Source organism: Colletotrichum fioriniae, assembly GCF_027942845.1.
Source record: "Colletotrichum fioriniae strain IMI 355084 chromosome Unknown scaffold_5, whole genome shotgun sequence".
Lineage (NCBI taxonomy): Eukaryota > Fungi > Ascomycota > Sordariomycetes > Glomerellales > Glomerellaceae > Colletotrichum > Colletotrichum fioriniae.
This window is the reverse complement of record NW_027076841.1, coordinates 2,807,119-2,910,753: the sequence shown is the minus strand read 5'-3', so window position 1 is coordinate 2,910,753 and position 103,635 is coordinate 2,807,119. Positions and strand designations below refer to the sequence as shown.

Genomic DNA, 103,635 nt, shown 5'->3' with positions numbered 1-103,635 from the left:
TGCCTTCGAACCCACGCACTGTGTCGCGAAGCCCTGGTCTAGGCACTTCAGTCTCTCCGACATCCTGGTTCTCTACTGCATTTCTTCGTACTACTTCACTTGGCCAGGAGTGATCCTTGCTGGTCAGTTCGGAATGGCCTGTTTGCCCATGACTATCCGCATGGTGCGTCTTTTCCTTGAGTCCGAGAGTGAGAAGGGCTTTGCTCGTATGCAGGAGCCGGTTCATCCGTTGGATGCCCGTATCATTCTGTTCATCTTGGGCGATGCTGACTTACGAGCCGCCATAATTACGAAGTGACTTGTGACGCCACTGGTCTGTTGCAAGACTGCTATGGATATGCCACCCTTTGATGGGGGTCACATCATGCCTAACTGCCTTCCTTCTTTTCCTTCCCTTTGATGATAAAAGGCTTCCTTCCCACTTCTCCCGTTTCCCTCGGCTTCTTGTAGGACCTGTAGGATCTCCATAAACCAAGATCGACACAGCATATACTATATTCGGTTCAAACATCACCATCTTGCTCTATTATCCCGGTTTTGATTTCCATCCACTGCCACGCTTCGTGTATCCTACGTCGTGCTTCCTGTCGTCTTACCTGGAAGAAGAACTTCAGCTACAATCTCTCCCAACAGTCATGGCCCCTCACCAGGATGTCCCTTCGCCGGCGGGTAGTTTCACAGCCGGCTACAACAGAATACCTTTCAACCCTACTACTTCTTCTTCAAGTCTACACATTGGAAGTCTGACTGCGGCTGAATCAAATTCTCCTCTTAGTAGCTCATACGACAGCGCATCACTTGGCGCTGATCTGCAAGAGACCCGACCGCTTGTTCCTGGTGTCTACGTACCTACCATGTGTTTTTTCGAGCCGGGTACGGAAAACGTGGACATCGACACTGTTGCTCGCCATGCAGTACGACTTGCTCATGCGGGTGTGACCGGCCTGGCCACCCAGGGCTCCAACGGAGAAGCAGTCCATCTCTCACACGCCGAGCGCCAACTCGTTACGGCAACGACACGACAGGCCCTCAACGACGCCGGGTTTTCTCATATGCCCATAATCGTCGGCTGCGGAAGCCAGAGCACACGTGAGACGATACAATACTGCACCGAGGCCTGGGCTGCTGGTGGAGACTATGCCCTGGTGCTTCCTCCGTCATACTACGCTGGCCTCTTTGCTCCGTCATCGGAAACCATCTTCGAGTACTTCCATGCGGTGGCTGATGCGTCGCCGATTCCTCTCATCATCTACAACTTTCCTGGCGCAGTAGGAGGCATGGATTTATCCTCCGACGTCATTGTGCAGCTGTCTCAACATCCCAACATTGTGGGTGTTAAGCTTACATGCGGAAACACGGGCAAGTTGAATCGCGTTGCCGCCGCTACGAGAAAGTTGGCAAAAAACCCCGACTCAAAGGCTCCGGAATTCCTCGTCTTGGCGGGTTCAGCCGACTTCTCTATCCAGGCCTTGGTGGCTGGAGGGCATGGCATCCTCGCAGGCCTGGCCAACATCGCACCCAAGGCTTGTATCAGAACCATTGAACTCTTCCAAGAGGGAAGACATGGAGAAGCTCAGGATATGCAAGAGATCGTCTCACAAGGTGACTGGACAGCGATCCAAGGGGGTGTTGTGGGCGTGAAAGCTGGCCTCCAGGCGTGGCTAGGCTATGGTGGTGTGGCCCGGAGCCCATTGCCGAAGCCCACGGCCGAGCAGATGAAGAAGTGGAAAGAAGGATTCCGTGAACTAGTCGTTCTTGAGAAGTCACTATGAGACCAACCGCCTACTCTGGCACCGGATTTCTACTCAAAACTAAACAAACACTCGCTCACGAGCCATTACTTGGTTCTGAGTCGAGCAGGAGGTGGATGAGATTGTTGGCTTACGGATTTGCATAAAGGGCTCTTTTGGTGCAGAAATTTGGCTTATTTGAGATGGTCATTGGAGTTCCACTAGGCAAGCCTGTTACGGACAGGTCTGCCTCGTTTTTTTTTTTTCCATCTCGGTTGAGCGAAAAGTTGTCTTGCTGAAGGCAAATATTTGTTCTCTTAGGATCTACATTCTACAATGTTTGATATCTTGAGCATACCGCTGTGAAATATGAGATTTGGCCAACTAAGCAACCCTTTGATATAATGAAAATTTGCCACTTGCTCTCACGTCATGTGTTGTGATCGCAACAGCCGCGATGGTTGTGTCTTCCCCCCCAAAGTTGCCACAACACATGATCCATGGCATATGAAGGGACATGTGAAGGCATGCATCACAGGCGACAATTCTTCCTTAGCCGCTGAATAACCTGATATCTGCCACGTCAGAGCGCTTCGTACACCTCGTGCAGCATAGAAATCGCCTTCTTGGGGGAATAAGACATCGTATTCCCCAGCCAATGCATTTCCATCTTCATAAAGCGGCGCTTCTGAAGAGCTCCTCCGAGAGCGGTGAAGGAAAAGAGAAAAAAGGGAGAAAGTTGAGTAACGGCGTGGCTTCGCATTGTGACACCAGCCGGCTGGCTGCATCTCTGAAGGACGGCATCATGGCGCAAACAGAAACTGGTGGTTCTGGTCGTGACACAGACGGAGGTTGTGGCCATCATTCGTTCGTTCAGGCTACAAATCAGCGCCAAGAGGGAGACGCTCAACGACGCTCGTATTAGAGACCATAGCAAAGCCGCAGCGACGGCAGTACTGACCGCTCCATCTATGCTGTTTTCCCAATTTAATTGTATGCCAGCAGTCACCCTTAGTGATTCTGGATTCAAAAACGCGGAGCGACCGAGGTTTCCCGCTTCAGGATGATGTCTATCACCAATGTTGCCTAGATGAGCAAAGACTCATCAAAAAGGAGAAGGCCCCTACAGCGCGGCCCTTGACGGTGTTGTGATACAAACACGCGCCGTTTCTATTTTGGTATACTATCGAAAAGTTAGTCCTACAGTTGTTCCTGGATGCGAAAGCTCTCCCAGGGCCGTCACCAGCTGATCATGCGTCCACCTCCTCCATACAAGATAGATGGAGGTAGAGTAACATCGTCGAACATCGTCACCATGTCGCGCAACGCTACGCGGTGGCAGGTGCACGAGCATGATGAATTTCCCACATTCTGGGTTATGATACAAGGTTGGTGACAGCACGGGATCATGGATCGGATCCGACGGCTTTTTCGTTTGCTTCAAAGTCTCGGAAGGGGGCAACTTAACTGCTCTGTGTAAAAGAAGGATAAAATCGCGGTAAGATCCCGATGTTTTGATGAAGACGTATTTGCTTCCTTCATCTGTCTCGAATTGCCTTGACGGAAACTGTATTAACACACAATGATTTCGACGTTATCACTTCTTCTTGGCATTCAGCTAGCTGCGCCATATACTATCATCGCGCAAGAGTATCCTATTGTTGGAATAAGATCCGGTATCAACGTTCGAACTGGGGAATTGCCGATAAGAAGAAACATCAATAGCATATACGGAGAAGCAGGACTGCAATGGTAGGACCAGAACTTGATGATGGAAGCCATGTTTCTCACAAACACTTAGGGACTTATACGTTGGAGCCCTCACAGCTATGCAGGACGCGAATGAAACCGATTCCATATCTTATTTTCAGGTCGCTGGTTTGTCACTATAAAGACCCTCTATCATCAAAATGTTTCGCTGACAATCGCAGGCATTCATGGACAGCCGTACATGGCGTGGTCGGGAGGGGGCCCAAAGACTGGGGCGCAAGCTGGATATTGCCCACACAACGTACGTCTTCAGAGTCTGATAGCGGAAGTGTTGATTTTCTTGCTAACATCCAACAAGCAAGGACTGTTTGGCACTTGGCATCGCGGATATCTCTCGCTTTACGAGGTTCGTGCGACCTATTTTCCAAACATGAAGACTCATTTACCGTGTGAAAACTGACTACTTGTTCCAGCAAGTGCTGGTCCGCTACGCCAAGCGTATCGCGAACACTTACCCGGAGCCTCATAAACGAGCATACGTTGAAGCTGCAGAGAGTTTACGCGTGGCATACTGGGACTGGGCAGCGGACTCCCAGGTCCCGCCCGTGACGGCGTTGCCGACAGTTGTCATCAACAAGCTCGTGGGCGGCGCCATGCAGCCAGTCGCGGCGCGCAATCCATTTTACCGTTTCACTTATCCGAAGTCGGCTCTCGATGGTAGCTTCGGCAGCTTTGATGGAAAGAATTACACGAAGAGGTGTGTTGGAGAAGGTGAAAGCTATCCCGATACGGCGAACGCGAGGCTCACGGGGTACAGCTTGAAGGAAAAGGTAGTAAGTTGATGATCTCGATTCCGAAGAGACTTATGAATCTTCAAGTTGATTGTCTGTACTGATCAATTACAGTACAATGTCTTTTTGAAAGCCACCTCGTTTGATGAGATGGTCACTACCCAGAACGAAGGCGCCAACTTTGAAGGACCTCATGGAGAAGTTCATGTCGGGGCCGCATGCGGCCAAGATCTCCTCCATCTATCAACCTCGGCATTTGAGCCACTATTGTGAGTCCTTCCTCAGTATTGTGACGCCAACTCTGATTCGTGTCCAAAGCTGGCTTCATCACGCCAATGTAGATCGCCTCATCGCCTTCTGGCAAGCCCTCCATTTCGAAAATGCCACAATGCATTTCTCCTATGCCTCATCCGAAATGTTCGCCACGCCATCCGGGACCACCGTCACCCCGCAGTACCCCTTGTGGCCCTTTACTGGGACGGGCGGTGGCCCGCTTACCAGCGAATCGGTTACTCACGTCCGTGACTGGGGGTACACGTATGCGCCGATGAGGTTCTGGGACCAAACACCAGGAGACATCAAGATGGCGATCAGCAGGACGGTGAACAGCCTTTACGGTCCTCAGGAGAATCAATCCTCTTTCATGAGGATCAGGTGGCGCAAAATGGCTCCGAGAAGGCAGTACGTCGCCAAGGTTGAAGTCGAGAGAAGTGAGCTGGAGCTACCTTGTCAAGTGCAGCTTTTCTTGAAAGGCGCGATGGCGGGCACTTTCACGTTACTGGATATGCCTAGACAGGGAAAGAGTTATGATGAGATTCCTCTAAACCGAGGTGTCGATGCTGCTGGCCTGCGTGATCGTTCGGTAAGCGAGGTTCTTGGAGGCATTGAAGACGAGCTAGAAGTGGTCATTAGCAAGGTGAGTATAACCGTCGCAATTATCTCCTTCTCATATGATGCGCAGTCTCAAGAAGACCATGTGAGACTGACAAACTTCTGAACAGCTGGATGGCACAACAACGCCGCTAGACCACGTCCCAAGCTTGAAGATTGAAGTTGAAGACCAAGAGATCGTTCCATCGGACTCTGCGGACCAACTTCCGACGCTGGGTACCAGGCGGAGTAGACCCGCAATGCTACGACCTCTGTCACTTGACTGGTATTAGATGGCTAACGTTATTCCCAAGAGAGGGATGTGTCTTCAACATACAGAATTGTTCGCGATTGTCAGATTCTTGTTTCTCTGTGAGTGAATGAGATGCCGGTACTTCTCTGCTTGTCGCTTTCGGTCCGGCGTTTGGTAATAATGTGAAGCGCATTTTGTACTTAGTAAGGTAGTGATAGGATAATAGACACCAATAAGCCCTGCCAATGGTTCGAGCTTAAGACATACTCTGCCATTCTTGCATTCCTGTGCCTGTCTGGTCTGTCAGATGACTGAAATTTCCGCCCGCCTTGGGGTTTATGGTACACACATTTGCTCATTTTGAGAAGCACGATGTGCACATATACACTGCGGAACGTTGGACGTGAGAACATGTCAAATACGAACACCAGGACACAAGAACACCAAGCCCTGGCACAACGAGACCCAAGACCAGGGCGAACGAGCGAGGTTGTGCTTAACGGCCCGAAAGGTCCGTCTGATGTGTCTTCCGGGCGCTTAAGTAGACGTCAGTCGGTGAGGATGGGGCTATCTTTGCACGGAGGACTGGCAACTAGGACTATGGCGTAAAGGTTCTTGTTCTTGTAAAGGCCAAGACCAATCAATTTCTAAATAAAGACGAGAAGATCGTCGCATGAAGGCGACAACGCAACTGATAGCTACCTACACATCCTGTCCGCCCATAAGCCACAGCGCACCGCAACTCGCCTGGAGGAGCATGCCACAGACGAGAAACACCTTGCCCGCCTGCCCATCGCTGCTAAACATCAAGCTCACAACTACAAAGACATTGAGCGGTATTCTCAGGACGCCGTACACTTGTGCCCTGACACCGTCGTCGACAACTTTCCCCTTGAGATACCCCATCGAGGGGAAATACAACCCTACGCAGGCTTCGAACAGGCAGAAGAGCCAAAAAGTCACTTGTTCCGCGCGAGGGGCGCCCGTTCCGAGAGCGAAAAATACGGCGTTGGCGGCGAACAGGACCGATAGCAGCAGCCGGGATGGCGTGGAGACGAGGGCGAGGAGGCGGGGGTACAGCAGAGAGGCGAGGAGGGTTGAAGCCATGAAGGAGGCGAAGATGATGCCGTATGGCAGTGCCTCGGGTGAAGATGAGGCCGAGACGAGAACCGGGGACCACAGTACGACAAAGAGGTACATTGAACCTTCGAACATGGTTGAGGCGAGACCGATTGTGAGAACGCGCTTGTCCGTCATTGTGGCCCAAAGACTAGGCTTATTGGCGTTGGACTTTTCCGATGAAGAAGCTTGGCCTGCCGAGCCATAGTTTTCATCCTTCACATTCCGTCAGTCAGAAAGTAGCAATAGCATAGGATGAGATGTAGCAACATACCCACTGGCTAGCAATAACACCAGCAGCAACGACCAGGAGCCCGACACTGGCCAAGAAAGGCGACTTGCATGTCCCAGTCGCGGAGACGAGCCACTCGCTCACCACACCGCTCACAATCGCGACAATGCTGTTGACGGTACTCATCAGACCGAAAGTCCGGGAAAGGTCCATGCCCTTCTCACCCAAACGGCGGGCGTGGAAATCTGTAACCATCCAGCTCTCAAAGACGCTGAATAGGAGACTCGTTCCCAGGCCGCCGAGTACGCGGCCGACGAATAGCAACGGGACGCTGGGTATCGTGGTGAGAATACAGGAGAGCGCGTATGCGGCGCAGAAGAAGAGGCAGCTGGCCTTGCGGCCGTGGCGGTCGGCTAGTGAGCCGATGAAGTAGCCGGCCACAGCGCCGGAGACGAAGCCGGTTGTGAAGAGCGTTGGCACGAAGTCTGCGGATATTTGGTGCTCGTTCTTGTAAAGAGAGTACAGAAACGGTCCCTAGTGTTGCCATGTCAGGAGGTTCCATCGTTAGATCCGGAGCATGCATGTGAGAGGCGAGCTACCTGTAGCCAGTCTGAACCCATTACGAGGGCGTAGACGACGTAGAAGGCCCATTGAGAGCCTGTCTGCTTTGGCTTCTGCTGAGAACTTTTCTTCTCATCTTTCTTCGAGGCGTCGGATTTGTGTTGGCTTCCCAAAGCAAAGAGAACGCCGCAGGCGAGGAGGAGGCCGGCGAGATTGACTTGGTAGATGTCCAGCATCGTGGCGGATACGTGGCTGGCGGCTGGGTCCTAGATTCCCAATCTTTGCACACTGGCAGACACGTAGAGTGAAGGATACTGGGTAGGGTATGAAATGAAGCCGGCTTCGATGTGAGATTGTGGTAAAAGGCGAGATTAAGAGCGAAAGCCCCGTGAGGTGGAGTTGAAGTCGTTAAACTTCGAAGTTCCAGGTGTCCTTCTCCATCTTGCACGGGGTGATTTTCCGGGGGCTGAGCTGGAGCATGGAGTGTTTCGGGCGCACAACCTCCCAAGGGGCTCTTCCAAACGTCTCGTTTTAGTTCATTGCGTTCGTCTGATGTTGAGGAGCCTAGTGTTCGGATGATTGCTTCTCTCTCTCGCGTGGACGCGTAACTTATGTAAAGCCATTGTCATATTGGCAGTCTGACTCAACGTGGACTGAGTAAGATTGAGCCACTTACAAAATGTAGAGGGACGAGAGAGAGCTGCCAAAAGCTGCGAACGAGACATGAACGGGCCCTAGACAGTGGAGATGTCTGGGGCCGTGCTATCCCTGTAACTGACACGAGCTAGGGGCCTCACAGTGTGCGGGCTCCCAGGAAGATCACTCCATAGCTTCAAACAAGATGGTTTCCGGAATATAAACACTTCGCGTATTTTTACCATCTTTCAGACCTAGGAACATGAAGGTGTACCAAAAGCACCCAGCTTCACATCAGCCTAGTGACATATTAGTCTTCGCTTTCCTGGGTTGTCTTGCGAGTCTAGTCTTCCCCTATCACTTGTCATTCTCCCATGTTTATATGGGTATGTGAGACTTCGGTCCTTACCGTTCGTTAGCGCTCGACTGAACCAACTCATCGAACAAGTGCCGTCCAGTATCCCGGACGGATCCAATGATGAAGATTATACGAAATCATCCAACGCCATATACGGCGCTGCATTTGGCATTCAACACGGGAAGCGAGCGAGCAAGTATACGTAGCAGGGAGAATAACAGGAAGGGCAGTGTCGGTTTTGCCATTTCTAAGCTATTTAGTCACCGCGAAGCCCTGCCCATATTCTGGCTTGAACCAAAGGATGCAACTGAGCTAACTACTCTATGTAACGTTCATTTTATTCCCGTGATCTTCCACACGGGATCGTCGAATCTAGTACCACCTACCGCATAGAGCCTTTGTGCGGGGTCAAGAACTAAACTTTGCTAATCAAGTCGGACGATGTTGCGGCCGGGATTGCCGTCCGGTCATCATGCATGAGGCAAGGTGATGGAAGGAAATGAAATTGAGCTCTTCGACGACTTAGTCGGACATCTAGAACTCAACTTCGACACAGACTGCGCAGCTTCGGATTTTGGTGTTGGCTCTGCTTAGACGGACAATACTCAACAATACAGACTCTCTTTCTCGAGAGTACTACTTGAGCGTTGAATGCCGTTCTAGAAGTAGTTCATTCATTTCCTTCCAGCGCGCTCTCGTCGCATGTAAACCATGCGCTTCCTCGCGCCACTCATTGCCTTTGCAGTGGCGGGATGTTGCCAATTGTTCGATCCTCTGGCCTTCGTGGACCCCTTGATCGGCTCTCAACGCGGCGGAAACGTCTTCGCCGGCGCGACACTGCCGTACGGCCTCGCCAAGGCCGTAGCCGACGTCGACGGGGAGAAGACGGGTGGTTATTCGACCGACGGGAGCAACATCACCGGCTTCAGTATCGTCCACGACAGCGGTACCGGCGGAAACCCCAGCCTGGGCAACTTTCCGCTCTTCCCGCAGATCTGCCCCGGCGACGAGCTCAATAACTGTAGATTCCGCATCGGTGACCGGGCAACGCAGCATGACGTGAACAAGACCATCGCCGAGCCGGGCTACTTCTCCGTCGAGCTTGTTTCTGGCGTGAAGGCGGACATGACGGTGTCTGAGCACGCGGCGCTCATGCGGTTCAAGTTCCCGAGCGGCGGAAGCGACCATCCGCTCATGCTGTTAGACTTGACGGATCTTTGGGCGAGTAGGCAGAATGCGTCGATCAAGATCGATACGCCCACAGGGAGAATGTTTGGAAACGGCACATTCCTGCCTAGCTTCGGTGCTGGCTCTTACACGCTTCACTACTGCGTCGACTTCTTTGGAGCCAAGGTCTTTGATACTGGAGTATGGGTCAATAACAGAGCTGGTAACGAGCCCAAGGAGTTGTTCGTCACTAGAGGGTTCAACCTGTTCTATCTCGAGGGTGGCGGCTTCGTACGTTTCAAGGAGCTGACCAATGACACTGTCACTGCCAGGGTGGGAGTCTCGTTCAAAAGCAGTGATCAGGCATGCCGTAATGCAGAGAAGGAGATTCCAGATCCGCTGAACACCTTTGATACGCTGGTGAAGACAGCAAAGGACGCTTGGAGAGAGAAACTGAGCCCCGTTTCAGTCAAGGCGGCTGGCGCAACGGAAGACTTGCAAAAGAGTTTCTGGAGCGGCTTATACCGCAACATGATTTCTCCTCAGAACTACACTGGCGAGAATCCGCATTGGGACAGCGGAATCCCTTACTTTGATTCATTTTACTGGCAAGCTTCCATTCATTTCATGTCTCCAGATCCCCTTCTCTAACGATGTGCAGCATGTGGGACAGCTTTCGTGCTCAGCACCCCTTGCTTACCGTCATCGATCCAGCAGCTCAGGCGCAAATGGTGAACTCCATGCTGGACATCTACAAGCACGAAGGCTGGTTGCCAGACTGTCGCATGTCTCTCTGCAAAGGTTGGACTCAAGGAGGCTCCAATGCCGACGTCGTCATCGTTGACTCTTACGTCAAAAACTTGACCTCGATTGACTGGAAGGTGGCTCTCGCGGCCATAACAAAAGACGCAGAGGACGAACCCCTGGAGTGGTCTTACGAGGGACGCGGCGGCCTCACCAGCTGGAAGACCCTCAACTATATCCCGTATCTAGACTTTGACCCGATCGGGTTCGGCACAAACTCACGGAGCGTGACGAGGACTCTGGAATACTCTTACAACGACTACTGCCTTGCGACCCTAGCTCAGGGACTAGGAGAGGGTCAATTACACGACAAGTACATCGCGAGAAGCATGAACTGGCAGAACTTGTGGAAAGAAGACCAAAAGTCTTTGATCAATGGCACCGACACCGGATTCTCTGGCTTCTTCCAGCCTAAGTACATGAATGGAACATGGGGCTTCCAAGATCCCATAGCTTGCTCGAATCTCGCTGGGTTCTGCTCCCTGACGACAAATCCAAGCGAGACGTTCGAGGCGAGCATCTGGCAATATCAATTGTCAGTGCCCACTCCGACTGCTTGCGATTGCAATCTAGCTAATATGTCTTCAGCATTGTTCCTCACTCCACGTCAACTCTCATCGATCTCATGGGCGGCGACGACGCCTTCGTCTCTCGCCTCAGTTACTTCCACGCATCGCCCCTGGCCGACATCTCCAATGAGCCCGTATTCTTGACCGTCTATCTCTACCACTACGCCGGTCGCCCAGGCCTCTCAGCGGAACGCATCCACAAGTACATCCCCTCGGCCTTCAACTCCTCGCGTGGCGGGTTGCCGGGTAACGACGACTCGGGCGCCATGGGGGCCTTCCTTGCATTCTCCGTCATGGGTCTATTCCCGGTTGCGGGACAAAACGTGTATCTTATCACACCGCCGTTTTTTGAGGAAGTCAGTGTCAAAATTCCGGTTACGGGGAAGAATGCCACCATCAAATGTGTCGGGTTTGACGCAGCGTACAAGAACATCTACGTGCAGAGTGCCAAGCTGGACGGGGAGGCCTATACCAAGAGTTGGATCGGACATGAGTTCTTCAGTCAGGGTAAGACATTGGAGCTGACGCTGGCAGATAAAGAATCTGATTGGGGGAAGAGTAAAGAGGCAAGGCCGCCGAGTTACGTGGCTGTGTCGAAGACGTGAGAGTGGGGATCCGCGCGTGGTATTCACAGACGTATACTCTGGTATTTATATTCCGCAGTATTCCATCATAGAATACAACACAATCACCATCGAGGCTTTATGTTCAGTTGAAGTGTAATGATAAAGCAAGGAAGCACCGCCTGATGTGTAAATGACCTAGTGGTGGAAGAGAATGCCTGGTTTCGGCAAGAGCGCGAGTTCGAGTTTGGTGGTCCTACATAAGGCCACAGGCAGCTTCTTTTTTTTATTCTTGTTCTCTTTATTTCCCTTTTTATTATTCTCTGCTTCCGATCGTTCTTCTCACTGTCAATCTAGCTACCGCACGCCCGTGGCGTCACACTTCCAAAACCTCTTGACACCAAGTCTCGTTCTCGTAGCTCACGCTGCTCTTTAGCGTACTTGCGGTCAGTAAAGTCGGCACTATCGTATAAATCGGCGACCTTTGGATCGACGGCGCTGCCAATCGAATATTCCTTCTCACTGGCGAACAAGAAGAAGGTGCCGCGGTGGGCATCATCGCAGCTCGTGTGGTGAACCACGATGTTTTCTGCGTCGGCGCAGAAGACTTTTCCGGCAGCTTTCACGCTTCGAGCGGCGAGAAGAGCGAATACCGCGGCTCGTAGGCCGGGCAGGGTAACGTGCTGTTTTTTTTATTTTGTTGTGTGGTGTTTGTTGTTCTGCAATTCTCTCACCAAGACGAGTGAAAGGGTCGTTGATTTTTGGAATATGAAGAAGACAGATTGATAGTCTTTGGTGAAGAGATTGAGTAAGGATTGGCGACTTATGGCTACGAAGACAATTTACAAGAAGCTGAATGGTGAATGAGAGGCATTCCATGGAAATCACATACACCTCCCGACGTAATTCTTAGACATCTCTCTGATGGGGATCATATGCTTAAGTGTAGCTAAATAGCGACGGATACGCTTCCTCGGTCGTATCATTGATGTAACACAGAGAGAGGCAGTCTACTGTACCTTAGCCAGATGTGATCACACAAGGTACTAAATAAACAACCAGGCTACGATCAAAATAGTGTCTATTTTGACGTGATATCCTGTCTTGAAACCCTTTTCTGTAACCTTGATTTGGTAACCGTAATCGCTTCAAGCGGACTCCATCCAGGAGTTACGGGGAAAGCCCCATTTATATCCTCAAGCCCATACCTTCCCGTCCCGTCCGTCCGACCAGTGTCGCCTTCGCATGAACCCGTTCCCAAAAATGCTGCTTTCACACAATAATCAAATCGTCGTCATCGTCATCTTCAAAAGACACCGCCTGCGGCAGGTCCATACCCAGACTCTCCCTCCCAGCCTCGCGAATCCCCTTCTCCGTCACGAATCTCGTCTTCTTCCTCACCGGCGGCTTATCGCTATTCAGCTTTTCACCTTCCTTCATCTTGGCGAGTTTGTCCTTGAGGTTGCCGCCCCATCCGAAACCAGTCTTTAGCCCTGTCGCGGCCGTCGCCGACGGGGCGCCCCGACCGAGGAGCTGGATTGCGCACTCTGTGGTCTCTTGCGTTTGATTGGGCTGAGGTGAAGGGCCAGTTCCCTATTCCTCGGCATGATGCCTAAACTCTTCATGTCAGGCTTCTGTCGCGCCCCGAGTACGTTGGAAGCTGACGAGGATGATGGCAAGTTTGACGAGGAGGTATGATTACGGTTGCGATCTGTTTGTTGCATGTACTCCTTGCCAGTGCCGGCGCCGATCTTACTCAGACGCGACATGATGCCCCTCTCCCGTTCTTGGGCGATCATCCTTCTTTTCAGATTCTCTTCTTTTTCTCTTCTGTCCATTAGTGCCTGGCCTCCGTCAATGAGTGACGCAGAACTCATTGATTTCGTAGCGAACCAATGGCTATGTGTTTCTCGGTCGTACTTCCCCGACTTCTTCTCGGCCTCAGGGTTAACAAGCTGTCTCGATTTCCACTTGAACTTCTCTCCAACACCACCAAAGTCCATTGTGTTGACCTCCATGCGACTTGCTCGCTGCTTGGAGACAGCTTCGTTGGTATGAAATTCGCAGAACTCGGTTCGTTTCTTGTTGACCCAGGAGTTGCAGAAGTCGCCATCTTTCTTGATGGATTTGCAAAATCCCAAATCTCGGGCCTTTCCAATCTCCATAATTGTGTCGGCATCAGAGTTGATCACCAGACTGAACTTTCCAGTGGCTTCTCTGCCAACTGGAGGTGGCATAATGGTCGGGTTCAGAATCGCCAGCACTGTGCCTTCTGTGAGCTTCCAAAATCGGGTGAATCCTGAGTTGAAGAGAAAAAGCTCAAGCTCCCACTTCAGATCGCATAATGTGACGACCATGTACTTCCCTCGGTCTGACTGCTTGCCATTTTGGTCAGCCCGAGGCTTGTGAGAGCGGGGTTCTGACTTTTTTGCGACGACGGCGAATACGACAATGTCCTGCTCAATGTCTGGGAGCTGAAACTCTGGAGCTTTAACCTTCCGCAGCAAGTCGGGCAATTTGAATATCTTTTTTCCAGACAGAGTCCTTGTCAAGACTTGGTGGGGAAGAATGCGCTGTGAGAGATGAAAGCTGGAGTACGGTTCAAATGCCGATGCTTCGGCCTCTGGCACGTCTGCTGGCGCGACCTTCTTCGGTCTCTGTGATTTCTGTCCAGCCATCATCCAGTCCGGTGGAGGCTCGTAGAGACCTTGGGGGTCATCGTCATCTTTGGAGGATGATGGTGCTGGAAGAGCAGGTATTGTGTCTAGCTTGCGCTGGTTGGGTTCTGCTCTGCTCATTCCACCAAGGATCTCATCTCTGGAGAAACTCGGCGCAGCTTCCTCTTGCTCGGGAATGTCAATCGCCTTTTCTTTGAACTGCTCAATCTCTTTCTGCCCAATATCAAAAGTCTCCGATCTGACCTTTTGGATTCTTTCCCTCAATCCCTGTCGGTCGACCTCTTGCGTTCTTGCTGCGGCCAGCCTCTCATTGAAGCTCAGCGGTCGTGATACCTCTTGTTGAGCAGGAGTCCGTGACCTTTGAAGATAACCGCCGAACTGCTGCTGCCCATCCTGGGAATTTGTATTCCTCCGCAGTACACTTGGTGCTCTTTTAATCCCTTTGTCGATTCCAAGCGGAACCCGGGTCGGCGATGCTTTTGGTGGTGCGGGCTGAGTCTTTCGGATTGGAGATACAGGCACCTCGATGGTGGCCTGGATTTCAGGTCGGGATAGTGCCCGGCCAACTCCAAAACCTTTCGAGGTTGGTCGCGTCTGAGTCGGTGGAGCTGCTTCCGTCCTCTCCCTTGCGCTCTGCAACTTCTTCAACTTTAATCTTGCCTGAATCTCCTGCAACTTCAACTGAAGTGTCTCCTCATCCTCGTCCTCCTGGTCGTCCATTTCGTCGATCAAATTCGCCGATCGGGCAGATAAGGTAGAGTTCGCTCGTCCCCTCTTCAACGGCGAAGGAGAGGGTGATCCTCGATTTTGAAGACGTCTGAGGCGCTCGCGACCGCTCGGGGTGCTAATGAGGGCTTCGTGAGGAGATCGGGGAGGCCATTGAGGCTCGTCGGGCGGGGGGGCTACGTTGATGTTATGATGTTGATCGTTTAGAATGTCAATTCATTACGAACCAGGAGGCATCTTGCCGGGGTATCACAATGGTGTAGACGAGAGCGTAGCTGTCGTATATCCAGTCCGCCTTCCGGAAAAGACCACTTGATGGAGCTTTAACGCCACAAGCCCATGACCCGCCAGCCGGCCTTGTCAGCTTCGTCTGGCGCAAGACTCGAATGAAAGTCGAGACGAGGGGTCTGTGCTGGCAAACAAACAGGAAGCGGACAAAGAAAAGGAGACGATAGCGACCGATGAGAAGGGCGTGAAATGCGGCTAAAGGAGTGACGTCGAAGTTGGTGAGCCAAATGACCGCCTAAAACAAAATAAACCAAAGAGTGCGAATAGTGCGGTAAGGATGCCTCGAAATCGTTATCGAATTGTCGCATCTGAACTTCGTCGTCACGATAAGCCTGGTCAGACTAGCCTGAGAAGAGGAGTTTGACGTGGAGTCGTCGATGGCTTTGCCATGTTGCCATTGGCTGTAGTCGCGTCAAACCCCAGGAGACGCGATCCACTTTTTAATTGAACCCGGCGCGTCGTCGCGTAAGAGCACAGCACAGACAGAAAGGGTCCTATTAACTTCTAAGTCCAAAGAAGACCGATCTCAGAGGAAAGTACCAGGTATCTCCGTCCCACTCACTTTTGACCATCATCAGCTTGGCTGCTCCCATTCAACCTTCAACGCACCACCAGATCTTTCTTGCGACCTCTTACACAATTCACAGCCGTTCTTTCTAGGTCAATTGGTCTGTTTTTGGTGCAAATCACTCCTTGAACATCATCAACCTAACTCCTATACACACATTATCTTCACCATGGCGAGAACAAGAGCGACCAAAGCCGCACCGGCGGCAAAGACAGAGTCGAGCAATGCCTCCTCGACGGCCAAATACACTCTACCCGAAGAGTCGTCAAGTGCTCCCCAGCTGTTCATCATCCCCCAAAAAGCTACGCGTGAGGCTCGCATAGTCTCTCTTCCCAACCCTCGCTACTCCAAGCCCACCCGCTATTTGCTTTGCCCGGAGACAGGCATCTACGAGTTCACAAAGGTTGCTGCCCCGAAGACGACACCAAGGAGCTGGATGATTGAGGGGCCCGCTGGCACACTGGAGGAGTCGGAAGCAAAGGACGGATCTCGATTTGAAGCCGAAGTCACCAATGGCGCCGACCTGTTTGTCGCAACGGCCGTGGACCCTCTGTTCCTACTAGTTCCAGGCCTATTTGGTACCGCCAAGTCAACGGACACGAAGCGACTGTTCCTTTCAAGCGACGACCACTTCGATGCAGTTTCAACATCGTCTTCTCACATGTCCGAAGCTCTGCGATGCCCCAAGACGAGAGCACTCCTCGAGTCACGCATGGAAGCCGTGTGTGATACCGTCGACGCTGGCGATGAGAAGATGTACCGGCTGAGCGAGAAGAAGCTTGTTCTTCAGATTCTCGCAAAGGCACGGTCTATGAGCTCCAAGGGACTCCCCGCCAGTATGGACGAGAAGTTTGTCAAGAAAGTCTTGGAAGCTCCTATTCAAGTTCAGAAGTCACAAGCTGTCAAGGTGGAAGTGGCTGCGAACGAAGCGAATACGTCAACACCGTCGAACGAATCTGGTGAGTCCCAGTCGTCCGTATCGACTGTCGACAGCAAAGCCTCAGCAATATCCAATGCTTCCACAGCAGCCACATCTGTCGATGGAGAACCATCAGAAGAAACCGTCGTTAGTGCTATCCAAGCCTCCACCGAGGTGAACAGCTTGCAACGGCTCAAAGTTGCTTTCAGCTTCATCTGCTCGGGCTACGTTGCGCCAGGCATTGCGTTAATCCTGAAGAAGCTTCTTGCCGACAAGGAAACTTCAGGTGTCGACTTCTCGCCATTGGACGAATACTTGGTTCAACTCGCCAAGCTTCGCACAGAAGCTGCCTCATCCCGCTCCATGGCCGACTACTCGAGGAAGCGCATGCTCGACGAGGAAGAGGAGGAGGCCCGCGCTGAGAAGAAGCGCAAGATGGAAGAGGAAAAGAAGAAGAAGGCCAGCCAAACGCGAGGTGTGAAGGCCTTGAGCAAGGTCAACACCACGGGCATGAAAAAGATGAGCGACTTCTTTAAGAAGAAATAGGCTAGCCGGCGGCCGACCATTTGAATGCATTCATTTTTGGGTATCGGTACTCGTTCACAAACAAAATGTATCGTCCCCTTACTCCGTACCTCTAGCTCGGCCCCGATATCCACCGCGAACGCTCGCTGCGCCTCTGCCGATCCTCGATGTGCTACTCGAGTAGCTGTGACCGCGGGTTGCCGATGAGGTGCCTCGCAGACGCCCACGAGAAACTCCCCGACCACGTGGTGCATTGCCGACTGCCGCCTGTCTCTGTCGCTCTTCGTCTTCCTCCTCTCTCTTCCGACGAGCCGCCTCGCGCCGCTTCTCCTCTTCAGCCGCCCGTCTCTCGGCAAGCTGCTGCTTCTGTAGAGTCTCTGCCTCCAGTTGTACCAAGTCATTACTTGCGCCTTGCCAGTTGGGATTCAGAATGAGTCGCTGATTGTGTTCGGTTTGGGAGAGGATTCGGGTCCAGGTGTTGAGGAGGGTGGATGCGTTTGACACAGTGCTGCCAACAGTCTAGAAGGCGAGGTCAGCTGGTTTCATTTCAAAGAAGCTTCTCGCAGGGTGGCGCACATTCATGTTGCCCTTGGCCTTGTCAAGGGTGCTGATTATGCCTTCAATGGCAGCATTGATGTTCCGCACTCCCTCCAATTCTTTCCGCAAAGAAGCCTCTCTGTCATAAGGGACGTTCTGGGTCTGATTTGCGGGCGTCTTTGGTGTCTTTGGGGTCTTTGGTGTTCTAGGAGTTTCAGGCCGCTCGGAGGGAGGTGCGCCTCTGCCCTCAGGGCCAGGGGATGCCCATATGTCCTCCGTGATAGAATCGTCGGTGTAGTCCGCCATAGTATTAGTGTTGGCGTTCAGCTGCAGCTACAGATTGGTCGTGGCTCTACCCTATCCGACGATTGTCGGTACAGACTTGGGTGAGGGGACGTTCCGTTTGAAGCGCGGTCTAACTTGTCTGTATCGTCAGGAAGTGCGGCGCAAGATGGAGTGTGACGTTATTTGTTGATGGATCAAGACTTTTGGTTTAGAGGTGTCCGGCGGCTTGGGGGAAAATGTGGGATGCAACGAGTGAGGGGCACTAGGAGTGGAGACACTGCGGTGCCAAAGGTACGAATAGCCCGGTGTAAAGTGGCCTGTGCTTTGCTACAGCAGCTGTAAAGTGTACCTACGGACACCTACAGATAGTGACAGTGCTCGCTCGTTCGAGCGCTGTTGATTTTACGCGAAAATTCGCGTCTCCTGAGTAGTCAACGCGTCCCCGCTGCTATGGTGGGGTTCGCTTAATTTAAAGAGAGAAATGAGGCTTGAGTGGTGAGGTGCAGGTGCAAAACGGGGGGCTGGGGCTGGTGCGCTGCAAAACGCTCGGCTCACCCTCACCTCACTCCCGTCCCCAGCCTCTACATTTCCCAGCCTCCAGCCTTCTCCCACGTTTTTTGAGACCATTTCCTTTTGCATCCCAACTGCCGCCCCATGATCGCGAACATCATCCATCCCATTCCACACATCCACTTCTCACTTACATCACCTGTAGCCAGAGCAACCAGAGACATCACAAACTGAACCGTTTCAACATCTCTGCAGCTGCCTAGTATTATTGAAACTCATTAGGTCGCTTCATCTCTTGATACTCTGATTGCCGGAGTTCATCTAGAGTCTTCTACCAATATCACCTTATCTCCCTTCTATTATCATCACCACCTCACTTTGGCGGCAACCACAACCCGGCGCTAAGAGAAAAGAAGAAAAAGAAACAAAAATCGATCCGCGCGCCTTCTCACCTTGACCAACAGTTGCATTCGCAATTGAAATCCAAAGAAATCTGAACAGGAAGGAACGGTACACCACCACTAGACGACCCGGGCTGCCTGCCTGCCCTTTTCGACACAATGGCCACCGCCTTCGCAGCATCAACACCTTCACCTCCCCCTACCATTCGCACACCACCGACACCCAGACATGGCTGGAGCGACAACTGGGAACCTTATTCTCCTCGCAAGTCGGCACGTATTTCATCTCGTCGAGCTGCAAACCGAACTCCTTCTCCGCAACCACCGACTCATCGCACTCCTCCTCGATCAACTCGCAAACCCATCGCACCTTCCGCCGCCGCAGCCATTATGTCACCTGCCGCTACACCTCAAAAGAAGCGCCAACCTGCGCAAGATTCCGTTCATCGCGCTTCTGGTTCCTTGACCGCCGACAACTCATCGCACGCTGCGTCGTCGCTCGGTATTGACAGGATGGATCGCCAATCGAACCACACCGCCTCGACTCGTCGCAGCGGCATGCTGCCCACGCCAGCCAAGACGCCCAAGAAGGCACCTACTGAGAAGCAAACTGCGCACATCAAGTCGGTCGCGCGCAATCTCTTCGCAAACGACGACGAGGCGTTGGTCACACCCAAGAAAAAGCGAACCCCGAAGAAGTATTCCGGCAATTCGTTGGAGAGCTTCACGGCCACCGAAGTAGAAGAAAAGATCGAGATCTTCACCGATTCGCAAGACCGCGTTCCTGTGCCCGACTCCAGCGTGGACAACCCGTTTTATGGCGATAGCGTCACCGTCGACAGAGAGCCCCCGCGCCGCCGCAGCAAGCGCAAGGTCGCGATTCCAGGAGAAGCAGCGCAAGGCGTTGACGATGCACTTCAGCGTGAGGACGGCATGGTCTATGTTTTGTAAGTTAACTCGCATACCTACAAGAGAAAAGAAAGAACCTCGCTAACCGCCATCACAGCCGAGGAAAGAAGATCTTCCGCAAATTCGCTGAGCCCGAAGATGAAGACGACGAAGAGGGGAGCTCAAGCGAATCACGTCTTCGTAGACCGCTTACGCGTTCTGCCATCAAGCCGCGCCTACTCTTCCCTGTCGTACCCAAGGCCCCTGCGACAGGTACTACTCTCGAGGAAGAGGAAGCTGTGACCGACATCGAAGATCACCATCTCGAGGACGATGAGGAGGTTGAGGAGGCGCCAGAGACCCCGGCCGAGATCGAGGAAGAGGCTCCCGCAACTCCCAAGGCACCCAAGTTTGGCCAGACGGTCGCAACCCCACCGTCGACCAGACGCACCACCCGCTCGGGATTGAAGGCGGAAGAACCGTCACCGATCAAACGCAAGACTCGTGCGAGTCCCTTTGACGACTGGCCGCGTGTCAAGAGCCGCCATGGAAGCAGTGCTACAAAGCGCGCGGGCGACGAGCTCGAAGCTTCTGCTCCCAAGCGAACTCGTACTTGATTTCATACTTGTACGATTAATTCCATCTCTGAGTATCGATCGTTGCGCAACTCGACGACTTGGAGTCTGGGTCATTACTTGGCTTCGATCAAGATTAGGAGTGGAGGAAAGCACAATTCTCGATAGGCTTTTGTGTAATGGTTACTTAACTTCACTTTCTGGACAAGGGAAAAAGTGGCTACGGGATATTAGCGGTATCCTCAGTCAGATGCCCTTTTTCTACTAGGGTAGACTTTTTGTTTCACTGGGTATTGGGACAATACTTGTAAAGCCTGCGAGAAGGATTGGGATTACGGCGTTTGTTAAGCCTTCCACCAAGGGCTAATACTGCGTGTAGGGAGAGGGCTGCGATTAGCTCTCAAAAAGTCTGCAGAACAGGACAACACGAACAATACGAACGATTTTACATAGCATCATTACGTTTCTGAACTGCCTGCGAATTTTGAAGCGAATTTCGATTACAAACATGTCCGTAACATCACGTACAGCTAGAGAATGTTCTTGCGATGAATCGTTCATCCCGGATGCTCATGTAAGCCAAGAAAGAGCCTGACCACGTCGGTGCTGTGGGAAGGCCCGACGTTGGCTGGAGGTGCCGTTCCCCTCTGAGAGCGGGCACCGGGTATCCTTCCGTGTCCAACAAACGTCAACTTGCCCCACTATTGCAACCCCTCCATCCCACTTTGCACTCTCTGAGAGTCTGTCTCGAGTTCCCTCATCCAGAAATTCACTTACTAGGTGGTAACTCATTTTCCTCACCTTGGAAGTCATAGCATTTACTGTTGTTCACGACATCAAGTGACTTCTGTTCTAACTTTCCAACTCGTGCCCAAATAGTCTCGTGGTCATCTAGCACCTTAGTGTTAAGCCAAGACCCGCCATCCACGTCTTGCCGCGGGGCAATTTCGTCGACTCCGAAATCTTTTTGACTTTCAACTTCCTTTTCAGACCTTACCTTACCAACCAACCTTCAACTCACCTCAACTTGACTCACTTCAACAGCGCAAAGCACCAACCAGCTGTCACCATGCACATCCTCCTCACCAATGACGACGGCCCGCCATCACCTCACTCCTCCCCGTACGTCCACTCCCTCGTCCACCAGCTCCAGCAAGCCGGCCATGTCGTCTCCGTCTGCCTCCCGCACACCCAGCGCTCCTGGATCGGCAAGGCGCACATGATCGGCCAAACCGTCAAGCCGCTCTACTACCGCCCCTCCACCGAAGGCCTCTTCGGCACCGAGGGCACGACCACGACCAGGCCCTCGGCCAACGGCGCCGACGACGAGTGGATCCTCGTCGACGGCACTCCGGCGTCGTGCGTACAGATCGGCCTGCACCACTTCTTCCAGGAGCGCGGGCCGGTCGACCTGGTCGTCAGCGGACCCAACTACGGCCGCAACACGACGGCCGTGTTTGCGCTGAGCTCTGGCACGCTGGGCGGCGCCCTCGAAGCCGCGGTGTGTAAGAGCAAGGCGATTGCGCTGAGCTACGCCTTCTTCTCGCGGAACCACGACCCCGTCATCATCGAGGGCGCCGCGAGGCACTCGGTCAAGGTCATTGAGAAGTTGTACCAGCAGTGGCCTGCGGGTGACGAGGTGGACCTGTACAGCGTCAACGTGCCGCTTGTCGAGGGTGTTGAGACGCACAAGACGTACTTTACAAACATGCTGCAGAACTATTGGCGCGACGGCAGCTGTTTCCAGGAGATTGAGGGTGATGCTGGTGACGAGGATGAGGAGGAGGAGAAGATTCGCGAGGGCGCGTTTGGGGAGACGTCAGCTGAGAAGCCGAAGCAGGGCGAGGAGGCAAAGGCTGGGGGTGAAGTTGCCAAGGGCCATCGACACAAGCACTTCAAGTGGGCGCCGAGATTCACAGATGTGTATCAGAGCGTTGAGGAGGCTGCTCCTGGCAATGATGGATGGGCCGTCAAGGAGGGCTACACGAGGTATGTGATGCCACGGCCTGATGTTGATGAAATTGACACTTCCTTGGATGTGCGTATACTAACTACTCATAGTGTGACGCCCCTGAAGGCCAACTTCTGGCATGCTGCCCAGGAACTCCATCAGAAGGAGCTGATTCTGTAAGTGAGCCCTTGATATTTAAAGAGATGTAGGTGCGCATGAGCACTGTATCAGCGAGAAAGAGATACAGAGACAGAGAAAGAGCGTGACATGGCGATGTAGCCGGGGTAGGATGTCAGGACACGTTATTACACGGATGCATGAAGCGTAAACAGCTAGAGATGAAAGAGACGATCAAGACATATAGAGGGACTCCCTCTTGGGGGCAAGCTCGGCATGTACTCTTACCGCTCTCGATCGCTTTTTTGGGAGAAAGACAATAAATCACACGAGAATCATATTCTTACGTCTTTTTCTCATCTGTAGTGACAGCCCACAAGCTGAGGCGCCCGCCGCAAAGGCAGAGACAGAGGTCACTCGCTCGTCGACCAGACTTCCCATGCGAAGTTCGACCTTTGGTGCCCAGCAGCAGTCGACCGCTGACACCACCACGGCGACGACAGTCGCGAAGCCAGAGTTCCACGCCATCATCAACTACGAGGACCCGTACGTCCAACCGCTCATTCTCGAGGCCATGGAACGCCTCTTCCCCGGCGCATACTCTCTCCTCCCCGCGCCGCAGGAAACCGCCGACGAAGACACCGACGCCACGAAACTCGCCGCCAGTCTCCCCTCGCCCGACACAAAGATCCTGCACATCGCGCCCTACGAGTCCCTCGACTTTGACCACGTCGCCGCGCACCCGACCACGTCCCTCGTCAACAGCTACGTCATCCGCAAAGCCCTCATTAGAAAACATTACCTGTCGTCGACGGTGGACCACTGGATTGCCAAGCACCCTTCCTCGTCGCTCAAGACGCACGTCAAGCGCGGGGAGCACTTTGAGGTGGACTACGCCGAGTTCCTCGACGACGCGCTCGTCGAGGCGTTTGATCTGCGGGAGAGCATGGACAGGAACGAGGGCATCGAGGAGGAGAGTGAAAAGGAGTGGTGGATTCTGAAGCCGGGAATGAGTGATCGCGGGCAGGGGATTCGGCTGTTTAGTTCGATGGAGGAGTTGCAGGGTATCTTTGATGAGTGGGAGGAGGAGAGGCCGGACAGCGACGATGAGGATGAAGATGAAGACGAAGGGAATACTACTACTACTGCGGGAGGTGGTGAACGTGAGGGAGGATCAGGAGGGGACTACATCACGACCTCGCACCTTCGCCACTTTGTCGCCCAGCCGTACATCCACCCGCCACTCCTCCTCCCCTCCGACACCCGCAAGTTCCACATCCGCACGTACGTCCTCTGCATCGGGAGCCTCGACGTCTACGTCTACAAGCCTATGCTGGCGCTCTTCGCGGGCAAGACTTACCGCGCGCCGTGGGAAGACGCGGACCTGGACGGTCACCTGACGAATACCTGCCTACAAGGAGGAGGCGAATCTGCCTTGCCGCCCGTGAAGCAATTCTGGGACCTCGTTTCGTCTTCCTCTTCCGGTCTCCCCGCCGCCACGGCAGGCCGCATCTTTGAGCGAATATGCGACGTCACGGGCGACATCTTTGAAGCTGCGGCGCGGGAGATGACGATCCATTTCCAGCCCCTTGGCAACGCCTTTGAGGTGTTCGGGCTGGATTTCCTCGTGGATGAGGAGGCTAGGCCCTGGCTGCTCGAGGTGAATTCGTTCCCGGATTTCAAGCAGACGGGCGGAGACCTCATGGGCGTGGTGGCCGGGTTCTGGGAGGAGACGTTGAGGAAGGCTGTTGGTGGGTTCTTTGGTGTTGAGCCCGCTGGTGGTGCTACTGCAGATGGAGACATGGTTCATGTTAGACGAGTTGATTTGGGCAGACGGTAAGGCGTTTTCTTCTTCTTCTCCCTCTCTTAGATCCATCGGCTTCCCTTCTTGGAGTTGGATATGATACCGGGGCGCCAGTAGTTACGGATGTGAGATTGGAAACAAACGGCAAGGCAGACACGCAAAAAGTAGACATGTTTTTTTTTTTTTCGTTTGATGATCCTGCGTCTATTCAAATCTAGAAACACCAAGAAATATCAAAGCAAAAATACCATCACAATGCTATATCACCGGAAACATTACTAGACCATCACGCAATTTCTTGGCAGGCAGATAAGGCATTTTCCCCATTCTTCCAAAAAGCTAAACAAGAAAAAAAAAAAGAAAAAAAACCTTTGGGACAGACTTTTCCATAAATTTACTTACTTACCTTGGCCGTCGTTGAGATAGTCACCATGCCCCAAATCCCCTTGATGTCGTAAATTGCCAAGACGTAACGATCTCCCTCTAACGCCTTGCCAATGCTGTATGGCCTGCCAAGTCTTGCGGGAACTAAGGAAAGCACAACGACTTGGCTTTTATTCTTAAAAAAAAATCTCCTCGGCGATGGAGGCATTGCTGCATGCAAGCACAGTATCTAAACGTTTGCCAAGCATTGCCAAGAAGGGGTAGTGCAAAGTACACATACGCAACCAAACCATGTTGCTTTTCGTATTCTACACAAAGAACGGTCATTTACTATTGTGTCATCAAATGTGCAATTTCATTTTAGGAAGAAAAAAAAAGTTTAGACGAGGTTGAAATTCTTGATATGGTCATCCAAAGGATCTGTTGTAAGTTGAATTTTACAGCCGGAGATTTCGGACTGTACGCTGACCGCCCTTCCTTTGCGGCCCCGCAAGCCCGTTGAAGGCGGAAAGGCAAAACGACGCCACGCCATCACACTGTTACACACATACACATAGGTACAATCCGCGAATCCCGGACAATAGTATTGCGCGGCGGCGGCGGGCGCCGCGAGAACGAGCAAGTCTTGGGGGATTGTCGACGGCTTTGTTTCGGTGACACCAGGTTGAATTTCAAGTACGGGTCGTCAGACATTGGGGTACTACACACCACCACCACGTGGTTGGCTGCAGTGAAACATCTTGGGGCCGGCGAGCACAGCCTCAATGACTGGCCTGGGGATATACCTACCGAACCGGGTTGCCTCTTCGACTGGGTGTCACAAAGGAGGCCCCAGCCGAGACGTGTCAGTTAAAGCGCGTATTCGATATTAAGAAAGTCGATGAACACGACATCTTTCACAGCTACAGAGGCCGCCGATAGAATCGAAAATCCGAGGGTTGGGAGAGAGCCTATGGGTCATGAGAGAGCCTCAAGTTGCCTTCCACGAGGGTTGAGTGCCAGATCGCCACCCGCAGGCTGACCCGATGTTTCTCCTTCCCTCGTTGAATGATAGGGTATCAAAGAGTTCTTGGGTTGCAGTGGTTGCCGAGAGAGTTTCGCTCCCACGCTCCGAAGCTGCTCAGCCTCATTCGATCGACGCCTGTTGATGACGGCGCGCGAGCCGGTTGGTCGTGCAGAGATAAACTACTAAATGATACCTTGCCGCTGCGAGATATAGCGGAGAACATATTCCAGTCTAGTCCGGCAGGCCGGTGGTAGCAAGATGAGGGGGCAAGGTAGACTCTTGTGCTTCATTTCTTGGGCCGCCCACACTCATCGGCAGCTGTGATTGTGGTTGTGGTTGTGTTGAGTTTGGAAAACTCTGGACCTGAATCTAGGATCTAGAAGGGGTGACCAGGTCAAGCTGAATATCACGAGCTGCGAGTCTGAGAGGGGGGAACCGAGCGGATTGAGGGTCAGCTGGGGTCCGATGTTGTAGACGAAACTTGACAGCTTGGAAGGCCACCTCCGGCTCGGCTGGAAGTCAACTACCGTAGTGGACTGGAAATGTAGTGTGAAGTCTTTTGGGCACTTTGCTTAGCCGGCGAGTCAAGTAGCATACTGGCCCTTCAGATGAGAGAAGACAAGGTTTGTGTCTTCCGTAGTTGATTACTTCTTTTTCGAGTTGTTAGTTGATTGGGCCGAATTCAAATGCGTGAATATACCGCCGGCAGCTTTGCGTGATGCGGGGCAAGAAGCGGAGGTGAAGAGGCCTCGGGTCGGATGGTGGACGGTGCTAGACGGCATTGGCTGATGGTTGGATGTTGATGTTTCGTCGGCTCTCGGATGGTTGGGAGCCAAGCAACTGGAGCAAAGCTGTGGTACTCCTAGGTTGACCACGAGTTAATGTTGGCCGTGGCCGCGGATTCATCGGCTGATTGGGAATTCTGCCCTTCCCAGGCGTTGAGGCTACTGAATCTAGGGCGGCTCGTTTCTTTGGAATTGGACTGCGGTCAGGCACCCAGAGGCTGTTGTCAAAAGTTGTGAGATGAATGGGTTTGCCTTTGTTAGGCCTTCACCAGAACTGGGTTGCCGCGGCAGGACACCCACAGACGCGCACTAGAAAGATGGCGGCAGGCATTTTTGTGGGCACTATTGCACATCTAGGCGTTCAAGCATTCCACAGGTCAAGATCGGTTCCTCGAGGGTTAGGGCCGGGAGACAAGTACCGGAATGATGATGACAATGCAGAGCAGGAAACCCTGCTAAGCGAATCGACTCACTTTGAGTCAAGAGACCGGGCATCTGGGGCGCGCCCAGAGCGTTGACCGAGAACGGGCACGAATTCAAAGTATAGCATAGCGTGGCATGGCATCGTGTGTGACCGGGGCCAACAAGAGAAGAGAGCAGCCAGCAAGGCAAGGCCGAATATGGAGAAACAGCAGGTTTCTGGCATTTGCGGGAAGCTGGGATGTGGAGTTCCAGAAAAGGACTCAAAGACACAGAGACTCCAAAGTCTGGACCTTCGTGGCGCCGTCTCCTTCACCCACGTCCCACGGGTGGTCCATGCCCGTCCGATTCGGCCAGGGCCCCGATGCCTCTCATGTCGGTAACGGAATTAAGTAGTGGGCACCCGCCATTCCGGTGCGAGGGGAGCACGGGATGGTAATTGGTATTCGAGGCAGAGCCAACGTGTCCAGGGCGCCAAAACAAACAAGCGGAGCAGGCCAAGATTGCGCTGGAGAACCCAACTGCAACTCTGAACTCTTGCGCCTCTGCGAAATAGGAGAAACGTCCCATCCGGCATGAATCAGAGAACCTGCCGTCTTATTGTTCATCTTTGAACAGACGCGGCCACTGTCGTAATTTGGCGACTTTGGCCTTGGCATCATCTTGCTTATGGATGCCAAGCGGTTCGGTTTGCCTCTTTTTGCTCCTAGACAATGACAGCCGCTGAGGGACTTCGGGAATGCGATGAAAATTGCGGGTGGTCGTCAATCCAGCTGGTGCTTGCTTGTTACCCCTCTGGCCCGAGTCCGTACTCAGTAATACCTCTCTTCCACTGTAGAATCATGGTCAAGAAATTGGACCCAAATACTCACAAGGCAAGTTTGAACTGTAAAAGGTTTCGCTCGCCTAGAATTCAATGCCCACCCACTTCCCGGACTTGTGCCTCCGGAGTACGCCTGCAGTATGCACATCTCCCAACGATGATTGAGACTTACTTGATCATGATGCTAAGCCTGGCTCCTGCGGGGTTGAGGAGAATTGTTGTGTTGGAAGAAGAAGCTCCAAGTAGAACCGTTCATGTAAGACGTCAGATGTGCGCGATCAACTCGGAGTAAGCCACACCATCCTTCTCGAATCTGAGGAGGGGCGTTCCATCTAACGTGAGAGCTGCGACTAGGAATTGAGTCACTCGTCATTATGCATGATCGTCGGGTAGGAACCTGGCTGCGGTGCCTCTTTTGGTCTTGTGCGGCGATAGTGGTGTGGCCGCTGTGCCGCCGTTCATGGCAGAACGAGGAGAGGAGTTGGAGAAAGAAAAAGCCGTCGCGCAAATATCCGTACAATCAATGCAACTTTGCAACTTTGGAAAAATTCGTGGAATTCCAAACGATGGAGTTTAGTTGAGGCGAGCGTCGGCGCACATCTTGTGCAAACCCTGACCTTGTCCAACCTTGAGATAAGGTAAGGGACAAGCCATGCAGGTTCGAGTGCAATCCCAAAGAGCCCCATCGAGCGTTGGCATGAAAATTTGTCTTGGCGTTTTGGCATCTGTCGCTGCGTTGCCCCGCCGTTGAACTTTGAACCTCGAGCCGGTTCTTTGTATTCGTAGTCACGTATCTGTAGAGACAGTACGAATAGTGTAGCTTACCTGACGTCGGCCTCGAAAGAGAGACAGACCACCAAGCGGACACCACCTCAGCCGGCCGATGATTAATTTGTTGGTGCACTGTCTACTGCTTGTATCAAACAACCGGTCCCGACCTGCCAGACTGGGCAAGCCACCGCGCACATCCCGACGAGCCAGTAGCCGCCGTAGAACAGAACAGGATGGTCAATGTCGCCATATCTCTGTCTCGTTATTGGCGACATTTCTGTCTATGGCAGGTCAGGTAATGTAGGTGTAAGATTTGCCAGAAACCATCGCCGAGGCGCACCGCGAGGTATTCTGTAGTGCGGCCTAAATGTCAGATGTGAGGTGGTGTGTGATGCAACATCTTTTTCATCTCTTCCGAGACGGCTTGCTGGAATGCGATGGTCCGAACTCGCTCGACAAGGCACGTCCTTGCTTTGTGATATGCCCATGATCCCCGATACCCCGGACCAAACCAGACAAGAGGCAAGGCACAATCATCTAGATGTGATACGGCACAAGTGTCTGAAAGAAAGCGAAAGCGCTGTGTTCGACGTGGATGGCCGGTATGCCTCCCGAGAACGCCTGCTTCAGCACCGCATGGAAGAGCCTTGAAAGCCACAGGACGACGGAAAAGCCGCCGCTGTGTATCAGACCAAGAAAGAGAAGATGCGGCACGGGGAAAGGGGACTTATAGAGTAATAATTTGGTCGATTGTTGGAAATGTAAAAGCTTTGTGCTGCAGGATGCTGTTCTGGCTGTCGATCTTGGGCCACTGCAGCTTGCCATCCCACCCGCACGTCTGGCCCGATCGAACACCTTGTCGCACTGTGGGCGTTTTGGATTTGAAAGTTCCAATGACTTTGCCGGAACCTAAGTAGATGGTCGTTTGGTCAGCGGTTGAAGACTACCATGATGGCAGGACCTGATCTTGATGAGTTGCTGGGCTTGTACGGGAGTCAATAGGCGTGGTCAACTTGTGCTGCTCAGCTCTTCTAGTCGCAGATTCAGAAGACGCTAAACATAGTGTCATGGATGATTCAAGTTGCTTATCCGTGAGGCGACTAACAGTATCAGCCAAGGCGAGCCAGACCTCGTTTGGGGTCTCTGGAAAGGGAGCTTGATTCCTTCATAGCTAGACAAATTGTTCAATAGCCGCTGGGCGTCGGGAGTCAACCTGGCGCTCAGCCTCGAGGATGGAGGACGGTTCTTGGGGGTCATGAAGACAAGACCCATGCCCAGATGATTGGTGGGACTTTGTATGGAGTACGAAGAGTACCTACGCAGCATTCGTATGGGGGCGCTGTAGGAGTCGGTGCCGTAGCGGCGAAGAAACACGATATCGAAACAAATGAACCAGATTTGTACGGATGCTGCGTACGGAGTATGGAAACGCTCCTGTCAAAGTTGAGGTAGCGCCGACGGTGGACTTGTGGAGCGAGAGGTATCCGTTGGATTTGATAAGAGCGAGCATATGCTATCCAGTTATTGCGTTGTCGTCCTGATTCATGGCCTGTTCCAAGCAAAACACCCTAGGCCAATAAGTCCACCTGGTTACGCATCATATATGGGCAAGGTAACACTGGTAACCGTCCAGATGTTTGGAGTGTCTGTAGTAAGTTGAGGAATGAAGTTTGACAACCTGTGAAGTCAGCAGCAAGACGAATCCAATGTCTGGGGAACGGGGGAATCGGGATATTGGAAATATAGCCGATTCGATTCGGTTGGCGTTATTTTCTCGATCCAGAATGTGAACGTCTCAAGGGACCCAACCCTTGGAAAAAAGCAACAATGATGGTCTGTTCTGATGGAATGAATTTGAAGGACTTGGCTGGAAAGGGCGTCACTGCCACTGTCAGGGCGTGTACGAATATTGTGTATTCGTTTAGGTAGGTACGAGTCTACTCCTTACGAAAGGAAGGAAGGGTGAATGGAAGGAAAAAAAAAAAAGAGGTACCTTTGGTCTTGGCAACGTACCGTGTGAAATGGGAAGTTGCCCCACACGGGGCCGGGGTGGATCTTTCCCACCTTTTGATGATGAGGAGAGAGCGAGCCAGGCTCTCCGTACCTATGTAGAGAGAGGTAGCTTCACACTGGTTATGAGAGGCGTCGAGACATGAAGTGTACGGCGTTGATGAGCTTCTTTCTCCTGACAAGCTACTGGGACCCCTTCCAGCAACGACGGGCAGACTAAGCCGCAAACGGAGTAGCAGCGCTCCCAGTACAAAGTACACCGTCTTGCCCCTGTACGAACCTTCCCTCCGTCCAATGAGGTGTACTTCTTTGCACTGCCTCCTTCTTGGCACCACATGTGGGAGATCCAAACTCTCACTCACCTTTTCTAGACCATGGCATGGCATGGCACAACCGCCGCCTCCCACTCGAAATGCTCAACACAGAGGAGACGTGACAAGGGGCAAAACCTCCTCTTCATCCCGTCCTGTCTGTCGTCCTGGATTCCGTTCATTCATTTGCCCCCAAGGTCCCTCTTTCCCAGCCCGTACCGGACGGATACATCACTACCAAGACAGCCACCTGGTCTAGTCGCTGGCTTGTCTCAAGCTCTTCTTACTCCAGTCTTGGCTCCCAGTAGGCACTTTGGATTTGGATTTGGATTGATTGAAACCAACTTCAACGTCCCATCTTCCTCCCATCGCATCATTCCCTCGCCTTTTCTCTTTTCTCTGATTGCTTGGCTGCCCATTCCTTTGCGTCCCGCAATGCAGAGTGAGAGAAGGGGATACCAACCGTTTTCCTTACCAAAAAACCACTTCTACTCATCTTAGGACGTCGTGTGTTTTCTCACACACTCGCCGATATCCACTGCCGAGACCGACGACCACGGATACCCTCCTCGATATCACACCACGACGCGCCCTTGCGCTCTGCATAATACAACTACAACACGCCTCCCAACCTCAACCTAGTCTTTAACATCGACGACAGGCTGTCATAGTTATATCTTCAAAAACATAGTTTACCTCCTTAGGTTATTGTCACTCCTTTCGCCCCCCGGCGGCCTCCTTCCTTTACCGGCACAGCCTCACGCTACCACTTCTTTCGTACACACTGGCGCCATCCATTTGCCTCGCTTCACCGTCACACGGCGCCGCATCAAGGCGGCAGTGTCGAGCCTGATCGTGAATCATGGATCCGAATTCTACCCCAGAAGGTGGCCCTGCGCCGCAACGGAGGAATCGAGCGTACGTTTGCAGTCCACGGCGCAGTCCACGGCATCCGTTGGCCTCTTAACGAATAGTTGGATATAGAACTGATTCTCTCCTCTGTAGCCCAACCATCACCATAGATCCGTCTGCTACCGGCGCCGACACTACAAACCCTGCAACAGCCATGGCTCAGGAGACCCAACAAGACGCGTCCAACTCACCTGGATCGCCCAAAGATGAACCAGTCAGTCCGACGACCGTACCGGAAGGCGCTGGTGCGCCGTGGTCAGCTTCCCAAGAGAAGCCACCGAAACCGAAGCTTCGCGCCGACACCTCTTTCGACGCCAAAGACAGCAGCAGACCCCAGAGCCCGCACAATGTGTCCAGTCCTGTTGCGACTTTGAGAGGCAACGACCGTGCCTTCCTGGCTGTTCCCAGCAACTTGCGCTCTCGACAGAATTCTATCGATTCCGACGACATGTCTTCCCAGGGCGAGACCATTGCTGTACTGAGCCAGTCAACCGAAAAGACAATGAAACCCAGTTCCATGTCTAACGAGAAGATTATGAACGACGACAGCGCCCTGCGTCCAGACAAGGGCAGTGAAGGAGATTTCGTTACGGAGAACAACCCCTTTGCTTTTACGCCTGGCCAGCTGAACAAGATGTTCAACCCGAAAAGTCTAGGCGCTTACTACGCCCTTGGAGGTTTGACTGGTATTGCAAAGGGCCTCCGCAGCGATCGTAAGGCCGGATTGAGCTTGGATGAGGTCCACCTGGACGGCCAAGTCTCCTTCAACGACGCAACGGCTCACATTCACTCATCTGGGGATTTCAAGGAGAGCGAAACACCGGCAGCCCCCGCGAGACAAAACACTGGCCGCCACGCTAAGCACGACGATGGTGGCTTTTCCGACCGCAAGCGCATTTTCAAGGACAATCGTATCCCTGAGAAGAAGGGCAAGACTCTTCTTCAGCTAATGTGGATTACATACCAGGACAAGGTTCTCATGCTTCTGACAGCTGCTGCGGTAGTTTCACTCGCTATTGGCATCTACCAGACGGTGGGCTTGCCGCACGCTCCCGATGAGCCAAAGGTTGAATGGGTCGAAGGTGTTGCTATTGTGGTTGCCATCGCCATCGTTGTTATTGTGGGATCTCTCAATGACTACAGCAAGGAGAGGCAATTCGCCAAGTTGAACAAGAGGAAGAAGGATCGCAATGTCAAGGTCGTCCGCTCGGGAAAGACTATCGAGCTGTCAGTACACGATATTTTGGCCGGAGATGTAATTCACCTTGAGCCGGGTGATCTGATCCCCGTCGACGGAATCTTGATCGAAGGCTTCAATGTCAAGTGCGACGAGTCTCAAGCTACGGGAGAATCGGACATCATCAAGAAGCGAAACGGCGAGGAAGTCTTCACAGCTATTCAGAACGGCGATGATCCAAAGAAACTGGATCCTTTCATTCAATCTGGCGCCAGAATTATGGAAGGTGTTGGCACTTTTATGGTCACGTCTACCGGCATCCACTCGTCATTCGGCAAGACTCTCATGGCTTTGGACGAAGACCCGGAGGTTACCCCCCTACAGTCGAAGCTCAACATCATTGCCGAATACATCGCCAAGCTCGGAGGCGCTGCAGGTCTTTTGCTCTTCATCGTTCTGTTCATCGAATTCCTCGTCAAGCTCCCGAAGCAGCCGGCTTCCGTTACCCCAGCTCAAAAGGGACAGGATTTTATCAACATCGTCATTACCGTTGTTACTATTATCGTTGTCGCTGTCCCCGAAGGACTTCCCCTGGCCGTCACGCTCGCCCTATCGTTTGCCACGAGACGCATGCTGAAGGATCAAAACCTCGTCAGGCACCTCAAGGCTTGCGAGGTTATGGGAAATGCCAACACCATTTGCTCCGACAAGACCGGCACCCTCACACAAAACAAGATGCAAGTCGTCGCTGGCACCATTGGTACTACCCATCGATTTGGTGGATTGCGTCCCGACGGATCCAACGATGGCGACGATTCTGCTCTCGATGCCTCTGCTGATATTTCCGTTGCTGAATTCGCCAAGATGTTGAGTGCACCGGTTAAAGAGATACTAGTCAACTCAATCTCGCTCAACTCTACGGCTTTCGAAGGCGAGGTTGACGGCGAGAAGACGTACGTTGGATCGAAGACGGAGACCGCGCTGCTTCTTTTGGCGCGTGATTACTTCGGCATGGGTCCTGTTGCTGAGGAACGCGAGAACGCCAAGATCCTTCAACTCATTCCCTTCGACTCTGGTCGCAAGTGTATGGGAATCGTCGTTCAGCTTCCCGGAGGAGGTGCCCGAGTCTACGTTAAGGGCGCTTCCGAGATTGTTCTCGGAAAGTGTAACCAGATTTTCCGTGACCCTTCTCAGGATGCCACCCTTGTACAGATGACCGAGGCCAACTTCCAGACGGTCAACACCCTCATCAACACCTACGCTTCCCGATCACTCCGAACTATTGGCATTGCCTACAGGGACTTCGAACAGTGGCCACCTCGCAATGCCCGTCGCGTTGATGGAGGCGAGGTCGACTTTGATTTCATGTTCCGAACGATGGCCTTTATCGGTATGGTTGGTATCCAGGATCCCTTGCGCGAGGGAGTTCCGGAGGCTGTTAAGCTGTGCCAGAAGGCTGGCGTTATGGTTCGCATGGTCACTGGAGACAACAAGCTTACGGCTGAAGCTATTGCCAAGGAATGTGGTATTCTGCAACCTAATGGGCTTGTCATGGAGGGTCCTGAGTTCCGCAACCTTACCAAGTCTGAGCAAGAGGCCATTATCCCACGTCTCTGCGTTCTCGCCCGCTCTAGTCCTGAGGACAAGCGAATCCTGGTGAAGCGTCTCAAGGCAAAGGGAGATATTGTCGCTGTGACCGGTGACGGAACCAACGACGCCCCTGCACTCAAGACAGCCGATGTTGGCTTTTCCATGGGAATTGCAGGTACCGAGGTTGCCAAGGAAGCTTCGTCAATTATTCTTATGGACGACAACTTCAACTCTATTGTCAAGGCTTTGAAGTGGGGTCGTGCTGTCAACGATGCCGTCAAACGATTCCTCCAGTTTCAGCTTACGGTTAACGTTACCGCCGTCATTCTCACGTTTGTCACTGCTGTGAGCAGCACTTCAGTCCTCACTGCTGTGCAACTGCTTTGGGTCAACTTGATCATGGACACGCTCGCAGCCCTTGCACTGGCCACTGATCCTCCCCAAGACAGTGTTCTTGACAGAAAGCCTGAAAGACGCAATGCCTCTATCATTACCACTACGATGTGGAAGATGATTCTCGGACAGGCCGTCTACCAACTCGCCATCACCTTCATGCTTTTCTACGGAAAGGAGACTGTTGTTCCTGGTCCGGAGCACATCCCTGATGATCAGATCGCCACGTTGGTTTTCAACACCTTCGTGTGGATGCAGATCTTCAATCAGTGGAAGTAAGTGTAAATCCTGTTTGCCATTTTGAACCCGAGAAACTAACAACTTGACAGCAACCGTCGCTTGGACAACAACTTCAACATCTTCGAGGGCTTGACAAAGAACATGTTCTTCGTTGGCATCAGCGCCATTATGATCGGCGGACAGATCCTCATTGTTTTCTTTGGCGGAGCCGCGTTCCAGATCGCCGACGAGGGACAAACCGGAACCCAGTGGGCTATGGCCGTTATCCTTGGATTGATCTCCATTCCTTTCGGCGTGGTCATCCGTCTCATCCCCGACGCTCTCATTGAGCGTTTGATCCCCGATTACCTCAAACGCCGTGCCAAGGACTCCGTTCCGGGTCTTACGGTCTCAGATGAGGAGCAGTTTGAGATGTATCCGGAGCCATTGTCCGATGTCCGCGATGAATTGGCATTCATCAAGCGCATGAAGGGTGGACGCTTGAACAACCTCAAGTTCGCTGTACAGCACCCCCGCGAAACCTTTGCTCGCTCGCGTAGCCCGTCACACTCGCGTAGCAACTCTATCAAGTCACCCTCTACGCCCACACGAGAGGACAGCTTCGGCTCACTTGCCGCAACACCCGAGTCGCGCAAGCGCTCCCGCAGCTCTCGCAGCCGCTCCAACTCGGCCCTCGGTGCTCCTACCGTCATGGCCGGCATTGTGGCTGCTGGCATTGCCGCCAACTGGCAGCCTGCCGAACGGAGACGTCGGGATAGCGACGACTCCGACAATAATGTTAGGAGAGGGGTCTCTCGAGAGAACTCGATCAGAGAAGAACCCCGGGAGGAAACCAATACAAACGAGAAGGCCGGAGATGAGAAGACGGCCAAGCAATGAGGAGTACATTAACTGTTGCCCGGTACTGGCGACATCACTTACATATGGTCACGTGGAGTTTGTGAGCGAAAAGAAAAATTTCAGAGCGCGCAGTGTATTTGTACGAGTATTTGGTTCTCATGCGCGGGGTTGTGCGACAACCGGTCATCCCGTTTGAGGAGGCTTTATGCCCTCACTTTTTTGCTTTCACATTATTATTAGACCGATGACCGTATGCAGACCGAACAGGATAACCAGGGACGAAAGCCTGAACATATCGAGAGGAACTCATAATCAGTAAAAAATATTCTTAAAGACCTGACTCCATTGCTCTTTTAATCCGCAACCCACAGAGACATGTGAAGTGAAAGGTGAATTCTTGATTTCAGATGAATTAATCAGGACAGTAAACAAGACGAGACTGCTGGGCAACTGTAGACAATGATGTAGCGATTGAGACGGTAGCTGAATCAACAACGTTTGGAGCTATCTTAGTGTGACAGTCATCCATAAGAACCCACGAACCACAACGGTGGTTGATCGAGGTCCCATCACAATGCATTGAATGATTTGGCCTGCCACGTTGACAAACTAGAAAGCGAGTTAGTTACACACGCGCAGAGATCTCAACGTCTAGGTCTCCTAACTTCCATCATGCCTCTCTGAGATGCTATCAATACTCACCGACAAAGAAAGCCCCCTTCCCCTCTCCAGCAACTATCTGCCGGTAAAGAGATGTTTGGCGGGCGGGCGTTTGAAAACACTTTTTGTGGCGCTTTCACTGAATCCTGGTAGACATACATAATGATATGAACATCAACACTGTCGAATACAAAGAGACCAAACGCAGTCGATGACGAGGCGAGGTTGTTTTTACCGCCTCTAGGCAGAGAGGTAAAGAAGTTAATATATATATATAAAGGGATTCGGTTGATGCTCCCAATAACGTCAGCTCAGCGCTTACATCCCGAGTCCGCCTTCCCCCTCCGCCTCGCCCTGCAATTTCACCCAGACTTTTTTTTTGGGGGGGGCTCTCTTGTGGTGAATGCAAGGTAAGGTAAGGTAAGGTACTTTACCGTCACCATTGAGAGACGATTCGAATTATAGAGAGACAGAGGAAAATGGTTGTTAGGTAGCCTGCTAGGCAGAACAGGATAGCAAACTAAACATCTCCTCTTCAATGGTCCACATCTCTCCTTGCCAAGTATCGCGCTATCCTCAGTGAGTCGTTCGTATAGCGAGTCCGCTCGCTGTTTGGCTGCCTTGCCAGGCAGTCACACCCTGTGAGCGGGCTGCTTGGACAGCCTTGAGTTACCACTCTTTTTGAGAGGTATGGTTCGCGCGCGAGGGGGATAATGCACTTTGGCGCATGTAAGACGGGTAGGTGACAGAATGCTTGAGTCACCGGTCGCTGCCTCAATCGAGGTTCAACTGGCGAGCCAACGCTAGGTATTGGTGCAAGTTTATCTGAAGTTTACAGCTACGTGCGAGAGACTTGATGCTGCAATCATCAAGGAGGCAGAACTGTTTAGTATCGTTGAGATTCTTGATGATTGCAATCCATTGATCAACTATCAAAAAAAACGGAACCTTTCTGTCTGAGTTTCTGTCTCTAGAGAAATCGGACATTTGCGCGGGTACGCGCGCGTAAAACAAAAGGGGAAAAAGCCTCTCTAGGGCCCTCTCTCTAGGTATTCTGACAAAACAAAACAGATGAAAGACACAAGGCAAACCAGACCGTGCAAAGGTTTTCCTTTCGCAAGAGCCTCAAACGCCGTTTCCGCCACGTTTCTTCCCCTCCTGTTCCACCTCCGTTTTTGAATTAAAGCCAACAGAATAAAAAGAAAGCAAGTGAAAGTGAAAAAAAAAGAGAGCTATAAACATCGCAATCTGTGGTATCAGGAAAGAAAAAGAAACCCTCATTTTGAGGTTTGTGGTTATGAGTTGTTGTATTCCTCCGTAAAGGAAACAACACGATGACCGTTTTGGTTGTCGTTTGAAGACTCAAAAAGGTCGAGATTAGTTAGTGTGAGAGGGGCTTGTGCAGACCGCAAGTACAGACTCGCTGACCGAAGTGGTGCTGTGCTGTGTGCTGTGGAGTAATAGGGAAAAAAACCATTTATGCCTGACGCGCTGTGTCTGGCCAAAACGGAGAGAGGGGGCCGACGTGGCGATGGCCCGCAGCCACAAAGCCCCAAGACTTCACTGGGGCAGTGAGTGAAGGTCGTGGTACGAGGCTGTTCGTTGACGCTTGCATTGCTGCTATCGGCAATAGTGCCGTTCCGTCTTGTGTTTTTCGGAGCTTTGTACCCGTTTCGTCGAATCAGGTACCGTGTATGGACTCTCTTTCCCCTAAACCATTGACGTGTGCCGCGTGAAGCGCTCTCGGATGCAATTGTCTGAGAATGCGAGAAGGGCACGAGGGGGTATCTGTAGGTAGAGACAATGAACGGACAGAAAGAAGAAAAGTGAGCAAGAGAGCGAGGGTGAGGTGGTCGGCAACTGCAAGAGATGCTCCAGTCTCAGGCCGCGTCTCTCGACTTTCGAGGCTTTCTGGATCCCTTGGTCGGTTTCGCCGTCTCGGACTCAGTCTCGGGCTTGGAGATTTGCTGCATGGGAGGTGGCGGCTGCTTAGGGTTGACGACCTCAAAGACGTGTCTGCTCACGCACCCGCCGTCCGGGTTCACCTTGACGACCTGGTCCTGGGGCACCATCTCATGCTCAAGCGGCCAGCCGGCGCGGCGGCACAGCTCCGAGACAACGACGTCGCAGTCGCCCAGCAGATCAATGTCAAAGTTGATGTGATTGACGGCCTGGCGCGATATGTAGATCTGGGGGATATTGGCCGGTAGCCAGCTTACTATCTCAGACACCGGCGTCACCTTCAGACTCGTACCGATAACGATGACGAGGTCCACCTTGTCGCGGTCGTGCTCTGTCAGGCGCCTGCTGAACTCATCGGGCAGCGCCTCGCCGAAGAAGGTGATGTCGGGCTTCATGACGCCCACGCTGGGGATGTCGTACTCGCCGTCCGACGTCGAGTCGTCGGAGCTGAACCTGCGGCGCTTTCTCTCGGTGCCCGCCGAGCGCTTGCGCTTGCTGCTGCCGTTGGGGCGAAGATTCTGGATGCAGCGGGGGCAACGCGGGATCTTGCCGGCTTTGACGTCGTCGAAGATCTCTTCGCCATCGCACTTGAAACGGCACTGGACGCAAGTGGCGGTTGCGAAAGAACCGTGGCACTGGATGAGCTTGTCCTGAGAGATGCCGGCCTTAGCCTCAAGGTTGTCAATGTTCTGAGTGTAGTTGGTAAGCAGCTTGCCCTTCTTCTCAAGCATGGAGATGAAGGCATGAGTCGGTGTAAAGCGGTTGGTCGACGGCAGAATGTCCTTGGCAACGGTGTAGAAGATGGTCGGATCATGCTTAAAGACGGAAATGTCAAACACCTCTTGCGGGTCGTTGAGTCCAAGGTGCTCAAGTTGAGAGTAGAGACCGCCCTTTGAGCGGAAATCGGGAATGCCGAGCGAGGTGGAGATGCCGGCACCAGTGAGAACGATAATGTTCTTGCTTCGCTGTAGCAGGTCCACGGCGTCGTCCACCGTGTTGAAGCGGAACAACTTTGCGCGTTTAGACAACTCTCGGCTGATGGCCAGCGACAAGAGACTGAAGTAGGCCTCATCTTCGGCACCCTCGAGGAAGGCGGGAGGCTTGAGGCCAAAGGCTGACAGCAGCTTCTTGGCCGTGTAGCGTCCGGCATCTACGGTTCTTCTACAGAATTCTGCGGGACCAAGGGCTCTTAATTGGTGGCGCAGGCCCATGGCCTCGTCAGGCGTGCAGCTGTTAGGATCTTTTAGGCACGAGTTAGCAATCAGGTAATAGAAGCGATCGAGGGTGAGTAAGTAATGAGAAGGACACGTAATCCCGAAGCATAGGTAGCAAGGAATTATCATACTCGCCTGCATGGGTAGTGTGTGAGTGAGTGAATGAATGACTGAGATAGACCTACCATCCAAGGAAAGTTTTGCATCGCCCATCTCAGCGATGGCATCCTCCAGCAGAGAGTCGGTTTCCCATGCAGATTCTTTGGCATCTCTGACGCGTTCTTCCAGTTCCTGAAGACCGACGGCGTGCTTGATGTCCTCCAGAGTAGGGTTCTCGGGGACCTCGAACTTGTCCACCTTGTACGCGGCGTTCTTGTGTTTATTGTTGTTGTTGCGCTTCTTGACCGTGACGGCTTTTGTCGCCGCCCGTTGAGTCTTCATCTTGAGCTTCGTCGTGTTGACAGCTGCTCTGTGCGGCAAGATGGGAAGGAGCAATGGGATGACGGTGTTGTTGATGAAACCTCCCTTCGTGGATAAGGGGTTGATGAGATGAAGCTTGCGAGTTGACAGACACCAAGCAGAGTAAAGTAGGCTCACTTAGCTGGGCGTACGTGTCTGCTTGTATGGATGGGGTGCGAGACTGCCGACCACCCGACAGGTTTATTTGTGAGACAAGGCGGATAATAGCCTGGACAAAGACTGGGCTGGTATGGGCTGGGTGAAGGGGAAATGAAGAGCGGCAAGAGTTGGCTGCAGAAATGCGTAAGAGAGAGAAACGACACTTGGACCCTTTCTTCTCTCTGTTCCGCTCTTACCAAACTGTCTTGTTCGAGCCCAGGTAGACCGATTGACAATTTGATGGATTTGTGCGAAGAGAAGAGAGAAAGTCAAAAGCCGGGTGTGTCTGTGGATGGATAAGAAGATTTGACAAAGTTGCAGACGGTCGGGCCCTCAAGGGTGTGAGAAGGAGGGTTAAAAAAAGGATGCCTTGGCTGTGAGTGAGGTTGAGTGTGGTGGCCGAGTTCCGCCTTTTTTCGCTCGAAACTTGTCGGTTATCTCCCTGGGGTGGCGTGACGAATATGACACTGAGCCCTGGTCTTTGTTGAACAAGCAGGCAGGCAGGTAAGCAGCAGATGGATCAGTTGCAATTCTGCGTGAGCAGCGGGAGGCGGCGAAGAAACCCACAAACGACGAGGCGAGTTGGGTAGACGGCAAGAGTTAACACCAAAGTCAAGTGGATGATGGAAGAAGTGGTGGGTGGACTGGAAGTTGGTTTCCCTTTGAGTCGCGTCTGATGGTAGGGAGACTTGGGAAGAGGGAAAATGAGTTGCAGAGTTGCGATGGGTTGGCGAGAAACAAGCCGACCGAGACTGAACGGAAGCGACGGCCTGGAATTGATGGACGGACTTGTTCAAATTAGGTCCCCGGTCTCCGGATAGGATGGGAAGGGGGAAAGGGAAAAAAGTGGAAGGGGAATGTGGGAAGGAAGTTGAGTGAAAAAGGCGAGCTAACGTCGTCGTCGGTCCAGGTGTAGAGTGCCTCAATGACTGCTCTTTGGTGAGAAGAGAAGGTAAGGTAAGGTAAGGCACCAGGCAGGTCAGAGATGGCAAGAGCAAGAGGGAGAGGAGGTAAGCAATCGAAAGGGAAGGAAGCTGTGCTAATGAGAAAAAAAAAATATGCTAGCAAGTAATAGCACTTGTTGTGTGCGTAGTCAACTGCACAGAGAAGGGGATATGAGTTCCGGAGGGAGAGAGGGAAAAGGGAAATCACGGAAGCGGGCGAACGAGATCTGGGCCCCCAAGGAGAGACGATCGAGTAGGCAAATCAGTGGGTAAAAGGTATTCTGGTTGGAACGTGGCACCGAGAGTGAGTGACTGAGTGAGCGACCGACCGGCCGAGTTACATAGCAAAAGTAATTAAAAAAGACAGGAAAGTACAGATACGACGAATGAACGAACGAACGAGTACGACGACCTGCGCAGTCCAGCACCAGAAAACCAAGCCAGGTAAAAACGGGAAGGGCAATCAAAAAGGCAAAAAGGTTGACCGGGGGGATCCGTCTTAGTAGACTAAAGGTACATGAAAGCATGGAAGCGTAGTCTAGCAATACTCAGCTGAGGCAGATGCAGACGCACGCGAATACAAATCCAATAATGCCATGCTAACTACCTAACCATGCTTGCTCTGTAATCCGATCGGTCTTATTTCAGTGCATTGCCTCCTAGGTTCCCTACGTTTCCATCAGCGCGATGGAATTAGACCATTAATTGATGGATGGATGAGATGTATTAAACTATCAGCACGGCACGCTGTCAAAGTGTGTCAAGTCGGGAGTAAGGTTAAGTTAGATACGTGAACTGGGCCAATGTATCTCTCTAGCGGCGAGCAAAAAGCCAAGGAATGTGAGGAGAACCTGAACATAATGTCCAGCCAGACACAGATAGACAGAAAGGCCAGCTGAACTGCTCCCAATCGCCTGCTGTATGGAATTATCCAAATGAAGTATCTGACTGAGAGCGTAGGGATAGGGACACGGAGAGAGACGAAAGAGAGTAGGAGTGTGTGGGTGTGCGTGTACAGTACAATTCCGTCCAACCAAATCTAGTAACCAAACACAAATCCATCCATCGTTCATCCTCCGTTCTCAACCGCGTACCCGTCCTCACATCAGAGAGTTTCGGAACCTGGCTCCAAATGAAACTCGGCCATCCTCTAGTGGTCTCCCGCTTATCAGCGTCGATGGTGGAAGATTCTCTACCGGATCTGTCACGCTTGATGCCATCTCGGGATTTCCCCTCCCTTCCCTCCCCCGTTGCGGCGAATGTCCCTTCGCTCTTGTTCCTTGTTGTGATATAATGATTACCTTGATTACCTGGGCCTAAGGTCTGACCGGGGTGGTGGTAGACTGGTGACTGGGTCCAAGACACACACACACACACACACACTCACACGTACACGAGTGTCTGCTCTCCAATCAGATGGATCCATCATGCTCACCGTACCTAACTGTACCCGCCACACTTCCGAATAGTACCTCCGTTGAGGCCCATCGGCGATAGTCGCTGTCATCATCTTCATGGAATAAATCGTAAAATTGCATCACCTTATGATCGTATTTTCAATTCATTAATCATCGCATCAACTCTGGAAGACTGCTCTTGTCAAGAAGAGCGTATTTTGGAGTTTCCATTGCGTTGCTCCGTCTCATGCAGTCTCTGACTTTGCTGTGACCTTGGCTTGACTTGTTTGATCCGAGCGAGTGACGCTCCCAGGATGATTAACCCCCCTTGGCGTCAAGAAATGTACTCACCCCCTTATCTAACCTTGCCGAACTCCATCACGATGGGAATCAATTCAGTCAGGCGAACATCAAATAGTTCAAACTAGATGCTTCACCGCCCGGTTGTCTGAACAATCCCAGTCCTTTAAGAAAGAAAACGATACTGTCGTTTGACAAAACAACCCCTATTCCCAACACCAACACGACTTTACCAACATACATCACTCAAAGGAAGCCATCCGATACCTTTACATTCAAGGAGAACCGTGGCTCAGTCCACCCCCCCCCCACCCCCCATTCCCAAATATGCAACGACAATCATATGCCGCAGCAGCACTTTCTTCTCTAAAGACCGGTAAACGAGCTTTAGAGCCTGCGCCAATTTTAATGCCCTACCTTCACCTCACCCAAAGAGTTCCTGTTTTTGGGGAGGGGCTCCGTCCTGCATGTGACCGACCGGCGCGGTTCGATCGGTCGCCCACCACCACACGCACCAGCTGGTTGCGTTACCCAGAACAAACACTAATTAACCAATCCAACCCAATGCCAGCCCGTCTTGCCAGGCGTGCTGGACGCCTCCTTCTCATTGCTTTCTGTCGGGTGGGGAGGGGGTAAACAGTTTCCTTTATTTCAATCACAAGTCAAAACTTGGGCGGTAAACCTGAATGTGTTACACTTGTCTGAAGCGATCGAGTGCCATGAGGATCTACAGACAGACATAATCGGGAACGTGATGGTACTTCCCCACTGGGGTACTTTATGCCCGTATCCTTTGAGTTTCTAACGACCATATTTCTCTCATTTTCCATCGATATGTCTTTCCAGCAAGGTGATATTCCATGTCTGCTCGAGCGTGACGAGCACAAGCCTAGAGACAAGAGTAGAAACTTGGAGGCCTGGCGAACCGTGAAGAAGTGGTCGGCGACTCTTGACATGGATTTGCGTAACTAAACGCCTCCGAGCGGGGACCACAGGTGTCACTCTCCGCAAATCATCGCATCATGGACAAGCCTTTCCGCTCCCCATTCATGAAACAAATCCGTTCCTTTCCCAAAACACACCATTCATTCAAGCAAAGTGCCATAATCATGCCCGAATTATCACTTGTAATGGAATTCCATCTTCTCCAACCAGAGCGACTCTGGACTATGCAACATGGTTGAAAGTCGTCGCGGACTTCACCTTATCAACGTACGGTACTCTGTTCTTGGCAGCCTTCACACCGGCAAATCTACCTGTCCCTTTCGTTCGTCATGTGCCACGCCAACAAACTTGTTCAGTCCACGCAACTCGCAAGAAAAAGTCTTGACTTTGCGGGGAAACTCTCGGCCCACAAACACTAATTCCGTTTTTGCTTTCGGTTTTGATATCACGCAATCCGTAACACCTTGAGTCGTGACAGTTTTCTCGCCTTCAACTCATCTTAATAACACCAACATTTAGTGAGTCACTTTTAACCATTGACTGCTCGTAATTGGCACATTTGTATATCAACTTGGAATCATTTGGCATTTTCTCTCCGACCGGGAAAGAAAATCTGGCACGGTCGCTCAACGCCCCGAATTGCGCGACTCTACAAAGTATCAACTCGTGTGTATCATGTAAACAACTCTGGGATGCCCTGACTGCAACCTAAGCTGCGCTATTTCCAGAAGACCGCCCCTAAATCAGACTCTCGTACTTATCCAATCCGCTCTTCTGCTGGGGCTTCTGCTGTTGTTGTTGCTGCTGCTGTTGCTGAAGGCCAGCCATGCCGTTCATGCCCATGTTGCTGTTCATCATACTGTTCATGCTACCACTAGACGCCATGCTCATACCCATACCAGGCCGCGAGCCCATGCTGTTCATACCATTCATCGGTTGTTGACTCATCATGCCCATGCTGGTGCTAGCTGCAGGTTTGCTGAAAGCGCTCAAGCCTGACTGCACAGGCGGCGTGTGACTGGGAGGGGGCGGTAGGCTAAACCCGGAAGATCCGGAAAAGCCACCCGTCGAATTACCGGCTGGCGGTGGCGGCAAGGAAAACGAAGATGACTGTGACATGCCTGGTCTCTGCCCACCGAGCGACATGTTGGACATGGGCGTGCTCATTCCACCAAAAGCGGAGCTCGGAGGTGGCGACATGGAGTTACCGGCCGAGAAGGCCGGCGTCGATGTTGACGACGACGACCACGGGTTGGAAGCTGCTGCCGACGCCGTGGACCAGTTGATGGATGAACTGGGCTGTGCCGCTGGCTGCGACATTGGCGAAGTCGGCTGCAGAGGTTTAGAAAATTGAGTCGATATCGGAGTCATGGTTTGGAAAGAACCCATGTCAGGCGTCACCGTCCGGAAACTAGGTTGAGGCTTAGGCGCCGGAGGTGGTGCTGTCTGAGTAGGACTCGGAGTTGACCACGCAAAGGCCGGGGTTGCTGACCTACTCCCGGGCGCGGGCGAGGTAACTCTGGCTGCTGCCGAGGGAGTTTCTTCCCAGCTGGAGAATGCATCCGAAGTTGAAGTTCGTGTCGTTTTGCCCTTGACGAGGCTCTCGAAATCGTCTTCTGTCGCTCCATTGGAAGCATCAAAAGAGGTCCCGCTGACGCCGCCAAAGGCCATAAAGTCTTCATTAGCCCCGGCGGTGCTGCCGTTGGTGCCAGAGAGCTCTTGCAACTTCCTAGTCTGTTCGTCTTCCACTCTTTTGGATAACTTCTTGATAAGGTCCATGAAGTTCTGGAACTGTTTGAGATTGAGCAAAGGTCCGAGACTCATATGCCACAGAATGGGGAGTATGTCAATCGCAACGAACTCGGCATCGGCTGCTTCGCCCACAACTCGCAGAACGCCATGAGCTGCCATCATGACCGCAGGCTCTTTCGTTTTGATGGCCTTGATCAACGGGATAATCTTCTCCTGCATGGTGTATTTATCCAGCATGCTAGAGGACGAAGTTGATTTCTTCTTTGAAGTACCGAAAGCATCGAGGCCATCGTCTTCTGCGTCTGATGTTCCGCCACACAGGACGACGAATGCTTGGCAACCGCGCACCTTGATGGCCAAACTGCTCGTTTTGCTAAACACGGCCGCAATGACCGGGAATAGCTCATTCTTGATGGTGCTAAAGTCGAGAACTGGTAGAATAGACGGCAGACCTCTCAGAGCCGCGTCAACAACGGCCGGTGTTGGTGCTTCTATTGCTGCGTAGACGACCGGCAAGATATCTATGTAGTTGTTAGTATGCCTCGCCAGACTCTTTGATGTTGTGGCGTTTCTTACCATCAGTGAACTCCTTGCCATTGCAGTTGTTGCAGATTGTTGACATGTGTTCGAGCACAACCATCAACCCAGCATCCTTCGTCGGGTCCCTCTCAGGGGCCTGATCCTTCTTCGGAGGTGGGGCAAATGTTGCTTTCAATGCTGGCCGTACTTTTTCGGCAAAGACCCTCCTCGCAGAAGGCAGTAAATCAACGATGGTGAAGACGTTTTGAAGAATCAAAGCGATAAGATCCTTGTCTTTCATCTCTTCAAGCAAAGCTGGCAACAACTTCTTCTCCATAACAGTCTTGGGGAACGATGGCATAACCTTGACTAGTCCCCTCATGAACTGAGCCTTCTCGTTTGGAGTTTTGGCAGGGAAAGCGTCTAAGAACCTGATTGTCGAAACAAGCACGTTGTTGAAGTATTCACTCTCTTGAAATTCCTTTGCTGTGAGACGCTGAGCAGGTCGTCGTGTTATCAGGCGCGGCAAAACATGTTGAACCAGCTCTTTGGGCAAAGGCCGTGATGATAAGAATTGGTTTGTGGCAGATGGTACTGTGGATGACGAGGCGAATGTTCTCTTGTATGTTGATAAGCTGCCGTGAGCTTCTATGGGAGACTGATGGGGTGAGTTGTAAAGGGCCACGGCTAGGAGACCTAATGAGAACATGTCGGCAAAATGGGTGAAGTTGTTGTCAATGACAAAGTCAGGAGAGGTGTAGTCGAGGTTAAGCTGCACAAATCGAGGCAGTCGAGGGTCTGGGTTGAGCACCTCTGATAGGCTGATGGGTTGAAAGGAGGTCGGCTTGTTGGACCCTTCTGACGGCGCGCAGAAGGCGAGGCCACTGATTTTCCAATCGGACTGTTTCGAGTCAGCAACAGCGTGTAGCTATCAAGACCAATAGGCTGAACTGACCTTGGCGTTCACGATAATGGCGTCTGGTGTCAAGTTACCGTGCACTAACCCAGCGTTTTCGTGCAAAAACTCCAGGGCTTTGCTGATCTGCAAGAGACCCTTCTGGATCTCGAGCTCGTCAATCTCCAACTCGCGCCGCCGGCGCACACCATCCGAATCCTCAGTGACATAGCGACTGGACCGGCCGCCAACCCCACCACTCCGTTCCTGATCGTCCTTCTCTTGCAGCAGAGCCGCCAGAGAGCCCGTGACAGCTTCCGTGACGAATTGCAGTCCACCACCTCTTGTTTCCTCCACTGGTTCGACAAGCTCGAGAACGCTCGGGTGTCTCAGCTTCGCCAAGCTGGAGGCTTCTTTCTTCAGACGCTCGATAACCTCCTCCGTGGCTCGTTTGAAGGCGGACGCGCTCGATCTGCCGAGACTGCTGCCATGGTTGTCGAGTCCCTTCTTATCAAACACAAATACGCTGTATGGTTTCCCTGTTGATTTCTTCTTGCAATCGTAAATCTTCCATGGGCCGGCAGACGAGGTCTGAGTCGAGGAAATAGAGTAGTTCGCGGTGATGTTGGTCGATGATATCGACTTGAGTGCCGAGGAGAACATGATTGTGGTGTGTCTTATAACGTGGATCGTCTACGTCGTCGTCAAGGCGGAGGGAACGGAACTTGAGGGGACTCGATCGTCATGACGGTTCGGAGGCAGATATGAGATTTGCGCCAAGCCGGGACGTTCGTCAAGTCAATCGCGCCCGCACCCAGAGGAAGGAAGGTAGTCTTTGTCCACGAGCAACTAGGTAGTGCAGGGTACTGTGGAGGGGAGACTTTGTAAATGTCGAGAGGGATTTCCAGCGAGGCTTTGTCGAGGAAGCTTCCGGAGATGCGCCGGAAGTTTGTGTGGGCTTGAATACAAAAAAGACAACAGACGCAGGGCGCAGTGACATAAAATTGGCAAGTTGGCCCAAAGATGATGTCCTCGTTCAGCCGCGTCGACTTCCACGTCGCTGATAGGCAAGAGCGTCTCAAGTCCAATCAAAATGACCATCCATGCTTTTTAGCGATGATCCCACAGTTGCCAGTGCCCACCCCTGCGTCTGAGGTACCTTACCACAGTAAGGCTCGGCTTCAAATAAGTTGGGCACACCTTTGTTACCTGCACTGAGCTTGGGGGTGCCCACCTTCTGGTCGCAGCTTTGGGGGTACGGGGGAAGCACGGAAGACACTGGACCAATTGGATGGCTGACCTAAGCTATGGAGAAGGTCTTCCATTTGGGACAGCTTGGCTCCTTACATCATCTCCACCATCATGGAATCAGTACCTGAAAGGTACGTACTGCGTGCTGACCATGCTGCCATGCACTGCTGCACCTCAGATAGCGGGACGCTTCCGGAGCCGGGACCCTGAAGGACAATTTTGGATCTCTGGATCTGGCGGCGCATGGAAAGCAACGGCTTAGAAGTCCGATAACGCTCCGAAATCCTGACTCCTGCCGCACCCTACACGCCATCCGCAAATTGCGCCCTTCGCCCTACTACACTTGCCCGTCCTTTATCAAGCATTGGATTGGTCAATTGGTTTCACCGTTGACCGCAATTGAGTATTTGGTATCTCAGTTTCCTTTTAAAAAAGAGTCACACTTGCTCTCCCATCTCTTGGTATTTATCTGAGCATCTTCGTTCCTGTGTTTAAGGTTTCGAGAAAATTCTTAACCTCCTTTTGTTTTCTCTTTCTGCTTTATACCCAATCCAAAACACCAAACCGACCGATCGCCATGATGCGACAGTTCTTCCCCCGCGCCGCCGGCGCTCTTAGAGTCCCCCGCAGCTCTCCCAGATTAGCCACCGCATGGCAATCAGCAAGACTCTACAGTGTCAAGCCTGCCGCCGCCTCCGCGGCCAAGCCTTTGGGCCTCGATGCCTCGAAACTCACCATTGAGAAGACAAAGAACCCCGGAACGTTGGGCAACCCCGAGGAGCTCGTCTTCGGCCGCAAGTTCACTGGTCAGCACTCCTCTACTCAACTCCCCATCACTCTATTTTGCAATTGCTAACCGTTCACCGCAGACCACATGCTCACTATTGAGTGGAACCAAGAACAGGGCTGGCTCGATCCCAAGATCGTCCCCTACCAGAATCTCTCTCTCGACCCCGCGACCTGCGTCTTCCACTACGCCTTTGAGTGCTTCGAGGGCATGAAGGCCTACAAGGACAAGTCCGGCCAGGTCAGGCTCTTCCGCCCCGACAAGAACATGGCCCGCCTCAACAAGTCCGCCGCCCGCATCGCCCTACCCACCTTCGAGCCCACCTCCCTAATCGAGCTCATCTCCAAGTTTGTCAACCTCGACAAGCACTACATCCCCGACGAGCGCGGCTACTCCCTCTACCTCCGCCCGACCATGATCGGCACCCAAAAGACCCTCGGCGTCGGTCCCCCCGGCTCCGCCCTGCTCTACGTCATCGCCTCCCCCGTCGGCCCCTACTACCCCACCGGCTTCAAGGCCGTCTCCCTCGAGGCCACCGACTACGCCGTCCGCGCCTGGCCCGGCGGCGTCGGCGACAAGAAGCTCGGCGCCAACTACGCCCCTTGCATCGTGCCCCAGCTCGAGGCCGCCAGCCGCGGCCACCAGCAGAACCTGTGGCTCTTTGGCGAGGAGGAGTATGTCACTGAGGTCGGCACCATGAACATGTTCGCCGCCATCAAGAACAAGGAGACGGGCCAAAAGGAGCTCGTCACCGCCCCCCTCGACGGCACCATCCTCGAGGGCGTCACGCGCGATTCCGTTCTGTCCCTCGCCCGCGAGAGGCTCGTGCCCGAGGGCTGGATGGTCTCGGAGCGCAAGTACACCATGAAGGAGCTCGACGAGGCGGCCGAGGAGGGCCGCCTCATTGAGGCTTTTGGTGCCGGTACCGCTGCCATTGTCAGCCCTATCCGCACCATTGCCTGGAAGGGCAAGTCCATCAACTGCGGTCTGACCGAGGCCGAGGAGTCTGGCGAGATCACCCTGAGAATCAAGGGCTGGATGGAGGCGAGGCAGTATGGCGACGAGGAGCACGAGTGGAGCTACATTGCTCCGGATGTTGCTGCATAAATTTGGTTGTCAGAACGGCATGTAGACTTGTAGATATCCAAACGGGAAGCGTGCAATATGATTGTTTCAAAAAAAGAAAGGCTTTGCTTCAATTCTGATAGTGAATGAGTGTGGCATCGGCGATAACCCACCACTCTCCTTCTATGACTGATAAGATGTGTTCCATGGGTTACATTAGTCCCGTGGTGAAGTGACATCAAAAGCTTGAATAAAACACCAAGAAGCTTACCAGATGGAGTTACTTTATCAGCTTTCCTCAAGATTCACTTGCTAAAAGTTCCACTGGGGCTATTTAATGTCTTCCTCACGATACATACTCAACAACATCAAATGCCGATTTCTGAGCTATTGTCACGAAGCTCCGTAGTCCCTATGCCGTGCGTCATCAAAAGCAAATCTAGTCATTGCAAAAGGCTCACGAAGATCGAAATGCCCTCACAGAACAAGAGTGAAAAAAAGGGCGGTGAAAAAAAAGGAAAGCTAGTTCAAGGGCAGGTCATATACACTTTTCCCCAGGGAAATAGAGAGAGACACCGTTGCCGTGAGAGTTTATCGACAGCGAGCTTGCTTTCCCCTTCTGTGGAGATATTTCTTTCTCTCCCCGTCTCTCCGCTCCATCCTTTCTCTAGAACATCATCTTCCATCCTCGCGGCTCGGTTTTCTTTGTGTCTTCCGTTCCGATCCTTTCTAAGGTGATATGTCTCAAAAACCAAGCTCCAGATAAAGAAAAAAGTTGATTCGGTGGTTTGTTCATGGCAAGTGGTCGCAGGAATTGAAATTTCCCTTTTCACTTCTCGGGGTCCGGCAGAATGCCCTCCTTTTCTAATCTCCGCCTGGCCTCCTCGAGGGCCCAGGTATCGAGTCTAGAGTGCGGGCGGGTAACGTTAGCCGCAGATCAATCAATACTGATATCTAAATTGCCTCATTCCGGCACAACCGATACCGAAAGCCCTAGGCTTTGGGCATGGATTTTTGAAGTATCACTCCATGAATTCCACGTCGACGGGACCTATGCGGCAGAAAGAAATGGCCACTCACGAAGTATCAGGCTTGAAAGCAAGGACAACGCCAGTGGCGATGATGCCTCCGCAGAACAGGGTGTAGAAAGGCGTCTCCCAGCCCTCCTTCTCGTATTTCTCGCCGGGCTTGACGCCCCAGAGCCAGCCGGAAGGGGGATCAAAGTCGGAACCGCCACCAGCGCGGCGGGCCGTCACGGAGAAAGCCCTCGTGGTCGGGGCGGCGGCCGCAGAGGTCTTGATGGCGCGGACGGCGCGGATGGCCGCGGTCGGTCGTATCGCCGTCATCGTCGGGTCGGGAAGAAAGGTAGTTTTTTTTTCGAGAGAGAAGCGAGTGGAGGTAAGGACGTCTCAATTGACGTCTTTTCGGTGATGGGTGAGGGGCGGATGAGGGTTGCGTTCGCGGGCGCGCGGTACTTCGGCTGTTGAGTCGTTTGGCACTCACAGATGAGGTTGCTGGATTGGAGTTGGATTCTTGGACCCATGTCGGGATCGTTAGTCATCCATGATCACGTGCACATTGCCGACTCCACCCGATCCGCTCCCGCGTCGAGCAGCTGAACCCCGGCAAGTGCTTGCCTCTTTCGTCATTCAACGGGATGATCCTGAATACTGACGGAAGCATTTGATGGCGTGAATGGGTTCCGTAGTTTTTCTTGCTCTGATCTCGAGTTGCGTCAAAACCTCTCCGTTGAGATCAAGTTTCCGAACGGTTGATACATTGCAGTGACCGTCTGATTGGTGGACGGCTCTTATGCGACTCCCTGTTACTCGGGAACAATGATTTGCAGAGTCTCGTCATATGATTATTGTACGAAATGCCATTGATGAGTTGACCTTTGATTCTTTTCTTTGTGAACCCCTCGACGTCCTGAATTTCCGTCTTGATAGTCCAACTAACGCCTAATACCTCATAATCCTGAACCCATTGCCGATACTCCAAACTGTGCAATATTCTCAATAAGCACCGTTCGTCATATCGTTAAGTATATCCCTGAGAATGACTTTATCCTTCATAAGTGCCCTCTCTCCAATTCTTGCCCGCTTAGGCTCCGGTCGAAAGTTTTCCTTCCCCAAGGCCAGCTTTGGGGCTTTTCTTGGACTGACGCCCTTTCTCGGACTGGTGTTCTTCTTCGGCTTGATCGGAGACACACCGCTGGCTGTCAACTGTGTCGCAGTATCGTCAAAAAAGTGGCTGTCCAATGCGTCTGGCGGCAGGTCGTAGATCCAATCTTTCTCTTCCATAAGGCCGATGAACTTGCTGAGCATCTCATCCTTTCCGCTACCCTTCAAAGTGCTCTTGCTTCCAACTACAAGCAGCTTGGTTTTAGCGCGAGTGAATGCGACGTTGATACGTCGCCAATCCTTTAAGAGTTCACCGATGCTGCAGCTCTCATTACTCCGAACCAAGGAGAGAATTACTACATCCTTGTCTCGTCCTTGAAATCGGTCGGCGGTGTGCATCTCCACGCCCACATGCCCACGAAGGCCATGCTTTAGCAAAGACAGTTGAGAGCGATAGTGCGTCATCACTCCAATCTCCCCGTCGGGTACACCTACTGTAAGGAGGCCCTCGACAAGTTGAACTACGATGCGTGCTTCGGCCGGGTTGACAATCCGATTGCCCTTCGCCTCTTCTCTCGTAAGGGGCTGAATGGTATCGGTGTTGACAAACCTGACTCGAGCTTCGCTGTCCAGCAAGTCTCGGAGCCAGCAGCAACTTTGGTTGATGGAGGTGCACACAGACTTCGGAGTCTCTGGTCTGAGCATCGATGCCGAGTCGTAATGAAGGCTCTTCAGCGCATTCATGTTGGGCACATCGAGTTTCTTGAACCGAAGTTCCTCAGTACCACATCGCAATCGTCCTTTGTAGATCAAAGTATTGCTGAGAGTCATGATATCCTCACACATACGGTATTGATGCTCCAAGTTGACCACCGAATCTGGATGCGTGTCGGAGAGAAGCTTGAACAAGCTCACATCAAGCCCACCTTCTCGAGCCTCTTCATTTTGAACTAGAGGAGGCAGCTGATTGTGATCACCAACAAGTACAAAAGTCTTCGCCATCCTGATTGGTCCCAGACAAATGGGCAGTGTGATCTGCGAGGCTTCATCAACAATGCAGTAGTCGAAAGTGCGTTCATTGAAGAGAGCATGGCCAACGCCGAGACAAGTGGTGGCAACGATAGGTGTGTCGTGCCACGCCTCCTTGATCTGCTCAAAAGAGTTCATAGGTTGGCCAGCCAGGATGGCAAATTCCTGGACCTCCGGGTGAACCTTGGCTGGAGCACCAAGTCTGAGAACCGGGGTTTGGTCGTTCTTGAGCTTCAGGAGGATGTTGTCGACAGCAGTGTGTGTATAAGAAGTAAGAAGGACGCTCTTGCCCTGAGAGACCAAAGCCCGAATGATGTGTGCAATGGTGGTCGTCTTTCCGGTGCCAGGCATGCCAAGAACTAGCGCATAGTCTTGTGCACTCATCACCTTCTCAATCGCTCGGTGCTGGTCAACATTCAGAGATTCCCGATCGGCTACGACGTATTGCGTAGGTGCTGCTTTGAACCTCGGTGGTACCAAGTCTACCACAGCGCGGCGGATCTCTCGAGACCCAAAGACGCCTTCCGCCATGGTCTGTACAAGGTTGTTTCGGACTGTGGCCATGCCATTGCTGAACTCGTCCTTATCAAGGCGATAGCGGATTGGCGCTTCCTTGATCTTGCCCTGGGATTGATCCGCGGTGCAGCCCTCTGGGGCGACCTCCATGATGCTAGCAAAAACCTGGTTGTCGTTTTCGTCAAAGCCAGGCTGCTTGATGCGGGCGTTGTGTAGGCGCCGGTCGACTGCTACGCTGATTCTCTGTTTTCGAACAGAAGTAACGTAGCCCAAAGCCAGAGCAAAGTGGCCCTGTTCATCGGAAACAACTATAGGCTCTCCGACATTCAGCTGTGACTCTAGGAAAGAATGGCCTGGAGTCGCAATTCGCTTCACGAAGGTATAGTTGAATCGGTTGATCTTGGAAGTGCCCAAGTCCTCAGACGTTGAGCCCTCTTCAATGATGACGTCGGAATGGCATCTTCCCACTTTCTCTCGGTCCTTGCTGACCATCGTCCAGAGTTCTCTCTTCAGCTTCTGTGTCTCTTTCTCCTCTTTCGTCAACAGATTCTCCCATTTGAGGAAGAACTTTTGGTGCTTTGGTGTAAGGTGCTTGACAACCTCGTCGAATTGCTTGTCCATGCCGCTCGTCTCTCCATCGCCGTCGTCAGCAAGCTTGTGGTAAATGAAGCAAGACGTCTTTGCATAGCACTTTCCACACATATTTTTACTCCTCTTCATAGGAGGCAGCTGGACACTTCGCTCGCGAATGTGACAAGCCAGCTGGTTTCGCTGCATGATCATATGGCGTAGTTCGTGTCGGATAGTGGGAATGCGCATTGTTTGTGACGTTTCCATATAATAGAGAATGCCATAGACAATGTTCAGGTCGTATCGATCGGAAAGCAACAGATTATAGAGCGCAGTCTGCGCCATGTGATTGCTATTGGCATGTTTGCCCGTTTTGACTTCGAATGGGACGGTCAGCGTCTTGGTATCCTTGCCATCCTTCAAGGTGACTTGGACGGTAGCATCGATGTTGCCCTTCAGTCCATACATGGGCGACCAAACATGTTCCTCGACATCGAGCAATTTACTGACGCACATGTTGGCTTTCTTGCCATTGCGGTCGAGAACAATAGCATCGAGCTTTGGCTAATATTAGTGACTATCACGAGAGAGAGAGGAAGATATGACATACATTCGGCTGAGAGGCTACAAAAGCGGTGGCCCAGCAGCTCAACTCCGTCATCTTCGACTGGAGATGTTCTCTGGCGATGCTGGTGCTGACTTTGATCTTGTACAAGTCCTCGATATGCTTCTCCATGACTCTGTCAATGACACCACTGAGGTACCGAAGATCCCATTGATTCGCCATTAGAGCCTCTTGAAAGATTTCGTGCAACATCGTTCCATACACCAAGGGAGCAGTAGCCTCGCTGGTCGCTTTGACGCGGTCTTGTAATACTGCTCGGCGCATGCAGCTGAATGAATCAGCCACGACGGTGGCTGATACCAACTGATCTGGATGTAGGATCAAGATATTGTGCGAATCGTCAATGATGCATTGTCCACTGGCTGAAAACGTTCCGATAACATGCACATACGCCTTTGCGTGTGCCGGCGTCTCAAACCAATCACCTCGAAGGTGGATCGTTTTCATGGCCTTGCTACCTTCGGCTTGAATGGTAAGGATCTGTCCACAGGTCAGCAATTGTTGTTGGATCAAGTTGATCAACATACCTTCTCTAATCGAGAAAGCCCACGCTCATCAGTGTATTCGTTTTCTAGGACATTGGTCACCAGATATCGCTGGATAGCTTTGGGCTTTTGGTTTGTCTACCTTCATCTTAGCGTTTGCTACCGTGGTAGTCGTTGATTGGGACGTACAGCTTCCGCCGGCGAGGCTTGTGTCTTCTGGACCGATTGAGTCGCAGCGAGCTCTGCCGCATCGAAGTCGAAGTCTCCTCCAAAGTCGTCTCCAAAGGCATCTTCCAAGTCGTCTTGTCTAGAGACAGGTACGCTTGCTGCGCCAAGATGTGAGTTTGCAGACGCCGGCAATTGGGATGCCGTCGCTACTGCGCTTTCCAGAATATCCTCGGCAGCCTCAAAAATGTCATCGTCCAAGTCACCAAACTCATCGTCTAAGCCAGTGCTGCTTTGCTTATTGGGTTGCACAGAAACAGGTGCGGGGGTAGGAGTGCCTGGTCTCGCTTCTTGCTTGGAGTTCGATAGACTGATGCTTGCTTCAAGCTCGAGGAAAGTGTCGTCATCAAAGTCGTCGAAGTCGTCGAAATCTACCTCGCCGTAGTCAGACTCCGCCGAAGCCGCTTTTGTTTGCTGTTCCAGCCCAAGATCCTGGGCGACACCGATATCAGAAGTATTTCCTGCAGGCTGTTGGTTCGGGGCTCGGGTTGTTTTCCTCAACGGTGAGAGCGATGGCGGCCTCAATGCGTTAGTCTTTCTCTTCTTTAAAGATGGAGACTCCATATCCTGGTCGATGAACGGATCGAATTCCTCTGGCGGGCTGTCTTCTTGCATGCTTCCAGTAACTGTGTCCAATAGAGCTGTTACAAGTGAGTTCTTTGAACTATCGGTCATCTCTCGCGTCAATGTGCTAGTAAACGAGGGCGCATCCGAGCGTTCAACTCTTCTTCTCTTTGGCCAGTTGAGACCGCAACTGATTGCCCTTCGTAGGCTGCTGTCGCCTGCCTGTGCAGGTGCCGTCTTGACATTCCGTGGTGATGAAGAGAACATGAGATTGGCGAGCGTGGGGTTCGTAAGACCGAGTGGCGTCACATTTCCATTACTGGTAAGGGAGAATCGGTCCCAGAGTTCCAAGGTCGGGTCTGCGTGTGGCGACTTTAGTGCCTCACTCAGCTTCTTCACATTGACAGCAGGCGTCGTAGGCTTTTCGTTTTGTGCGGGGGATGATATGGGTGACGAGCTCCTGGCCCGTTTACGGCCTTTCCTATGCATCATTGGCGAAAGGGCAGCAGCGTAGTTTAGGTCGTTCTTGTCCCTTTCATTGTTCCATAGGATTCGTTCAGTAGGAGATGTTTGTGTTTTTTCTTCCTTGGGAGCGTTCGACGCCATCAGGTCGTGCCAACTCAGCTTCGTCGAAGGGGTGATGGCGATATCGTCTCGGGATTGGCGAACCCAATCTTCCTTTGCGGTGCCATTTTCCTGCTCGGCAGTCTCTGACTTGACTGCAGTCTGGAATTGGAACTGGTTTAGCTTGCTTTTCGTTTTGTCGGAAACGGGCGCCAAAGGTCGATACGTTTGGGCATTCACTGGATTGCTCTTCGAACGTTGCCACGAGCGGTTCTATGACAAAGTCAGCAAACATCGCATGGAGGGGTATGCTTTCCTATTGACCTTTGATGGGAGACCAACATGTTCCGAGTATGACTTCTTGAGAGGCATATCGGCGGGTTTGGCTTCTCGAATGCCAAAAACAAGAGGTCGTGAACGTCTTCGCTAGTTCCAATCATGTCAGTGCAAGGGTGCGAAGAGGCAGTTGGGCCCCTCGAGGAAGTTCTAGAGTGGTTGTCCCTCGACGCGCTCGGGACGCGTTCTAGCTCCACGTTTGGTTAATACGCGTCGATGCACGTTCCCGGTGGTATGTGGGGCATTAGGAGGACCTGATGGTGGACGCGCAGGGTCATCGCCCCTGCAACGAACAAGTCCATCTCCGCCCACATCGACTTTGCTCCTTGGGCAAGCCCAATTGAGATCATTGCGGGATGTCTTGCATTCGCATAATGTGTGGAGTGGAAGGTAATGTCCCTGTCCGTGTGTTCGTACCTGGATTTTCATAGTCGTAATTACTTCGTCTCTACGGATAGTAGTACCCTGGCTGACGTTTAGGTACTTACTCAAGATTTCCATTCATCCCCGTCTTATTCGCACATGCATGCTGGATTGACTTGACTGTCAAATACCTAGGCTACCACCAACTACACATGATACATTCCTTTACACAACCACTGTTAATCAAGTGCAGAGGCGGCTTAGCCACCTTTTCTCCATTTATCCTGAAGGTCTATATCTCTTGCTAGATACTGCAAGCATCGACCGTATTGATGTCGCTCTCCGCTTCGTTGCTACAGAGTATCAGGCGAGAAGGGAAATGCCCAATGACCAGATTGGGCGATACACCGGTGACACGGAATGGCGGTGCAGCGCGTGCCCCGGCGTCCCGAAGTCGACATGGAGAAACTCTCTGCCGATAGCCCGGGAAGTTCGGGGGCGTTGTCTCCACTCTGCCGATGCAGGTGTGGATCCACTAGAGCTCCAACTGCCCACCTGAGAGCTCTGTCCGACTACGTCAGGACTCTGGAGAACACCAACAGGTGAGCCGCCTCAGAAGATTGACCATACCATACCACCACGAACCTCAGCAATCGATTTGACGCCAACTCAATCGCTCGACTCTCTCTCCGGCCTCTCATAGCTTCGCTTTATATTTGTCAGGTCAATTGAGACCTGGCAGTGAAGCCAGTGAGATGGCGTTCCCCACTTCGAACGACGACAATGGCTTCGGCCCAGACATCGTCGGGCCTCCCGACTATCAAATTCCACCGCCGCAGCTCACACTCCTGCAGCGCCTTCTCTTCCGCAATCCCGATAACTACTCTAGCAATGTGAAAGCGATGCTCGACACCGCTGCCGCAGGCATGGGCCGCCAACCCACCCAGGATGAGGTCAACGTCCTCAGCCAACTAGCTTACAAAGAAGCTGCAACCGCGGCATGGACTGTTCCCGTCACAGTTGCGTTAGCCGGTGTCTTGACTTGGCAAACCCGCGGCACCTACCGCTTTCCTTTTTGGCAGCCCAAGTTTATCAAATTCACTCCCGATGCCTTTCCCAGTGCCTCCAGGCCGCTTCTCCAGGGTCGTCTCGCGAATCGGGCCTGGCACAACACGAGGTTCACGGCCTACTTCCTCCTCACCAGTCTCGGCATCGCCCCTTTCGTCGCCTCATATGCCACTTCAGTGGCCATGGCATCCGCCGCTCGCGATGAACGCCTCAACCAGTTCCGCAAGGACATGAAACCGGAGAGGCTGGTCCAGATGACGGCCGACAAAATGCCAGTCACCGCCTTGAGGCGCCAGCGCCAGCGGACTGCGGAAGCCATCAGTCAACTTGAAAATTCGCTGGCCGCGTTGCCCCAGTCGGATGAAAAGATCAGGGAAACAACTCCGCTCATACAGAAAAGGATTGACGAGTATCGAAGGATACTGGCCCACATTGATGCAATCCTCGAGAAGAGGGGCGAAGGCAGCGCTGGGGACGACGGGTCAGCGCAGAACAGGGACTACGAGACACTGTCGGCTTCGAGCTCCACGGGAGGGTACAGTCTACCTTCGGAATCCAACTATTCTTCTCCGACAAGCTACCAGAGAGATCCACCATCTTCCGAAGGCCGATCGGGATGGGGTTCCGGCCAGCAAAGCTCGACTCCCCAGCGAAGCAGCAGCAGCAGACCCTCAGACGACTTGGACTATGACGACGCATCGCCCCTTTCACCCACCGCGAGAGCCCAAGCATCATCCTCCCCTAGCACCGGCTCAGCGTGGGATCGTCTGCGACAAGCCTCGAGACAGCCCCCGCGAGCTTCTGGGAATGCCAACCAGAGCCAACAGGACGAGGCCAAGAGTGCCGATTACTATGCATATGATGCCGCTGACAAGGAGAGGAACGCGGAGAAGGATAAGGCTCAGGCCGAGTTCGACGCAATGCTCGAGCGGGAAAGAAGGGGCAACGCGGGGCAGGGTAGTGAGCGGAATAGCCGTTGGTAATGTGTACTACTCTTACATGTAATGGCACATTATCTGCGGTCGACACTGTAAATTGATTATTATTGTAAGGTCATGCTTGTTGTATACCTGTATGAATATCAGTGTATTCTGTCTGGCCTGTACCGTTGCTCAAGGCTCCATCAGGCCACAACTATGCCGGAGGAAGGAGGTGGTATACAATTAATCCAAAGACGTCGAATGGTCACCAAGGCCCATGGCGTGGCGGGGAATGTCCTCGTTTGAATTGCCCCGCTCCCATGGGTCACGAATTCGAGTCTCGTGAAAAATCACTAGTATCGGTAGAATTGAGGAATAGTACGTAAAGAGTGAGCCTAGTGGTTTTCGTAGGCCCCCCGTGAGGGGGCCGAGCTTTTGCATTCCTTTTACTCCCCTTCTATCTAACTCTGCCTATCTATCTATATATATATATGAATTACTATTGAATTTTTCCTCCTTTCCCTGATCTTTTTGTTGTTTCAATGATCTATTCCCCTTTTGCGATGGTCGAGGGAAAGAAGGAAGGGGGATGTGATAAGGCAGCGATACGGATTAGTCACTATAGATGCGTGCAAGTTACTGCGGCCAATATCATAAGGTGATTGATTCTTGGTGATCATTGTATATCTATGTGGATTTAACTATATTCTAAACTCTGTCTAAGTCCTATGGTTGGCCCGGTCATATCAAGACTATGCGGGTATTTTTTTCTATCGACCGCGGCTAATCCTTTTTGCCATAACTTTTTCCCTCTTTCCGTATTCTTTTACTAATCCCTTTCTCTCAACTATCAAAACTCCCTAACAATCTTTCTGTTTTTTCCAATCCTCAAAACGTAAAGTGCGTAGGCCGCCAAAAGCTCGGATCCCATCGATGCCACGCCGCCGTCTTGGGCGGCGTCTTACTCCACCACTCCCGAAACTGCGGCGCACCAACCTCATCCCCGAACCGCTGCGCAAGCCTCGGCATAAAGGTACTCATCGACATGCCCGGCGTCAACAACCCGTCATCCGTCTCGGCAAAGCTGAAATGCGACGCCCGCGCCCTCCAGCCCCTCTTCGCCGCCGCCGAAGCCACGGAGGCCGCGACCTCGTCTTGCTCCGCCTCCCCCGGGATGGTGGTAGCAAACTCGGCCACGGCGCCCGCGAGACCGACGTAGAACGAGTCCGACGCGTCCGACGCTTTCGCCAGAGAGAAAACACGGCTCGTCGACGAACGGGCCGCGTCCCGGAAGGGCATCACATGGAAGCGGTAGTTGGGGCGGTAGTAGTCCCGCCGGGAGTAATCATGCCAGACGCAGGCCCTCCCGCGCGGGTGATCGCAGCCGACGCCGCGCATGCTCAGGGAGCGGCTGCTAGTGCCCCTTAAAGGATCCGGGAACGGCGTGCCGGACCAGCACGGCAGGGCGGCGGAGTGGTGGTAAGACTTGGACCACCGAAAGTCAAATACTTTCAGGGCCTCGAGCTCGTTGCTACCCGCGACGAAGTGGTCCGAGCCGTAAGTCAGCAGGGAAGAGTGCGTCTCAAAGGGCTGGTACATGTCGCGGTAGAGGACGTCGTGGGCGGATGGGGTGCGGATGTCGAGGAGGCGGATGGTGCCGTCGTCCCAGGCGCTGAGGAGGAGGTTCGTTTGGCCTACGCCTGTGGGGCCCGGGTTGACGGGCTGGATGGCGCGGACGGTTTGTTTCTTGTCCGTGTCGATGCCGCGGGAGGCGAGGAGGGAGTGGTTCTTGGAGGCGAGGTTGGGAGTGAAGCCTGAGGGGGTGACGGTGAGATAGCGAATCGGGTCCGTGTCGTTGGAGAGGGCGCAGATGATGGTGTCGTTGTTGAGGGCCTTTGCAGAGTGGATGAACTGTTTCCTGTCTCCTTGGCCTGGGATGACAAAGGTCTGCGAGTCGAGAGGGAGAGCGGCGGCGCCGGCGGTCTCGTCTGCGTCCAAGGAGAAGAGACTGACGGTGGCACGGTTGCCCGCGATCACTGACGTCTCGTTCGGCAGGGTATCAATGGACCCGATGGATGTCCACGTGGTAGCCTCAAGACCTCCAGTGGGCGTAGGAATCTTGAAGGTCGAGAGGGCCTTGCCGGCGCTACCGGGAGCCGCCGAGACGAGCTGCAAATCCCCATTCGCCCTGCCGACGAGGATACCCAGCTTCCCGTTGGGTTCGGTGAGGTGAATGGCGGTGACGTCGCCCACGCCCGCTTCGTAGCCGTTCGTCTTGCCCTCCATACGGAACCAGGCGTCAGACTCGCCGCGGCTGTTGTGAGGTCTGAAGCGGCCCACGACGTCCTCGCCAGCGCCCCACGTGGCGAGCTCCCAGCTCTTGTCAAAGACGAGGCGAGCATCGATGACGGGGTAAAAGGGACGACCCGCGTTGGTGAAGCCCGTGAAGTAGTTTCCGTCCCGGCGGCGGTCGTCCGTGTAGGCGGTGGTCTGGAATGCCTTCATATCCCATGCGCGGGCCTGGCGGGTGAGGGCGTTTGCCAGCTCGTTCCATTTGGGCGGAGTCTTGCCTAGTGGCAGGTAGTGCAGGGGAAAGCAGGCCTTGACGAAGGTGCGCCAGCCATCCTCGTTGAGAAGGGAGTGGAGATGCTTACACGACGATGCCAGACGGGCTACGTCGCGGGCGGTACTGAGATGGGAGACGATCTCCAAGACGATGTCGTCAGGGAGTTGGTCAAACATTTCGATCCTGGTTTTAAGAGTCTCTTCTGAGGACTCGATTTATTTGGTTTGATGTTTGGTATCTGAGTGACATGGGGTGTAAGAGGAATGCCAATTGAGATATGATGGGAGGGGGATGGGCTGTGAGAGAGGGGGGTTGGTGTTGAGATATCCGTACTGACGAGTGAGATGTGTATGTGATGGATGGGAAAAGTGAGAAGGGAGTTGACAAAGTCTTTCTAGCTAAGGTAGTGTGGGTGATTCTGTGACGCAACTTGTACGAAAAAAAAATCTAGTACTAGACCATGGATTCTTCTTGTATAGATACACTAAAAGTCTTTCATCAAATCCTGGGGATGGCAACAACCAAAAGCTATTGAAAGAGTTGTAAGAGATTGGTTGACGTTGAAGTTGTCAGCCAGTTCCACATATGAAGTACAAAAGAGTCACAATGACCAGGCACCGTGCAGTGGCAGCCTGGAGTCAGGCCTAGTTAGGATTGGTGGGTTTTGTCTATGACACAGAGTCCCCCGGTAGTTGCATGTAAAGCGGCTACAGCGACCGTAAGCTCAGGGCGTGTTTTTAAGGCAGATCGCCAATTCTGCTCACACCCCATGGATAGGTAATGTACGCACGTACCTTGGGCCTGGTCCGAGTTTATGAGACACCAAGTGACAAATGCAGATGACCCCGCTGTTAGTGCAGGTCAATGACAACTCAGAGCAACTCCAAGATAACACCGGCGAGGGGAGTGATAAGCTCAACGATAACAACCACTTTGACTTCCTCTAGACTGCCAATGAGTTGGGCGTAGGGCGTACTTGTCACTCGAGGCCCAGTTGCCAGATATCGGAGGGAATGCTGTTGATTCTCTTAAATTTGGGCTTGATCGACCTGAACCAATACCCCTTCTCAATGAATGAATGAATCCAAGCTTCCTGACTTACACGAAAGACCCCAAGCTGAATCACTGAATCAGATCAACAATCGAGTCATCTTCTAACTGGGAACTTACTAACAAGCTTCACCCATCATTATGGGATTCAACTTGGTTCCCGTCGCAATTGCAAGCGCAGCAGCATGGCTTCTCTACACCCTCATCCTCCAACCTCTCTTACTCTCTCCCCTGTCCAAGATCCCGGCTCCACACTGGTCATGTCACATCTCCCCCCTCTGGATCTTATACACGCGGAAATACAACCGCCAGAACCGCACCCTCCACAAGGCGCACCTCGAACTCGGTCCCGTCGTGCGCATCGGCCCTAATGAGCTCAGCGTCGACGGCTACGATGCCCTCAAGACAGTGTACCAAGGTGGCTTCGAGAAGGACCAGTGGTACTCCATCTTTGACAACTACGGGTGAGCCTGCTTCCATCTAGTATGGAATGCTGTTGGTAATAGCTTCCTTTTCGCTAACACATTTTCCAATAGCGTCCCAAACATGTTCTCAACACTCTCCTCAAAACCTCACTCCCTCCGCAAACGCATGGTCTCAAACGCCTACGCCAAATCCTTCATCCACGCCTCGGAGCCAGCGAAAGCCCAAGCCCGCGCCATCCTCTTTGGCCGTCTCCTCCCTTTACTCTCCGCCTCATCATCCAGACACACCAAGAATACCAGCACTAGCACTAGCACCAGCACCAACACCAACACCAACACCAACACCAACACCAACACCGGCAGCAACCCCGGACCCTCACCCTCACCCGGCGCCGGCATCGACGTCTTCTCCACCTTCCTCGCCTCCACAATGGACTTCATCACAGCCTACACCTTCGGCCTCCGCAACAGCACAGACTTCCTCCGCAAAAAGGCCTACAGGGACCACTGGCTTCAGCTCTACCTCGCGCGCGCGAGCCACGGCTTCTGGCCGCAGGAGACACCGCGCCTGAACGCGCTTGCTAACCGGCTAGGGATGGGGTGGTGGAAGCTGTACCCGTCGTGGGTGGACGACGCCAACGCCGAGATTTGGGCTTGGAACTGGCGGCTTTGCGAGGGGGCGAGGGAGTACGTTCGTTGTCATCAGAATGAGGGAGATGCTACAGCAGAAAAAGAAAAAGGTCAAGAAGAGAAAAGAGACGTGGCGGACGAGCCTGTCGTCCTCTGCGCAATGGAAGCCGGCATCGAGAAAGAGCGCCGCGTAAACGGCAAAGACTCCATTCTCTACCCGACGACGATCCTCCAAAAGAACGAATCAGTCGCCTCAGAGATCCTAGACCAGGTCCTGGCAGGCCAAGAGACGGCGGGGATAGCACTCACCTACCTCGCCTGGCACCTCTCCCGATCCCCAGACCTCCAAACGTCCCTCCGCCAAGAACTCCTCACTCTCTCACCAGATCTCAAAATGGCGCCAGCAACAGCAACAGACGCAGCTTCTTTACCGCCCTCCTCCCTCCCCGACCCAAAACACGTCGACGCCCTCCCCATCCTTCACGCGGTCATAATGGAGACCCTCCGCCTCCACGCCCCGATTCCCGGCCCGGAACCCCGCCAGACCCCACACTCACACCCGCCCTGCCGCCTCGGCGACTTCCACGTCCCCGGCGGCGTCCGGGTCGCGGCGCTGGGGTACGCCCTCCACCGCAACGCAGCCGTCTTTCCGGACCCGGAGGTGTGGGACCACACCCGCTGGCTCGCGTCGCATACCACCGAGGCGCAGCGGAGGGAGATGTTGCGCTATTTCTGGGCTTTCGGGAGCGGTGGGAGGATGTGTGTTGGGTCGAATTTTGCAATGAATGGTGAGTTTTCCCCCCTTCCCTTCCATCTATCAAAATAGAAGAAGGAAAAAAAGAAGAAAAAAGAAGAAAAAAGCCCCAGGGAAAATCTAGCTTTTTACTGACTTGTACATGTTACTTTTCCCCATCTCTACAGAGATGAAACTCATAGCTGCAGCAATCTGGACGAATTTCACGACGCATGTGGTTGATGATACGGGTATCGAGCAGGATGATACGTATACCGCGCGGCCTATAGGCGAGCGCTTAATTCTACGGTTTGAACATGTAGAATAAACATATGCTGATAATTGTGGTTTGTACGTATATAATGGCGCATTTCCCCGAATCGCTGGTTGATTCCGAGGGTGCACTAGTTGAAAGAGGTTTTTGGAAAATAAAAAGGTCCAGCTCTCCCGGTGGTGATCTTCACGAATCGTTTGTATCATTGCTCCTCAGTAGGTAGGGTAGGTAGGTACCCAGGCGAGTTGTTCATCCTTGAGAACACCTTGGAAAACACCAGTATCTTGTCTCCGGGCATCAGTCACGAATCAACACAGACGTGAGGCTGTGCGAGCCAACGGCTTAGTGCATATTATATAAATACGTAGGCACAAAAACCACTCAAATGTTGACGAAATCGCATATACTTGCGTCGAGCGCAAGTCACAGGGTCAATGCTCCGGCGATTGAGAAAATAATGTGACATGACACCGAATTGAATCGTATTCTACTTCTATGCTAGATATATGTATTAGTTCAGCTTAGATCTCAAGGCCCAGCAGCAAGGTAACATCTCCCAGAGATACTCCTAGAGATAGCACTTCCCTCCACAGACTACAATCACAAGCATGCGAAATACAGCGTCACACCACAACTACAAATCTGCTTACCCTCGACGGCATGGCCTATTTTCCACACGGGACACTCAGAGTTGCACAAGGCAGTAGTACCTCATCCCATGTGTCGGCCATATTGTCTTTCATATCAGGAGCTGTGCTTAGTCTTACATCATTACCTTCGCAAACACTTGACAACATCACGCACCAGGCTATGTATGTGATCATCCACAAGCCGACGCGTAAGGCGAGGCTGTCCTTCCATCGGAAAGAGACAACAAACGCAGTATCAAATTGCTACCTATTCAACAAAACGCTGCAAAGCCATACGGCAAAGTTAGGGAACGTAGAAGTATACTTGGATGACCCGAAAACCATCAAACCGAAGAAGAAAACTCTACGCCAACAGAATGCCGGTCTAGTGCTGTTTTTTTCTGCATCGTGACACACCAATCACTCACTCTCGTACCGGCCACTCTGCGACATTTTATGCCGCTTCGCCTCCGGTTTGCTTCACATCAACAGGTTCGATGTCGGCCCCCTTCTCGAGAGTCGCCTCAACCACAGGTTCGCCGGCGGTGTTGGCCGCCAAAGTCTTGACAACCTCCTTCGGCGCCTCAGCCTCATCTTCAGCTTCCAGAGGCTTATGAGCCTCAGCCTCGGCCACTTCCGCAGTCTCTGCAGCAGGTTCCGTAGCGGCGGGCACCTCGGGCGCTTCTGTCTCGGCCGAGACTTCAGGCTTGATCTCTTCTGTCTCTGCAGCTGTGCTGGCGACCTCGGGAGCTGTCTCCTTCGTGGGTTCGTCTTTGGAACCGTCGTCGACCTCTAGAACACCACTGTCGCCAATGCTCCAGCAGATCCTGAGAGGAGAGAATGAGAGCGTAGGACCGGACTTGGCCTCAACGGCTGCCGGAGCTGGGCTCTTCGCCGCCGGAGCCCTACGCTGGGGGCCACGAGCACGACCTTTCCTAGCATCAGAAAGGGGCGCCTTCTCCTTCTCTTCGGCAACATCCGCCGCCGGGGGTTCTTCCTTCTTCGGCGCTGTGGGTCCCAACTGAAGGCGCTTGTTAAGGTCAGACAGGAAGCCGGCCTGGAGCGCTGCAATCTTGCCTCCCGCAGGTTTGCCAGGAATAGCTGGCTTCTGCTTGGGAGCAGAGTCTTGCTCCTTGGAGTCGACGCCGGAGGTAAGGGTCTTGGTAGGGCGAGCAGGAATTTGAGGTTTTGACTTCTCCGAGACGGCTGGCTTAGCCTTATCCTCACTTGTCGAGTTCTGTTTTCTTGGCCGCTCAGGGATGGAAGGTGGTTCTGCTGTAGCGCTCGATTGTGAACCCTTCTTCTGCGGGCGTGCTGGCACAAACGGCTTTTCCACCGGGGACTCGTCCTTTGGCTCGGGTGTATCCACTATAGCCTCGTGCAAGGCGCTTTCTGGAGTATCCTCCCAAACGTCGCGACTGGGAAACCGGTTCGACATGGCTGGGCGGGCCTCTTCCTTGGTCTTCTGGAGGGCGGCAGGCACTGGCTTCATCTGCTTCGCGTCTACCCCACGACCTTCCTGCTCTGCGAGTTCTTCTTGTCTGCGAGCAAACTCCAAGGCGGGGTTCTCTGTGGGAAGTTCAGAACGGCGTCTGGAGGAAGGGCGTTCTGATTCTGTGGGCTCCGGGGTCGAAACTTCGGCGGTGTAGTTGACGCTATCGGGGGCGTCCTCCCAGACGTCCTTGCTTGGGAACTTGTGACGAGGCTTCGAGCTGGCTGCCTCGGCCTCGGTCTTCTTGGCCTCCGGGCGCTCCTCGTCAAAGAGTGGCTCGTACTCTTCGACATCCTCAAGTGGGGTGTGTACCAGATCGGTTTGTGACTGGTTGTTATTGTAAATGCTAGTGGGTCGACTTGTGGGACGGTTCGGCTTCTCTATCTCAAAGGCACTGCCGGAGCGCTCTGGTGGGGGCTCGACAGCGGGCTGGAGATCGTACGGATGTACGTCTCCAGACTCGTCTTCGGCCAGAATCGGCGCATTGTACTTGTTCTCGTGTCCAGGGTCGTGCGACACAAAACTCCTGCGGCGGTTGTGAGATTCGTCGACATGGACGGTACCGTCATCGCTTCCGGTAGCGTTGTCAGGAGAAGACACAGAGACCTGGGGATGAGACTCCTTCGAAGGACTTTGAGGAGACTTGATGCGCTGAAGCTCAGGGGAGGAGATGCGAGAGGTGTACTCTGCAGAAGCCTGATATCCAACTTCCTCGCTGGGGGTGCCAACATATGAAGAGGAGGTTCCTATTCAAATAAGTAAATGTCTCTACACTTGCGATCATGTCTGCACGACTTACCCATGCCAGAACCACGGCTGTGGGTCTCCTTGACAATCTTGTTCAGATCAGTGCTGCTCATGGCGTAGTCGTTTTGACGGTCGTGGAGAGAAGGCTTGCAGTCCTTCTTCAGGAAATCGGGGTGCTTGTCGTACCAAGCCTTCTCAAACTTGTCGGTGGGCAAAGCTGAGCTGTGGCCATGGAGACCGTAGCTGCCAGGAGGGAGCTCGTTGAAACCACGCGAGCTATGCTTGCGGGAGTGGTTTCGCGGAGTCCCCGACCTCAGGCTCTCGGGGGCAGCGCCAGACCCAGGAGCAGGAGATGGGGCCTGGACGTCACCGAGGTTGGGGTTCATGGGAACACGCTGGCCAATCTCGGGGATACCATGCTCCTCATCGCCGAAGGCACTTTCTGACTTTTGAGACAGGGCACTTGAGCTTGCCTTCTTCCTCAGACTGCTAGGTCTGGTGTCGTCACTGCTGGGCTTGCCAATGCCATAAGAGGCAGCCTTATCCGAATCGGTACGGGTCACGGCCATAACTCTCTGTTTGGCACTCTGAGCCGGAACAGTGGGCTTGGGAGCGTGAAGCTTGAGGTCTTCCGCAGCGAAGCGGGTGTGCTCAGGAGATGAAGGTGCCTTGGGGGGCGGCTTGACAAATCCATCGTTGATGGCGTCGTATTCGTTGCCCTCCTCGCCAACGGAAGGCATAGACACGCTACCGGGGCGGTGATGAATGGGGTCGTGAGAAGAGAGGAAGCCATTACTCGGCGAGGAACGAGTAGCCTTGGGGCTCTTTGAAAAGGGGCTCTCGTTCAATGGAGAGGGCGCGTATCGATCGGGATTAGGGGAGACGGAGCGGTCGAAACGCTTGATGGGACGAGGAGGAATCTTGGGGAGAGACGAGGTATTGGTGTTCTCCTCCTTGTCCTGACTCCTAGAAGGTCGGGGAGGGATGACCGGTTGTTGTACTGATGCGGTAGACATTTTGACTGTGTGGTTTGTTCGAATACGTAAGAAAGAGCAATAGAACGACTCGCAGCCGAATTCAAGATGATCGGAGATGCTGCTGGGTGTAGTAGTCGGGGCTGGACGAGCTTTTGGTCTAGGCGTGGTCTAGACGCGACTAAGAGAGCGCAAAAGGTAATAGGGAGCCTGGAGAGCGCAGAAGCTGCAATTAGTACATGGATTCGAGGCGGTGTGTCAAAGCAAAGAACAGAACGTGCTCCTTCCCCCTTGTTCAGGCAGTTGGTGTGTATTCGTAGCCGCCTTGTTTTCTAGTGTGGGTGGCAGCTAAAGGCGAGATAACAAGACTGGAGAAAGTGGGATAGGGTGAATTTGACAAGCAAAACAAGCCAGGCAGGGGCGGGGAGACAAGACAAGACAAGCACCGGATGGACGACCGGAAGAATGCAGACTTGCTGGGAACAGCGGGTTTGAGTTTTGACGCTCAATCTTTGTTGATAAGGTAAGTGATTTCCCGATGATAAGACGGTGTCATATCACGAGTAAGGTAAGGTACACGAGGGAGGCTTTTGCACCACAAGCAGGTAAAAGCCTCCAGCGATCTCCATTATAGGAGACTCGCACACACCGAAAAGGTGGTGATAGCTGAACCCGCCCCGGCTGAAAAGCGCAAGGTGGGCCTGCCTGCCCTGTCCTTCCCCAACACCTGCATCAAGCAGGGCGATGGTTATGGTTTTGGTGGTGGTGTGCTGACAATGTGCAGCAAAGTATTGGACGACCACTTGGAGGAGGAAGAGGAGGGTTGTGTGGGCGGAACAGGAGTACGGTTACCGGTGGTGGTAGTAAACCAAGCTCAGCAAACCGGGGGAAGGATTGTTGGCGTTGCCGTATGGTGCGGGAGAGGAAGGGAAATTGTGTGGGAAACCAACAATGACGACTGCGGTCTGGGAGGGCGGAGTCCACTTACAGCTTAAGGTGAGAGATAAGAGATAAGGTGAATTGAGGTGGTGGAAGTGAGACCTCAAGGAGCTAGGCTATTTCGTGATGCTATGTGGAATTGGTGTTATTGTAACACTGGCGAGGTAAAGAGCAAGTGGAAGATGGTGAGAGAGTTAATTTGTACGCTGAGTAAACGCATTGAACAGATGATATGACGGGCAAATCCAGGGGGGCAGCAAGCAGGAGAAAGTCACCTTGACCCTCGAGCTTTTATATTCTGGCTTGACGAAACCAGCTGGTTCGGTGACGGTGCTGTTGCCCTCTCCTAGCCAGTCACAAGCGACGTATTCCATGGAACAAAAGCAGGGATGCTCGATGCCGGTGCAGCGGGAAAAGCAGAAGAACATGTACACGAGTACCTCGAGTACCTGGCTGTCGAGTTGACGCTGTGCCGGCGATGCGCACTTGGTGGCACTCTTCGCATTGAGAGCTGCAGGTTTGAGGGCTTGCTGTCATACAGTAAGTCTCTCTAAGGATTTGACACGGTGCCGAATGATCTGTTTTTGGGAAATCCACAGTACCCCGCCATTTGCCCACTAATGCATCATACGGCATGCGCTGGAGACTGAGGTGCTCGACGAAGGCGCGCACCTGGGTTCCCTCGAGTTTGTACTCCGTCGTGTAAGTTGCAATAATCAAAGTCAGAGTCTTTTTTCTTACCTTCCCACGAGGGCGTGTACTTTGATGGAATGTACGGATACCTACAGTACCTCCCATCCAGCAAGGTACCTCTTCTCTTTTTCAGCGTCAGGGGACGGTCTTCCTCTCAATGATACGAACGGCAAGCTATTACGGAGTACATTACCTATGGACCAGACAAAGCAACATCGCGTCTAGCAAGCAGCTAGCTGATATGAGCAAGAGGTGAGTTGTTCTTTTCTTGTTGACTCGCTTTGTTTGCCCTTACTTTCAGACAGGAACAGTTCAACAGACCCAGGGCCAGCGGGAAGAAAGTTGACCAGGAAACTCTCCATCATCCCACCCCCAATCGATCGATCGAACCAAGTACCTACCTTTCCAATCCACATCCACGCCTATTCTGATCCCCGCTGCCACTCTGAGAAAGAGGCGTCAGAGGCTCAATTGAGTGTGAAGATCCCAGCAAAGGACAGCACCAATTGCAACCAAAACAGTCTACAGACCTGATTGAGATTCAGCGACTCGCCAAATTCGCCGGCCGTCCGCAAACCCGCTTCCAAGGATTCCGAGGCACTCAACTACAAATAGCACCAAAAGACGGGGAAGGGGAAAACACAAAAAAGGGCACTGTGACTGTGGGTTCCCTCGGCCGTCACCTGCCAGTGCCTCGACCAGATCAAACGTGCTCTGCTTCCCATTTGTGTGTGCTCGCGACAGCGTCGAAATCTAGAATCAGCAACGCGAAACCCATCCCGTCCCAAGTCACCTGCGCCCTGGGAATGTCCAGCTGGGACACGGGGGGTTCCTTCGTTCCAGTCTTCCAACAGACACGACTTGGCGCAACGTTCACGCACATCCGGCCATCTTGCATTCTTCTTCTTCACCACGTTCTAATTTCAGAGTCACTCTCTGTACGACCTCGGAACACACACACACACATCAAAATCAACAACATTGCTTCCCCTGGCTGCTCAAACGTCCAAAGGTAACAAAGACGTGGCCAGCTTCCCGTCCTCTTGACAAGTCGACCCTGGACTCATCCAGCGGCGGGCAGGGCAGCCGGTCCCAGGATACCCACCGTGGTCCTCGCCCATAGTGGACGGCTTCTCCACAGGGCGTCGTCTGGTCCAAGGTCGAGCCCGCCTGCGCCCCAATCGAAACTGTCCACTGAGAAAAGTTCGAAAAGTCACCCGCTGACCATGGCCACCGACCCCCCAGACGTCCAGCCTCAGGCGGGCCAGACCCGGGGCATGGGCGGTCCCGAGAGCAGGTACCTTCTCGATTTCGTCAAGTACCTTTGCCAGGAACCGGATGCGTGAACCGGGAAGAGAGGCCCAGCGAGATACCTGGACCTTACCGCACCATATTGCATCTATGGCTACCGACACAACAAGTCTACAGTGCGCCTCGACTCGCCCTGAAAGCCTTTAACCTCTTCCCGCCCCCGAAAGTCCAGTGTCATTGTCTTCCAAGACCAGCCCCACCATCCAGACCACGAGATGCTGCAAGCTCTGCATGGAAAGGGCACCGGCCTGCAGCTGGCCAGACGACGGTGTCTCGTCCGTTTGGATCTCGATACAACATTTCCCACACAAACACATGCACAAGAGAGGGAGCCGTTTTGGACAACCCTGCCATTGGAGCATCGTGATCCCTCGCAATGCGCTTTCTCTCTCTCAGTCTCTCTGTTCAGTCTGTGGTTCCTCTACTAGCTTACCCTGTATTGGACCACACGGTTGTTCTTTGAAATACGTACTCATCCTTCACCGCAACAACCAGAGACATGATCCATTTAATTGGATTTTCCGGCTTCACGGACTGTGACTGCGGGCGCTTGTCCAGGACCATCACATGGATCTAAACGGCACCGCCTCACGGGCTTCCATCTCTAGCAACTCGGAAGCATCTGGACGGGCGCCGGAGCGCATGCGGGCATGCTCGAGGGATTTTCTCGGAGCGGCATTTCTCAATTGTCCTGGCCCTCGGGCCATGAACAAATGCCTCTCCTACAATTGCTTAAACATGAAGAGATGGCTTGTGTCGGAAGCTGTCTCCGACGGCCTCTGACGGCCGCTGTCACGGTCTTGGCTCCCTCCCACCGTTCGCGCTCAGCCCGGCTCTTTTTTCAGACGGCCAGAACGCTCCCTTTCCGTCAGAGTTACGGATGGCTTTCAACTGACGACATCCAAGTGGAGGTCATTCAGTTACAGAGAATTGGAACCAGCGCAGACGGCTCCGTTATCTAGCAATGCACTGTCATTATCAACCGTCAACTGGAGACGGGAAGAGCCCCATTATTTGACGATCGACCCACGAGTGTCCCTGGGAAATGCTCCAGCAACTGGCTGGCTTTCTTCGGATGATGACAGTTGCTGGAACACCCTGGGCGAGAGGCGGGACCGGGAAACCGATCGTCTCAAAACAAGCTCCGTGCAAAGATGATTCCCGACGTTTCTTCGAGGATTCGAAAAAGTTGAGCTGGCCCGGCCGGAAAATCCCACTCCTTGTGCCAGCTTCGCGACTGAGGTTCTTCTGGATAAGCAAACCCTTCCCTTCATCTTGCAGGACCCTTGTGGGGAGGGAGGGAAACGGGGAAACGCATCGTCACCGTCGATCAGGACCAGAAGCTCCGTTCAAGTTTCTTGCATCTTCACTGTGCCGTTGGTTCGTCCAGGGCTGGACCATGGCTTTTTAGCAGCTCCGTCTTCCTACGGCGCTCGCTGTGGCTAAATGACGCCATGGAGTGCGTTGCCATCCTCAGCTTTTTGGTTTTTACCCGTTGAACTTCCGAACAAGTTCATTGCCAGTAGTACGCTGAGTGATAATGTAGAAAGCCCTCGTCTTTTGGCAAACGTCCTTTATTTCTATCGCCCATTTCGCCAGCTATTTCATCTCTTGGCATCGTACGGAAGCTGACATCTCCAACAAAACGCCCTCGTCTCCAAAAAGTGGAAGGCCAGAGAGCCTGTACTCGGTAGCACGGCAGGTATCCACAAAGCTAACCGTTCACCATGTTAGACTCCCCGCGCAGAAAAAGATGACGAGGCATACGTCAATATCCGGGGGTTCACAAGATTCAGAAGGAAGCAGAAAAAAAACTTGAGCATTCACTCACACTAAGTAGTTCGCGACTAGAAACATGAGGGGCAGATTCCGGCCATGCCCCCCCTTCTCCCGCTCCATCATGACCTATCTAGCTCGTCCAATTGGGCAACCTCTCAAACGGCGGTCATGGTTCATGGTCACGCTTCACGATGTGCATGATGTCCCTCTGCATGAGAGTAGCTCTTTGCTGCTTACCTTAGTTCCGAGGCCTGCGAACGATTACCCGGCTGGCTCCCCCTCCCCCGCCACCGGCACCACTAGTGCCATTTTTTCCGATCCTCACCCTTTACTTTGCAAGCTAGCTGCAGTTCGAGCTATGGCGACTGAGCAAGAACAATGCTAGGAAGTTTGCGCAACGACCTTGACTTGTGAGCTGGCAAGCTTGATGCCGATCCTCTTCTGCCGTACTCCGATCTGGAACGGTACATGTGCATGGAGGCAGTCTGACGACTCGACTCTACTCAATGCGCACAAGAAAGAACGAACGATCAAAGGTCTCACGAAAGCTCCGAAACAGAAAATCCAGTGCAATGAAGAAAGCTATCATAACCTCCGGAGCTTCTAAGAACCAAAAGCGCAATCCGAAGTCGTACACGCAAAGCCTGAGCTTGTCCCGGGACGCCGAGTTTCCTTTCCGAGTATGCCGGTCGTTGCATATCAAAACACACCAGTCTCCGCGTTGCCCTCTGCAACTTCTCATGGCCCATTGCGCTTCACGCGCCAAGTAGCCTATCACGGAGCCTTAATACTCGCAATTTATACACTCCACATCCATTTCGTCTCCCAATTTGTTCGTGCTTCCAGGCACTGGATATCATTGATGTTGCCTATAGTTGTTCAGCTGTCGTTACAGACGCCGGCGCTCCTTCGTCCGGCGCTGCTGACTTGGGCGCCTCGTCGCCCCGACATTCTAATTGCTGATTCTTCTCCTAGACAATCATCTGGGCAACGCCCTGGCCACCAAGGGTCTTGCTGCCGACAAAGGCCTGGCCCTTGACGGCGGCAAGAAGGTAGCAGATGGCCGTCAGCGACAGGAACACACCAGCGGCGATCAGACTGCTGGTGACAATGATGGTGCTGAGGAACTGAATGACAGCCATGCCGGCGTAGGCTCCGGCGCGCATGTAGTTGGTCGAGATCTTGCGGATGAAGCCATCGAACGTGGCCGAGGTAGGGCAGATTCGGAGCAATAGAGGGACCTCAATGAAAAGGATCACTAGCGCAGAGGCCCTAGATGTTTACGTTAGAACGGAGCTCCGGCATAGATCGGGTGGAGTGCAGGGAGACTTACAAGGCGAGCGCGCAGAAGATGATGAGAAGAAGATGGATGGTAAAGATGTTGGCGATGCCTAGTGCTAAGCACAAGATCATCGACAAGACACCCAGCCTGCATTGATTCTCGAGTCAGCCATTATGCCTCCTAAAAGTGTATCGCGCCGAAACAAGCTCCTATGAAGAGTATTTCCGCAATTAAAGTCTGCCACGCAGAGTATTCATCTCGTGTCGTGTCCCCAAGGACAGACAATCGAAGGGATATCATCGCGCGAGGGAGCGAGGGATGATGGGCTGAGCAGGGGAGCTCTTACCATTGGCCGTAAATGCCTGTGGTGACAGGTTAGCATCAAGTTCAAAGTGAAGAAGACAGCGCCAGGCGCGCAAGACCATTTCGAAGGTGACGTACTGAAGTTTCTGGTCGCGAACTCCTCCTTGAGCGTCATCTTGGCGGTAGTGTGAAGTGGTTTGCGGTGGTAACGTTTTTCTTTTTAGGTTGGCGTACGTGGACTTTCTGAGCTATTGTGGAGATGGTCCGAATTCCAGCTCACGGAGATGGGATCGACAACACGGGAGCAAAGGGAGATCGAATTGTGGTAGGATCGGTGAATCGATTGACTCTTTTGATGTGGATGTTGGCCCGTTGTCTGGTAAGGATCGAGCTTCTGGATTGCTGTCTTCTTTATTTTCGAGGTTGAAGGTGGAGTGGTTGGGTGAGGTGAGGTGAAGTGTTGTTGTCAGCTTTCCCCGGGGCGGCGCGGCCAAGAGAAGAGGAAGCGTCGTACGTAGCCTCTTTTGCCGAATTTGAGGCTTGGACTTGGCCCAGCGGGCTGAGGTAGGTGGTTACTGGTAGTTGGCAGGTCCCTGGCGGTGCCCCCGTTTGGACCAGTCAGATTTGGTCTACAGCTGCTGCGGTGTGGGTTGGGGCCTGGCTGGGTGTGCCGGTGTGGTGCTGCGGCTTCCTTGGGACCTTGGGGCGTGAGATCTTTTGGCGCTTGCTTTCTGGGAGGAACTTTCCAAGTTTCCAGGGGTCGCAGGCGCGAGGGCGAGCAGAGGGAGAAAACAGGGTTCCTTCTGTTTCTTGTCTGCGGGAAGGGGTCTTCTTTGGTACCTCTCTCTTTAAACAGATGTTCAACAGCTGAGGCGAGACAGGAAAAGGAACTATTCGACCAATTCGAAATTCCCAACGGTCAGGGACGAGACGGGGATAGGTACTATGATTGGTTTCCCTTTCCTATCTTGTTCTCCCTGTCCTGTCTGTGAGGTGGTTGAAGGTGAGAGCAGGGGCCTTTTTGCGTAGCTATCTTGTCTCTTGACGGCGAATGTACGGTAAGATGAGGTGTCTGTTTTTGATCGTGCAGCCTGCCACTCTTGATAAGGTTCTCGTTTACAAGGCAACACGAGATGATCAGACTCGAGAGCCGTGTGTTTGGCTGCTGCTCTTCCTTCGTCTTGTATCTTTAGCAGGCGTCCGTCTCCTCTACTGCGTAGTGTCCCGTGCCCGGTATTCCGTACTGTTCCTGTTCAACTCTCAAAGATGACCAGCAGAAACAGGCTAATGGCCTTGTTCCTCACTTCTGATGCGCGCAAAAAAGAAGTGTGCCCCTCGTCAGGCTAAGACCCTGTGGTGGAACCAGTGAGGAAGAAATGTCACTGGTCGCTTCAGGAGAGAAGGGGGAGAGAGAAGGGAAAAGATGGGATCGAGTGTAAGAGGTTTATGAAACAACGTCCTGACACTTTCCGGGCCCGGGGGGCATAGCAGGAGGAGGGACCTGAAAATGCACGGCCGATCTACCGGGTGCCACTACTCCAAAGGGTTTGTCTGTGTGCTTATCCGACACCCGTACTCCGTGCCTCTTGAGTAGCAACCCCGTCTTTGTTTCGTTCGGTCTTGGTCAGGGTGGTTATATTTGGGAATGAGGTTTTGCTTAAGACGACGTTGGTGAGTTGGATCGGATTCGTTTTCCGACTTATCGTGACGCTTTCTACTACCACGTAGACTTTGATTTTTGTGGTTGAGGTATTTTCTTTGTGACGGCTGATCGTAATATGAAGAGAGTTTCTAGGATGATTTCGCAGAATTGCAGGATACGGTAATCAAAGTGTATTGAACACTGAGGAATTCAAACAATGGTTTTCCCCTACGATTCCCCGTTGCCGCCACCTCCACTAACCCTTTGATGCGCTTTATACCAGTTTGAGCTGTTCAGGCAACTATGATTCTCTCCTTGGTCGCAATGAGATTTCTACGAATACGATGGACGCCGTACACGCGTCGTGAAGTGGCAGAGAGATGGGGCGACATGAGCCTACGTGGACTCTGTCAAAGCCTCCCTCGGGCTCCGGCTGGGGCGGTTTACATCACCAATACCGGCTTCTGATTCGTTCATTACTCAGGTGCCTGGAATGGATTGGTTATCAATGAGAGCAGGAATTTGACCAGTTGAACTTGTTGAAATTATTCGTATACTCCAGTAACGTTGTAGGCTTACACAAACTACAAAGGAAAGATAACGCACGATGGCGAGACACTTTTCCCATATCAGCTACCTTATTCATCACGCCTGCCCAAGTCCCTCCAACTCCTTAATCACGGCATCCCGCTTCTTCCTGTTCTCCTCAGAGGTAAGCTCCTCAACGTGATTCCCATACGTCCACCACACCCCATCCCTCTCATTCTTGCCCTCGTCGGCGTCTTCCCAGTCGCACATCTCGGACCACCCGACATTCGAGATGTCGAGGTTGCACCAGTCCAGGTAGGCCGACGTCCACGGCGTCCGGAACTTGTTGAACCCTTCCGGGTACGTCAGCGGCTCCGCGTCCCAGTCAATGGCCCGCTGGCACAGGATCACGGTCCGGTCCTCGACGCTCTTGTCGTCGAGCACGAGGAAGAGGCTCAGGTTGTTGGGGCCCTGTTGCTTGCCGTACGCCGAGTCCTCTTCTTTACCCCTCGCGAGGACCGCGGCTTCGACTTCTTCGAGGGAGCTGCCTTCCCATTCGTTTGGAGGTAACTCTTGCAGCGGCGGCTTTGTGGATTCTGCGTCTAGCGGCAGGGGTTCCGACTTTGAGGTGACGAGGGAGAAGCAGTCCCAGGTGTCATCTTCGCCGTACTCCCAGTCCCGGATGGTGAGGAGGAAGCGGTTGATGAGTTTGATGTCGGCGTTTTTGGCTGTGACGAAGACGAAAGAACACCGTGACATTTTAATTGTGATTATGTAGATAATATTTTAAACGCAATGTTACTCCTGCTACAATGTTGTCTGCTCTTGGATGTGCATTCTTATTTGCATCTCGGTGTCAGACATTCCTGCCCGCTTGGGTACTAATAGTTCTCTGACATCACATTTGAAGCTAAGCAGGCAGACATCAGGCAGCCAGTCAGCCCTTGGGACGAACTTGGGGGGATTTGTTTCTTCGCCGCCGATCTTTGTAGGCTGCCGGAGGGCCGTATCCGCCACCGCCTCCCGTCAAAACAAGAACTCATGGCATTGACACCTCCGGCTTATTCTATGCACATCCGGAGTCGACAAGGGTCCCCATCGGACCCGGGGAGCCCGGTGAAGCTTACCTCTCCATTCGAGGCCGGAAGCCCGGTGCACCGTAACCCTAGAACCCCGGAACGCCGGCCCAGCCAACCGCTAAGCCCGCTTCGCTTTCGGGTGCCAAGCGCAAATTTAATGGTCCATCCGCCTCATTACCCTCGTAGAATCTACCGCCAAGCCTTTTCCTTCTTCTTTGATTCCGTTCACGTTACTCCGAACGGATAGTTCCATTGGGAACATGATACATCAGAAAGTTACGAGAGCGAGCAGCACGGGGAAACATGTGCCCACTACCCACGGCGGCGCACATGTGGAGATGAACGGTTTGTGTCAGTCAGCACCACCTAGACAAGCCTAGATCTAGTATCGACAATTACATCATGTCACAGAATTCGCGCGTCGAGGGGCACACCAACAACGCGGCCTTCTTAGATTCCTAGCGCGGATGAGCCGGTACAAAATGTAGATGAGAAATCGATAATCTTCCTGTTTTTGAGCCACTCCCCGGAGTTTTTGCCATACACTCCCAGATCCCGATATAAGCACGGCGTTAGCTCACCGTAAGCCCGAGTCAGCCAAAAAAAAAAAGTGTGTATGAAGTACACGAATAAAGAACCCCGCTTCGAACAAGTTCAAATTGTCTCCCGCAAGTGACATCTCATCGCATCGAGAGTTGACGAGGGGCCCGGGCTAGAAATCTCACCACAGACACTCGAACTCAGCATAAAGGACAAGACCACTTCACACACACGTCTCACAGCATCGCCATGGTCTTGACAGTCCTCACAGACGACCAGATCAAAACGATCCTGGCCGATCTGACGGCCGACGAGTTTGACGGGTTCAGAAAGGTCATCTCGACCGCCCTCCACGAGTACTCGACCAACACGCACAACATTGAGGATGGCACATATCACCAACCGGAGCGCGTCTCAACAGAGAACCTCAAAACGGGCGCGACAACATTGTACATGCCCTCTGTCGGTCCCCAAGGCATGGGTTGCAAAGGTAAAAACCTCTCACACCCTCCCCCCCATATGCTTTCCTCATCCGTCCAGAAATTCTCAAAAATCACTAACAAACTCACCTCTAGTCGTGACCCTCAGCTCCAGCAAAGCATCCCAAGACCCCTCAAAACCCTCCACCCAACCCACAGGCGCCGTAACCCTCCTCTCCCCAACCGGCGAACCCATCGGCTTCCTCCACGCAAAGACCCTAACAGCCTTCCGCACCGCCCTCTCCTCAACCTGCCTCCTCGCCCGCCGCACCACCGTGAAGACAATCACCGTCTTTGGCACAGGCCTCCAAGCCTACTGGCACGTCCGCCTCGCCCTCTTGATCCGCGGCACAACCATAAAACACGTCAACGTCATCAACCGCCGCTTCTCCGACGACGCCCGCGACTTCATGAAGCAGTTCTACCGCGTGCCGCCGCACATCAAGGAGCGCGAAGGCTGGTCCGAGACGACGTTTGGGATTCTGACGCCCGGGTACGGCGAGTTCAAGAGGTTACTGCGGGAGCAGATTCGCGACGCGGATGTGGTGTACTGCTGTACGCCGTCGACGGAGGAGCTGTTTGATGCCGAGGTGCTGACGAGCCACGAGGGACGGAGGAAGGGGAGGCTGATTGCGGCGATTGGGAGTTATACGCCCGCAATGAGGGAACTGCCTGAGGGGCTGCTGTTGCAGGCTACGAAGCACGAGAAGCCGCATTGGCATTTTCACAAGCATGCGCCTGAAGGCGGGGTGATTGTCGTGGACACGCTAGACGGGGCGTTGAAGGAGGCGGGGGAGATTATCTCGGCTGGGTTACAGCCTACGCAGCTTGTCGAGTAAGTCTTTGCATCTCCGCCCAGAACACAAGGGGGAGGTTTTTGGTTTCGAAGTTTCTGGGAATTGGGAAGCTGATTATGTATACAGACTCGGAGAGCTGATTATGCTCCGCCGGATGCAAGACGAAGAGGACGCAGCCTCAGCCTCCGCCGATAGCGACGCGGCGAGCATCGCGGCCTCGGAGCTCGAGAAGCTCGACTTTTCCGGCACGCCGTCCATCAAGTCCGCCTTCTCGGGGGGGTCCGACGGCGCGTCCGTATCGGAGCCGCGGTCGTCCATCAGCAAGGACTCTACAAAGACATCTGGCAGCAGCGGTAGTGGGAGCAGCAAAGGGCCGAGCATGCTGCGCCGAAGCTCGAGCCAGAGGTCGGCCGACAAGCGCAAGAAGGAGGACGCGCTGGTGAGGTGGCTCAAGGATGGGACGGTGATTTATAAGAGTGTCGGACTGGGGCTCATGGATTTGTCGGTTGGGATGCACATGATTCAGCTTGCCAAGGAGAAGGGGATCGGGACGCAGATTGAGGGTTTTTGAGAGGATTAGGGATGGGGGAGTTTTGGTTATAGGATGAGGGCAATGCTAGGATTATATGATAAAAGGGGGGGGCCTCTTACTGTGTTTTCATGATATCCTTTAGACTAGGTACGAAGAAATGTTTGCAACGGTTTTCTTTACTCCCTCCTTGACATAGACATCCCGGCTAAGATAACACGGTTTTCAATGACAGCTCGGAAAGAATAAGAGGCAAAGACTTGAGGGTCACTCGCAGGTTTCAAATCCGCGAGCTACGACGAGAATAGAACATCCAATCATTTAGGATCCGGAGTCTCCATTCTGAACTGCAAGTACCTGGAAGGGAGCGTACAGACGAAGGTGGCACCTAAATTGGCGCTTCAAAAAAGGCGCCTGATAAGACATTGGTCTCTCTGTCGAGCAACTTTGGTAATGGGCTGCCACATGGTCTCCAACAAGACATGTGTGCACGGCAGACAAGCATTGCAAGCAGCTATCAAATCACAGCACCTCCCAAAGACCCCCAAGAAAGGCAAAGTATATCCAAAATCTTCTTCTTTCTTCCTCGCCGTATTCAGGCCGTGATTCGAGAACGATAGAGCAGATACATGAGAAGAGTTGAGTCCGTTAACCTAATATTATAAACCGCGGAGTAGTAATGGCGTTATTAATAAATAAGCAATCCGTTTCCTTATAACGAAGCTAATTCGGCTTCTAATATAATGTTTATCAACGAACCTGTTTTGAGGACGCGAAAAGACTACGGAGCTGGTTGTTGGACCTAGTAAGAGAGGCGAAGTAAGGAAATATATACGTTCCTGGTAATCGTCATCTATAGACCCCCTGGTTCAAGCACACCTCACATGCGCCTGGCCTGCTACTCTATATAAAAGACACCTAGGCAAGACAGACCATTCCCTCACCAACCCCGATGTCTCGCATCCAAATCGTGCGTGGCATCGGATTTCGAGGTTAATCGCAACTATTGCGGCAAGCGGGAGCTGGCAGCGGCAGCGAGGATCTTGACCTCCTACCCAGGAAGGTAAATCTTATTCATTAGACATAAGTAAAAAATCCCCAAGTCCGCTCGTTACCAATACTCATTGACAACTTCTAGAGTATTCACTATACAATACACCACCACTAAAGCTGACCCGAGAGGACCACCGGCCCAACAAGTAGGACTTTACGAAGCGCGAGGTGAAAAGAATAAGCGCCCTCAAGATCAAGAAGTAGATATAGCCGACACCCCGAATACCAAGAAAGTACATCATGATGACTGACTATGTGACTGCTCCTGTTGTCGAATTAGCCATACAGCCGAGACCTCCTCCTTTCACATCACTCTCGCACAAATCACACAACACATGGTCTATGCACAAAAGTCTCGATGAAATATCTGCGTTGATTCGCATTTCCGCTACCGACAACCCAGAAACTCAAAACCCGAATACGCCCTTTCCCAACGTCTTTACATGCGGTTGGTCCTACAGGTTACTATTTCCTGAAACGCCCTCTCCCATAATCCATGTCCATCACCGAAAAAAGTTCCTCCCTCCATGCAAGGCGGTTGTGAAGCACAGGCTGCTCCCATGCTCAGAGAAGGCGAGTCGCCACTGTACGCCAACTGACATCTGTCAGCTTATGAACACCCAATGTACGTGCTCCGGGAATAAGTACCAAAACGGTGCACCGATTCTCATGTGCCCTCGATCCCTCAACTCCAGTGAAAATGCGTGAAGGACATCGTTCGTCTCCTCCTTTCGCTTCAACGGCGAAAGTCTATCCCCAGTTTCAGCAAGAAACGCCGTCCGGGTGAGGTTTCCTCTAAATGTCCGAATACGCCATGATGCAGTGTACAAGGGCAAACAACCAACAAGGAGACGATGAATCTAGGACCCGAATGCTTTTTCTCTAAATCCCAGAATTCGTCAACTCATGCTGTACGACCATACGTCCGCTCCTCAATGAGCCGCCGGCTATTACCGACGCTCCCATAGAGCATCTCCATCAGCTTGCCCTTCTGCCGCGTCCGCACACCCTCGAGGTAGCCACCGACGTCTTCTAGCCCGCGGATCTGGTCCTCGAGCGTCAGGGTGCTCGAGTTGACAGACCTGACGAGCGGGCTGACGAGCTTGCGTCGCAGGTTTTCGAGATTGGCCTTGAGGGCCATGAGCTTGCCGTTGTGCTCGACCAGGATGCTCTTGTTCCGCACTGTCTTCTCCCTCACGTTCTGTAGTAGAAGACGGTTGCGCTCGTATTTGGCCACCTCGGCCGCGTTGGCGCCTAGAATGCGCGTCCAGAGCGAGGACAACGAGTCGGCGTGCAGGTCGTCCTGCGCGGATGCCTCACGGACGACTGTGCGCGCGAGGTTGAGAAATTGGTGATCGATAGCCTCGAAGAGAGCAAACAAGGCTAGGGAGTGTTGAAGCTCCGAGTTGATGGCATCTTCGAGCACGGTGAGGAACTCGTTGAATGTGCGCTGGAGGGTGAGGCGCGTGCGCTGCGGGTTGGACATGCCAAAGATGTACCTCGACAGAGATCCAAGGCGAGTCGGGCTACCAAAGCCGTCTTCGAGAACGCCAGCTTCAGAGAGGAGGTTGTGGATGTTGTCAAAAGCGGCGGTGAAGGGCGATGACGGGAGGTGTTGGACCTGAGAGAGTTCTCTGCGCGCCCAGTCCATGACGATAAGAATGCTATACTCGATATTAGAAAGGAATGCTTCATGAGTGAGAACACATGGTGAGACTTACCCATCAATGTCGCCATCAACATTTGCGAAGAACTTTGTCAGCTCAACAGCCAGAGTCTTCAAGCTCTCACTGAGGTCATCCAGCTCCTTGACAATGATTGGTGCAGAAGTCATATTGCTGGAGCGCACGCTCTCGCCGAGGTCCCAGACAGCGACACCAGTCGCTTGCAGATCGCCAACCTGGGATGCGCCGTTCTCAGAAAAGTAAATGAGCGGTTCAAATGACCGCGCGATGCCCGCGACCTTGACGAGGTCGGGTACCGGCTGCTGCGCAGCGGGCTGGAAGAGGTTGCGCGTCGCCGTTATGGCGAGCACGGCGACGAGGATGGATAGGATCGTGGAAGACCACGAGTGAGTCAAGAATCGCCATTTTGAGCGGAAGAAATGAACAAGGGCTTCGATAGGTTCCGTACGCTGCTGTACTTCTGCGCGCAATGCGAATCTGATATCTATCGGCGAGGTCAGCCTGATACCCTCCCAAAGCAGTCGTGCACACATGATATAGAGGGATGGGCTTCAGGTACGGGGCCATACAATTGTCTTGATTCAATGTTCCCTCTGAAGGGCTCGTTTCTTTCCACGGAATATCCTCCAATTTGATCGTCCTATCCTCCATCTTGGGCTCGGGACTCGGCGACCGGGCCTTATCGGGACTCATGCTCCCCGTCGGCAACCTCGTGCGCATGGCTCTGCGCAGCACCGACTCACCCTCGTCGCCGTCGCTATCGTACTCGGGGCTTGACTCTCTCGATTTGAAGCCGCCAAAGCCTTGGTGGTGTCCATGGAGCTGGGGGGAGAATGCGCCTAGCAGGTCATCACTCCGCCGCCAGAAGCCGCTGTCGCGACTCCCGTTTCCGAGGCGGCGCCAGGCCGGAGGACTGTAGCCACCGACGGAGACTGAGTTTTCGGGGTCCGGGCCCAGGTCGCTCTCCGCGTCGTCTGACCGGAAGCTCGAGTGATGCGACGGGTGCCCGAACAAGTTCACGCCCTGCGGACCCCTCCTGCCCGGTGGCGGGGTCGTCGGCTCGAAGTCGCCCAAGGAGGCGTCTAAATGATCGAGAGGATCGAACGTCGTCGAATGTTTCGTAGCCATCATCATATTCGTGCTGATAATGTTGGGAAGAGTGGCGGTTGCTGCGACGGACGATGGCGCCGCTGGCCTCGGGGCCGGGTGGTGCGGGTAGGGCCTTGTAAGTGGGTGGTGGTGGGAGAGGAGGCGGCTCGACTGCGGCCTCTGCGGTTTTGGTGGTTCGACTTGTGCGCTTGAAGTAGCTGATGTTGGGTAGCAGTGTCGGCTTCCACGAGATCTGAACAATATACAGATAGACGAAGACGAAGGACAAGGTCAGTGTTGCGACGTATGTGCTAGGAGCGATGGTAATGCTCAGCAGGGAAACGTTGTTGTTGACGGTGACCAACGACGGCATGGAAAGCATGAGGGTCAAGTAGGTTGGGCGCACACCCTTCACCGCGGTCGCCTCGGTGTTGCGACAGAGATGACCTTCTTCTGCAGGTCGACGGCTAGTACGGCGCAGAGAAGTACCTTGTTGGTTCACTTGACGTAGGTATGGCGGGAGCGCAATGCAGGAGGGGGGGAAAGTGGGATGTATAAGGCAAAGAGTTGAGAGCAAGGGAAGGAGTAGAAGTGCCTCGGATTGATGTAACCGATCTGGGCGAGTAAGTTCTCAGTAGTGTATTCTGTAGGCCAGCCCAATGTGAAACTGAACTGAATCGGGAATGATATGCGCGGGTGCGATAAGAGTAGAGGTAAGAGTGTGGATGAAGAAAGGTTGAATTTGAGTATGGATCTAAGGTAAGGTAGGTAGGTATGGAAGGTAACGGTGACAGGCCAAGCGCCTCGCAGGATCGCCAGTCTCTACCGGTATCTCTCTCTCCTCCTAGACAGTGGAGGAGACAGGACAAGACGGGATAGGACAGGATTGGGCGGAAAGTGGGTAGAAACGAGTAGCAGGTGACCTGATTGAGAGTGGCCGCGGGTTTGTGGAAAGGTAAGAAGACGCGGGAGAGATGCAGCAAGCAGATGGAGAAGCTCAAGCAGCAGCAGCAGCATCCAATTCCTCGAGAGGGAAGGGAAATGGGAGGGGACGGAAGGGGGTTACGGTGCCTTCCCGTTCCTCTTTTCGTCTTTTTCTAATGCAGCAGGAACCTTCCTCCCCAGCACCTGGATCCCCAATGCCCACCCCGAACCACCTTGCGTCGTCTTTCGAACGAGTCGAAATCGAGAGGTTGGGAAGCTCAGATCCCCACTTGCCAGGTTCGAGGCCGTCGTCCAATCATTGTTCGAGCCTTGTCAAGGGAGCGACTGGATTTCAGGCCCTGGATTGGGTGGGAGGGGGCTGGGGAGGAGCCCTTACACCGAACATTGACCTGCGTGAGTACGTACCCTCCTGCTCTGTCCGCTCTGCGTTCTCCCGTGTACTCGCAGTTTGCCCTTTCTCCTGCATAATAGCCATAGGCCGTAATAACATCATTGATGAGCAGCCGGAAACACATCTCAACGCCATCCTTCTTCTCTTCCTTCGCCCTACGGATACCCGTATCTCCCTTCCTTCCCAAGTATACCTCTCCCCCCCCTGTGCCCAAGCCCCAAAGCACCCATGCACGCCCCCAGCTCAACCCGCGTCGTTCGTGTTTTAGGAAACAAGCGTGTCTACCCCTCGGACGTTTAAGTGGTTGCATCCCTAGTCACGGGACCCGTCACCCAATGTTAAGCACGAGAATGGGAAGGCGGGGTCCTGCTCTTCCCACTTGACTTGTCTTTCCACTTTGGAACGTAAACAAACAAACCCTCTCTTTTGACGTTTCCAAAAGAGTTGCGCGATCCAATCAAAGTGACTCACCGACAAGGCCTCGGGAGCATCCGATTCGACAACGACGCCAACGAGACGCGGGTAGTGTGGGCAAGGGAACCTAAGACTCGCGTCCTCAGGGGAGGGGAGACTTTTGTACCTCTGTATAAAGCTGTGAAGCTGACAAGTACCGATCACAGCACGCCCACGCCCAAGTTATACACAGCCATGTCATGATGGATCGAGGCACGAAAACCTCCTACCCTGAGCACGGCTACATAGCACACTAGCCTTCTCGCATTATTACGCAGTATTAGCCCACGCTTTATCAGAACGAACCTCAAACAAAAACCCACACTCAAACACCCCCGTTCCCCCAGGGCACAATTGCACAATTGCGTACGTACCATCGAGACCGGGCAGGCATCTCAGGTCTACACGGGACTGGCCCGTTTGAACAAGAAGACCCAGAAAAAACGCAACTGAGCTGGCCCCAATCAGCCACTTTCACTATCTTATCACCCCGCACCAATACCCCACTTCCCAGTCCCGTCACCGAATCAACCATCGCCGGGCGGGACCCCCCCCTCCCTTACAGACGACGACTCCATTCCACTCGAGAGTGACTCCTTCATGGCCATGACGAACGTTCGTTTGCTCCCATGTTGGACAAGGTATTTTGGACTGGCATCATTCCATCTGCTCGCTTTCTTGCATTGGATCGCCCTTGCACAATTATGCCGGACCGGACATGGCCGGGGTTTTCATTGCTGAGTGCCACCGAGTTGTTCACGTTCTGTAGCGACATCTCCTAATAGAACTGAACCGCAGACTATGAATAGAATTGAAAGTTGTAGAATGGAGTATGGATTCAACCCAGTCGGTTGTTGTGTCTTCTGCTAGACCGCTTTTTATGACATGATTAATCGTCAAATCCCCTAGGGAAATAAGAAACAAGTGAGACGCCTCGCCTGGTTCGTATCTAGCCTGAACCACGTTTGCTCTCTTCGTCCCATCCCCAATTGGCAAGCTTTCTTCCATAAAGTGCCCGGGATACATGTCTTAGGCCTCTCCAAAATGGAAGGCTCGTACGAACATAATGAAAAGGAAATTGTGTTGCTCATCAAGCGCTCTTCCGCCGATCCGCCTGCTCCACCTGCTCTGTCGGCTCTGCCCCTTCCCTCTCCTCAGCCCACGACGCTCGCCTCGCGTTGAAGCGATTCCACAGCCCTGACAGCCTACGCCTCGGCGCGGGGTCCTTCTAGTCGACCTTGGCGTTGGCGAGGCTCTTGGTTCCGGGGTTGTTCAGGTCATTGACCTGCTTGAGAGGGCCTCTCTTGTACTTGCTCTTGTTGCGAAGGCGCTTTCGTGCTACCATGACAGGCACCGAGCTCTTAGTGACAAGATAGTTGGAGAACGAGCCAAGAATCACACTATTCAATAGTTAGCAGGAACTCAAACAGTGGAGTTGAATGGGGTGGACAACTAACCCCTTGAGAGCGCTGCGGCCTCGGCTGCCCAGGATTACCAACGTAGGGCTGACAATATCAATTACTTCGGTAATGAGATGCTTTGGATTCTTGCAGTGAATGACCTCGACAATCACTCGTACTTGAAGTCGAGTCCTTCGCAACAGCCGCTCAACTCTCTCCTGGATGTCGTTGACCGCACGACGACGTTCCTCCTCAGCGCGGCCGCGCTCTCTACTGGACGGCGCCGGCGAAGAAGAGTCGCTATTGTTCAAGGCCGAGGCTCGCGGAAGGTGAGGGAAAGGCGGGGCGCTGGTCATGTTTGGCGGCGGTGACTTGGCGCTGGACATGGCGTTGATAGCAGCTGCTTGTTCCTGATGAGCGGCACGCTCGTCGGGGACCATAATTCCCTCCGTCGAGTAAATACCAGTCTCTTCATCGACGCAGTAGATACAAATGAGAGTATCGCCGTCTCGCAGAACGGTGCCGATAGTCCATTCCAGGGCATGTGTCGACTCTTCACTGAGATCAGTGGCCACCAGGTATTTTCTCAACCTATGATGCTCCTCTTCGGCCGACTTCTGGATTTGGTCAAACTCGCCGCGCATGATGATGCGTAGAGTTCGTGAAAACTCGGGGTTGTTGAGGGTTTCTGTTCGTGAGAAGGCAAGTCTCTGTGCGCGCTTGATGTCGTTGAGCTCCTCCTCATCGTCCGAGTTCACAGCAGATGCCATTCCCGATCCTGGCTCGTTGTCGAACGCTGTGGTTGGGCGAATGCCGGCTTTGGACTTGGACTTTTCGCCGCCCGGTTTGGTGAGTGTGATGGAAGGTTCGTCTAACAATGACTTGTATTTGTATTGAGGTTGCTTGGAACTGACTGCCAGGCCTGCAAATTTGTTAGCATCTCAACCTGCAATGAGCATGAGTTACTTACGCTCTTCCTCGGCCGCGGCAAGCAGGCTAAGCGTCTTGCGGTCACCTTTGTCGGCCGAGCTGCCGGACTTGGCATTGCTCTCTTCATCTCGAGGTGACATTTTACGCCCTCTCTCGTTCTCTTCATCAGAAGAACTGTGCGCGTCATCGTCGCTGCTGTCTTCGAGCTCCTCTCCGTCAGGGCTGAGATAGTCCTTCGTGAGACGTCCAAGTCCGGCATCATCTGCACTTGACTTTTTGCGTCCAGCCAGCCCGGACAGGCCTCCGCCTGAAAATGCCAGATTCGCGTCCGACAGTTTGCGGTAGGCGGTTGAGATGTCGACTACACGACCGTCATCAAGAATGGCAGTTCCAGGGATCTGCTGGAGCCGACCGCTAACATTGGGCGAGCGGGAGCGCATGCTTAGTCTGCCATGAGGAGACTTGGATTTGCTGCCTTGACCTCTGCTAGAGCTTCTCCCACCCATGACAGGATTGCTAGCAATAGAGCCGTGGCGGGCCCTATCACCGGGGAGGATGATACCGGGGATATCGTTGCCGCGCATAACGTCGACCATAGCGCCGCCGCCCGGCTTCTTTACGCCCAGCGCCTTTCCCTGGGTGTTGCGCTTCGGCATAGCAGTTCCGATATTGTTAGTAGAAATATCAGAAAATTGGTAGTCCGCAGTCGGATCCATTCGATTAATCGGGGCGCGCGGACCAAAGCTGGGCTTTTGGGAGTGTGAATCGGAAAATGTTCTCGGGTGAGGCGCGCGAGATTCGACTGGGGAACTGGGGCCGGCACTGGCAGCCTGCTTTGGAGCCGAGGTGTTGATATCGAGCATGCTCCGAACGGGAGCCGGAGGACCGCTGATATCCAACATGCTGCGCACCGGTACGGCGTTTCCGAGTCGTGGACTCTTTGAACCTCCATCGGCGCCGATATCCAACATACTTCGTACGGGCGAGCGAGGCGTTGTGTAGGGCGATGGCGAGCGTGCAGAGACGGGCGAACCCGTATTCCAGTTGGATCTAGCAGCGGTACCCTCCAGCAAGGCCAGAACGTCTCTTCTCTCCTCGTCGAGCATGGCCTCCATGCTCATGGGTTGGTGCGACATCTTGAATGGGGTCGAAAGTCGGATTGCGCTCTTGGCGGGGAAGGAGCCTCGTTCAGGACTTTGCGAGCGTCGCTTTTATGGTAGAAGAGCGATGGTAACTCGTCCGCTTGAGGATAATGATGATTTCGTTGATGTAAAATCGAATACGGGAGTATGGTTCGGGTCGGATATACGTGGTTCTGGTAAATCTAACGAGGGATGATCTTGCGATGTTGACGTTGGCGGTGCAAGATGGACGACAGAAACAGCATTGTGTAGGGGCAGTTGGGATATGGAGGTCGGTGGAGGCTCCTTAGATCATGGCTCCGTTGGGGACCAGACCAAAAGTGAGGAAGGTGCGCTATGGGTGGAGGCCTAAATTAGCTTATGAAGCACGAGTCGAACTGCCAAGACCGGATGAAGGAGGAATAGTTAGTTGTGGTGGTAGGGGGGAGGAGGAGAAGAGAAGGGTTAAAAAAAGGGTGCGGTGCGGCAAGGTAAGGTAGGAGAGAAACAACAAGGGAGTTGAAGGAACCTGAGGGTAAGGTAGCGCACGACACACGATTGGTGGTAGTGGAGTGAATGGAAGGGTAAGGTACTGTGTAAGGTAAGGTAGTTCCTAGTCCCTTCTTTACCTACCGTACTACTTTAGCCAAGGTTACCTTACTGCGGTAGTCCCAGTCCAGCCCAAAGCTCCCCGGTGGCCGTGGCAGTGGCAGCGGCAATGCAAGCGTGGGCTGGGAACGAACGAGTACGAAGTACTCCGTAGACCTACGCAGTAAAGTAAGGTAAGAGAAGAAAAGGTGGGGATTGGGTATTGTGGGTGGCAGGCACCGGAGGCACCTCTGAGAGACGGGACTTGAGAGAGATGGTTGTGGAAATGGGACGGTGGAGGATCAGAAGGGGTCAAAGGGGAGGGGAAACGTGGATAACGTGGATGGTGGGAAGGGATCGAGGAGGGGTAGGTGCTCGGTTTTTAGCGTCGACGTCTTTGACACCAGTTGACTGTTGACGGCGCCCTCACTCGTTTTCTGTGTACGGAGTAAAGGTACTGTATTAGTCTGTGTTGAGTAGCCTTCCCTTTCTTCGCCTTTGTGACCTTGGCCCGTGACTGTGTCTGTACGAATACCTAAGATTGACCTGCACTGAGCTTAAAGTGGTGGTGCAGACAGTGCCTGAGAAATGCAGTCATCCGATCCAAGCTCGTCGTTTCTATTACGTTCTTAATCAACATGTCGCCTGTCCTTTGACTCCTCTGTCTAGTTTACCACTTTACGGATACATGGAGTCAAATGCTGTGGCAGAGACTTTGTGGACATGGGATGAGATTGGCAATGGAGCCATGGGCACCTTATCCAGCCCAGCCAGCCCCATTTAGGCCGTATTCCTCTGCTCTCTTGCACCCAAACTCATTTCCCCAGAGTCTGAAGAAAATCACCCATTTTGTAGCGCCCTAGTGCTGCAGAGAGACAGAGGACCAGCTTCTTACTTGCTCAGCCTTTCTCATTCTCCATCCCCGTGCCGTGGGTGCTTCGTCATCACCCGTCTTGGTAACACTGGTACCTGCCCACTCAGGAAACCCGGTGAGGTACCACATCTCATCCCACTTCACTTGTACATGTATGGCGTCCATACCGAGTCGTGCACTTTTCTGTGCCCAGTGAATTCTTATTCCGATGAATCGTCCGAGAGCCATTGGGCTGCTGCCATCCCAGAAACTCAATCGAAAGATGGGATGCTACCTCCTACTCTGCGTACGCCCCAGCGCCCTTCCTCTCTGGCGGTTGTCTGCTGATTTGATGCACGACACTTCATCCCCAAGTATGCAAGCCATCCAAAGAGTACATGCTCTGTGCCCACTCAGCCGTCTCAGATTGGTAGGTGTACGTACCCGAAGATCTCTGTGCTTTAAAACCAAAACGAAGAAAAAAGAATGGGGAAACATCTGAGGAAGATCTGAGGAACACTCACTTACATCTTGATGTTCGAACGGGATCGACAGGGCTGGTTTCAGAGCTGGTTTATCGTATGGTATATCCGTATCTTAATTAGAAATAGTCAAAAGATTGACGTTAATGACAAGATGAAACACCACTCTATTGACAGCAAGAAACTGTTCTGAAAAGAAAGAATCCTGTGCCCGTCTGCTCGAAGATTTTGGTTGCTGTACACTCATTTGTGTAGCACTCAGTTCAAACGATGGATCGAAGCCGACATGAAAGTGAATGACGCATTCCCTGCCCATCCCCACTGCAAATATTTGTTTTCGGTGTATTTTCGTCCACAAACGTAACCCCGTAGGAAATACTACGTCCCGCGGCCTCCGCCAGCGTCCCCGCCGAATCTGTCCTGCGCTTCGCTCTCCGAACGTCCCATAAGGGTATCCTTCAGCCTCCACTCACGTCTGCCGGGCGGGGGACGCAAGATGCAAGACGCTTCGCCGCACAGTGCTTCCGACAGTGCAATGATGACGACGCCGGCGTCCACCGCCAAGACCGGCCGTCTTCTTGGCAGGTGATTTGTTCACCGTGGACGGCGCCGATTAGGACACCACTCCCACGACTCCCAAAGACTCTTTTCAGCCGCCCGCCCCCGGAAAGGTAGGGTCAGTACAGTTGTTAGGTAGGGAATGACCAAGAGCACCGCCCGGACACGGTTCCCTTTGCCTAGAAGAAAAAGAGAGAAGAGACAGTAAGACAAGACGTCATCTGTTCATCACGTGGAAATACCTGTTGGAAACTTTCCCGGGCGCCGGCACGACAGTCTCGTGGCTTGGCTGTAGTCCAAATCGACTACCGGCATCTTTTCGGGCCCCGGAGAGTTACAGACGCCTTTTTTCTGTTGTTATCATCGCCTCATTGAATCCCCGCCTTTTATCCTTTCGGCACAGTGATGCTTTAGGCCTCTGGGAATAAGGTAGTGAACTATCTACACGTATAATGAGGCTGTGTTGCAGTCTATGTCTGCCGTTTGACCATGCCGGGCGTCATTCACAATACGGCGGTCATAATGGCGAGAGGCCTCTCGATGTCTACCTTGGCATCGACGAAGCCATCCTCAGCCTTTCCCACAAGGGTAGCATGGCTCCTCGGGAGAGTTTTAATGGGAGATGTAGCCTTCTAATTACAATTTAGGAATGGTACAGTAGAGGGTATGGAGACTGGACTATGAGCCGGAGATGATGCCGGCGGCCATGTGCGCAACGCTGACACAGTGATGCGATGCTCTCGCAAAATCTTGGAGCAAAATTTGTCCGGCTTGACACATCATGGCCTCCAGACTAAACCGCCAACGCACTCTTCACGACAACTAGTTTTGACAGAAAGGCTCCTCTCGAGCACTAACATTTGGGCGGGATGATATAGTACAATATACAGCTTTGCTACAAATCTCTCTCAACAACGTCTTGTTTTCCCCCTACCCCCTTCATCTTCGTACAAAACCTCCTCCCCACACCTCCCCTTTTTACATATTCTGCTTGACAGGCTTAGCAGTCAAGTTGGCACGCGTTGCCGTACCCAACTTGTGCAGCGCCAACCGCTTCTCCCACACGGACGACCGCCCCTCGGTCACGGCAATCAACTCGTCCGCCACGCGGTGCGCAAACTGCGTCCGGCCGGACCCCTTGGACGGCTTCTTGTTGACCACGTCCAGGATCCACTGGAACGCCGCGCGCCGCCTCTGGCGGACCGCCAGCGGGGCCGGGAGTTCCAGGGGCCGGCCACCACCGGCTCCGCCCGCAATGCGGCGGATCTTGATGAGGGGCGCCACGGAGTCCACGGCTAGTGTGAGGTATAGCACGGGGTTCAGCGGGAGGTGCGCCGGCGGCGGGGCGCCGGGGAGGAGCGGGTATTTAGGGTTGATGATCGGGGGAGGAGAGGTTCGCAGGAAGTTGAGGACCATGGCCATATTCTGAGTAGGCGCACGCGATGTCAGCATGGTCTCTTTCCCAAGTGTCTTGACACACAAGATCTTGTCAAAGGTTGCAGAGTGGGATTGACTTACTCTTTGCGCCTGGGCCTTCTTGCCATCTCGCATCATCAGGTTGGTCAACTGGTCTAGCACGGGGTGGTACCGAGACTTGAGGTGGCTATGGGGCGGCAGAGGGAGCGTAGGCAGCGGGAACTTGTAGGACCGTGACGGGGCGACCTCGGCGGCGTCCCCAGCGTGCGCGAGAAGCCCGCCGCTAGCTATGATTTCGAGATCGCGCTGGCCGTTGCCGTCGGATTGTGTAGGCGGGATGGCGCCCTCGGCGTACAGCATCTGCTCCTGGGCCTCCGTCAGGCCGCCCTGAAGACCGGCGCTGTGTCCCTTTGCCGCCTCTGCGAGCTCGCTCAGTGCCGCGGCAGCTTCGAGGGCCTCATTTGTTGGCTGCAAAAGTAAATTGTCAGCATTCCCTCATTCTCACCATCCCGTTTGTCCATGTTTTATTCCTCCTCCTCGCATCAGAAATCCATACCTGCTGTTGTCCCGGCGCAGATTCAGGGACCTCCTGACCCTGAGGGAAAGCCGCATTCTCAGTCTTCTTCAGCACCGGGATCTGACTCCGTTCGCCCTTGCGCAGCTCGTCAGAGTATCCTCGTTTCGTCGCCGCCCAGACCAGAGGTTCCTGTCGTTGGGCCAGGGGTCGGGATCGCAGCGCGAGCGCCCGGCAGGCGGTCTGTAGGGTCGGCCGCAGAGACATGGCTGCTCTAGATGTGTACAAATTTTCGAGACCGTATCGAATACCGCCGATTGATGTGCGTCGAGTCGTCCGGATGTCGTTGGAGTTGGAAAAGGTACACTGAAATTCGACTGGCAATTTTCGACCCAGCGCGGTCAATCCGTGCTCCACGAAAATTATTGAGTCGCGCGGATGTTGCCGCTCCACTCTCGCAACGTCGACTGCTTACCTACGCCTTTGCAGTTCCAGCTGGGCCCGAGCTTCAAATCGAATCGAAGTGGGGCTTTGAAGCTCTGTCCGGAGAAGGGTAGCTCCGATTTCCCGAAGCTATTCTCGACGCTTAGGTAAGGCAGATACGTCCAATCTACAGGCCAATCCCAGCCCAAAGCCGGTCGGGGCCGTGCCGCCCACCGAGACGAACCTCACATGCCCTTACCTAAGCTAATCTCAATCCACCTCCCGCTCTCGCTCACCGAATATGCAGACCTTCTTCACCAATGCCACCACACCTCTTCATCAGATTCGCTGTGTGATACCGGTACTGAACATCTTCCTCCGCAAGCCAATGGGCATTTTTCTTCTCAAATGCCAGGCACGGCAACAGCGCCAGTCACGAGACTCTCCCTCGAAGCGGCTTACAGCTCCTTCAGGATGATCAGAGGTCTCCTCTTGCGGCCGCCAAACCAACAACAAATCCAAATCCTTTTTCATCTTTGCCCCCCTCCCAATCCCACCTGAAGCCGCAACAACCTAAGCTGTCTTGGAAAGAGAAACCCCCAATTCACCCCATCCCTTGATCGATGCCCACGGCGTCCACGTCTTGTCGACATCCCGCACTTTCACCATGTGGGTTTTTTATGTCTCAGTGACCAGAAAATCCCGCCCCCAAACTTTTTGCCCATCATGAAGAGACCAAAGTTCCATGGTTCCCAATCTTTTTGCCAATGTGCCATTTGCCGAATTCGCCCCCCATGGCGGGATGGCGGAACTTGAGGGACCTACCTATCTAAGTCGCAACGCCACCCACATGTCGAAGCCGTGAATTTCCTCGACAAACAGAATACCTAGAAATAGCGAGAGAAACACACCACACACACACCTACCTGCACACACCTTGACACCTAAACCCCATCTCCGAACACCTGCTTTTACCCCTCGCTGCATGTAGACCGAATAGGGAACAAATCACAATCACCCCGGGAGAAAAAAAAAAGGATGTGATTCAAAACTGCCTGCCTGCCACACACCACCGCCACTCACTCACTCACCCCCTCTTGCAGATTTCCTGCAGCACGGCATTTAGCGGCTCTTTTCACTTTCTCTGCCCGTCGCGCGATTCCGTCTGCCCTCTTCTCACCACATCCCGCGGATGTGTAATGTAAAATGGGGAGATTGTTATCTCCATCTCTTCGTGGAGTACCGTAGGTATAGGTATTCGTATCTTTCATGGGGGGCCAGACCGAGAAAGAGAGAAAAGAGTTGTCACAACTTTTGTCATTCCATTGACAAGCTCCCTAGCGCGAAGACCAGCTGGCAGCTGGTTCAGCTACCCCCACCATTCATGAAAGCTAGGCTGGCTGGGTCCCCCCAAAGATTCTCTCTCCTCTACTTTACCTTACATAGGCCAACCGTGGGCAAACACAACTAAGGTTGAGAAGACAGCTTTGCGTTGGCGTGGGACCTGCCGCAGTCCCGTTGCTAGCAGACTCCCTAGCTCATCTTTGTCCAAGGGTGGGAAGGGAGGAGCGCGCCAACGCGCCCACTGTCCGCCGACACCGCAACGACCTCCTGCATTGGTGACAGTAGAACCAGAACACCCGAAATGCCTATGTCATCGTGTAGGAGAGGCAGGAAAGGGAGACAGGCGGACAAACGAAGCCCGTTCGCCCTCCCCATGCCAATCGACACCCCCTTCCAGTGCCCGTCGTCTTGAAGAGTAATCAGCTTTGCTATCGTGAAGCCACCGATATCTTTTGGTTGGTCTGTCCTTGCGTGAGCTACAGTCCCCATGTCATCACCGCAGGCTATAGCAACGGAGAATTAATCTCGTCGCACGTGGATTGAATGCAGAGTGGTGTGGGAAGAAGTGGATACGCCCTCGCTAGGAAAAAGGAAGTCTCGTCATAATGGTCCTCATCTCTTTTGGAAACTTTGCAAGGAACCAGCTCCATTCAGCATAAAATCCCTTTTCTACCTAGCTATGCCACGGCGGTATCCCTTGCGCTCGTGGTTGCTTTTCCCATCGTTAACGCCGCTCCGTAAAGAAAAACAAAAAAAACGGCAAAAATGTCCAAACTGCAAGCCAATTACCAACCTGGGCCCGGCTTCGTAACGCCGCCCAAAACAACAAGGAATTAAATGAGAAAGAGTCCCTCGTGACCCCGTCAACTGTTCTGCTGGTGTCGGTGCTGTTTCGCCAAGATTCTGTCTCGTGTTGGAATTTCTTCTCTCAGCTCTCGTCCCTGTTCCACACGTGTGAGGAGTACAGAGAGAAGCGAGACACGCCGTCGCGTGCCCCTCCCACTGCCCCCTTGTGGATTGATGTGGTGAGAAACAAATGTTTCTTTTGCGCCATTTCTCCTCAACCAGCTCAACACCATCTTCCTTTTCGGAGCCTCCCAATTGACCGTAGGTAGAAATGTAGTCGTACGCCGATGTTCCGTGATGTCCCCTTGTGCCGTGTGGCATTTGGCCAATGTCTCCCAATCTCAACTCCAGGTGTGTATTCGTACAGTTGAACATCCGAAACAAAAGCCCAGGAAAGTAAGAGCAAAAAAGTGCGTTGAAAGATAAAAAGAGACAAAAAAAGTGTGACGCTAGACGATGATGCTCGAATGGATGTTTTCGCTGCAAGTTGCGGGTATCTTTGCACGTCTGTATCCGTCTTTCGTTTCGTTGTCTTCTTTACCAGCTGCCTCTGCTGTTGGCTGGCGAACTGGGATTCGAACCGGTGAGGTAGTTGAGAGCCATTTCGGCGGCGTCTTCTTTCGCGTTGTTGAGGTTCTTGCCGTCGTACCAGAATCGTGCGGAGAGGGTACGGCCGTGGACAGTTACTCGACTGGACCAAGCGGTGCGGCCGCCTAATCGAAAAACAATCAATCAGCAAGGGGAACAGGTCTGACGGGGTGATTCCTAATAATGAAGCTTACCACGGCGGTCAGAAACGATCTGGAAGACAGGGGGCATTATGTTGGCCTCGCGGCAAGCATCTGTAGGGAAATTGATCAGCTTTGTTGTCAATGACAGTCGACGTCCTCATGGCGAATCCCTACCTTCAAGTCGCTCTTGCCAGGTGCCTGCCTGACTACTGTATGACGAAGCAGACATGGTGGCAGTCGACGTGTATGACTTGCTGGAGTACATGCAGTGCAATTGTGTGGCCGAAGCAACGAGGAGTAGGTTTATAGAGGTATACTGTTCGAGGGAGGCGCCGAAGCGATAGTTGTTGTAGATTGCAGTAGATGATGAATGTTGTAGGAGTCGGTTTGGGATCGCGGATATCTCTTAAGACAAACGATTATAGAGTAGCGAAACTTTGTGCTTCTTATACTCGGGATCAGGTTGGCCGTGAAACAAATGGGTATAATCCCATTGGAGTAGAAAAGATTGTGATGTGGCAGGACGAGATTAGCTAGAAGCTGTTTCTGAAGGCAATGAAATGTTTGCACAACGAATGCAGACGGGTAAGGGATCAATTGGGCTGGTACCCTACGGCATGCTGCATCTTGGGATGGGGAGAGGTGGGAGGAAAGAAAAGGAAGGGAAGATGAGAGAAAAGGGACATGATCCAAAGAAGTAACGACACAACATCACGTCCCAATTCCGTTTGGGTTTGGTACGGCAGGACCGCGTCGGTTTCCAGTATCCTTTCTTTTTCTCCATGCCCTGGTACTTGTCTCTGACGAGCAGCAGGAGGAGTAGGAGCGGCGGCGGCGGCGGCGAGAAGGAGGAGGAGAAGAGGGGTGTGCCACTTGGGTGTGAGTGCTTCTGCTTCGTCTGATGCCAGATCACAGACCAGAGACCAGACCGGACGTGGGGAGTGTGGTACTGGCCGCAGAACGTCGTGATAAACTTGGATCTCTTAGCGTCATCTTTTTGGGTTATTATTTCCCTTTTTTTTTTTTTTTTCCCTCTCTCTCTCTCTCTCTCAAGATTTTTTTCCTTCTACTTTCTTTTTTTTCACACACCCCTGGACACACACACACGCGCGCACACACACATATGCTAGTCGTTGAACCCCCCGCGTGGTCAACCGGTACATGGGTGCCGACAATCATGGGTTTATGAACAGGCAGCTGGGAAATATGGGCTTGCGGGACTTGAGACAAGATGGCATAGCTCCACGGCTTGTAGGTAAGGTGAATATACACTACTTGTGAAGGGAGACCGGGAAATGGCCGCAGCTTTGAGCGAGCAGTTGATTGGGACGTGGCTTGCCAGGCTCCCTTACCCGGCGTTCTGCGGGGTCCAAGGCCACACAGAGCTGGCGTGGAGTGCCGACCCGTCGGGGTGGAAGAGGGAAATGATTGGGAGCTTCAAAGCCGCAGAGGCAAGGGCTTGTACAAGGCCAACCGGAGGGGGGAGGTGAAGGGGTGGACGATCGAGCAGACGGATGAGTACTCCGTACCTAGGCCGACTGGAGAGCAAAGGGGTGAAAGATGGAGGTGCAAACGGTGGGAAAAGGCAGGGTAAGAGCTGACCAGGGGTAGGACTGGAATCTCCAGCCGAGAAAGGGAGAGGAAACGAAGGTTACGGAAAGCGGATGCATACAGCCTGGATGTATCCACGAAAGTGAGCTGCGTGTATCCGTATCCAGGTCATGTACCAAGATGAGTGCCTGACGTGCTACACGGTACATTGGGGGAGAGAGCAGAGAGAGAGAGAGAGAGAGAGAGAGAGAAAGAGAGAGAGAGAAGAGGTTTCGTGCAGATGTCTAATCCCTGGGCGGGAGAACGAGCAATAAACGGACGAATGAACGCCCCCAGATACGTGAAGAGCCTATTTGAAGATTGCAAGAATGGGAGTGAGAGTAGGAACAGAGCGGCGAGGCTGGAGGGCTAGAGAGAGGGCTACGATGGCACCACGTCCCATGCAGTCAACGCTTCAGCCGACCCAAGCTAAATCGCAACCAGGGCTAGGTTGGGTTGGCTGGCTGGCACTTGTTGATCGGTACATGAACCATGAGCCATAAGAGAGTGGAGGGAAAAGCGATATGTACGGATAGGTAAATGAGAGCAGGGGGCAAGGGTTCAACAATAATAGCATTGACATCAGCCAATAAGCCGACGATTGGGCAATCAAGCTAGGGCAAAAGTAAAAGAGCGTGACAGAGCGAAGCAGTGAGGTAAGGTAAGGTACCTTGGAAGTTAGCCTGAGCACCCGAGCACTGGGCAATCCGCAGTGGCATCCGGGACCAGCTCTGGAGACTGGGCGAGCGACGCCAGGACCCTCTCCGGCGGCATCGACTCCGCCAGCCGGTGAAGCGAAACGAACCGGGGGGTGAGAAATACCAAGTTGCTAAGCAGCCCGGTGGTTGGGCAAGAGGAACAGTCTGGCCTCCATACATTGCGATGAAAGGAAACTCGGTCAGCGTCGTTTGGGCCTCATCGAGACCATCCTCACGGCGATGGACTGACGTTGAAGCATGTCAGTTTATTTTGGAAAGAGGAAAGCAGGGGGGGGAAAAGGGCCGTCGAGCCACGTCGATTCAAATGCGCGATGCGGCAGGAAAAGGGCGGGGAGAGGCGAGTGATGTATGTACCACCGTACTGATGCAGTTAGCGGAGGGGGGGAAAGGGGTGGGATCGGGCAGCCACTCATTCCTCATCGTCATTTTGGGGTGGGGTGAGAAGAAGATCAGGGCAGGGCGAGGCAGGGCACTTCTAGCAGGGCGGGCCAGACCACCGATGATGATGATGATGATGATACCGATGCTGCTGGCGAGGAAAATTGTGAATTGTGAAAGACGACAGAGACAGATTGGGTTTGGTGAAGAGTGAGAGAGTGTGTATCGTCCTCCAAGGCATGGCGTCTGTAAGACGAACATGTGGTTGTGAGACCTGCGTCCGTCGTCCCCCTGCTCTCCTCAACGCCCTTGTACTAGGTGTTTGTGAACGTGTAGCGGTAGTTTCGTGCCCTCGATATCGCAAATGAACATGAAAACCAAAGTCATGGCATCTTATGTGCCCAGAAGTCAACTCCCCTCCGAGGCAAGGCAAGCAAGGCAAGGTGCGTGCGGCTGTTTGGCTGGTCTCAAGCTCTCAATGGCTTCACTGGCCTCGTCAGTTCGGGTTTAGATCAGGTCCAGGGACTTGCAGATGGTCGTAGCCGTATCCGTACTTCTTAGTAAGGTACTCCAGTCTCCAAGCTCTTCATACTAGGTAAACCAAGTACCACCTAGAGGCTAGCGATAGTGAAGGACGGGCGGGATCGTCCAGAGTGACAGGGCGGCCGGCGGGTTTGGGCAACTGCAGCTCAAATGCAGCTAAAGCAGCACGTACAGCAGCTCGTAGAGGAACGGGCACCTCGCAGCTGGAGAACATGGGGTGGATCACCAGTCGTGACGGTGGTTAAGGTGGTCCATGTTGGTCTGTGGAGGCATTGGTGGCCTTGGTGGCATCGGGGAATGGGAAGAGCCCCAGCCGAAGGGGTCCCTGGCGTCTTAGCCTACGAGTCTAGGAACCGTCATGCTTCCCCGAAACGAAGGGAGCAGTAGGAAGGGGGGACATGGAACCGGGAAGCCGGGGAACTGGGCTTGTTGACCTGCGTATATGCGTATGTACCTCATGATGTGTTGGGTTGTGAATGTACAGTACTTGCATGGTGGTGGCGGTGGATGATGAAAGATAAGCCGACGAGAGTGAGAGTGAGCGTAAGAGTGAGGATGAGAGTGAGAGTGAGAGGGTGAGAAGGCCGCATGAGAATGACGGGACGTGGAGACTGGGCCGAATGAGTGAGTCGAACAAAATGAAAGGCCAAAGTGGAGCGAAACATTGTGACTTGAGAATTACAACCCCTGGTCGTTTCCCGAGTTTACCCTTTGCCATCTTCGTCCTTAGCATAGAGTTAGTAGTTCCTTCATAGTCACGACTCACAAACCTCTCCTCCAGCTCCAAGACTCCTCCCCACCCGGGCAGCTACCGCTACGGTAAGGTAATTAGCAGAGGTACTCCGTACATTGGAGACATTTATCACAGGGCGCGGTGTTAGTGAGGAAATCGATTGAATACTACACTACGGATGCGCAGTGACCCAGTTGGCTAGCAACACCAGCATCCGTATACAACAGAGCGAAGCTTTGCCAGCGGTTTTATTGTTTCGTTCGGTTTTAGTCTACGGGACGATGCCGGTGTCCTTCCGTGGAGTTATTCTGCCCTCACCGTCTTTTATGTCTTTAAACTTTTCTTTTCACTCCAGACGGCAGTCGGAAGGGATGCTACTCTAACAAAGCATTTCAGCCTTTTCGCAAGACATTCAACTGGGTTGTCTTATCGAGACACACGCACTACGCACTGCACTGCAAGTAGCCCGTAATGCAATGCTCATGTTGTGTAATGTTGCTCAGCATGTAGGTCAGTCCTTTGACAGAATGAGGCCGTCATCAATGAGAGAATGATGGAGCATCTGGTGCTCCATGCGCCCGTCAGGATATGAACGAACGACTTTGGGGGCAAAGCCACTGAGGCAGGAACAGACAGGGAACATCTGCGCAGCCGAAAGACAAGGTTGGCCTCGGGCTTGCAGTGACTGAGCGCTGGGACTATATCCGTATCTATATGGAGCAGGTGTAAGGACCCTCACAGCAAGGGGAAGAGGGAGAAAGAAAGGAGCGAGCAGCGAGCATCGCATCGATGGCATCTCGACTGCGTAGTGTACGAATAAACCTGGTAAGCCACGAACTTCAAGGTTCTCTCTGTGTCTCTCTCTCATATCTCCCGCCTCTCTCCCGGGCCACAGGAGGAAGCGCCAGGCCACCATTGGCACCGGAAGGCTTGGGTCAACGTCGGGCAGGCGCCAGGGCAGGGTCCAGGGTTCTAGGTTCCTTCCTCTGCTAAAAAGTTTCTGGCCCTGTCCCGGTCGCCAGGCCCCCGTCGTTGAACTCAAAATCGACAAAAAAAATCATTTTCTTCACACTTCACACCTCAGCTTTCGTCACCGCCTTACTCCGTATCCGTACACCTAAATGCGACCTCACATCCACCACCCGACGGTTCGCGCACTCGCTAGACGGGATCCGCAAACCGGAGACCGTCTTCGGACTTTGACTTTGTTCAACATGTTTCCCTCCGTTTGTGCACCCATCGATTTTTGACGAGGAAACATTTGAGCAAACATTCAACGGCAGACGAACATTCCATCGCGCTCCAGAATGCTCCAAAGTCCAAACTGATGAGTACACTAGATCGGTGCCGCCCCAATGTTTGCTCGCGGATCGGCGTTCGCCCTTGGCGGGACCGTGACCAGGACCAGGAATGAGGCCAGGGGTTCCGGCGCTCGACAGCGTGCAGACGCGACTGCAGACTGCAGGATGTGCGGGCGAAACCAGGGTCCATCTGGTTGAAATGTTTTCCTGACCAACCCGTCGGGACCAGTTCCAACATCCCCCGGACCTACCGCAGCCCTCTTCTGCCTCCTTTCTGGCCGCGCCCCTCCCCTATCCCTTTGCCTCTGCCTCTCTCTCCTTCTCTCTTCAAACATAACGGACGCTCTGATGTGAACCTATCGACTCGTTTGAGACCGAAACTGGCTCCAATGTCGACGCATGGACGCTGCGCGGGACTCGGGAGGGAGGAGGATCGTCATCCGTGTAAGTCCATTGGAGATTGAGGACTAGCCACCTGAAGACGATAACACCTGTGGATACAGATTTCTGCTCCAGCTTGCTACCTACCTCAGCCCTTGCCGAAGCTATGGCAGGTCTCCGAGTGCGGCTTGGCCGGTAGTAGCGCCATAGCTCCCGTGCTTCCCCATGGTTGGCAGGAAATCAACGATGAGCG

General features: G+C 53.1%; 26 protein-coding genes across 26 annotated transcripts; 11 read left to right on the top strand and 15 right to left on the bottom strand.

Moving 5' to 3' along the window:
* Nucleotides 1-635: 635 nt before the first annotated feature.
* Nucleotides 636-1,772, top strand: N0V96_005423 (uncharacterized protein; the record flags this gene model as incomplete). Its single annotated transcript, XM_053197523.2, has 1 exon — nucleotides 636-1,772. One exon carries the CDS (start codon nucleotides 636-638, stop codon nucleotides 1,770-1,772), a length of 1,137 nt encoding a protein of 378 aa, XP_053045063.2.
* A 1,273-nt stretch (nucleotides 1,773-3,045) lies between these two features.
* Nucleotides 3,046-5,394, top strand: N0V96_005422 (uncharacterized protein; the record flags this gene model as incomplete). Its single annotated transcript, XM_065757396.1, has 7 exons — nucleotides 3,046-3,118; nucleotides 3,662-3,741; nucleotides 3,799-3,846; nucleotides 3,914-4,197; nucleotides 4,397-4,500; nucleotides 4,573-5,147; nucleotides 5,233-5,394. The coding sequence occupies 7 exons, from the start codon at nucleotides 3,046-3,048 to the stop codon at nucleotides 5,392-5,394; spliced, it is 1,326 nt and encodes a 441-aa protein (XP_065614165.1).
* Nucleotides 5,395-6,056: 662 nt separating this feature from the next.
* N0V96_005421 (uncharacterized protein) lies at nucleotides 6,057-7,502 on the bottom strand (the record flags this gene model as incomplete). Its single annotated transcript, XM_053197525.2, has 3 exons — nucleotides 6,057-6,689; nucleotides 6,748-7,239; nucleotides 7,305-7,502. 3 exons carry the CDS (start codon nucleotides 7,500-7,502, stop codon nucleotides 6,057-6,059), a joined length of 1,323 nt encoding a protein of 440 aa, XP_053045065.2.
* Nucleotides 7,503-8,971: 1,469 nt separating this feature from the next.
* N0V96_005420 (uncharacterized protein) lies at nucleotides 8,972-11,405 on the top strand (the record flags this gene model as incomplete). The annotated part of the gene is made up of 3 exons (XM_053197527.2): nucleotides 8,972-10,035; nucleotides 10,089-10,766; nucleotides 10,820-11,405. 3 exons carry the CDS (start codon nucleotides 8,972-8,974, stop codon nucleotides 11,403-11,405), a joined length of 2,328 nt encoding a protein of 775 aa, XP_053045067.2.
* A 311-nt stretch (nucleotides 11,406-11,716) lies between these two features.
* N0V96_005419 (uncharacterized protein) lies at nucleotides 11,717-15,004 on the bottom strand (the record flags this gene model as incomplete). The annotated part of the gene is made up of 5 exons (XM_065757395.1): nucleotides 11,717-12,046; nucleotides 12,642-12,910; nucleotides 13,066-13,193; nucleotides 13,284-14,943; nucleotides 14,995-15,004. 5 exons carry the CDS (start codon nucleotides 15,002-15,004, stop codon nucleotides 11,717-11,719), a joined length of 2,397 nt encoding a protein of 798 aa, XP_065614164.1.
* A 788-nt stretch (nucleotides 15,005-15,792) lies between these two features.
* Nucleotides 15,793-17,088, top strand: N0V96_005418 (uncharacterized protein; the record flags this gene model as incomplete). Its single annotated transcript, XM_053197529.1, has 1 exon — nucleotides 15,793-17,088. The coding sequence occupies one exon, from the start codon at nucleotides 15,793-15,795 to the stop codon at nucleotides 17,086-17,088; it is 1,296 nt and encodes a 431-aa protein (XP_053045069.1).
* A 78-nt stretch (nucleotides 17,089-17,166) lies between these two features.
* N0V96_005417 (uncharacterized protein) lies at nucleotides 17,167-17,910 on the bottom strand (the record flags this gene model as incomplete). The annotated part of the gene is made up of 2 exons (XM_053197530.1): nucleotides 17,167-17,586; nucleotides 17,644-17,910. The coding sequence occupies 2 exons, from the start codon at nucleotides 17,908-17,910 to the stop codon at nucleotides 17,167-17,169; spliced, it is 687 nt and encodes a 228-aa protein (XP_053045070.1).
* A 1,280-nt stretch (nucleotides 17,911-19,190) lies between these two features.
* N0V96_005416 (uncharacterized protein) lies at nucleotides 19,191-20,305 on the top strand (the record flags this gene model as incomplete). Its single annotated transcript, XM_053197531.2, has 2 exons — nucleotides 19,191-19,747; nucleotides 19,807-20,305. 2 exons carry the CDS (start codon nucleotides 19,191-19,193, stop codon nucleotides 20,303-20,305), a joined length of 1,056 nt encoding a protein of 351 aa, XP_053045071.1.
* A 1,027-nt stretch (nucleotides 20,306-21,332) lies between these two features.
* N0V96_005415 (uncharacterized protein) lies at nucleotides 21,333-24,171 on the top strand (the record flags this gene model as incomplete). The annotated part of the gene is made up of 3 exons (XM_053197532.2): nucleotides 21,333-22,252; nucleotides 22,325-22,390; nucleotides 22,698-24,171. 3 exons carry the CDS (start codon nucleotides 21,333-21,335, stop codon nucleotides 24,169-24,171), a joined length of 2,460 nt encoding a protein of 819 aa, XP_053045072.1.
* Nucleotides 24,172-31,507: 7,336 nt separating this feature from the next.
* Nucleotides 31,508-35,836, top strand: PMC1_4 (plasma membrane calcium; the record flags this gene model as incomplete). Its single annotated transcript, XM_053197533.2, has 3 exons — nucleotides 31,508-31,563; nucleotides 31,651-34,992; nucleotides 35,047-35,836. The coding sequence occupies 3 exons, from the start codon at nucleotides 31,508-31,510 to the stop codon at nucleotides 35,834-35,836; spliced, it is 4,188 nt and encodes a 1,395-aa protein (XP_053045073.2).
* Nucleotides 35,837-38,337: 2,501 nt separating this feature from the next.
* Nucleotides 38,338-40,074, bottom strand: SIR2 (NAD-dependent histone deacetylase sir2; the record flags this gene model as incomplete). The annotated part of the gene is made up of 2 exons (XM_053197534.2): nucleotides 38,338-39,659; nucleotides 39,819-40,074. The coding sequence occupies 2 exons, from the start codon at nucleotides 40,072-40,074 to the stop codon at nucleotides 38,338-38,340; spliced, it is 1,578 nt and encodes a 525-aa protein (XP_053045074.2).
* A 4,501-nt stretch (nucleotides 40,075-44,575) lies between these two features.
* ppk32 (Protein kinase domain-containing protein ppk32) lies at nucleotides 44,576-47,666 on the bottom strand (the record flags this gene model as incomplete). The annotated part of the gene is made up of 3 exons (XM_053197535.2): nucleotides 44,576-46,110; nucleotides 46,166-47,009; nucleotides 47,064-47,666. The coding sequence occupies 3 exons, from the start codon at nucleotides 47,664-47,666 to the stop codon at nucleotides 44,576-44,578; spliced, it is 2,982 nt and encodes a 993-aa protein (XP_053045075.2).
* A 1,165-nt stretch (nucleotides 47,667-48,831) lies between these two features.
* On the top strand, nucleotides 48,832-50,148 carry BAT2 (branched-chain-amino-acid transaminase bat2; the record flags this gene model as incomplete). Its single annotated transcript, XM_053197536.2, has 2 exons — nucleotides 48,832-49,060; nucleotides 49,124-50,148. The coding sequence occupies 2 exons, from the start codon at nucleotides 48,832-48,834 to the stop codon at nucleotides 50,146-50,148; spliced, it is 1,254 nt and encodes a 417-aa protein (XP_053045076.1).
* Nucleotides 50,149-50,935: 787 nt separating this feature from the next.
* On the bottom strand, nucleotides 50,936-51,452 carry N0V96_005410 (uncharacterized protein; the record flags this gene model as incomplete). The annotated part of the gene is made up of 2 exons (XM_053197537.2): nucleotides 50,936-51,011; nucleotides 51,187-51,452. The coding sequence occupies 2 exons, from the start codon at nucleotides 51,450-51,452 to the stop codon at nucleotides 50,936-50,938; spliced, it is 342 nt and encodes a 113-aa protein (XP_053045077.2).
* A 669-nt stretch (nucleotides 51,453-52,121) lies between these two features.
* On the bottom strand, nucleotides 52,122-57,179 carry dna2 (DNA replication endonuclease-helicase Dna2; the record flags this gene model as incomplete). Its single annotated transcript, XM_065757394.1, has 6 exons — nucleotides 52,122-52,474; nucleotides 52,565-54,902; nucleotides 54,955-55,449; nucleotides 55,497-55,592; nucleotides 55,644-57,080; nucleotides 57,132-57,179. The coding sequence occupies 6 exons, from the start codon at nucleotides 57,177-57,179 to the stop codon at nucleotides 52,122-52,124; spliced, it is 4,767 nt and encodes a 1,588-aa protein (XP_065614163.1).
* Nucleotides 57,180-58,261: 1,082 nt separating this feature from the next.
* On the top strand, nucleotides 58,262-59,557 carry N0V96_005408 (uncharacterized protein; the record flags this gene model as incomplete). The annotated part of the gene is made up of 1 exon (XM_053197539.2): nucleotides 58,262-59,557. The coding sequence occupies one exon, from the start codon at nucleotides 58,262-58,264 to the stop codon at nucleotides 59,555-59,557; it is 1,296 nt and encodes a 431-aa protein (XP_053045079.2).
* An 825-nt stretch (nucleotides 59,558-60,382) lies between these two features.
* Nucleotides 60,383-62,236, bottom strand: N0V96_005407 (uncharacterized protein; the record flags this gene model as incomplete). Its single annotated transcript, XM_053197540.2, has 1 exon — nucleotides 60,383-62,236. The coding sequence occupies one exon, from the start codon at nucleotides 62,234-62,236 to the stop codon at nucleotides 60,383-60,385; it is 1,854 nt and encodes a 617-aa protein (XP_053045080.2).
* A 1,059-nt stretch (nucleotides 62,237-63,295) lies between these two features.
* Nucleotides 63,296-64,991, top strand: N0V96_005406 (uncharacterized protein; the record flags this gene model as incomplete). The annotated part of the gene is made up of 3 exons (XM_065757393.1): nucleotides 63,296-63,367; nucleotides 63,423-63,574; nucleotides 63,647-64,991. 3 exons carry the CDS (start codon nucleotides 63,296-63,298, stop codon nucleotides 64,989-64,991), a joined length of 1,569 nt encoding a protein of 522 aa, XP_065614162.1.
* Nucleotides 64,992-66,255: 1,264 nt separating this feature from the next.
* N0V96_005405 (uncharacterized protein) lies at nucleotides 66,256-69,056 on the bottom strand (the record flags this gene model as incomplete). Its single annotated transcript, XM_053197542.2, has 2 exons — nucleotides 66,256-68,039; nucleotides 68,093-69,056. 2 exons carry the CDS (start codon nucleotides 69,054-69,056, stop codon nucleotides 66,256-66,258), a joined length of 2,748 nt encoding a protein of 915 aa, XP_053045082.1.
* Nucleotides 69,057-74,707: 5,651 nt separating this feature from the next.
* TVP18 (Golgi apparatus membrane protein tvp18) lies at nucleotides 74,708-75,496 on the bottom strand (the record flags this gene model as incomplete). Its single annotated transcript, XM_053197543.2, has 4 exons — nucleotides 74,708-75,008; nucleotides 75,070-75,165; nucleotides 75,365-75,380; nucleotides 75,460-75,496. 4 exons carry the CDS (start codon nucleotides 75,494-75,496, stop codon nucleotides 74,708-74,710), a joined length of 450 nt encoding a protein of 149 aa, XP_053045083.1.
* A 2,112-nt stretch (nucleotides 75,497-77,608) lies between these two features.
* N0V96_005403 (uncharacterized protein) lies at nucleotides 77,609-78,250 on the bottom strand (the record flags this gene model as incomplete). The annotated part of the gene is made up of 1 exon (XM_053197544.2): nucleotides 77,609-78,250. The coding sequence occupies one exon, from the start codon at nucleotides 78,248-78,250 to the stop codon at nucleotides 77,609-77,611; it is 642 nt and encodes a 213-aa protein (XP_053045084.1).
* Nucleotides 78,251-79,359: 1,109 nt separating this feature from the next.
* N0V96_005402 (uncharacterized protein) lies at nucleotides 79,360-80,957 on the top strand (the record flags this gene model as incomplete). The annotated part of the gene is made up of 3 exons (XM_053197545.2): nucleotides 79,360-79,600; nucleotides 79,686-80,424; nucleotides 80,513-80,957. 3 exons carry the CDS (start codon nucleotides 79,360-79,362, stop codon nucleotides 80,955-80,957), a joined length of 1,425 nt encoding a protein of 474 aa, XP_053045085.1.
* Nucleotides 80,958-82,872: 1,915 nt separating this feature from the next.
* Nucleotides 82,873-84,781, bottom strand: N0V96_005401 (uncharacterized protein; the record flags this gene model as incomplete). The annotated part of the gene is made up of 3 exons (XM_053197546.2): nucleotides 82,873-83,632; nucleotides 83,690-84,137; nucleotides 84,223-84,781. The coding sequence occupies 3 exons, from the start codon at nucleotides 84,779-84,781 to the stop codon at nucleotides 82,873-82,875; spliced, it is 1,767 nt and encodes a 588-aa protein (XP_053045086.2).
* Nucleotides 84,782-87,759: 2,978 nt separating this feature from the next.
* On the bottom strand, nucleotides 87,760-89,997 carry N0V96_005400 (uncharacterized protein; the record flags this gene model as incomplete). The annotated part of the gene is made up of 3 exons (XM_053197547.2): nucleotides 87,760-87,931; nucleotides 87,989-88,853; nucleotides 88,902-89,997. 3 exons carry the CDS (start codon nucleotides 89,995-89,997, stop codon nucleotides 87,760-87,762), a joined length of 2,133 nt encoding a protein of 710 aa, XP_053045087.1.
* Nucleotides 89,998-93,441: 3,444 nt separating this feature from the next.
* N0V96_005399 (mitochondrial 37S ribosomal protein uS7m) lies at nucleotides 93,442-94,660 on the bottom strand (the record flags this gene model as incomplete). The annotated part of the gene is made up of 2 exons (XM_053197548.2): nucleotides 93,442-94,347; nucleotides 94,436-94,660. 2 exons carry the CDS (start codon nucleotides 94,658-94,660, stop codon nucleotides 93,442-93,444), a joined length of 1,131 nt encoding a protein of 376 aa, XP_053045088.1.
* A 2,883-nt stretch (nucleotides 94,661-97,543) lies between these two features.
* N0V96_005398 (uncharacterized protein) lies at nucleotides 97,544-97,966 on the bottom strand (the record flags this gene model as incomplete). Its single annotated transcript, XM_053197549.2, has 3 exons — nucleotides 97,544-97,719; nucleotides 97,789-97,848; nucleotides 97,912-97,966. 3 exons carry the CDS (start codon nucleotides 97,964-97,966, stop codon nucleotides 97,544-97,546), a joined length of 291 nt encoding a protein of 96 aa, XP_053045089.2.
* Nucleotides 97,967-103,635: the final 5,669 nt, after the last annotated feature.